The sequence below is a fragment of the Equus caballus genome, chromosome 11, assembly GCF_041296265.1.
Source record: "Equus caballus isolate H_3958 breed thoroughbred chromosome 11, TB-T2T, whole genome shotgun sequence".
In the NCBI taxonomy this organism is placed as follows: domain Eukaryota; kingdom Metazoa; phylum Chordata; class Mammalia; order Perissodactyla; family Equidae; genus Equus; species Equus caballus.
In genome coordinates, this window is record NC_091694.1 from 56,714,664 (window position 1) to 56,858,842 (window position 144,179).

The following is a 144,179-nucleotide window of genomic DNA, read 5'->3' on the forward strand; positions in this document are numbered from 1 at the left end:
GCGTGGAAATGCATTCTTCTGCTCTGAAGCAAATGGCACATACAGCCCTGTGATCCCAGATCCTGTGCAAGGTTAACTAGCCTTCTATAAACATTAACACCCGTGGGAATGGCATGCCGCAATTGCAGAGGAATATACCCTGGCCCCTCAGTACTTGTCAGTTTATAGAACTCATGCTATAGACCAGGGTGCAAATGTAATTTGTGTGGTGATCTTTATAGCAGTCAGAGCTCTGTAAACAGGCAGCCTGTGCTGAGGACACGAGGTTTGTGTCTTAATGGGAATGCACCTGCAAAATCAGGGTGCAGAAGCTTTCCCAGACAGATGCCTGGGCTCGGAACCCCTCCAGAGCCTTCATATTAACCCCCTCTGTTGCTCACATGAATGCCAGGGGTGCAAATGAAAATGTCCTAATTTTGGTGAAAAAACAAAATCACACTGCCCAGCTCTTCCTCCCAGGGGATTTCCTCTGAAGTCAGAGGCAGAATATATGTCTGTTCCTCAAACTCTGATGTTAATAGTTACTAGAGCCAGGAGACTGGAGTTAGTTGCATCTAGGCTATTAGACAGCTGTGTAACGTTGGCCATGTTAATTCCTGGTGTCTGAACTCACGCAGGGGCTTGATGAGATCTCCAATGTCCCTTTCTGTTTTTGCGTTCTGTGACTATGTGTTTCTTTGAGCCCCCAGGAATGTCTGTCTTATAAGGAAGAAATGGAAATTGTGATGAAGTCTTCACAGTGGAAAAAGAACTTGAAAGATAATCTAGTCATTTTTCCTTGTCGAAATAGTAAGACACCAATACCTAGAGTTCGTGAATTACTTCTCAAAGTCACACAGCCACTTATGGGGCTAAGATTCACACCCTAGTTTTCTGGCTCTCAATCTGGAGTCTTCCCATTATATCTAAGGCTTTTTAAAAGTAACCTGTCTCAAAGATTTAAACTGACACTTCACAAAAGAAGCCATATGAATGGTCAATAGGAACGTGAAAAGATGCTCAACGTTCTGAGACATCAGGAAAATACAACTTAAAACCACAAAAACACTAGGTAAAAGGAGAAAAACACTGACAATGCCAAGTATTGATGAGCATACGGAGCAATTGGAACATTTATAGATTGCTGGTAAGAATCCAAAATGGTACAGCCACTTTGGAGAAGAGTTATGAGTTCTTAGAATGTTAAACACACACTTAGCGTATAAGCCAGCCATTCCATCTAGGTTTTACCCAAGAAACATGAAAACGTTCACACTAAGATTTATGCTTGAATGTTCACAGCAGCTTTATTCAGTAACAGCTTCAAACTGGAGTCAGCCCAAATGACCATCCATGGGTAAAAATTCTGTTGTATGCATACCAGGAAAAGCTACTTAGGATTAAAAAAGGAGCCAACGACTGTTACAAGCAAGAACACAGATGAGTAAGGATGAGCTAAAGAAGCGAGACAGAAAAGAGTACATACTGTAGGATGTCGTTTGCGTGAAGTTCTTTCTAGAAAATGCAGATACAGTGATTGCCAAGGGCTGGAGCTGGCGGTGGGGGTGGACTGCAAGGGGACACGAGGAAGCCCCGGGGCTGGAAGAGTTATCTTGATTATGATGCTGGCAACACAGGCAGACTTTTGTCAGAACTCTCCCAAATGTATACTTAAAATGGGTATATATTATTGTATGTAAATGATACCTCGATAAAGTTGGTGAAATAAATAGTGATTTGCCCCCAAATCGCTATGGACAGTGTGCAATCACAAGAGCGTGTAACTTTGAAGTTCGCATTCAGAGAACTTCTCGGAGGTTGCTGGCACCGGCCGGGCTGGGTCGGGGCTGGGCGGCCGCTGGGCCTGCTACCCAGCGCTCTCGCGGGCTGGCACATCCCTGCGCTCTAGTCCTTGCTCCAGCCAGGCCTCCCGCATGCCCATCAGAGCAGCGCTGGCCCCGAGCCAGAGCAGATGTGGAAAAACCACTTTGCCACTTTTGCCTCTGATGGAAAGCCCTGGTTCAGCTCGGCGAGATGTGTTTATAAATCCGTGTTCTGGTATGGTTTAGATTTGCAACTAGGAAGGGGACGTGGCTCTTTTTAAAAGAAGCAGGCTCTTCGGAGGGCAGACATCCCCAGCGGAGGCTAATGGACCCACAGCGTGCAAAGGCAGGGCGCACATCTGAGGGGAGAGGAGCCGCGGTGGGGGAGGACGGGAAATTCCCTGCGGCGGGATTTGCGGCGAGGGCGAGGTGAAGGGAGAAAGCGTTAACTGCGGGTTTTAACGCTGCAAAGACTGCTGCAAAGACTGCCTTGACCTCGAATCTCCTTTGGTTTCTGACTGAGGAAGAAAGAGGCTTTTTAATAAAATGTAACTGATATGCACTGAGGATCCAAGTTTGTGAGTCAATGTGCCAGATGCTTGGGGAAGCGAGATGAGTAAAAAAGATTTCTTTGAAGAAGTGTTCAGTCTAGTCTCAAGAAAAGTATGAGCATAAATCATGAGTCGGCCCTGCCCCGGGCCTTTTACGTGAAGCTGGAGCCCTCGGAGCTTTGTAAGGACCCGGTGCTGCAACCCACACCCGCTCCACGGCCACGCCTCCCCACGCTTCCCTGAACTGGTCCTCCGCACGGATCTTTGTTTAGCTCCAAGCTCAGGAGCCCGGGACCTGCCTCTGCCCTCCGGGCTGGGATGCCCCCTCTGCATCCGTTTCTCCCAGGCACTGGCCTGCACTCGCCCCAGTGAAGAGGGTTGGGATCCCAGGTGTGGACATGGCACCACTTGGCAAGCCAAGTCTAGCCCGCCAGCTCACCACCCTTTCCCCTACAGGGAAGAGGAATTGATGGAAGCTGGGCATGGACCAGATGCCTCTAGTTTCCAAATTGAAATTCTAGAATACTGCGTGTAGTGAATAGGGTCCATTTTCAAATGTGGTCCCAGATCCACAAATAATTAGTGCTCAAAAATATTTCTGTTAAGGATGGAAATTGGATAAAGCAAACCAAAATCATTCCTGAAATTGAATCAGCTTCATCCTGGTCATATCTTTATGATAAATAACAGGTATATATTGGGCAATAGTGGGATATCAGATTAGTCAAACTTTTTTCGTGTGTGTGAGGAAGATTGTAGCTGAGCTAACATCTGCCAATCTTCCTCCACTTTGTATGGGTTGCCGCCACAGCTGTCTTGAAGAGTGGTGCTAGGTCCGGCCCAGGATCTGAGTGCCTGGGATCAGAACCCACAAACCCTGGGCCGCAGAAGTGGAGGGCAGGAACGGAACCACTACCCCACAGGACAGCGCCAGGTTAGTCAAATTTTTTTTTTTTTTTTTTGGAAGATTAGCCCTTAGCCACCATCTGCTGCCAGTCCTCCTCTTTTTGCTGAGGAAGACTGACCCTGAGCTCACATCCGTGCCCATCTTCCTCTACTTTATATGTGGGACGCCTGTGACAGCATGGCTTGCCAAGTGGTGCCATGTCCACACCCTGGATCCCAACCAGTGAACCCCAGGCCGAGAGCACTTAACCGCTGCTCCACCAGGCCGGCCCCTAGTCAAATTTTTAAAACACTATCTTGACCATTTGCTCCCCTTCTCCAGAATCTTCAGGAGCTCCCTATTGCCTACCGGTGCTAAAGGAAATCCCTGCCCACTCCCTGAACAGTGTGTAGGGGATAGAGTGGGGCGTGGCCCTGAGGCCGCATGAGGTCCACAGTTCGCCCTTAGACCTCATGTGAACTGGTCCTCTGTCAATAGATGCCACAATGATGTTGCACTTTAACGACAATAAGTCCCAAGGGAGACTTTTCAATTCCCTCTGTCCCGGGTCAGAGAGGACGTTTCAGAATCCTACTTTGCCTTCATCGTGCCCCTCCCCCCCAACACTTTAGGTGGGATTTGCTGAACTTGCTACAGGGATGCAGCGCTGCTTGCCTGGCAAAGTTAATCAATTCAGCCTCAATATAGATGATGTTTTGGTCCTCAGTTCTCCAGCTACATTGGTTTTCAGAAATTCCCTAACACCTGACTTCACTGAACTAACCTGATAGCCCAGGACTATCCAACAGGTCCCTCTCCTTTCAGGCCGATGACAGTCAACGCTCCTAAGTACCTCTTGGCTGATCATTGACTTGCTTTTAGCTTTCAGAACCTTACTGAAAGATTACTGTTTGCTTCAGATCCTCCCGCATCTGCTCACGAATTGTAATCACTGGTTAATGAGTTAAAAGCGCTCAGAGAGATGGTATTCAGTTATGGTTAACTCAGCTTTCCTGGTCGTATGTCAGTGTCTCCTCCAGCATGTGGCGGTGGCTGCCCACGTCTGGCAGGCAGGTCTAGAGCGCATGGACCACATTGTAGGGAGTGCTTTATGGTGAAGCCATTGTTGGCACTGCTTGCTTTTTCCATCATCGGCCTTGTTTTCAGTACATGTGATTGCTCTAAAAATTCATTGTGGTAAAAAAAAAAAAAAAAGTCTGTATCTATTCTTCAAGTCCTGGTTTTTGTCTTAGTGTTTCCTGGAACTAGCTTATTAGTAAAATTTCAAATGTGCTACGCGATGACCCTGCATGTCATCAGTGGGCAGTAAGGATTCTCAGGAAGGGGAATGGCATGGTGACAGTCCAGACTTTCAGGAGGGTTAGTGCATTGGTCATTATGGCGATGTGACGCCCCCGGGGCATCCTTTACACAGGACCAGTTGGCACAAGGTCCAGGATGAACTGTGTAAGGCTGAGGCGGTCTCAGGGCCACGCTGCACTCCACCCCTTGTGCGCTGTGCAGATGCGTCAGACTCCAGAGGTCCAAGACTAGCTCTAGATTGCTGTGTGAGAAACTGTAATAATTCTAGAGACATTTAAATGGAAACAATGCTCCTAGAGAATACAACTACATATTGAACGCTTCCAATATTTAGTGTTCTATATTTATGAATCAGTATTATCAGTAATTCAATTATTTTAACAACTTCCACCCCTGATTTAAGTGAAAAACAAATGGAGGTGTGAAAAGCCATGTCAAACTGCTTTGGCCCCTCCCTTACAGCAAAGGTCACTTTGCTCTTTCTGTCTGTTTATGCGCTGTCTTCTGAGAGGGCATAAGTTCCAGGAGGACAGGGTTTCTGTCTTTTCATCTCTGTATCTGTGGAGACCTTGATGACCGCTGGACCAAAGCAGCCACCATCCAGTTGTTGGAAGAAAGGGCCAAGATGGTCCCTCTTTTTCCTTCTGGGCGTTACCATCAATTAAGGGGGACATTTGTTAAATCAAGTTTTATCTCCTTATCTAAATACGTCAAACCCTTTCATGGTTAACCCGAAGATGACAAAGAATAAATAATTTTCCACCCATATATAGTTTCTTATACTCTGTCTGCTGAAGACAATGTAAAACCATGCAGAAAACTATGCACAGATTTATGTAAAAGTGTTCATTACAGTGCTATTTATACCAGCAAAAAATTAGAAAGGATCTTAAGGTCCAACAACAAAAACAATAAGTAAATTATAGAGCATCCATATGATGGAAAATATTAGACATCATGGTACTGAAGAATTTCCGGGAATGACAAAATACTGCTCTATCAATAAGGGACTAAAACAAATAATAAAAAACATATTTAATATAATTTTAATTTTGGAAAAATATATATAAATATTAGTGATTATTACCAGCACTTGGCATTATATAGGACTTATATTCTCCTTTCTATAATTCTCAGCGTTTTTAGTTTGCTTTCTACTTTACTTGATGTTACTATTCCTATACCAATTTCCTTTCTTTTGCATCTTTCTTTCTGTTTTATTGTTTTTGGTGGTGGTGGAGTTTGTTGTTGCTCCTTTGTTTTGTTTAATTTCTCTTTACCTGGTATATTCTTGCATTCTTTTATTTTAGAACTTCAGGTGTAGTTTTTTAATAGGGGTGAGATGTCTCATAAATAGCCTAACACGTTTTTTTCCTTGTCAAATGTAAGAATCTCTAACACGTGAATTAAATCTACTCACATTTATTTTGATTATTTGTATTTTTGTTTTGCATTTTCTGTTAATATGCTTTTTCTTTGGTTTATTTTTAATGCTCTTTGCCTTCAGTTGAGTTAATAAAGCCTTTCTTCTTTCTCCCTTTCTATCTTTTGGTTTGGAAATCATACATTGTATTTATATGCTTTTAGCTATCACCCTGAAATTTCTAACACATATACTGAACTGTGCTTGTTGCTGACAAAGTCTAAACTTAATATCTCTTTCCTACCTCTGAGCGCATTAAGAAATAAACATGCTTCCATTTTTTTCAACTTCCGTCCTCTCATCTTTCATATCATCTTTATCTAGTATTTTACCTGGGCTTTGTTTTACAATAAAAAATAATTAATAGTAATAATGTATTCTTTACTATCCATGGTTATTTAAATTTTCTAATGTGATTTGTAGCGTTTTTTGTCCACCTCACTTCTTCCTTTTTTTTTTTTTACTAAAGTACATAAATCCACTTACAGTATGTCAACACAGGTCTCCAGCTTGTAAATTCTCTTAATATTTGCAGACCTGAAAATGTCTTTATTTCGCTCTTATTCTTTTAAAAGTGATTTTGAATCATTAAATATGTTAAAGATACAGAAAAGCACAAACAGTAGTATAACGATTTGAGTTAACATTTTGCCATTTTTGCTTCATGTATTTTTTAAGTTCGTATCAATAGAGCTGAAATCTGACTTCGCAGTTTCCCCATCCTCCTCACCCAAACTTTTCCTCCCCAGGGATAACCGCTACCTTGCAGTAGATGTGTATCATTCTCATACATGTTTTTATACAGTTACTGCATATACGCGTCCCCTTAAACAATGCAGAGGATTGTTTTATGTCATAATATACCTATCCTCCTTGCATTTCTTTCTCTCATCATGTTTCTTTGAAATGATCCCTTTTGACACATGCGGGTCTAGTTCATTTATTTTCCTTGCTCTTATAGTAACATCATGGTATAAATAAAGCAGTATTTCATTGTGGGTTCCCTCTCTGACTGGGCAGTTGGCCTGTTTGCACATTTCACTATTACAATGTGGCAATCAATTTTGTTGCAAATGTTACCCTTGGACACATATGTGGGAATTTCTCTGGGGTAGAAACTAGAAACAAATTTGCCGTGTGGTAGGGTGTGCATCTTTAGGCTAGTTTGTGTCAAAATTAATTGTTCCAAGTTATACTCCTACCTGCAATGCATATGACTTGCCATTTTCCCACACTTGATGTTATCAGATTATTTAGTTATTTCCAATCTGATGCATAGGATATGCTATGTAATTGCTGCTTTCAGTTGAGTTTTCCTGATTCCTAATGGGCCAGAGCATCTTTCCATCTGTTAATTTTCCCTTTGGGTGTTTTTCATTGAGTTGCCTCTTAATAGCCTTTGCCCATTTTCCTCTTTGCTTATTTACCTTTCATTAATTTTTAAAGAGTTCTTTGTACATTTTAAACACTGGAAACTTACTGGAGAGCATCCCTTTGAGTATTACCTCTGCCTGTTCTTGCTATTTTGTCCTTCTGGAATCCCTCTTTAATGTATATCAGAATATTGCTTTCTCTTGTCCAGGTCACTTAACTGTCTCTTCTTTCTTTCTTTCTTTTAATGTCTTGTCTCTTTGTATGTTTTCTGTGTGACATTTTTAGTTCTATCTTCCATGTGACTAAATTTCCTCTGTCAATTCTCTTTAGCCCATTCATTTAGTCAGTCATCCATTTAACAATATTTATTGATTGCATACATAGATCAGGTACTATTCTAAGTGCTCAGGCTTAAAAAGTAAACAAACAGACAAAACAAACAAACTCTACCTTCACGTCCGTTATCTTCTATGAGGTGGAATTCTACTGAGCTTTAAATTATATCGGTATCTGTTCTATATGTAGGATTTCTACTTGGTTCTTTAAAAACAATTTTTCATTTCTTCTTATTGCCGAGAAGATTCGCTTCTTTCCTTTATCTCTGTTTCTTTCAACAATTTAAAAATATTGGTTTAACATTCTGTTCGGGTTGTTTCTGGTTCCCTGGGTGTGCTGTTTGCTTTCTCACCTGCTTTTTTTTCTCTCCTTCTACTACTACTGAGCTGGAGTAATAGTAGGTGACCCCTGTCGTTTGTCACCTGCTTGGGAGCCACGGTCTTGTCACTGGCCTCTTTCTCACTACTCTTCCTTTTCTTCAGTTCATCTTCCACCCTGCAACCAGATGGGCCTTCTAGATGCTAACCTAAGCATGATGCTCCCCTGCTCCTGTCAGAGGCGGATCCCTGACTGCCAGAGACTGGTGTTCCCCTGGAGAGTGCTGAGTGGCTGCAGAGAAGTAGCCGCCTGCAGAGTCAGGGCCTACGTAGCTCAGGACCCCCCCTGCATTTAGCCTGAGCATATGATTAGTTCTTGCCAATGGAGCATGAACAGAAGTGGAGTGTGTGTGTCTTTTCTGGGCTGAAGTGATTAAATACTAGTAAACCTTCCGAGACAGGCTCCTTCCCCACCCGTAGCAACCATAGGAGCTTTATAGCTACCCTGTGGATTCACAAGGTTTATGGAGTCTGGGTCCCTGGTTCCCTTCTGGAAGGAAAGCCGCCTAACCAGTAACACCCTCATTGGACTGTACTTTGAGTAAGAAATAAAGTTATGTTGTGATAATCCAGTGAAAAATCAAGGATTATTTGTTTCATTAGCCAGCGTTACCTTAACTAATATTTTAATTAATTCATAAAATTACTCTAAAAATAACTTCCAGGTCGTTTAGAGTAACGCACAAGGCGTCTCATGAGCTGGCCCCTCCTACCTTGATTGCATACTCTCTGCTCACCACGCCTCACTCTTAATGCTCACGCTGAGCCCCTGCAGTCCACCCCGAGTACGCCGCCTCCTATCTTTCCTCCGTCTCCCTTTGCCTATGCAATTCCTTCTGCCTGGCTCAGACATTTCCTCTCCTAGGAGGCCGTCCCTTGCTGTTTCTTTCCCGCAGCTTCTTCCCGCTGTCTCTGCCTTATGTCAAACTTGATAAGACGCCTTTAAGCATGTTCACATATGTTTATCACACTTAAAGGTTTGTGTATGTGTCCTTATAACTATCATGTAGTCTCCATGAGGGAAGGGACAGATGTCTCTCAAATGTCTCAGCATCTGGCACAAAGCCAGGCACAGAGGTGCCGAGTCCTATTTGCTGAGTTGAACTGAATGTGTAGTCATGTGGATGAAGATGGAACAAGAAAGAGAGGATTTGGGAGAAGAAGCGGAAACCTGGTGCAGGCTGATCTACGGAAGAGTGCCTGGAGAGAGATGCTCTTCTCCGGTTTGGGGATCTCACAAGATCTTTGAGGCTGAGCCGTCAACTCTAAGTGGCTGCTGAAGAAGGCATCTTCAAGTGGTCCTGGGAGGGGCTTGTGTCCTAGTTCAGCGGAAGGACAGGAATTCAGATGGCCTAGCTGGAGTTCAGGGTATGAGTGAAAAGCCAAAGGGAGGGTAGGTTAAGCTCTGTGACCTGGCTGTTTACCTGTAAATCTCTGGTAATATAATATACTTAATCTCTAAATCGCTGCTGAGTCAGCAGGGAGGCAATCACCAACGGGGGGCATGGGCCTACCCTGTGTCTTCACACTCACACACTGCCAAGGGAGGAGCTTAAACCCTGGCAGGTGATGGTCGTGGTAGAATTGACCAGTAATAAGTGAGCGATCACCTTCCACGTGACGGCATCCTTGCTCATTTCGCTAGAGAACCTGCATTATGTTTAATCTCTATTTTTTACGGTTGGTAAAAGTAAGGAGGTCAGGGATAGACAACCAAGGCACTATGGCCAATTAGTGATGGACTTGAGCCTACAGCTCAATGGCTGGATCTTTCCTCTAATGCTCCATGTAGGTCATAGAGCCAGTCAGTGAGCAGAGAAACAGACACACTGTTCAACCCATGTACAAAATGATATTTTTTAAATTCAGTACCTAAATACTCAAAATACATTCCCAAGTTTCTGTCTACATGTTGCCAAACTAGTTAGGCAGCTGACACTAGACCGTTTTGGCTCAATGGACATTTTTGTTCCCTGTTGAATAATCAGAAGTAAACATTTATGTTGGCTTTATGTAGTTAGGTTACTTTTAGTTGTAACAGAAAATGCCACTCAAATTGGCCTAAATAATAAGAAACTTATGGCTCACATGTCTGGAAGTCTAACCATAGGGAATGGAGTTTGGGGGTGGTGAATCCGGCAGTTCAACGTTGTCATCAAGAACACAGGTCCCCACTGCCCCTTTCCTTTGCCATCCCTAATGCTGGCTTCTGCCCAGGGCTGGTTCCCTCACAGTTATAGGATCCAATGGTAGGGAAAAATGAAGAGCCTCTCCCCTAATCATGAAATAAAATTCTTCCGTTCCATCTGATTGCTTTGGGTGTGCTCTGGACCAATAACTGTTGCAAGCACTGCATTGGTTTCAGTCCAGATTCCTCAAGCAATCTGATGGGGTTATCATGTTTGCCTTTCATTAATCAACACTTATCTCATTCCCGGAGCTGGAATTCTTCCCAAGGCACCATGGATGTTACAAAACGTAGGAAGAGCAGAAAGTTTGTTGGGGAATTGAACACAACGTCTGCCATATTGTTTAAAATCTCTCAGTTAAAGGCTAAAGGTGGTGGTGAGGCGGGTAGAGAAAGAAAAGCCACGCCTGATGGAGTAATTTTTTGGCACCAGGAACCACAATAGAGAATAGCCACCCTGATATTTAATTGATAAGGAGACACTACTTTTTGTTTGATTCTTGGCTGAACACCAACCAGAATGAGTGAAAAGAGTAGAATAATTTCAGCTATGCTTTCTTCTTCTTCTTCTTCCTCTTCCCTTTCCTCCTCCTTCCCTTCTTCCCTCTCATCTCTCTCTCTCTCCTCCTCCTCCTCCTCCTTTTTGGCTCTTTCTTTGCTTTCTTCCTAAACAGATCCTTACTCCCCTCCCCCCATTACTCTAAGATCACCTTTTGGTCTCTCAAAGAGCAAAAAGTTAAAACGAGAAAGAAGCAAACCGTTTCTCAGGCAAATCAGTTGTCTGGAACTCGAGCAGAACGCTGCTTAGTCACTACTGACGCGCCTCCCACCCCCCTTTAAAAATATGTTCCTGCTGGACCCTAAGAGCTTAGAAAAGTGAGCAAGTTAAGTCCAAACACATACCAGAATAAATTAAATAACTGAGTTAGGGAATTTAAATAAATATGGCATGATTTTGCACAAGTAGTAAATTATTATTTTAAGGTAGAAGTCTTTGGTTCAAGGCTATTTGCTTGAGAGTGATCTTGAAAATTAAACCGGACTAAAGAAAGCCTTTTAAGTGCAAGAGAAAGGATGAATTTGGTACTTTTGGATTAGATAGTACAGGAGGGCTATTAGCAAATGGATCTTTTCAAATGGAATGTTATACAGGGTGTGCTGCATAATTTAGTTTACAATGATGTGCAGATAAGAGTTATTTAAATTACGTATGGGAAACTCCGATGAAATATTTTGCTAAGAGACAAAGACAGCGAGATGAATAGATAGCTAGGAGGGAAATTTCCCCAAAGGTAAATTGCCATGTCATTTGAATGTGAAGACGGTAAAATTGTTGGTTGCGGCTTCCTCTTTTAGATCTTGGCTCTGACGTATCTGCGAGGCTTCAGCAGATTCTGCGAGTTTGATTTCTCAGTAGACCAGTTCTCTCCTGGGGGCAGCATTTGCAGGGCATCCTGGAAAGGCTCCAGAAGCACTCGTGGGAGTGATCTTGGTTGCTGTCTCCTGCTCCTGCAGGGTGTGGCATGGCTTCCTCCACGCCCAGCCCAGTCTCCTGCTGGGACTCCTGTAAATGGCGGAGATATCTGAAGGTACGTCTAGGGAGCAGAAAGGCTACAGCCAGCTTGACCATGTGCCCAGCCAGCGGAGCCCTTGGAATCCCCCTCCCCCTCCGCCCAATAGGTACGTGTGGTGGGAACATAAACTTTAGAGACAATCCCACCAATTTACTGAGGAGCTGAGGACACAGAGTACCCAAAGGGTGATGGGGCTTGCTCTCCCTCACCGGGTCACACTCCCTCTCCCATGTCCTAACCCACGTTCAGACACAAGGGTTTTGCTTTCTCTGAACAGTGGAAAGTAGAATTCGGTTTCCTGTCTCTACTCTTGCATGAGCTGAGTTGAGGGCTTCGTGAAATGCTCTCATTACACGACTGACTTGCTCCTTTTTTCATTGCTCAGTTTTCTCTCTTATTAGTTCTTTGTTTATACATCAATAATTCATAATGCCTTCTTGTTATAAGAAATTTTTGAATAAAGAGATTTCAAAACTCCCTTTCACCTGTCTACTCCCATTCCCTCTCACTGTTATCAGTTTGGCGAGGAACTTTCCTTACCTTTTCCTATTCATTTATGTTCCCATGATAGTCAAGGTAGAAATACATGGTTTTGCTTTATGATTATTTTTATATAATTAGGATGATTCTTTATAAATTATTCTGCTACATGCTGCTTCTTGGAGATCCTTCTGCCTGCAAAAATGTGGACCTATGTTATTCTTTGTAAAGGCAGCAGAATATTTAATGTGTATGAAATATCCACTTTCTGATAAATATTTATATTTTTTCCAATTTTTTCCAATAAGGAGCAATACTGAAATAAAAATCCATATTCTTACCTCTCTGTGCACCTGGTGTTTCCTTAGGTTGATACTCACCGTTAAACTTCAGTTATGTCACTGACCCTCGAAAGGCCTGTATTATTTAATTCTCACCGACAGTATAAAAAAATCACTAAAACATATGCTCAACCTGAGATTTTATTAATTTACTTAGGTTTTCTCAAGTTGATTAGTAAAAACTGTGACGTTTTTGTATTTCCATTGCCATTTTTGATTACTTCTTTTTTTTCCCTTGGCCAATTTTTTATTATTACTCTTGCCCATTTTTTCCATTGGGCATATTTTTTTCATTCTCTTTCTGAGCCTCTTTATATAAATGACATATTAATCCTTTACATGTCTTAAATATTGCAAGTGTTTCTCTCTGTATATTTTGTGTCTTTTAGCTTTGTGTCTTTTGGTACACATTTTACATTTGAATATGAATATATTTTTAAAATTTTTTTGTACGTTTTTATATTTTTAGAGGAGTTTCTCTATTCCAAGATTATAAACGTATACTTTCCTACTTCCTTTTTATGTATACCATGGCATAGGATTCTGTATTTTTTTTTCTTTTAATAGGTACACATTTGTCCCAACTCCATTTACTAGTCAGCCTGTCCATTCCATTGATTTGGTATCCAAATCAATCATAAACTAAATTTTCCTGTTGGCGTGGTTTGATTTCACTTTGTTCCATTGATCTGTTTCTCGAATCCTAAGCTGATACCAAATGGCTTCAATTACTCTACTGCGTGCTCAGGAGTCTGGTCGGGCAAGTCCAACAGTGTGTTGGAGACACTCCTATCGACTCTCCAGAGCTGATTGTACAGATGTCTTCTCAACTCCACGATCCATGACATCACATGAGGGCATGAAATGGGCCATAGAGTGGGAGTATTTACACTCAAAAATCAGCAGTTCTACAAACCCGGTAGCAATATCCAATCCTCCCATCTAGGTCCATGGTATGTCCCTCTGTTTATTCAGATCTTGTGCCATATCCTTCACCGAAATTTATCATTGTCTTCATATAGATTATCCTCATTTCTTCTTACGTTTAATCCTAAGTACACAAAAGTTTAGATGTGTGTCTGTGTGTGCGTTGTAAAGGTGATGTTCTTAGCCATCATATGTTTTCAATGATTATTGCTAGTATATCAGAAAGCCATTAATATTTGTGTGTTGATCTTCTATTGGGCCATTTTGTTGATGTACCAGGGCAGGCCAACCGCTGTAACTGACAACTCCAAAATCTCAATGGTTTAATAAAATAAAGGTTCATTTTGCACTCGCGTCCAGACCACCATAGGTCTATGGTGACAGAGGGTGGGGTCTCTGCTGGGTGTGGTCACACAGGGATCTAGGCCCTTCCGTCTCATATCTCTGCCGCGTCCTAGGGCCTTAGAGTCTTCCACTGGAGCCTCAGCATCTGGCCCCAGATGGGCAAAGTGAGAGAGAAGGTGGAGGCTTGAAGTGGTAGTTTTACTGGCAAAGCCTAGAAGACGCTTATATCCTTTCTCCCCATTCCGCTGTCCCAGACACAGGCCCACCTAGCAAGTGTTTTCTAGCTGTGTGTCCCAGGAGGGGGCGTCTAGCCAGTCACTGCCACAGTTGGTCTCTCATAATCCAGTCGTTTTTCATTCGTGTCTCTTTGATGTGAAAGTCAGCTTTATCTGATAAGTTTCCCTAATTACATATATTTAAAACCTAATTTCACTGTTAAGACCTGCGGTGCAGTGTGGAATTCTGTTCGTGGTCGTTATATTCTATGGTAATATAGATCTCTGATAAGTTCCCCCTAACAAGTTAAAAATGTTTAATTCTATTTAAATATGTTTTGGCATCTTTTGAAATGATCATACTGATTCTATCCCTCAATCTATTCATATAAGTTGTCAGTAGCATTTTTCTACTATAAACCTTGCATTTTTGGAATAAACTTGAATTGTTTATGATGCCTATATATATATAAAGATTAGCCCTGAGCTAACATCCATGCCCATCTTCCTTTACTTTATATGTGGGACGCCTGCCACAGCATGGCTTGCCGAGTGGTGCCATGTCCACACTGGGGATCCAAACCATCGAACCCCGGGCCACCAAAACGGATCGTGTGCACTAAACTGCTGCACCACCAGGCCAGCCCCATGATGCCTTATATTTTAAGTGTTCTACTGGATCCATTAGGCTCATCGTTTAATTATAAATTTGTGTCTATTTTCAAAAATGATATGGGCTCTTTGCTTTCTTATTTTTCTACTTTCTTTTTGGGGTTTTGTATAAGTGTTTAGTTCACATCATAGGATGAGTCGGAAATCTTTTAATCACTCCTCCCTCCTGACTTCATTTAGAAGTTTCTATAACTAGGAAATTCTCTGTTTTTTGAATGTTTGTCAAGACTAAATGGATTTGTTCCCCATGCCACACCCCTTTTTAAATTTTACTTTTATTTACTTATTTTTTTGCTGAGGGAGATTTGCCCTGAGCTAACATCCATTGCCAATCTTCCTCTTTTTGTATGTGAACTGCTGCCACAGCATGGCTACTGATGGATGAGCGGTGTAGGTCTGCACCCGAGAACCGAACCAGGGCCACCAGAGCAGAGTGTGCCGAACTTAACTACTAGGCAACTGGGGCTGGACCTGAATTTTACTTTTAAATTAACTTAAATTTGACTTTTTGGGGGGCCAGCCCCATGGCCAAGTGGTTAATTTCACTCGCTCTGCTTCAGTGGCCCAGGGTTTGGATCCTGAGTGTGGATATGGTACCTCTCATCAAGCCACACTGAAGCGGCATCCCACATGCCACAACTGAGAAGGACCCACAACTAAAATATATAACTATGTACTGGGGGGCTTTGGGGAGAAAAAGGAAAAATAAAATCTTAAAAAAAAATTGACTTTCTTTGACATACAATTTGTGTAAACTCTTCCACAATCAAGATACAGAACAATATCATCCCCAAATACTCTCTTGTGCTATTCTTTTGTAACGACACTCCCCCCACCCCCAAATCCTGGTAGCCCCTGATCCATCATACAACTGGAGTAATACAGGATGTAGCTTTGAGAGTGGCTTCTTTCACTCAGTGTGGTGCCTTTGAGATTCATCTCAATTGTTGAGTGTGTCACTTCTTCAGCCCTCTTTATTGCTGAATAGTAAGTATTCCATACATGGATGTACCACAGGTTTTACCTACTTGTTCACTGAAGAACAACTTGGTTGTTTCCAGTATTTGGCAATTATAAATAGAGCTGCTATAAGCACCTGTATAGGTTTTTGTGTGAACCTGTTTTCACTTCTCCAGGTCTATGGTAAATACCTGAGAATAGGGTTGTTGGGTTCTGTGGTAAGAATATGCCTAACTGCATAAGAAACTGCCAAACTATTTTCCAGAATGGCTGTACCATTTTGCATTCCCACCAGCAATATGTGAGAGTTCTAGTTGCTCCACGTCCTCACAGCACTTGGTATTGTCAGTATTTTTGTTTTAGTCAATCTAGTAGGTGTGAGGTGGCATCAGGTTGCAGCTTTAATTTGCATTTCTATAATGACTAATGGTGTTGAACATCTTTTCATCGGCTTAGTTGACTTTCATACATCCTTTTTGGTGAAATGTCTTTTGCCCATTTTTTGATTAGGTTGGTTGTTTTCTTACTGTTGAGTCTTGAGAGTTCTTCATATATTCTGGATGCAAGTTCTTTGTTTAATGTGTACTTTACAAATATTTCTCCCAGTCCTTAGTTCCGCCTTTAATACTTTTAACAGGATTTTTGCAGAGTAAAAGTTGTAACTTTTGGTAATATTCAACTTAGCATTTTTTCCTTTATGGGTCATGCTTTCAGTGTCCTGTCCAAGAACTCTTTGCTTAGCCCCAGGTCACAAAGACTTTCTCTCATATTTTTGTCCCAAAAGCTTTATAGTTTTGCATTTGCATTTAGAGCTATGATTTATTTGGAATTAATTTTTGTGTAAGCTGTGAGACTTAGAGCATAATTTTTTCCCATATATATGTCCAATTGTTCTAACGCTTTTGTTGGAAAAGACTTTCCTTTCTCCATTGAGTTGCCTTTCCATCAATGACAAAAATCAATCAGCAATATTTGTGTGGATCTATTTACGAGACTCCTCTTCTGCCCCGTTGATCTATATGTCTGTTCCTTTACCAATACCACACTGTTTTGATTACTATAGCTTTATAGTAAGTTTTAAAATCAGATATTGTCACTCATCCAACTTTATCCTCCTTTTTCAAATTTGTTTTGGCTATTCTATTCTTTTTACCTTTCCATATAAATTTTAGCATCAACTTGTACAAATGATCTGGCTGAGATTTTGATGGGAGCTGCATTAAATCTATAGTTCAATTTGGAGACAATTAATATCTTTACTATACTGAATCTTCCAACCCGTGAACACAATATATCTCCCATTTATTTAGTTCTTCATTCTTTCATCAGTGTTTCTAAGTGTTCAGTATAAAGATCTTACACATGTTTTGTTAAATTTATTACTTAAGTTTATAGCAGTTTTGGAAAAGCTGTTATAAATGGTATTATTTTAAAATTTCATTTTCTAATTGTTCATTGCTAGTAAATGGAAACATGACTGATTTTTCTGTATTGACCCTGTATCCTGCAACATCAATAAATTTACTGATTAGTTTCAGGAGGTTTTTTCTTCTATTGTAGAGCCCTTGGATTTTCTGCATAGACAATTATATTGTCTGCAAATAAGTAGAGTATAGTTCTTCCTTTCCAATTTGTGTGCCTTTATTTCTTTTTCTTGCTTTATTTTACTGGCTAGAGCTACCAGTTGGGAGTTGAATGTGTGTATGTGTGTGTGTGGGGGGTGAAAATGTACATTTTTGCCTTGTTCCTAATTTTATGCAAAAATATTCACTCTTTCATCACTAAGTATGATGTCATCAGTAATCTTCTTTACATAGATGCCCTTTATCAGGTTGTAGAAGTTAGCTACTATTTCTAGTTTGCTGAGAGATTTTATGATGAGCGGACATTTACTTTGGACTGTCAGGAAAGTGACATTGAAGAGGAGATCTGAAGGAAATGAAAGGCAGTCATACATTTATCTGGGAGAACAGCATTGCAGGAAGGTGGAAGAGCCTGTGTAAAGGCCCTCAGGAAAGTGCCAGGCTGGCATTCAGGGAAGAGCTAGGATGGAAGAATGTTTGGAGTGGAGTGAATGAAGTTTGGAGTGAGTGAATGAAGAAGGCAGAGTAGTGAGAGATGAGGTCAGAGGATAGCCTGCGGCAAGAGCAGATGAGGCTCTGGATGCACCGGTGAAAATGTTGGCTAAAAACTTTGGGAGATAGAGAACCATTTGAAACTAGGATTGACATTATCTGACTCACTTTTCAAAAGACTCACTTTGAATGCTACGTGGAAAATAGACTACAGGAGAGTAAAGGATGATCAGATAGGAAGCTATTGATTATTAATCATTACAATCAGTGATCTAGCTGAGAGGAAGCTTTAAGGAGGGTCATAGCAGTGGGGTGAGAAGTAGTCTTCTGGGTACACTTGAAGGTAGGGAAGACAAGATTTGCTTCTGGGTTGGACATGCGTTATGAGAGAAAAAGAGGGCTCAGGGATGCCTCCAGAATTTTAGAGTCATCTGAAAACTGGAAGAACGGAAGGGCTATGACTAATAAGAGGATGGTTCTGAGAGGAGTGATTTGAGTGCTCACGATAGTTTCGACACTACTTTAAGAGCTTTATATGGATTAACTTATTTAGTTCTTGCTACAGTTCTATGAAGTGGTATAATGAATATCTGCCCTTTTCTCATATAAGTAAATGGGCAAAGAGAGGTTGAGTAAAATTAAGGACACACAGGAAAAACAGAGCCAGGATGTGAACTCAAGCCTTTGGGCTCCAGAGTCTGCGCCCTTCACCGTCAACTGCAACTGTCATTTAAAACTTCTCAAAACCCCATCTGTTTGCAGGCATACCTCCTCATGCGTTGTAAACGTTATTTAATTCTGTCTTTTCTCTTTCATCCTTGGTTAGACTTCCTAAAGGTTTATCTATTTTTGTTGCTCTTTTCAAAGAACCAGACATTGGTTTCATTGAGGAGCTGTTCTGCTTTTGTTTTCTATTTTATTAATTTCTGCTTTTATCTTTATTAATTCCTGTCCTGCTCTTTCTTTGGGGTTATTTTGTTGCTCTTTTTCTGTCAACAATGCAAACTGCAGAATGTTAATAAATGAGACATAAAAGGATTATAAAAAGTAGGGGTGGGGCTGGCTCGGTGGTGTAATTGTAAAGTTCACGCACTCTGCTTTGGTGGCCCAGGGTTCGCAGATTCAGAACCCCAGGTGCGGACCTACATACCACTTATCAAGCCATATTGTGGTGGTGTCCCATATGCAAAATAGAGGAAGACTGGCACAGATGTTAGGTCAGGAGTAATCTTCCTCAAGCAAGAAGAGGAAGATTGGCAACAGATGTTAGCTCAGGGCCAGTCTTCCTCACCAAAAAAAAGAAAAGGAGTATAATTTTAGTCTAGGTGAGGGGGTTTACAAATTTAAGCATCTCCAAGTATATTGTAGAAAATTGAGGTTGCTAAAATTTAAATGATGTTGCAATTTAAACACATAGTATATTAAATTTGATATAAAATGGTTGTAGAGAAGCTGGTTGCTAAAAATTGTGGAAAGTAAAAAATTTTCTAGGAGAACAAGATTAAATTAGAGCATAGTAGAATTATTTATAATGGAGCATGGACATGAATGGATGTCCTTTTAGAAGAGAATGATCTTTTCTGTCTCAGTTGCAAGGGCAGTCTAGGAGGAGTGTCTTTTGCCATCCTTGTATGGAACAATCATAGACACTCCCTGGGACCCTTGTTGGGGTTTAATTCTCAGCGTGAAGCAACCAAAGTTCCCTGGAAAGTTATTGATTCCGTGTTTTAGTACAGAGAAAACCAGGGTAGGTGTAGAACATCAAGGATTTATGGCATAGAGTTGAAATGACATAGGGCCAGTTTACAACCTCCCTTTACAACCATGCCCTATCCAACTTGACAATTGAGAGAGCACAATGAGGGCAATAATTGTGGTTAATTGACGCAAATTAGGTCTATGGGAGCCATGAGAATTTAGGATGCTTAAGAAAGCAGATTATATGAAGTGTGCTGTGCATGACTTTCCAGTAAAGTTTGCAGAAAATAATGTCTTTTGAATAGAAAACTATGTGAATATTGCATTCAGAATGTGTTCAATAGCTGATCTGAAGATAAAATGAGTGCATTCCATGTCGTAACACAGGAGGTTATGTAACAGTTTCTGTGATTGATGGTTTTATGCATCAGCTTGACTGGGCTAAGAGATGCTCAGATAGCTGGTAAAACATGTGCGTCTGTGACGGTGTTTTTGGAAGAGATTAACATTTGATTCAGTGGACCGAGTAACGAGATCTGTCCTTATCAGCATGGGTGGCGTCATCCGATCCTTGAGACCCCAAGGAAAAGGAAAAGGTGAAGGAAGAGTGCCTTCCCCTTCTCTTCCTGAGCTGGGCCACCCGAGGTTTCCTGCCCTCAGACATGGATATGGGGCTTTTGGACTTCAGGAATTACACCAGGGGCCCCTGGTAGGCAGATGTCTGGGCTCTGACTGAGTTATCTCACCCATTTTCTGGTTCTCCAGCTTGTAGTAGATTGTAGGGCTTCTCGGTCTCTATAACCCCATAAGCCAATATAATAAATCTCTTATATGTGTGTCTCTATCTGTATATCTCCTGTTGCCTCTGTTTCTCTGAAGAACACTGACCGATGCAGTTACACAATAGGTTAGGTCTCCAGGGCTTAAAAACATTCTTGGCTTGCAGCTTATAAGACCAGAAGACTTGGAAAGTCTCAAGGGTTGGAAAATTGGAATGTGAATGGTCTTAAAGGTCCTGAAAATGGAAATGAGGAGGTCTTGAGTGTCTGGAAGAGAAAATTAAAACTCAAAGTCTAAGAAGCTCCTTTAATTTTAAGGAGAAGTCATTTAGGAAGAAGACAGTAGCCTGGAAACATGGAAACTTACATGGCCGGGGAAGTCCCAGATGAAAGCTGTGTACTAAAATTCCACGTTGACTTGACAGCCTGTTTATAGAATGTGGTCCAGCTTAACATGGGAAGCTCAAATCTTAGAATATTTCTCAGGATTTGGCCCAACCCCACATCTTTAACCCATAACCGAAATCTATAGCCTCAGCTTGTGTGATGTGATAACTCTGTTCCTCCCATTTAGTTGAATAACTAGGAAAAATTAGGTAGGAATGAGTAGACCCAATATGAGATTAAATTCAAGTGTAGCATGACCTTTAATCATTATTGTAGTTCTTGGTGTGTATTTTGACTTTAGATGTTTGGAAGGCCTAAGATAATTTGATTTGCTAAATTTAACATTTTGAATTTTTAGACTCAAAAGGGTTGAGTGCTTGTAAGATATGTGTTTGCCTTGCTAAAGAATTGACGTGCTTGAATGAATCAGTTGTACTAAAATTATGATTGGAATTTGAAACATCTGAGGACATTTAATTAGTCAAACATAAATATCCTGAACTATTTAGGGAAATATTGATCAAATTTAAATTTTAATTAATCAAAAATTGAGTAAATGGGTGCTTTAAGTGTTGATGTGATTACTGGATTTATAAACAAAATATGATTTCTGTGTTCAAATGTTTAAGGAAAAAAATTATATTTTTAGATCTACATCTTAAAAAATCGGGTTTTGATGAAAATTCAGCTGTGAGCAACTACTAGTATTTCTAATTGTGCACAAAGTTCCTCATTGTTCTTTAAAATTTTCTAGGCTCAGCTTTTTGACTTGAGTCTCCAGTTTATTTGTTTTCAGTCTTTATTTTTTTTTTAATAATTTAGTTGAGGCTATACATCACCCTCTTGAGTGCTGCTTTGGCCGTGCCTCCCACCCCCCCATTGAGATGAGTAGTGCTATCACTGCCATTTATTTCAGAATTGTTTGTAGTTTCAGTTTTGATTCTTTCAGTTCTTTGAAGTAGCCATGCCCTCTCACCAAATGGTGTTTGCATCTACTAGTCTCTCTTTCCAGAATCTTCTCCATGTAATTTTGTTCCTTCTTTATCTACCTAACTCCTACTTACTTGTCAGTTCTTGACTCAAGAAGGACTTCCCCTAGAGGGCTTCCCATCCCAGGGAAGAGGCAAAAACAAAAACAAGCAAACAAAATCAAAACTGTTAAGCAATCAAAAGTTAACTTCAAAATAACCCTAACTCATCATCTTTACACAACAACTGATCTGTTGAACAAGTATGACCCATGACATAATTGAAATGCAGCTTTGTCTCCTATTATCCCTTTAACTTTTATTCAGTGAGTGTGTTTCTCTCCCTCGTCCCCTGCCCCACTGATGAAAACCCTGGCCTTCATGACTTCTCTGCTCACACCTAGATAATAGAAAGTCCTACAAAGATCATTCTAAGGCCCCAATTCAGTTTATTTTCAGAATTAGAATGTGTAATCCTATATAAAAAATTAAAACCTCAAACTTAACTTAGCATTCATTAAGTCTTCTTGCCCTGCAACTGCTTCAGACTAGACACCTGCAATGGAGAGTCGAGGTTTCCTTGAGTTTTTCCTTCTTTCCTTTTCTCCTTCCTCCCTCCCTCCCACACGCTCTCTCTCCATCTCCCCCCACTTCCTCTCTTTCTTTCTCTCTCCTTCTTTCCTTCTCTCATTCTCTCTGTCTCTCTTTCTCTTTCTCTCTTTCTTTCTTTTATCTTGCCTCTCCTAACTAGACCAGTGGCTTCAGCACCCATTGGCTGGTAGATGGGGACAATGAAGGACATTGTTGTAATGTTGTAATGTGACCTCTTATGTACTTCTTGCCTGGCTGATCTTGATGATGACTCATTCTCTTGTGGGGGACTTTCCTTAGCTCTTCCAGGCTCCCTGCTGGGTTGTTCTTTCTGGAATTTCTGTGACCTGGGCCAACAGGTAAAAAAAAACTTCACTTAAAAAAAAATTGAGGGACCAGCCCCTTGGCCAAGTGGTTAAGTTTACATACTCCACTTCAGCAGCCTGGGGTTCACAGGTTTGGATCCTGGGTGCAGACTTACACGCCACTCATCAAGCCATGCTGTGGCAGCATCCCACATAGAGGAGCTAGAATGACCTGCAACTAGGATATACAACTATGTACTGAGACTTTGGGGAGCCAAAAAAACCCAGGAAGGCTGGCAACAGATGTTAGCTCAGGGCCAATTTTCCTCACCAAAAAAAAAAAAGAGCGTAAAACCAATTACATGGTATTAAAAAAAAATTGAGTGACTACAAAACTATAATTTTGACACATTATAGTTGCATTTCTCATATTATACTTGCATTTATTTATTTCAGAAGGAGTCAAATAAGCAACTACAATTCTCTTTGAAATCCCAATTGTTCTCAAATGCCTCCTTCACATACTGTCGTAGTTCCTTGCCTCTTTCCTCAAAACAATCCCAAATCTTAATAGTCTTAGCTGACCTCCTCCTGTCCTTCTGTCTTTCCTCCCTGGTGACCTGAACAGCTCCTGATGTAGTGAAAAAACCTTCCTCAGAGGATGGATGTTGGGAAATAACTGAGCAGCAGACTAGAATTCTCTCCAGTGGTATGGAGAGAAAAAAGGCTTAAAAATGCTTACACATTGATAATTTTATAATATCGCATTTGAATTATATCACCCAGAGATAAGCACTGTGAACTTTTTGCGCTCTATCTTTCCGTCTTTTTCTATGAAATCTCTCTTTCTCTCTATCTCTGTTTTCCAGCTATTCAGATGTTACCAGATAAGGTATCTTATAATACACTAAGGAATATACTTTAAACCTCCTTCCATATCGTTAAGTATTATTCCAAAATACCATTTAAAATGGTTGTAGTGTCTTAAATTCTATGACTGTACTAACATTACCCCATTTTTCTTAGTCAGTGTTATTAACTACAATTCAGGGGTAATGTCCCTGTGCATTCATTCACACGTGTTCATTGTTCTTTTATTTAAGAAATGTTTATTGATGATTATGTTCCCGGCATTGTTATAACTAGCGTGAATGCCTGTGTGCATCTTTTGATTCTTTCGTTAGAACTGTATACTAGAAGTAGGATTACTTGTTATAAGATCTGACAATTTTAAAAAGGTTTTTGTTACACATTTGGGGCTATGTAACAGTTTGTACTTAACTTGCTGGAAGTGAATATGAATACCTGTTACACTCTTGTCAACACTGCGTATTCTTTCTTTTTAATCATTATTAATTTAATAAGCTAAAAATGATATACTGTTATATTGATATACATATGTATTGATACGCATTTTTGATTACTGATGAGACTGAATATTTCATTATTTGTTTATAGGCTAGCTGTGTGTGTGTGTGTGTGAAATGTGTCTTCTCATCTTTTTTTTTTTTTTTTTTTTAAAGATTTTATTTTTTCCTTTTTCTCCCCAAAGCCCCCCGGTACATAGTTGTGTATTCTTCGTTGTGGGTTCCTCTAGTTGTGGCATGTGGGACGCTGCCTCAGCGTGGTCTGACGAGCAGTGCCATGTCCGCGCCCAGGATTCGAACCGACGAAACACTGGGCCGCCTGCAGCGGAGCACGCGAACTTAACCACTCGGCCACGGGGCCAGCCCCGTGTCTTCTCATCTTTTGTCCATCTTTCCACTGGATATTCAATTTAACTTTATTATTTCCTAAATGCTTAGTCAGTTTTCCTCACATCATTCATTAAATAAGCCATCCTACCCATGGACTTACAATGATGCTTATTTATTTATTTTCTATTGAAGTAACACTGGTTTATAACATTATATGGATTTTGGGTGTACATCATTGTATTTCAACTTCTGCCCGGACTACATCCTGTTCATTACCGTAAAGTCTAGGATCCATCAGTCACCATACACAAGTTCTTATTTGCTTTCACCTACCCTCCACCAATCTGTTCCCTGTATCTATGTATTTGTTTGTTTGTTGTTGTTTTTTAATCTTCCAAATACGAGTGAAATCTTGTGGTATCTGTGTTTCTCCATATGACTTATTCACTCAGCATAATGCACTCTAGGTCCCTCCATCTTGTCACAAATGGCAGGGTATCTTCCCCTTTTTCGTCTGAGTAGTATTCCATACAGTGATTCATTTTTAATCCTAAATTCCAGTATACATTTGGGTTCATTTTGGTCCTTTTGTGCTGCTCTGTTAATGTTTGTCTGCCTGCTGGCACCACTCTATTTTATGTGAAGTGCAAACTTCTCTTCCCTGCTTTATTAAAAAATAAAACGTCTCAGCTATTCTCATACATTTATTCTTTAAAATATACATTAGAATGAGTTTTGCGCATTTCAAAATAATCATTTTAAGTGATTTTGAACAAAATTTTGAATTTTAGAAATAAAGATTTTGAACAAAATTTCAGTAAAATTCATTGAGATTTTCTTGAGATTCTCTATTAGTTAGTGAGAGCTGACATTGCTAAAGCAGTGAGATTTAAGTACATGACGTGTCTGTATTCATTCTCATTTAAAAAATATATCTCAATAAGCCTGCGCCATTTTCTTAAATTCATTTTTAGATACTCATATTTTTATTGAAAAATAATATGTTAAAGTCTATTTTCTAATTAGTCATTATTGATATGTAGTAAAATTATTAAATTTTGTGTACTGCTTTTACCATTACCTGTCTTACTGAATTCTTTTTTTTTTTTTAAGATTTTATTTTTTTCCTTTTTCTCCCCAAAGCCTCCCGGTACATAGTTGTATATTCTTCGTTGTGGGTCCTTCTAGTTGTGGCATGTGGGACGCTGCCTCAGCTTGGTCTGATGAGCAGTGCCATGTCTGCGCCCAGGATTCAAACTGACGAAACACTGGGCCGCCTGCAGCAGAGCGCATGAACTTAACCACCTGGCCATGGGGCCAGACCCTATCTTACTGAATTCTTTTTAGTTTTGATGAATTTTAGTGTACTCTCCTTGATTTTCTGGGTGCTTACTACCCGAAAATACAATTAGATTTCTTATAACTTTTTTTGATTATTGCATTGACTGTGCTTCAGAATTCTGTCAAATGATGTCACTATCAACCATCTTTCACCAAAAAAGAATATTCTGACTAATGACTTATGATGGATGTTCTGTTAGGAAGAAATGGATGTTAAGTTTTATCATATTTCTTCTGGGCATTTTTCACAATGAACATTTTGGCTTCTTAGATCTAGTAACGTTATGAAATTGCATAGAGTTTCTAACAAAGGAAATCTATTGCATTCCTGCAGTAAAGGAGCATTTTTTAAAATCTTAGGGAAGGGGTTAAACTTCCTCTAAAATATGAAAACACTGCCACAAATCATTGTCCATTTTCTTTGCAAATATTTCTTGAGCTTCTAGAGTATATGGCTCTTTCCTGCCACCTCAGTGTTTAAAAATTGAGTGATCACAATTTAAGATTGTAGCCGGATGGTTAAACCTGGACAGACGAGGACGGTTTGCTCAGGGTGGGGGACATGGACGGGAGCTGTACGGTTTGGGTAACATTCTATTCTGAAGTTGCTTGGTGAGTACACGTGGGTTTATTCTGGCTTTTTAAATTATTTTTTATTTTTAATCTTTATGGGTCTTTAAATTTATTTTGAAATGTCAGAAAATTTGCTTTTCATATCACAGCTTCTCCCTTTTTTGATTAACCAAATGATTCTCATTGCAAAGATGCAATATTCTCTCAAATTTTATAGAAAATACAAAAATAATTTTTTTAAAAAAAATTCTGTTTTATAGCATAAATTGGTTCCAGAGGGTATTTGCACTGAATCCGTGGGTTGCTCTCCTCATTTTGAATTATTGAGTGTGTTCTTAAGTGAGATGATTTTCCGCAGGCTTGTCTTTCCTTGGGAAGGTGTGCGTTGAGTGGTATAGGCAGCTGGCGTCTCAGCTGTGCGCATTCACGTTCAAATGTTCTAAATGTTCAAATGCAAAAGAAGAGTCTGCATTAATACTGCCAGGTGAGGCCTTCGGTCACTGAGGACGTGGCTGCAGAACCCTTCTACCAGTTAAGGAAGATGTGCGGCCAGGAGCGTCACAGCTGTAGCCAGTGATTCCTTTTGTGTGTTTTCTGTGGCCATCCTTCTTCACCTGTGATGACTGCCCTCGTTAGCTGCACTCGGCTCCTTTGGTTAGACTCCACCTATTTCCAATGAGGGTGGTGGCCAGGGCAGCCTGGCGGTGGGCCAGCACTGGTTCATTTCCCCAAATCTTTCACAAGATCGAAGTGGGAGCTTCACCTACAGCTGTGCGGCTCATGCGTCAAGGTTTCTCAGCTCCCTGGGCTGCAGGGAGTGAGGAGGGCAACACCCGGAGATACGTGCCCGGCTGTGACAAGGGCTTCCTTTCTGGGTGTGGTGTGGCTGCCCTGAGCTGCCGAGTCACTTCCCCGTCCTCTGATTGGCATGGCCCACCCTTCTTCCAAGTCTATCCTGGCAACATCTCCGCACATTGTCCTCACCAAGTGAGGACTGGGAGGGGGCATCTTGGCTAGAGTTTGGGGTCCTAGCTGGCCCCAAAATATAGATGTATAACCCAGAAAGATATAGATATATGTATATATATATTTAAAATATATACATAGCATAAAATTTACCATTTACACCACTTTTGAGTGTATAATTCAGGAGCATTCAGCACATTCACATTGTTGTACACCCATCACTGCCATCCATCCCCAGAACGCTTTGATCAACTCCAGCTGAAACTGTCTACCCATTTAACAGTGGCTCCCACTCCCCTCTACCCTGGTACTGGTACCCTCTACCTACTTTCTGTCTCTATGACTCTGACCACTCTGGGTACCTCATATGGGTGGAATCATACAGTATTTGTCCTTTAGTGACTGGCTTATTTCACTTTGCATAATGTCTTCAAGGTTCATCCATTTTGTAGCATGTGTCAGAACTTCCTTCCTAACAAGGCTGAATAATATCACATTATGTGTATACACTACAGTTTGTTTATCCATTTATTCATCAGTGGACATTGGTCCATAGTCTTTTTTAAGGGAATACATATGCCTTCCCCTTATCTACTGCATTGAGCTTGAAGACATTTTGAGATTATTCTAGACCAGTGGTTCTCTAACTTCAGCATGCATCAGAATCCCCTGGAGGGCTTGCTACAGCAGAGATCGCTACAGATTCAATGCAATCCCAATCAGAACCCCAAGGACATTCTTCACAGAAATAGAACAAAGAATCCAAAAATTTATATGGAACAACAAAAGACCCCAAATAGCCAAAGCGATCCTGAGGAAAAAGAACAAAGCTGGAGGCATCACAATCCCTGACTTCAAAACCTACTACAAAGCTATAGTAATCAAAACAGCATGGTATTGGCACCAAAACAGACAAACAGATCAATGGAACAGAACTGAAAGCCCAGAAATAAAACCACACATCTATAGACAGTTAATCTTTGACAAAGGAGCCAAGAATATACAGTGGAGAAAGGAAAGTCTATTCAATAAATGGTGTTGGGAAAACTGGACAGCCACATGCAAAAGAATGAAAGTAGACCATTATCTTGCACCATACAGAAAAAGTAACTCTAAACGGATTAAAGATTTGAATGTAAGACCTGGAACCATAAAACTCCTAGAAGAAAATATAGGCAGTACACTTTTTGATATTGGTCTTAGCAACATCTTTTCTACATCATGTCTACTCAGGCAAGGGGAACAAAAGAAAAAGTTAACAAATGGGACTACATCAGACTAAAAAGCTTCTACAAAGCAAAGGAAACCATGAACAAAATAGAAAGACAGCTCACCAACTGGGAGAAAATATTTGCAAATCATTTGTCAGACAAGGGGTTGATCTCCAAAATATATAAAGAACTCATACAACTCAACAAAAAACCCCCAAACAACCCAATCAAAAAATGGGCAGAGGAAATGAACAGACATTTTCCAAGGAAGATATACAGATGGCCAACAGACACATGAAAAGATGCTCAACATTACTAATTATTAGGGAAATGAAAATCAAAACTACAACGAGATATCAACTCACACCTGTCAGAGTGGCTATAATTACCAAGACAAAAAACAACGAATGTTGGAGAGGATGCAGAGAAAAGGGAACCCTCATACACTGCTGGTGGGAATGCAAACTGGTACAGCCACTATGGAAAACAGTATGGAGATTCCTCAAAAAATTAAAACAGAAATACTATGCAATCCAGCTATCCCACTATTGGGCATTTATCCAAAGGACTTGAAATCAATGATCCAAAGAGATTTACACACCCCTATGTTCATTGCAGCACAATTCGCAATAGCCAGGATGTGGAAACAATCCAAGTGCCCTTCTACAGATGAATGGATAAAGAAGATATGGTATATGTATACACACACACACACAAGCACACACAAGCGCGCGCACACACACACACACACACACACACACACACGCAGTGGAATACTACTCAGCCATAAAAAAGGACAAAATTGTCCCATTTGTAACAACGTGGATAGACCTGGAGGGTGTGATGTTAAGCGAAATAAGCCAGAGAGAGAAAGACAAATACTGCATGATTTCACTCATGTGTGGAAGATAACAAATATGTGGATAAAGAGAACAGATCAGTGGTTACCAGAGGGGAAGCAGGTTTAGGGGCGGGCGGAAGGGACAAAGGGGCACATATATATGGTGATGGATAAAAATTAGACTACTGTGGGTGAGCACGATGAAGTGTATCCAGGTATTGATAAATAATAACATACACCCGAAATTACACAATGTTATAAACCATTATAATCCCAATAAAATTACTTAAAAAAATAAATGAAAAAAACCTCCAGATTGTTGGGCCCCATCCTCAGAGTTCCTGATTCAGTATGTCTGGGACGAGGCCTGGGAATTTGCATTTCTAACAAGTTCCAAGTTGGTGCAGCTGCTGCTGATCCAGGGCCAACACTTTGAGAACTACTTGTCTAAGGGTTCAGTTCATTTATTTTCCCAGTGCTCCTTACTGCCTATTCTAGGGTAGCTACCCACCCACATACTCTTCCGGGGGAATCTAACCATGCACAGCCCTTGTTGTCCTCAGTGACCAGGGACTGACCTAAAAGGGCATCCATCTGTAAGCTGGCCACTCACCTTTGACTTATATGACCCCACCCAAAAAGGTGACCTAGACCAAGGCATCAGGCATTTGAATGAGGTGACACAGAGGGAAGTTGGATTGTTGACCAGCAGAGAGGGGGCTGGGGTGCCCATCATGGGTCTTGGTTGGACTGAAGCCCAGAAATTCACTGGTCAGTTAAACGGTGGACACTCACCAAGAAGCAGAGATCTGACTGCCCCACCTTTGTTAGGACTTCCCCCATCTTCGCCGCTTCCTCCCAGCCCCCTGAGCCCATCCCTGCTGCCAGAGAGAATTGGCCCGTGGGCTTGAATTTCAGTGAAGCCATGAAGAGAAAATGCACCATGAAATTATATGGCTCCTGCAAAAGGGGTTGCCATCTGCTTTTTCTTTAGGCTTTTTCACTCTACACAGTGTATTAAACCATTATGATCCAGTGCTGTCTCCCCTTCCTGGTAATATCGTGCACATTAAAAAAAGGGAAAGCCTTTATTTAAACAAAACAGAATGCAGGATTTTAGGCACTAGTAAATTCCCCAAGCCATTTGTGGATTCTCTACCATTTTCTAAACATTAGTAGTAATAACGTGTTAACGTGTTTCTAATTTCCCCTGTCCCGATTTTGGGATGGAAATCTACGGTCTTTTGCTGCATGTCTATAGGTTGCTCTCTATGTACAAAGATTTATACACAATGATGAGCTTCAAATTCTCCATGACTTTAAGGTAGCTTTTTCTCACCTTACTCTTCTCTCCCACATGTCTGAGTTTTGGGGAAAATGCGATTTCCTCTTTTTTGATGAGTAAGACAAAAAATATCAATTAATAACAGGAGAGGTAATAGGCAAAAAACAAATAAATTTTTTTAAAAACCCTTTCTAAACTAAAGTCTATTTGAAACCTTACAGATTTCATTTTGGGTTCTGAGGAAGCCCAGCAATGATTAAGCACAGCAAAAACACGGAGACATTTTGAAGACGAATTTCTAAGATGTACTGTGGAAAGCGCCATGTTGTGTTTAAACAAAAGGAAGCTGATGTTACAAGGCCTATTTCATCCCGGTCTTTTATTGTTTCCAGACACGAGAGCTGTCCCCTTGTACAGCGTGTCCTGTTTTCCCGAGGGAGGCCGTGTACGCTCTCTAAACTTTCAGGATAAACTGAAATGTGAGACTGTCTCGGAGTGGACGCCTGATCTCTCTCAAATTATCAGCTGCGAGTCTTGTTTTGGCAGGGGTTTCCCTGTGCGTTCTCTGCGCTCATCACCTTTTTCTCCTTTTCCGAGCATCGTGGGATCGCAGTGATTTTTTCTTGTATCTAGCAGTCAGTCTATTTCGCGGGGAAGCGTATGCTCTCCTCCCTCAGCTCGTCTCTACCTCTTTCGAGCGCTGACTTTTGTTTGTTCATTCTCCCACTGATTTGAGAGTCGGGGGTGGGTGAGGAGATCTCAGTGTCTCCACCTCCAGCAGCTGAGATGGATCGCGTTGGAGCGCGAGGGCCCCTGGTCAAGGCGGGAGGTGTGCGGGGCGTGGTTCGGCCGCAGCCCCTCGTCCCAGCGGGTCTTGTCTGAACAGCTCGGTCTCCCAGGGGGAGTAGGCTGCCCCAGTGCGCCCACTTCGGCTGTTTCCTTCTCCTCCCTCCCAGGCCGAATGTGCGCCTCGCAATTCAGCCCCGGGAAGATGCAGGCTCTGGATGCGATCCTGGAAGATGCTCCCAGGCCAATACTCCTCCTCTCTCCGCCTTCGAGGCCCTGAGGGAGGGTGTGGTTCTGAGCCTCAGCTGGCCGCCCCGGAGGGTTTTTCCTTCATCTAAGGCAAATTGTGGATTTGTAAACCCTCTTCCAGTCTGGTCTCCACTGCACTATCTCTTGGAGAATTTCCTTAAAGATTCAGATCTACGGATAATTCATTTCTCTAGTTCTGAGCGGATGCAGCTTTTCCTTTGGTCATTTCAATGGGTATTTGGAGAAGCTCATGGCAGGAGGCCTGGGTGGCTCTCTTGAATGGAACGTTTCTAACCTGAGAGGGTTCCTCGTCATTCATTTCTAACTGACCCAGGACTTATCTCTGGAGACTAACTTTTAAACAGCGAGGGTCACCGTCTTTCCTCGTACCCCATCTATTTTACATTTGCTTCTAAAATGGGCAGAAACGGAGTCCTGTTCAGCGTGCAGTCGGGAGCTGCGGTTCCCTTTGGAGCTCTGACTGATGTCTGCTTTCTGAGAGGTGCCGCCCCTTTCTCCCTTTCCAGCTGTGTTGATTGACAGCGGCTGAGCTAAGCGTCTGGACAAAGCCTCTACCTCTGATCACGAACTCCATTCCAGTCCTTAGATTCTCTCTTAGTGCTTTAGGATCTCCGTGCCCCAGAGAACTGCTTTTCCAGAATCCATGATAATTTATGCGTTATAGCAAAAACTGATTAAACAGATGCTCATTCGAGTATTTAGAGGGCCTACCATGCCCTAGACACTCTTCTATGTCACCAATTCTCAGATTTGGAATCACTGGGCGTATTAGTGAGGGTTCTCCGAAGATACAGAACCAACAGGATGTATATATCCAGAGAGATCGAGCTTCAGGAACTGGTCCTGTGATTTGGGCGGCTGGCAAGTCTAAAATTTGAAGGGCAGGCTGGAGCCCCAGGGAAGAGTTGACAGTGCATCCTTGAGTCCCAAGGCAGTCCGGAGGCAGAATCCCCTCTTCCTAAGGAAGGCAGGAGTGGGGAAGCCTCAGTCTTTTCTCTTAAGGCCTTCAACTGATTGGATGAGGCCCACCCACAAAGCTTTGCTTCACTCAAAGTCGACTGATTTAAATGTTAGTGAAATCTGAAAAATACCTTTACAGCATCATCTAGACTGATATTTGACCAAACAACTGGGCACCATAGTCTGGCCAAGTTGACACAGAAAATGAACCATCACACCAGGGAAGCTTTAAAAAGTACTGATGCCCAGGCCCTGCCCCGTGGGGTTCTGATTTAACAGGCTTGGAATGTGGCCTCCACATGGGGCCCGCTTTTCAAAGCTTCCCAGGTGATTCTAAAGCAGTTGAAGAACTGCTTTTTTGGGCACTGAGGATGCAACAGCAAACAAAAGAGAAAAATGTCTGCTTGTGCGGAGTTTCCACTTAGCGGCGGGCGATAGAGGATATACAAGGAAATAAGTAACGTTTATCCCCAGAGGGGGCTGTGTGGGGTGGAGGGAAACAGAGCCGATGAGATTAACGAGGACGGTGCTTTTCTAGATCAGATGGCGAGGGGTGGCCTCTCTGAGGTGAGACCCAGGAGACAACGGAGGGAGCTGAACTGTGTCCCAGATACTGAGGGCAGGGGGAGTGTTCCCTGTATTGCACAGAAAGGATTAAGGAACCCATGATTCTGCACCACACAGGGGTCAAGTGGGAAGGAAAACTTCCCACCCAATGAGATTACAAAATCTCTCTTCGACTGGCATACACAGAGCACATTTTAAAGGAAACGCAGCTGTGGGCAGGGCAGACACCAGGCTGTCAAGGAGGGGCAGTGAGAGGCAGAGAGGGGCAGGGAGGGGCAGGAGCTGCGGCGGGCGTCCCAGAGTCCAGAGCCCAGAGCAGGAGGGGCTGGCGCTCGTGGGACTGGCAAAGCCTTCTGCAGAAATCAGTCTGCCAAGACCTAGGGCTTAAAGACTGAGCATCATGCAAGCAGCCAAAGCAAAAAGGAAAACTTAGTACTTTATCCCACACTTTTAGGGGTTTGGAACAGAGAGAGGGTCAGTCTGCAAGCAGGGCCTCGGGTCTGCTGAAGCTTCAGCGCCCTGGAGCAAGACGCAGGCCTCCCGGCTGCAGGGGCTGAAAGGGACACCGAACACAGTAGAACCGGATTTAGTTTCTTAGACACACTGGCAAAGGTATCGAGAAGAAATAGAGATGACTGCAAAAACTCTGGACATTATCTGTCCACCTGAAAAAAAGAATACGCACACACACACACACACATACATGGACATGTACGCTTTATTTCTTGGAACAGTCTTAGATTCAGAGAAAAATTGCAGAAACAGCAGAGAGAGCTTCTGTATACCCTATATCCAGTTTCCCCTATTTTCAGAACCTTGCGATAGTGTGGTACATCTATGAGAACCAATGAACCAATATACTCTATTCAGGTTTTCTCGGTTTTTACCTAATGCCCTCTTGAGCATCCCGGGATCCACATCACATTACACATTATATTTCGTCATTGTGTCTCCTTGGGCCCAGGTTATATTTTTATTATATAAACATACCTATTTTATACAAATTTATTATATAATTAACACGTGGTAGGTAGGTCTCATTGCAGAATGTGGGCATGAACTCCCTCAGAAAGTCCCTTGCTCGCTTTCACCAAGACCTGAGGTTGGGAAAAGTCGCCTTGGGCAGTGTTAGGTTCCTGATGAGCGGCTCATCGGGCCTCCTTGAGACTGGATTTTGCGAGTCGTGTTTTGCAGAGTCAGCTCTGCGTCAGTTCCTCAACTCAGCGTGTCTGACATGAGTTGGGGAAGAGATGTCCCCGGGTCTGTTCCATCCCACTTCACATATGCACTGTCCACAGCTGCCTGAATAACAAGCAGCCTGAGTGAGCATCTGGCGAGGGCTGGACCAGCGAGTTCTCTGACAAATGGCAAGAAATAGCGGCACTCCAGATTCTCGTTAAAAGGGAGAACCACATGTTTTCACAGCCAACCTTGAGAGGGCAAGGCCCACTTTCTGCTGTGATGTGTATGGCCAGTCTTACAGTACCAGGCTGGGGACAGGATTTGAACCTGGGGCTGTCAGCTACGTTTACTTGCGTGATCTTAACAATTTATTAAACATCTCTGAGCCAGACTGTGATAATTTTCCTGATTTTGGCCATCTCACATAAGATCACTTTCTTCGGTGTGTTGTGAGGATTTTTGAAAACAGGAAAATGTAAATGGTTCCCAGCCTAAGGAGAAGCCAGGAGACATGGGCTCTTTTTGGTCACAAGCCCGACACTGGTGCCTTCTCTCTTAGAGGTGGGAGAGAGGAGCACTGAGAAATCACTCTACGTACTGATGCGAGTCTTTCCATGTGCATTCAACAGGCATGAACTGAGCACGTACTGTATGCCATGCACAATGCTAGGTGCTGAGAACACGGGTGAAGAAGATGCACTTCCTGTCCTCATGGAGCTCAGTGACTGGGGTCCCCCAAGTTCTGATGTCACGTGGAGGCGAGGACTTCAGTCTGCACACCTCTGACGTAGATACTGCCACATCAGTACCACATCTCTTTAAGGAGAGTTTAAATTTGGTTTGCACGGTAAATTTAGTGTTAAGTAGGGCTGTATTCTAAAAGGCCTGCTGGAATGGTTAACTCAAAAATCCCCTAAACGTCTGAATTGACAATAATTGTAGTTGGGATAAATGTTTACCAGATCTCTGAGAATTTAGTTTTTGTTGGCTTCTTTCTGGCATAAACAGGCTAACAATAAATCAGAGTGTTTCCAATGGTCATATTGTCTTCAGCTAAAGTCTCTTTTGTCTTTAATAAGGAGGAGACTATTTTCCTCCCTTTCTGCCAAACCAGGGAACTGAGAAGACTGGAGGAAGCTCAGGAGTCGGAGCATTTGACAGACTCTGGGCACGTCACTGAGAGGCTCCAAGTTTCCATTGTCTCATTTTTAAAACGGATAAAATAGGGCCAGCCCCAGTGCCCTAGTGGTTAAGTTCAGTGCGCTCCGCTTTGGCGGCCCAGGTTTGGTTCCTGGGCACAGACCTACCCCACTCAACTGTCAGTGGCCATGCTGTGGCAGTGGCTCACATACAAAAAGAGGAAGATTGGCAATGGATGTTAGCTCAGGGCGAAACTTCCTCAGCAAAAATAAATAAAATAAAATGAGTATAATAGTTGCCTTGGCCCCACGTTTCAGCTGTAGTGCAAATAAAAGACCCAATGCCTATAAATATCTTGGCCCAGTGCTTGGCACACAGTAGGTGCTCAAAAAACGGGCACTCCTCTTGTTAGCCTGGGCTTCCTGCTTTGTTAAAATGGCAATACTGACCCTACCTTGTGAGTGTTGTGAACAAGCAAATGACTTGAAATGAGGTCTCTGCTGGGCTGAATCCTGGAATAGCTTTAGGTTCTGCCCAAGGGGAACACTTGGAGACGACAGTGGGGCTCAGAAGACAGAGGTTGGACAGGCATCAAATATCCATCTGGTGACCAGCCGAAGGACGTGCATTTGCCTGTACCAGGGAATCTGTAGGCTATTCGTTGTCTCCAATGAACCCACGAAGAACATTAGGAGACAAAGAGGCTGTTTCAGACACCTGCAATGGCCAGAAGAAAGTGCCAGCAGGTGAACCGGTGCCAGTCAAGAAAGAGCTTTCAGTAGCCATTATTTCTTCCTCCTCCTCTGCTTCCGGCTTGGAAGTGTAGACAGCCTAGTGGGAGGATGGAATTAAGAGAAGAGAGAAGAAGCCCACCAGGCCCGCTCCTTCTGCTGTTAGCCTGTAACAGGGGCTGTCAGGTGGAGGAAGGGAGAAGATTTATATTTACACAGAATTCAGAATTTTAATTATTACGTGGACGTGGAGATTTTACTTACAGAAATGAGGATTATATTTTGTGATCAGCGATAATGTGAAGGTTCTTCTTTATAGTCTGAAGTGACCGGGCAAGTCCTGGGACCTGCCCAAGGTTTCATCCACGGGATGACGAAGAACCAGCCTCATAGAGTGAACGGGGAGAGGTGACACTCTTTGTTTGTTTTATCGATTGCTTCTGGTTGCTGAAGCCTGCTTGTTTACCTTCCAAACGGGAGCTGAGGGGCCCGGGATGGTGTGGCGGTGGGAGGAGACTTAAATTTAAACATAGACTCATCCAGAGTTGATATTCAGGATACAAGTCAGGTTTGATGTGTCTGCAGGGCGTGGGAGTGGAGGCAGCAGACAGCAGGCTGTGGGAGCCACAGCAGAGTCCCAAGAGGATTCTCCGTAAGGGGACGAGGCGTCTGCACAGAGAGTGACGTCAGGCCTGCTGCTAAAGGCAGTGGTGGTCCCTGGTCCCGGGTCCCCATGGCCATCAGGTGTGCTGGAGTGCTCACACCTGCTCCTGAATACTCACACCTGCTCCCGAGTGCTCACACCTGCTCCCAAGAGCCTATTGTGCCCAACGGAGCCCCATTCTGTGTTCAGAGACGTCAAGCTATAGCTTGAAATCAACCACAGTGGGAACATTTACTCTATAAGACTTGGCAAACACTACACGTCAGGGATATTTTTTTAATTTTGAGACTGGCTTACCAGCACACCACTGTTTAAAACTATCCCAAGCCAGATACTTTGGCGGCATGGCCACATCCCACGGAGACAAAGCACTCTGGGTATGAACTGAGAGACAGGATTGAACATTTTTGTGGTACGAGCAGCCCTGCGATGTAGGCACAGGGTCAAAACCTTCTCCTTGCTTTCCAGAGCCCTGTACAGCAGTGCCACCAGAGTTCTTGAGAACGATGGGGAAGTCTGATCAGCAGGCAGCCCCTTGATGGGGGTGGTAGCAGTAGGCTGGGCAGAGTGTCAGAGGCCAGCTCCTGGGGGCAGTTAGCGTAGCAGGAGCTGCACGAGGGTGGGGAGGAGACCAGCGCTGCAGAAGACAGTGTGTGCTCAGCTGGCTGGGCTATGGGACCAGGGAACACTCAGGGACATTCAGGCATTAATGTTAACACCACCCCACTCATCTACGGACTACGAGCCTTGGGAATAGCGGACTGCAGTAACAACACATATAAAGTAGCCAGCCCAGAGTCTGGCACGTAGTAAGGACTGAGTAAAACACAGTTTTGTTTTTCCCTTCGCTCTTCTCATCATTACTCTAAGAGCTGCACCAGTTTTTAAGGTAAACCTTAAAAAGAAGGAAGAGGCACTGTTGCCCTGTTTGAGCCCCTTGCCTGGGATTCTGCCCATCCCGGGATATTTTTCTGGCGGGCTGTTTAGCAGTAGCTCTCTGATGATCATCTCTTGTCTCCCTGCTTCCTTGCCATGGTGTCTGGTCCATGGAAGGCACTCAGTAACTATTGGTGAATGTTACTGATACAGGCTCTGGAGGAGGCTCACAAGCTAACACCGACAGGAAGGTCGAGTCCTGACTGGGGAATCACAGAATCCCCGGGAGACTCTTCTCTAACTCCCCATCCTGTTGTATCTTCTGTGGCCTAATCCCCCTGTTGTGTGCATACAGCCTCTGCCTGGACCTCTAACGAAGAACAGACCGTGGAGAGCCATCTGTGCTGCCTTTGGACAGTGCTTCCTGCGCAATTTCAGCGCCATGTAAGGAGAGCATCATGTCCTCATGTCTTTCATCCTAAGACAGAGAAGTAATTGACTCGAATCCTGCTCGTTTCTTATAAAATATATTTTGGGAAACTCAGACAATTTGTTTCAGGAAAATCTCACATGGAGTTTTGACCAAGCAATAAGCTATACTCTATGTATGAATTAATCAAGGATACTCTTTTATAAAAAAAAATAAATGTACTTAGAATGGACTTACATCTAGAATTGACTTACATCTAGAATTGACTTAGGTAGAGTGGCAAGGAGTACTATGTCTTAAGAAAGTGCCAGGCCTCGGCTGCTTGCCTGCAGTAGCCCATGCAGGCTGGGGAGGGCTTGACAGAACCAGCACCCACCAGGGTGGCCCAAGAGCTTCCCACCTGTGTAGACCCCAGAGGAAGCCCAGCAGGGCAGGAGGTGGGGCCGAATCCAGAGAAAGGACGAACGTTTTATCAACTAGGTGGCAGAACAGACGGCAGAGGCGGCCATGAAGATTTCCAGGAGGAGTCGGGGCAGGGGTGGGGGTAGGGCAGAGATCCTTGTAGATCTGGGCAGACACTTGGTGGCAGGAAGTCAATGCAGTAAGTGGATCATGAGCCAGTGGCCAGCAGGAATAAGGCTGGACCCCTGGTTCTTCTGGGGCGGGAATGCAAGGACTTTGGTTCAGTGAGCAAGGGCACAGATGGTTCACGGGATGGGCAGTAGATCTCGAGAATGAAGCAGGAGTCCAGTTATCAGGTCTGGGACACAGAGGTTTGCTGAGGGGCTCAGGGGACATGATGCTGAGACCCAGGGCATCAGACAAGAAGAGCTTAAAATACCCCCTCCCAAAGCCAGTCCAGCCCTACAGACTAGGGGGTGTTTCCTCAGGTGGGCCCAGCTGTGAGGACAGGTGGGGCAGGAAGCCGGCCAGCCCGGCAGGGATTTGATCCCACACTCTGGCCACCTCAGTTTGCATTCTCAGAGAGAAAAATCTAGGGATGGAGCATTTTCAGGTTTGTTTTCATGGAAGGAATAGTTTCAAGGGGGCATAAGTTATTGGCGTAGTACATCTTTGCTGTTGAAAGAAAGTAAGGAGTGGAAACTTTCAAATTTATAATAAAAAACCAATTATTTTGGAAAATTTAGAACAATGAAGAAATGCTTAAAGAAAAGTCTTTTCACTTTGAAAAGCACACGTGTACACTCCTGCATGCACACTGGACTTGTTAACATGTCCACTTTGTGTGTACGTGTCCTGCTTTAGTCAATTATTACGACTTCATAAGCATTTGAAAGGCCATATAAAACAGAACGTATACTTGCTACATAATATTCTAGGATATGGAGGTACCATAAATCTTTATTTATTCCCCTCTTTGGGGAAATTTAGATGTTTTTTGTGTGTTCACCAATGTCATGTGACTGCAATTGATGTTTTTCATCACTTTCGTGGGGTAGTGTCTGAAATTGGAATGACTTCCAATTTTCTAACTTGGGTCAGGCTACATCCTCGATCTTAGCAGAACGTGAGCTAAGGCCGGCAGTTACAAGACACGACAGTGGGTTCTTCCTGGCGTAGCGCCACCTCCTCTATAGTGACAGAAGTGTTTGGAATGACATTGCTAATAAGACGCTGGTTTTCTAAGTACAGTGTGCTCTTCCACTCTTTCTTGACATTGGCAGATGCCTGGGGATCAAGCTGGAAACTTGTGGAAGCCAGCATCCTCCCATCTTCGCCCCCCTCCCACTTCCTGACCACCCCTGCCCTAGTTTTAGATCTTAATCTATTCAATCTTACAGATGCCAAGATTGCTCTCATTCTGCCCACACATCTGGGGAGATTAGTGCCTCCCCGGCTGGCTTGCCTGTTACCAGCATCTGTCGACCCTATTTCGTCTTTAATTGCTCTTGGGAATTTGCAGGGAAAGCCTGCCTTGGGATTCACACACTCAGATAAAAACATTGCAAGCTAATCACAGGCTGGAGCGCATTTGGAAAGGGTGGTTAAAGCTGATTTTTTATTATCTATTCTGAGCTGTTGACTCATCCTAAAGTAAGTGTCCAGCTGACAGCTCTCTTTGGTCTTGTTCAGCCAGCTGTCCTCCTGGTGGAGTGCATGGTGCCTGGTGGGGCCGAGGCATATGAAGAAATCAAGGAAAAAAAAAAAAAAGGAGGCCACCAAGCCCCCCTGAGGCCATTGATTTGTTTTATGATGCAAACACCTGTCTTGTTCTATATTGGCTGCCCTGTGACCGTTGCACCTACACACAAAAGCAGCATTTGTAACACCTCCAGGTGCAAAGGCATCGAAAGGATCTGAATACGGCACCAGCCAGAGGACAGCTATAAGTCACCAAGATTGGCTTTGATGCCCAGCGGGTGGTAAACAGGGATTCTCCCCAGAGATGCATGTGGGCACTGATGTTGTTTAACTGCCCCCTCGCCCAAATAAATGATCCGGACACACAGGCACCGTGAAATCTTTAAATTGGCAGATGGCACAAAGTTCTCCAGAAAGCACTTCGCCATGCTGATGTGGATACGCAGCAAGAAAAGCTCTGGAGGCTGTGTTAACGGGCAGGAATGTGGTAGATGAGTTTCAAGGAGGTGAAGTATCTGGTAAGGAACTAAAGCGAAAGAATCCACTCGGAGCAGGCAGAACGGGCTCTGGGGTATTGGTTACAGCCTGAGAAAGACGTCTGGTGTATTGGGCTGGGGTTTCAGGGACAATCTACTACGTGCATCAGGACTATCATGAAAGTATTGTGTAGCACCAAAATGATTGTTGGCGACAAGATGGAAAATCGTATTCTACCCCTGTCCTAAGATCTACAATTCTTTCTTTCTTTCTTTTTTTATTGCAGTGACACTGGTTTATAACATTAGATAGATTTCAGGTGTCCATCATTATAATTCAACTTCTGTATAGACTGCACCATGTTCACCACCAAAAGTCTGGTGCCCATCTATCACCATACAAATGTCCCCCTTTACCCCATTTGCACTCCCCCCACCCTTTTCCCCTCTGGTAACCACCAATCTGTTCTCTGTATCTATGTATTTGTTTGTTTGTTATTGTTCTTTTACTCTTTCACGTATGAGTGAAATCGTATGAGTGAATCGACTTATTTCACTTAGCATAAGACCCTCAAGGTCCGTTCATGTTGTTGCAAATGGCAAGATTTCATCTTTTTTTTAATGGCTGAGCAGTATTCCATTGTTTTATATATATGTATATAAGTATATATATGCACACACCATATCTTTGTCCAGATCTATTGATGGGCACTTAGGTTTTTCCAAGTCTTGGCTATTGTGAATAATGCTGCAATGAACATGGGGTTGCATATATTTTTTGACTTAGTGTTTTTGTTTTCTTTTAATAAATACCCAGAGTGGCATAGATGGATCATAGAGTATTTCTATTCTTAATTTTTTGAGGAGTCTCTACATTGTTTTCCATAGTAGCTGCACCAGTTTATATTCCCACCAGCAGTGTATGAGAGTTCCGTCTTCTCCACATCTTCTCCAACGCTTCTTATTTCTTGTCTTTTTAATAGTCATTCTAGTGGACATGAAGTGATTTCTCATTGTAATTTTGATTTGCATTTCCCTGGTAATTAGTCTTGTTGAACATCTTTTCATGTGTCTCTTGGTCACCTGTATATCTTTGGGAAAATATTTGTTCAGTTCTTCTACTCATTGTCAATTGAGTTTTTTTTGTTGTTGTTGAGTTGTATGAGTTCTTTATATACTTTAGATATTAACCCCTTATTGGATGTATGGTTTGCAAATATCTTCTCCCAATCAGGAGGTTGTCTTTTCATTTTGCTGATTGTTTCCTTTGCTGTGCAGAAGCTTTTTAGTTTCTTGTAGTCCCATTTATTTATTTTTGCTTCTGTTTCCCTTGCCTGAGGAAACATATTCAAAAAGATACTGTTAAGACTGATGTCAAAGAGCATACTGCCTATGTTTTCTTCTGGGAGTTTCATGGTTTTGGGTCATACATTCAAGTCTTTAATCCAGTTTGAATTAGTTTATGTGTATGGTGTAAGGTGGTGGTCTACTTTCATTCTTTTTCATGTGGCTGTCCAGCTTTCCCAACGCCATTTATTGGAGAGACTTTCCTTTCTCCATCATATGTTTTTGGCTCCTTTGTAAAAACTTAGCTGTCCATAAATGTGTGGGTTTATTTCTGGGCTCTCAATTCTGTTCCATTGATCTGTGTGTCTGTTTGTCTGCCAGTACCATGCAGTTTTGACTACTACTATTTTGCAGTATACTTTGAAATCAGAGAGTATGATACTTCCAGCTTTGTTCTTTTTTCTCAGGATTGCTTTGACTACTCAGAGTCTTTTATTGTTCCATATAAATTTTAGGATTCTTTGTTCTATTTCCATGAAAACTGTTGTTATGATTTTGATAAGGGATTGCATTGAATCTGTAGATTGCTTTAAGTAATATGGACATTTTAACTATGTTAGTTCTTCCAATCCGTGTACATGGAATATCTTTCCATTTCTTTCAACAATGTCTTATACTGTATAGGTCTTCAGTATATAGATCTTTCACCTCCTTGGTTAAATTTATTGCTAGGTATTTTGCTCTTTTTTAAAAAAAATTTTGGGGGGTCATGTTGGCTTACAACATTGTGTAAATTTCAGGTGTACCTCACTATATTTCAGTTTTCCTGTATAGGGTATTTTGTTCTTTTTGTTGTGATTGTAAATGAGACTGTTTTCTTGATTTCTCTTTCTGCTAGTTCATCGTTAGTGCATAGAAATGCAATTAATTTTTGTATGTTGGTTTTTTACCCTGCAACTTTACTGTATTCATTTATTTCTAATAGTTTTTTGGTGGATTTTTAAGGATTTTCTGTATATAAAATTATGTCATGTGCAAATAGTGACAGTTTTACTTCTTTCTTTCCAATTTGGATGGCTTTTATTCCTTTTTCTTGCCTAATTGTTCTGGCTAGGACTTCCACTACTATGTGGATTAAGAGTGATGAGAGTGGGCATCCTTGTCTTGTTCCTGTTCTTAGAGGGATAGTTTTCAGTTTTTCACTGTTGAATGTGATATTAGCTGTGCATTTATCACCTACAGCCTTTATTACATTGAGGTACTTTCCTTCTCTACCTGTTTTATTGAGTTTTTATCATAAATGGATGTTGAATCTTGTAAAATGCTTTCTCTGTATCTGTTGAAATGATAATATGATTTTTATGTTTCATTTTGTTAATGTGGTATTTATATCATGTTGATTGATTTGCAGGTGTTGAACCATCCTTGCATTCCTGAAATAAATCCCACTTGATTTTGGTGTATGATCCTCTTAATGTATTGTATTCAGTTTGCTAATATTTGGTTGAGGATTTTTGCATCTATGTTCATCAGTGATATTGGCCTGTAATTTTCTTTTTTTGTGTTGTCCTTGTCTGGTTTTGGTATCAGGGTAATGCTGGCTTTGTAGAACGAGTTAGGAAGCTTCCCCTCCTCTTTGATTTTTCTGGAAGAGTTTGAGAAGGATAGGTATTAAATCTTCTTTGAATATTTGGTAGAATTCACCTGTGAAGCCATCTGGTCCTGGACTTTTGTTTTTGGGAGGTTTTTGATTACTGTTTCAGTCTCCTTAGACTAGTGATCAGTCTATTCAGTTTCTCTATTTCTTCTTGATTCATTTTTGGGAGGTTGTATGATTCTAAGAATTTATCCATTTCTTCTATGTTATCCAATGTGTTGGCATATAGCTTTTCATAGTATTCTCTTATATCCTTTGTATTTCTGTGGTATCCATTGCAGTTTCTCCTCTTTTGTTTCTGATTTTATTTGAGCCTTCTCTTTTTCCTTAGTGAGTCTAGCTAAAGGTTTGTCAATTTTATTTATTTTTTTCAAAGAACCAGCTCTTAGTCTCATTGATCCTTTCTATTGATTTTTGGTCTCTAGCCTAATTATTTCTGCTCTGATTTTTATTATTTGTTTCCTTCTGCTGACTTTGGGCTTTGTTTGTTCTTCTTTTTCTAGTTCCCTTAGGTATAATTTTAGATTGTTTACTTGAGATTTTTCTTTATAGGTGGGCCTGTAGTATTTTAAACTTCCCTCTTAGCACTGCTTTGGCTGCATCCCATAGATTTTGGTATGTTGTGTTTTCATTTTCATTTTTCTCCAGGTATTTTTTGATTTCTCCTTTGTTTTCTTCATTGATCCAATGAAGTAGCATGCTGTTTAGTGTCTGCATATTTTTGCCTTTTCCAGCTTTCTTAAATAATGTTTTATTTAAGGCCTGTGTCTCCCTGTTGACTTTCTGTTTGGATGATCTATCCATTGATGTAAGTGGGGTATTAAAATCCTACTATTATTGTATTGCTGTCAATTTCTCCCTGTAGGTCTGTTAATAATTGCTTTATATATTTTTGTGCTCTTATAATAAGAGCATATATATTAATATATGTTATGCCTTCTTTTTTTCTTTTTTGGTGAGGAAGACTGGCCCTGAGCTAACATCTGTGCCAATCTTCCTCTACTTTATATATGGGACATCACCACAGCATGGCTTGATGAGCAGTGAGTAAATCTGTGCCTGCTATCTGAACCTGCAAACTTCAGGCCACTGAAGTAGAGCACGTGAACTTAACCACTATGTCACCGGGCTGGCCCCTATGCCTTCTTGGTGGAGTATCCTCTTCATCATTATGTAATGTCTATCTTTGTCTCTTGTTATCTTTTTCTGGCTTGAACTCTATTTTGTCTGATATAAGTATGGCTATATGTGCTTTCTTTTGTTTGCCTTTTGCTAGAAGTAGCATCTTCCAACCTTCGCTTTAAGCCTGTATTTGTCTTTAGAGCTGAGATGGTCCTCTGGAGGCAGCATATTGTTGGGTCTTGTTTTTTTAATCCATCCAGTCATTCTGTCTTTTGATTGGTGAATTCAATCCATTTACATTTAGCCTGATTATTGACACATGAGGACTCAGCATTGCCATTTTATCTTTGTTTTCTCGTTGCTCTATATTCCCATGTTTCTTTTTCTGTGTGTTTCTGTCTGCCATTTCAGATTAGTGGTTATCTGTGATATTTTTCTCAGTTTCCTTTTTTTTTATGGTGAGTGAGGAAGATCAGACCCAAGCCAGCATCTGTGCCAATCCTCCTTTACTTTGTATGTGGCACACTGCCACAACATGGCTGATGAGTGGAGTAGGTCCACACCTGGGATCTGACCCCGTGCACCTGGGCTGCCGAATTGGAGCACACAGGACTTTAACCACTCGGCCCCTCAGTTTTCTTTTATTTTTTATGTATTTTGTGTCTCTGAATTGTTGTTCTGTGGTTACCAATAAGATCTGCAATTCTTTGGGCAGTTTTCTTTGCCCCATTTCTATGATGACCTAATGACTAGGGCCTCTGGTGATCTTAACAACTCTTACCCTGAATCAGTGAGAAGCAACTCCACAAACGTGCCTCTGACTCTTTCTGGATTCCATTGTGTTTAAGCCTCCTCAACCAGCAGGGGGTTAAGACAGGGCCTCTTCTTGGGCACATAGCTGTCCTTCTCCCTTGTTTGCTTCCTACAACTATCTGACTGCTGTGTTGAGGAGAGCCCTTTTGGCTAGAGGGTCTCCTGGTCTTAGCTCCTGACTGCCCCTCTGACTCAGAGAGCAACAGTGTAGTGGGCGAAGGCAAACACAATAGTTAAGTGATGTTGTAGTGGATGTTTGTTGGTTGCCTTCCCACATCCATTGCCTCTTCTCCACTTCCTATCAGGACCTCAAATTGTAAAGCCCTATGACTTTGGCCGAGATTGATCCCACTCTCAGCTCTAAGGCTCTAATCGGCTAATATAATTCCTTTGTCCTCTTGCCCTGGCTGTGATATTTGGTTTAGTGGTGAGCATGTCCTTTTAGGCCAAGGAACTGAGAGGAGACATTTGCTAGGGGCATCTAGGAAAAACATTTCTCTTTTTTTCCCAGAGGAGTTGCAATTCACTGCTCTTCCCATGATAGGGGAGCTAGGCTTTGGGGGAAGCTGACATGGTAAAAGGCAGGGAAGAAAGAGAGAGAAGTAGAAATTGGGATCTAGGTAACATCATTGAGCTGCTGGATCAAGCCATACCTAAAGTCTGTATACCTCTGGACTTTTAGTTATTATGTTGAACCATATGAAACTGCCAATATCTGATTATTGTTGTTCTAATATGCAAGCCAGCAAAAACATCTCAAGGGATTATTTGAGATGAGACTACCAACATTTTGTGTGCACATGAACTCTTCACTTTGTATCTAGGTCATTCCAATAGCTGCACAGCTGACTGAGTTGCCTGACCTTGGCTATCCTGTCTTTAGTCATCCTACATACTGCCTTCATATTAATTTTACTTTGACTCTGCTTTTTCCATGCTTCTGCTTCAAAACCACACTGGTGCTCTAGGGCTGTCTGCGTCAAGGATAAACGCATATGCCTGGCTGTGAGGGCCTTCTTCCAAGAAGGTTTTCTGATCTTATTTTCCCCTACTCCCAAATATAAAAACTCACCATTCCCCTCCAACCGGTATAGGCTTCATCCTGACTGCAGGCCATGCCACATTCTACCATGAGCCTGTAATTAATGTTCTTCCTTCTTAAACACCTCTCTCTCTGCCCATCTCTTGCTGTCTCTGTCTCTATCTCACTCTCCCTCCTTGTGTGTGTGTTACTTAAGGCCATCTTGCGGCACCTTATGTTTAACCAGATCCTTCTCTCCCTTGAATTCCTACCACTCTTGAAATCTGCACCATGCAATTCATAATTAATTACATATTACTTGGTTCATACCTATAAACTCTGCCTCCTAAGGTTGCATGGGCCGTATGCTAGATCTGTTTCATAAACTTCCTAACCAGTACAGTTCAGTGCACATAGCTGGAACAAACGCGTAAATGTTGAATGACTGACATTTTTTAGAGTTAAACATTTAGGCCGTTTAACTTAGCACTGGATAAAAATGGGATCAGAAAGCCAACAGAGGTGGGCTTACCCAAGCTGGTGTCTGAACTTTTGACCTCTGCATATTTCCTGGCAAAGCTTCATCCAGCAAGACCATTTATCTGACATCAAGTCTAATTCGAACACAGTCTCCCATGTTGAGGCAAACCTATAGGTTTCAGCCCAGACGATGAGAGGGAAACACTGATACTTAAAGACAAATGCAGCTTAAGAACCTTGGAGGATTGTCAAATTCAGACCCCGCTCAAGTTTCTGGGGTCGTGAAGAGAGAGCTGAACCATAGGCTGTTTGCAGCTTGGCTTCTGTTTCACGCGGACCAAATGCAACTCCTCAGTGGAGAGGCGACTTCCTCTGAATCCCACAAGGCATCCTGGACACTGAACAGGCTTACAAACCCGTGTAACGAGCTAAGCGTAAATGGACCCAGAAACACCAAACCTATGTTTTTCTTAAAATAAACAAGCATAAAACATTTAGACGATGAAGTTCTCAGGGGCAAACCACAGTTGGATTTGAGCAGATCTGAAAACACTTGAAAAATAGATGAAGATTTTTTTGCTAATCCCAAGACATTTGCACAATGCTTCAGCATTTTTGCGGCCTCCTGGCTCTCCAGGACCCTCGCGTATGCACCTGTCTACCCATAGACGGATCCCCAGCCACTCAAAGCAAGTAAACTCAGCAAGGAGACGCCAGAGTGGGCACTGGACGCCACAGACGGGGACTGGGGGGCGATTCATCGTAAGTCTCCTCATTTATCCTTTTCCACCAACAGGGATGACCCCCAGCAGATATTTTTCTGTCTTATACTTAGAATTCTCAAAGGAAAGAAACGCTAAAACATCCATCAGTAGCCTGCTCTAGTATTCCATAAACCTTAATTAAGCTACCAGGAGAGTGTCTTCTGTCTTAAAATCTCTTAAATCCGATTTGCTCTTATTCTTTGAATATTTGAAAAGAGTGGCATCTAGATGAGCCTTCTCTTTTTAGGATTAAGTAATCATAATTGCTCCTCCCCCAGTTCTAATTTTCTAACACCATCCTCATTTCTCCAGCTCCTTCTTTTTTGGCTTCGCTAACTAAGGACGTCCTATCAGACAGGAAGTGAGTTTATCCCTTAGACGCTGACGCCTATTTCCCTCTGGGATTCAGCTTTAGGGAGATTTCTGAGTGATAATTACCAAGGTGACTCTTTGTGCTCACCCTTTCTCTGCAGCTTGGGAGAAATCCTAAATGTATTGTTTTTTGGTTTTTCTTGGTGAGGAAGATTGGCCCTGAGCTAACATATGTGCCAATCCTCCTCTGTGTTGTATGTGGGATGCCGCCTCAGCATGGCTTGACAAGAGGTGCACAGGTCCAGGCCCATGATCCAAACCCAGGAACCCCTGGCCGCTGAAGGGGAGTGAGTGAACCTAACCACTATGCCACCAGCTGACCCCCCAAATGTATTTAGTTTTGACTGCCATACTTGGTATAACTTGGCTAAAACAATCTTAATAATTGAAACATCTGACGATCAGTTGGAATTTAGTCTAACCAGAAGACTACATACACCCCAGGAAAAAGACAACTGAAAAGCTTCCATTTTATTTGGCCCTTTTAATAGTTCCCAGGTCCCGTTAAAAAAAAAAGTGGAGTAGGTGGCAGGATAAAGAAATAGAGCCCTTAAATCAAATGAAAGCCAAGGCGGTTTCTTGCCTATCACTAACCTCCATGAGTAAAAGAGAAGAAAATTTCCTTTACTCTGTTGAACAGAATACTACACTGGAAAACTCTTAATTTTAGGTGCTGAAAATCAGCTATTTCCTGTAACATACACTAGTCCATACATTTTTTTTAAAACAACTGTTATTCTTTCAATTACAAAAGTAAGACGTTCATTCTGGGGGAATTTTTGGAAAAAAAAGAAGCAAAATGAAGAAAATTTAAAATGTGACCAAACCTCACCATATGGAGAAATATCATGAATAAAAACAATAATTTAATAATTAATTGTTGTATAATTGTGTAGTACTTTCTTTTTACCTCTATTCTTTCTCCCACCTTCTTTCTATTCTTCTTTCTTTGGAAAGCTAAAAATTGAAATCATATGGACATTCTGTTTTGTAACTTACTTTTTTCATGCTAGAAATTATTCCTAAACAAGATTTTTTTTGCTGACTGAGATATAAGGTTATATTATAATTCTCTCTTTTTTTTTTTTCCTACCATAACAGACATCCTTGGATCTAAATCTTTATGCCCATTCTTTACAATGCATTTCTGGAAGAGAAATTGCTGGATCAAGGGAGATGCAAAAGAGTAAGGCTTTTGGCTATGAATTGCCTCACTGCCTTCCAGAAAGATTAAACCATTCTGCACACCCACCAGCGAGGTATAAATATTACCTCATGCAGATTCTGGATTTTTTAATTAAAAATTTGAATTGATAGATACACGATAATATCTCATTGTTTTTACTTGATTATTAAGCTTGAATATTTTCGTATAAAATATTGCCATTTTATCCATGTTTTTTTGTCTCTTTATCAATAATAAGATATATTTTAAAATATTAACTTAATTGTTAATTTAATTTTTGTAGAGTAAGTATAGCAATTCTATGTTTTCTCTCATATTGAAAATATTCATTTCAATTTTGATTGTTGTTTATTTTATTTTTGTACAATACTGTTATTAAACTATAGACAGTACTACTAATTGAACTATAATAGTATTAACTACACTACCTACACAGTTTCTTGGCCTGAGCTTTATTTAGAGACGTTTTTGACAGTATTTTCAATTTCTTCTTCAGCTTTTTTACATGGTTAGTGAATTTCAATAATTTATATTTTTATAGAAAAGCAATCATTTTATTCAGACTTCAAAATAATCGGTATAGAGTTTTAACAGTCTGTAAAAGTATTTTCGGTCTCCATTTTATCTGGGGCGGACATTCTTTCTTAATTCTGATAGCGAAGCGTTTCTTGGCTTTGAGTGAGAGTCTGTCCATTTCATTAGACTTTTTAAGGGATCTGCTCCTGGATGTTTAAAGGTTATTTTTCTTGTTCTTGCTCATTTATTATTTGATGTTCATTGCTTTCTTTCTGCCCTTTTCCTTTAATTATTCTTTTGTTCTCTCAAATCCTTTTCGGTATGAGGTCCACTTTGTTTGCTATGCCCTTCAGGGCCACTGTCCCCTGCTTGGCCTTTCCTCATGTCCTGAGAGCTCACTCCTTCATTTCCTTCTGTTTTTTTTTTTCCCTCAAAAGTCACCTTCTTAATGAGATCTTCCTGATCACTTCATCTAAACTGTCAATATATCTCCTCTCCTTCTACCAATGTATTCCTCTGCCTTCCTGGTTTTATTTCTCACATTAGCATTTAATCCCCGTTGCATACCCTATATATTTTACATATTTAGCTTGTTTATTTTCTGTTTCCCCCACCCACCTATAAGTTCCATCAGAGCAGAGATGTTAATCTATCTTGTTCACTGCTTTCCCCCCAGTTTTAGAATGCCTGGCTCATAGCAGGAGCTTAATAAAAATTTGTCTAGTGAGGGGCTGGCCTGGTGGCATAGAAATTAAGTTTGTGCGCTCCACTTCAGTGGCCTGGGGTTCATGGATTCAGATCCCAGGCATGGACCTACATACGGCTCATCAAACCACGCTGTGGAAGCATCCCACATACAAAAAAATAGAGGAAAATTGGCAATAGATGTTAGCTCAAGGCCAATCTTCCTCACCAGGAAAAAAAAAAATTTCTAATGAGTGAATGAATGAATGAAAGCCTGGGACACCTCAAATTAGGAAGCTTTGAATAGCAGGCCCCAAAGAGTCAGCTCCATTTCTGAGAATCTCTGTCTTAAGTTCCCCATTTCTAACTGGTTCACTCTACATTTTATCTAGTCCTGTGTAATGTCTCAGAGTCTGGAAGTTGGTGGGAGACAGTGAGGTTGGAGAGAACCTGGGGTCTCGAAACCAGAGCCTCCTTCTGCTATAGCCATCCTTCCACTAGAGTCCCAGGACAGGAGATGAGGCCGTCCTCTTGATTCAAATGGCGATTGTGTTCCAGGCCCCAGTAAGGTCCCCTGGGGAGTTCTTCTGGATCATGGGGAGACTCCCTTAATCTGAGACGGGGGCCAGCTTCCCTTTCCTCCCACCTGGTACCGGAATCTCGGCCTTCTGCGTCTTCCTTCTCGAATCATAACGGAACAGTTCCTTTCTTGAAGGCACACCAGCCAGCAAGAAGAAGCTTTGCCTGAAATGCCTAGGACTGAGCTGGTCTCCTCCAGGTAGGTGCAACATAGAGACTTCTGTCCCAGGTCCTTTGACCCCTCCAGCCGCAGAGATGAGACGTCCAAGCCATGGTGCCAAGGGAACTCAGAGCTTTAGCCACTCTTCCCACACTCCAGGTCTCTCTTTCCACCACTAGCTTTCTGTGCCCAGAGACCTGAGGAGGGGGGAGAAAAGGTGAGCAGGTACAACAGGAGCCCTGAGCACCCCCTCATCCCCAGGGGCCACAGAGTCCTGGAGACAGGGGACCCGGGATCTGGGAGGCAATCACATGACTTCCTAGAGGCAGCCTGTTTCACTAGCAGACAGTTGTCCTCTTTTGTAGACAGATGAAGGGGCTTCCAGGCAGTTCTCCATGTCCCTTCTGATGGGACCCCCTGGAATAAAACACACCAAATACACTCATCCACTGGAGGGCTTTTACCTGTATCATTCTGTTTAGAAGATAACTCCCAAGACTGGACAGACGACGGCACGTACGTCCTGAACGGGGCAGAGTTACTAGTCTTTTCAAATAAGAACATTATATGTCAGGATGTGTGACAGTGACTAGAAGGGAGAAGCGAGAGGGTAAAGGAAAAGTCTGGAGTTCTTGTCCTCACAGAAAATCTGGGAGCATCTGCCCTCAAGGGGTTACACGTGGTAACTGTTTTTGGATATTTGGGAACCATTATGGATCTGCCCAGTGTCGTTTCAGAAGGCAGGAGGAGGTGAACGGATGAGGGGAACAGAGAGGTGAGCTTCGGCTTCTGTGAGGAAATGCTTCCCCAGGAGTTGGCTGCTCAGAGACGGACAGCGTTACTACGTGAGGACAGAGCTCTGCCACATGTCCTGTTCGAGCAGAGGCTGTTTAAGCGTCTCTTCAGTCTCCTGGAGAGCAGTTCACGCACAAGGTGAGTTGAGACTAGGTTGCTTCTGAGTTATTTTTTATACCTAACATTCTTCTTCCTTTTCTGCACTTAGAAACAGAGCGACCCCAGTCCATGAGGAGAAAGCATGGAGGGGAAAGGGGTGGAGGTCGGGGAGATCCCAGAGCTGTTTCCTCAGCTCGGCAGGCTGGGCTCTGATGAGGTGCCTCCATACCTGCTTAGCCCTACTCTGTAGGTCCCCGGGCCTGGCAGGCACCTGACAAGTCAGGCAAGACCATAGCCCCTACTTCCTACAACACGTGTATACCTCCCCCGAAGGCTTTCGTGGCACATTGGAGCTACAGCCAGAAACTGGATTCTTGTACCTAAGTGTATTAGTTTCCTGTGGTTGCTGTCACAAAGGGCCATAAACTGGCTTAAAACAACAGAAATTATCCTCTCACATTTCTGGGGGCCAAAGTCCTAAATCAAGGTGTCAGCAGGGCCACGCTCCCTCTGAGGCTCTGAGCAGACTCCTCCCTTGTCTCTTCTAGCTTCTGGCGGGGGCCATCAAATCCTTGGTGCTCCCTGGCTTGCAGCTGCACCACTCCAGTCTCTGTCTCTGTCAGCACATGACCTTCTTTCCCTGTGTCTTCACATCCCCTGCTAGAGCTCTCCTGTCACTTACTGCAACTATCTTCTCATGTACACGGCTCTTGGACTAGACCACGAGCATCCTGATGTCAGGGCCCATCTCAGATACCTTTCTCTACCCCAGAAGTGCATGGAGCCTGAGACACAGAGGGAGCTGTTTGAGAGTGCTTTGAATGAAAATGTATTAATTCTATGGCTTCTCTTTCTAGCCCACCTCTTGAGCACTCCTGGATATCTCATTGCCAATTCTTCCTCTCAATACACTACATGTACCCAATAGATTCCATTAAAAGCCAACCTTCTCCCACGTTTTCTTCACAGCATTCCTTCACTCTCAATATATTCTCTCCTTGAGTGATGCTGTTACTTCCCACCCCTGTTGTGGGGATTGACTCATAAATCTGCCTTTCTGGAGTCAGCCGTTCTCCTGAGCTCCAGAACTATATTTCTAATGCCTGCTAAATACCTAAAATGAACTTCCACCTCCCCTCCAACCCTGGCTCTTGCTTTCTGATTTCCCAGGCACTAATTAGAAGCAACACCTATTGGTCAGGAATTCTAGAGACCTGGGCCCTGGCAATAGCACAATCACCAGCTTTGGTGGGTTCCATGCTGGAGTGGCATCCATTGCTTTCCCCGCATTTTCTGCCACTGCTTCCTTCAAGCTTTCACCATCTTTCATGCCCCTGGGTGTAGCATCCTGATGGATTCCCTTGCTGCCTTCTCTTACTCTTCCATTCAATCTTCACATCCCCAGAATTATCTTCTTGAGAGAAAGCTCTGATAGAATGATCTCTTGCTTGAAACTTTCCAAGTTTGTATTTGAGTTCTCCTCCTTGGGATGGTAACAGATATTGGCTGTGAGCCTGGAAGCTGGGGTGACACTTCAGTTTGCACAGCTTGATTTGCTGTGCTGGATGGACCCCGCCTGGCTCTGCTGGAGTTGCCTGTTTCCTCAGCTCTGGGCCCCTGAGGTTTTCAGGAGGTGCCAGAGCATCGCCAGCAACACCTAAGAAAGTCATCTTTTTTGACCTCGTGATTATTGTGTAAGCTCGTTAAGGGCAAAGAGCAAATCTTTTGTTTAGCTACACTTCTCAGCCGCACTTAGTACAGAAATGGGCAATGGGAGCCTCTGAGGAAATCCTTCTGAAGGAGTGGGTGTGAGAAAGAAATAAATAGCAGGGGCCCCTTGGCCAGAGCGGCAGAGCCGGGCAGCTCTCCGAGGCTGCGGGGGCCTCAGAGAGCCTTGCTGCTGCAGAAGTGCCTGGCCTGTGATTGATGGAGGCAGTTCGTATCTGGGCTTCTAACCAGAAGGGCCTCTCCTCACCTTGAGGAATGTGGAATTGAAGGCTCACGTTGCTCCGTGGTGATGCCAGAGCATTCCCAGTACAACGCAACACCGTGTTCCACTCACTGGATGGTGGGGCTTCCTCTCCTGTGGGGCTCGGCTCCGAACCTGAATGGGCCATGCCAACGCGAGACTCCACGTTCATGCTCCCTGTTTCCCTTCACCACAGCATCCGATTCCCAGTGTGGACCAGGCTCTGCTCAGCTCCCTCCTCACTCTTTATGGCTCATGATTTTCATATGTTTTGGGTCTGTTTTCAAGTTTCCCTACCCCCAGTCTCTGCTCAACAGAGCTATAAAAATGGAGATCCTTTCATCTCTTCGCCAGCAACAATCCCCCTGCTCCCTTGATCATTTGGCTAACTTGTCTCTGAACTCAGTCCAGATTGTCTGTCTGCTCGGGATTCTGCGTCTCCTCCGTCAAGATCAGTCTCCCAGGTGTGGCGGGTGATTAGTGAAGAGGAAGGAGGTATGTACGCTGTGATTAGCAAGTAATAACAGTGATGTTAATAAGAAGAAGAACCTGGTGCTGACAGTGCACCTGGGCTAGACAAATGGGAGGAAGATGCTGTTTCAGCCCAGGGCACTGATCTTTCATTCTTCTTATTGTAACACTTATGGTTCTTTCTCTGGTTACAAAAGTAATACGTGTTCGTTGCAGAAAGTTCAAAAAATTCAGAAAAATAGAAATGAATCAATGTGAATTACTCATGCTCCTACCATGCAGAGGTAACTACTGTCAAAATTTTGGTGTTTTCTGTCCAGATATATTTGATACACACACTCTCAGATTCACACATGTAAATACATTGGTTGAGGTGGGTTTCATGCTATGTATATAATTTTGTATCCTCTTTTTTCCTTAATATGATATCACAAGGGCTTTTCTATACCATGAGATATCCTTCTACAGCATATTTTTCATGGTTATGTAGAAATATACATTCGATGATGAGTTTGGCCATTTCCTTATGGTTGAGACTGTGGGTTGTTGCTGAGCTGTGTCATTTTGAAAATACTGCAGGGGAGGAGCATGGGGCAGAGCGAGTGAAGGTGACGTGCAGAAATAGCCTGCCATCCAGAGAAGAGCTGACAGGAAACTCACTTCCAACATTCTCCATTCCCACTCGCTCAGGAAAAGGGGATAGTTAAGAATTGAGCCAGTCAGACGGGGAAAGGGGAAGAACTCGTCGGGCGGGTAAGGGGGCTTGGACCACTCTCCCATGTCTTTAGGTCTTAACCCCTTAGCCACATAAACAGAGATGACCTGGAGTTGGGGGTGAGGGAAGGGACACAACCAGAAGAATTAGCAGTCTTGCCCACCCAGTTCTGGGAAGGCAGTGGAGAGACTCACTCACATCTCAAAGCGTACGTGGGAGTTCCTAGCCTGGTGAATATAACCCGTGACCCACTCTCTGGGAGATAAACCAGCGTGGTGTGAAAGTTGTCTTCGCTGCCGCAAATTGTTCTTGGAGGGAGAGAATGCAGCAGGTCAAGACTCTTCCAATATAAAAAATTAACTGCTTCTATTTTACTTTCTTTTCTTAGCTGATTAGAAAGAGCCAGTCCTTTCTAAGGCGTTGGAATGGGGATTAGCTTTAAAGGGGCGTGAGGGATCTTACTGGGGGGATGAAAATGTTCAATTTATAGTGATGTTACACCTCTCGGTAAAGTTGCTAAAAATCACGGAATTGTACACTTTAGATGGATGAATATTATGATATGTAAAATACACTTCCAATAAAGGCATTTAAAAAATAAAATGAAAAACAGCTCTTTTAAAAAAATATAGTGGAAAAACAAAGAAAACAGACTTTTTAAAGGGTTGAATAGGTATCAGCCGGGAAAGCAGGGAGGCCTCGTGGAAAGCAAGATGGTGGGATGCACGGTGGATACGGTCCCATGTGACACCCGATGCAGGAGGCTGCACCACAGCCAACCGAATGAGGTGTAAACTCCCTCCGCCATACTTTCATGCTCTTCTGTTGTTCCTGGCAAATGGCTTGCTCAGTGGCCATTTTATCTTTAGGTGAAAAGAAGGGCTGTCTGGAGTTAGAACAGGCTTTGATCTCTGCTGGCTGTCTGACTTCAGGAAGTCATTTTACTGTCCTAGAACTTGGAGCCATGTGCAGAGAAGGAGGGATAATGACTCGCTTTCGAAGGCCTGTTTAGTTTTAACATTTCTCTAATGATTCATCCTTTATAAATGGTTACAACCAAATTCGGTAGGCAATTTTCTAGTTTCTCTTGTGCCTAAGAACAAGCATAAATTATATTTTACTGATGAGAACCCCAACTCGCTCATAGGTACATTGCAAGATTAAATGAAATAATAGACCAGAAAGGAATTTTATGAAGGAAAAAAAATACCTAAAACTCTTTGGGGATGTGAAATACTAGCACAGAGCATCATCCTGCCTTCCTCCCCAAACTGACCTGCAGTACTGTTCCAACAACACACCTCCTAATCTTGGAGAAGTGCTTGTCCTTACTGGACTTGGTTGAGCTGAGTTGCTAATCTGTTGGTTTGAACTGATTTTTAAAAGGAAAATTCTGTCCAAGTACAGTGGCATTAATAATATTCCCATTGCAAAATAGGAGGAAACACCAACAACAAATCGAGAGACCTTAGTTGAGTACCTAAAAGAGCGAGGAATTCTGGAAAGCAAATGGGTGGCAGAGATCAGTACTCTGGTGGTGGTCAGTTTACAGTGTTCTGTGAGCCTGCGAACGAGTCTAAGATGCTTGCTATTCTGGCTATGGCAACAGAACAGACCCCCGACATTTCATGTGCTGCTCTTTACAAGGCCCTTCTAGAGTGGGCATGGGCCAACCAGGCATGTGGTTCTTGTAGTTGGTTCTCACACTGACAGTGCAGCCATTGCATCCTGTGAGCAGGGAGAGGGAGCACTGATGGACATCCGTACAGGGGGGCCTGGCTCCCACTGTTCAAAATGAAATGCAGTGGGGCATCCATTGGAGCTCTGTATATATATGTATATATATAGGATTTTAACGCCACTCTGAAATATCACTTTGACCTTCAAACTTGTGCTCTTGTCAAGTGGCCAGTTGCCAAATTGGCACTTGGGTTTACGCTGCTTGGACACAGCCTGAGAAGTTGTCTTTTTTTTTTCCTCTTGGTGAGTGCTGGCTCGTATTTGGACAACAAAGCTCAACATCTTGCTATAACAGCCTTTCTGGCTGCTTTCCCACAGCCCTTCCTTCACTGAGAGCAGTGGTAGCTGGGCAGCCCAGAACACGTGTGAAAGGTTAAGTTCACAACGCAGAACTTTAGTCCCAGGTTGGGTGGGTGACTTGGGAGGATAGGTGAGTCTGAAAAGTGAAAATGAAATAAACACATCCTCTCTCCCCACTCCTCTCCCACTTTCCCTAGGGGTTTGAATGGAGATGGGTTCCAGGTTCAAAATGATTACACGCCAAAGTTGGCTGCTTCAGCACATTGGTTCACCTAATCACTCATTCTTTTATTCACGTGCTCACATAGGCATTCATTCATCCATTCGTTCATTTATTTCCCTCCGTGTTTTCCGACACTCAGTTTTACAAACACTTGTTGACTGCCCTCTACATGTCCAGATCTGCATGTGGTTCTGTTGATGCAAAGATGAGTGAGACACGGTCTCTCCTTCTAAGATACTCACTAAAGGGAGAAAGAATAAGACCCGTAATGCAACCTAGTGGGATAAGGGATGTCCCTGAGGCCTGTATGAGTGCAGTGAAGCATGGAGTGGTGCATCCTGCTTGGAGAACATCATTGGGGTCCTTATCAGGTAAAAACATTAATTTTTTTATCCGTTGAATAAAGTGATTATTTTGATATGGTTACATACATAGCTTATCTTTCTCATGGATGAAAGTATTTTACTTTAGAAGGAAAATGCACTTCTGGAGAGTTCTAATCACACACACACACACACAGGGTTGATAAATGGAGTTGATCTTTCAGGGCCTCTCTAAAGCTCCTCCTCTCTACTTCGGAAGTTTGGAAGTTTTCCCAGATGATGCTGGCCAGCTGGTGTGGGGGACTGAGGGTCAATGGGCTCCTCAGGTGGTATCTGTGTTCTTAGGAGACTGGGACCAAAAGAGCATCTTGCCAGCAACATTGGGGTTTCCTCTAACACTCAACCTGGCTTGCCACTCTGAAGGCAAGGATCTCACAATACTGGTAGAAAAGAAAAGATCTAGGTTGTATTTTTGTGACTTCCATGTTTGTTGATCATTTAGGAGAAATCTTCCTAAAAACTGGGCAAAGGGACCCAGCCATGAGGGTTTTCTTTTCTTCAAGAGACCACTGGCATTTTCTCTAGCAATTGACAATGGAGACATTCCTTGCTTCAATTCATTTATTTCATTCAGTCAACTAATAAGCATCCTTTGGGTCCCTGATCTGTGCCGGGGCTGTGCTAAGCCATAAGACACAGACTACCACCTCCTGGACAGTGCAGAAAGAGCGATGCTTCTCCTGGGCCTTCTTTGGCTTTTATTTCCTCTCCCCCACCCTTCCCCTGCCTTTCCTACTCCCATCCTTTTCCGCAGCACTCCGGGTGTTCTAGGGGCTCACCAAACGCTCCTTCATTGATTGAGTCTGTGCTCTAATTGGATCAATCAGTAATTACTCTGCCTTTTGTAGGTTCCCTGCAGGAGCCCTAAATAATGTAGGCACTTAGGTTGCTCTAAAAGCAGCTTAGAAGACTGAAATCGGGCACCCAACTGTGCAGCTGCAGCATGTCCTGAAAATTTACAAAATATTTACGCTTTCAACCCTGATTCTCCCCTCTCCCCAAGGCAGGTTAAGATTGCCGTCCAGGGCCAGAGGGGAGCAGAGGGCAAGGAGAAGTTTCCTTCTCCTTTGACACTCTGGTAGAAGCTTGAGAGGACCCCCACAGAGTGCAATGTCATTCATTCCATTACTCTTTTCCTGAATCACTGAATGCTAGACCTGAAAGCAACCTGGGGGTTCTCCTAGACGAGGCCCCTGTAGAAAGTTGGTAGGAGGGGAGAAGATGAAATAGGTCCCAGGAAAGTGTCAGATGTGTCGTCTGAGGGACGTCTTACCTCCATCAGTAGGGCAAGGAGTACTGAACTGCAAATGCTGACTTCCAGGTTCCCATCCCAGCTCTGTGTGAGCATGAGTAGCTCCGCCTCATCATCCTCCTCTGTATCAGCAGCCTCTGAAAGGCTGCTGAGCTCACTGGGGCCACAGTGAAATATTGTTCCTGGGGCTCAACTAAGATCTTTATAGGTCTAAGCACCAAGATTCTTATGGAGCCACCTCTTCCCCTCTCTTCCACACGCCCAGGCATTCAAAGTGCAAACCATTCTAAACTGTAAAATAATTGAAGGAATTCCAACAATGTTATAATTTTTTTTCAATGAGGGATATTTGGAGCATATTTTGAAATATTAAATTATTTTTAAATCTTTTTTGCGATCGCTCTCTTTGCTGGTGCCCTAAGCTCATGCTTGGGCTGCATAATGGATACACCAAAACTAAATTGTTGTTCCCGCCTCAGAGTGGCCAAGCCATCTCTAAACTAAATAGCCATGGCCGCGATCCAGCCCTCCACCCCAAGGGCCAAAGGCCTGCTCCTCTGGGTGATGGGAGGTGATGGGCTCTGAGGGACTCACTCACTGGAACCAAAAGCACACAAGGCCGAGAAGATACCAGAATGCAAATCTAGTAATTTACAATGACAGACCATTATCACAACGACTGGAAAACTCAAAGCGTATGTGATCAGCGCATTCTTTCTCTGTAGGAAAATCCAAGTACAATCAGACCAAGTTATAATCAGAAGGCTGCTTGCCCAATATGGAGCCAAACCAGGGGAATAGATGAATCAGAGGGTTAAAGACATCCATCTGATTTCCCCTTGCTGGCACGGGCAAGGCCAGTATTATTCCAACTCTCTCCCTTTGCTATGTTTTTAAGACCTACCAACTACACTGCTGATTGGAAGTTGTTTAGAAATGTAAATATATTCAAACAAATATGAATAGCTGGAAGCTGTTCTGTCTGCCCCAGTTGATTTCACGTCTGTGATTCAATCTATCATGCATTAATCTTAAAATGTGATCCTCGCAGGTAACTTATTTCCCTCATTTCCTGATTTTTTTGGGAAGGGATCAAGAAGGGGCAGGTGGTGAAGAAGAGGAAATGATAACTCATTGTAGTTCCCAAGAAAGGATGTATTTGTCCTCATTTCCAGTTAAGAAAACCGATATGATTACAGTCATATACTTTGAGACAAAGCTGGGAATAGAATCAAAATATTATTGTATTCATTCAGTCAACACATGTTAATTGAGCACCTACTGTGTGACAGGCATTATACTAGGTTTGGGGGAACAGTACAGCAAGGTTCTGCCTTTATGGAGCTTGCATTCTAGTACAGGAGACAGACAACACAGAAAAAAACAAGTAAATAAATTATAATTTCAGATTGAGACAGAATTAAATCAAGATGATCTGATGGTGACAGAATGTCAAAGTGTGTGACTTCTCTTGAGAAGGACTATCTCTTTGAGAGGTGACATTTGAGTGATGAGAAGGAACTAGTCCTTCAAATAGCCCAGGAAGAGCATTCTAATGAAAAGTGGAACCAGCTGGTAGAAAGACTCTCCTTGGTCAAATAACACAAAGAGAGACTAAGAGGAAGAACTTAGATTATAAGAGCAAAGGGATGTCCCTCGAGGGTTCTAAGTAGATGGGTGATATCCTTTGATTTGTGATTGAAAGCAATCATTCTCACTGCTATGTGGAGTATGGATTGCAGGGAATTAAAAGTGGAAGCTGGTTCAAATCTTGACTTCCAAACTTGTGCTCTTTTATCTATATTGTCCACCATCTTCAGACTGTTCAACAGGTCAATTCAGTGAAAATAAAGCAAAACAAAAATCATCAAGTTGTTATTTGCTGATGTAGCTTCTAAACTTCTTGTTGATTGACTAAATGCTTTCTTTTTTCAATGGGCTATTGTAATCTCATGCATCTGCTTTATCAGATCAGCCTTAGTTTAGTATGCATTAGAATTGCTCTGAATTGCTTATCTTTATTGGAAAAAATGGATTGAGTTAAAATGTCTTAGCTAAGACTGTTTAGACTGAGTTTTCAATTTTAAGAACCAACCACCACTGGAAAAAGATTTCCATTCACTCCCTGAAGGTTTTTATATGTATTATAATTTGTCTTACTACTTCTAGATGATTTGCGTTCAAAAGCTGTGACAGATATGGGCAGGGGACATGAACAGACATTTCTCCAAAGAAGATATACGGATGGCCACTAGACACGTGAAAAGATGCTCATCATCACTAATGATCAGGGAAATGCAAATCAAAACCACACTAAGATATCACCTTACACCTGTTAGAATGGCAAAAATATCCAAAACCAAGAGTGACAAATGTTGGAGAAGCTGTGGAGAAAAAGGAACCCTCAAACACTGCTGGTGGGAATGCAAACTGGTGCAGCCACTATGGAAAACAGTATGGAGATTTCTCAGAAAGTTAAAAATAGAAATACCTTATGACCCAGCCATCCCACTACTGGGTATCTATCCTAAGAACCTGAAATCAGCAATTCCAAAAGTCCCATGCACCCCAATGTTCATCACAGCATTACTTACAATAGCCAAGATGTGGAACCAACCTAAGTGCCCAGCAACTGATGATTGGATAAAGAAGATATGGTATATATATACAATGGAATACTACTCAGCCATAAAAAAAGGACAAAATCGTCCCATTCAGAACAACATGGATGGACCTTGAGGGTATTATGTTAAGTGAAATAAGCCAGACAGAGAAAGACAAACTCTGTATGACTCCACTCATAGGTGGAAGTTAACTTAAAGACAAAGAGAACTGATCGGTGGTTACCAGGGGAAAGGGGGGGTGGGGGGAGGGCACAAAGGGTGAAGTGGTGTACCTACAACATGACTAACAATAATGTACAACTGAAATTTCACAAGGTTGTAAACTATCATAATCTTAATAAAAAAAATTGTGACAGATAACACTCTTTTTCTATATCTATCCTAGGTGTTCTGGGTCAAAAGACTTTAGGCCAAGCTTGAAGCAGAATTGATGCCCTGAGCAGCCACTAGTCAAAGGATTTCTGCCTATTTTAGGAAGCATCAGAATAAGAAATCAAAGACTGAACTTGATTATCTAACTAGATTCCCACAGATGTCCATAGACCTTTGACAGAGATTATGAACGTCCATTGACATCAATTACTACCGTTCACAAGAGTCTGTTTCTTGATGCAGCCTCCAATATGACCCTGAACCCTGAATGTAGAAGGTTTATGATTTATTCCTCCTTTTGGAATATCAAAGATTCAGAGCGATTTTTATTAATAAGTTTTCCCCAGAGACTTTATTTCCAATGATTTTGGCTCTCTAATTTCCTATCCAGTTGAACCAAGATGGATAAGAAGGTTCTCTGGGTTCAGACATTGATGTTTGTCTGTTGTAACAGTCTCCTTCAATTAGGAGTATCCACCACTTTTTCCACCTTTGGCCCCTGGAAGACCAATTTCTAGTACAAAGTAGAGGGACAGCATTTGAACTAGGTCATAGTTCATGGGAACATCATTTTAATCGCACTCTTTTGAGGGTTGGCAGGAAGATCTGGGGATGAGAGCTACAGTAATCTAATCTGGCCAATGGGGAAGAATAAATTACTACTCTCCGTAGTGTATATGACCTTCACCCCAGTTATATTTTTTAAATAATTACACGAGAGTCTGTCAGTGGTGTCAATGGGAGAGTTAAAACAGAATTTACAATTGAGTGGTCTGTTCATCCTTGGATGTAGCTCAATGTCTTGAGATAAATTTGCAGTTCAAGTAGTAAAGAGTCTGAAATTCCTCCAAAGCAGCCAGTTCATTCAGAAAAGTCATTAAATGGTGTCTAAAAGTGGAGAGAACAACTGTCTAGCTGGGCTACCCACTGAATATTTATACAATGGCTAAATATTTTGATTTGATACATCTAGCCTGAGCTGAATACTTGTTTACTTTCACTGATCTATCATTTCATTTGAACAGTAGATTCTATAGTCCATCTCAAAGCATGCTGGACATAAATGAGTATAATTGATTATTGTTTTGGTCACTGTGGAGCCAATCTTATATTACCTCTGTGCTAAGGAAGTTTGTTGGCAGCTCTTGACTGAGAGATACCAATGTAGGAAAAGAAGGCCAACTTTCTTTGTTGGCTTTTTAAAATTAAAATTCACCTTGGTCAATACTCTTAGGACCTGTGAGATAAAGTTGCCTTAAAAATGTGTAGCTACATGAGCCAGCCCTGGTGGGCTAGAGGTTAAAGTTCAGTGCTCTCACTGCTTCAGTGGCCTGGGTTCATTTCCTGGGCGCGGAACCACACCACTCATGTGTCAGTTGCCATGCTGTGGGGGTAGCTCACATAGAAGAACAAGAAGACTTACAACTACATATACAACCCTGCACTGGGACTTTGGGGAAGAAAAAAAAAGGAAGATTGGCAACAGATGTTAGCTCAGGGTGAATTTTTTTTTTTAAAAAAGTGTAACTACAGACCCAACTATATACTGCTCACAAGAGACACACCTTAAATATAACCCAGGCAACCAATAATCATAAGAAAGCATGAGCAACTATACTAATGTCAGAAAAAGTAGGCTTCAAGACAAGGAGTATTAGCAGAGATAATTTCATAATGATAAAAACAAAATCTGACAGAATTAAAATGAGAAATAGACAAATGTCTGATTCTGGTTGGCCATTTCAATAATTCTCTTTCACTAATTGATAGAAAAAGTAGATGGTACAATAAGTAAGAATATAGAAGATTTGAACAACACTATCATTTGTCTTAACCTAATTGACATTTATACAACTACACCCAACCATAGTAGAACACACATTCTTTGCTGGTGGACATGAAACAGTCACCAAGATGGACCATATACTGGGCCATGAAGTAAGTCTTAATAAATATCAAAGTATGCTGACTGCTTGGATGTTCTCTGATACAACGGAATTAAGTCAGAAATTAAAAAGATAGCTGGAAAATCCTGAGCTATTTAGAAAACGTCATATACTCCTGAATAATCCCTGGGTAAATCATAAGGGAAATATTTCCAACTGAATGCTAAAGGAAAACAACATATTAAAATTTGAGGTATGCAGCAAAAATAGAGTTTGCAGGGAAATTTATAGCTCTAAATGCTTATATTATGGAAAGAAGAGTGGTTTAAAATCAGTCACCTAAGCTTCCATCTAAAGGCACTGGAAGAAAAAAGAGCAAATTAAATCCAAAATAAGTGGAATGAAGGAAATAATAAAGATAAAATGAGAAACCAGTGAAATACAAAATGGGCAAGTAATAGAGAAAAATCATAAGGTTGGTTGTTCTTTGAAGATCAATAAATTAAAAAGCCTCCAGTTAAACAACTGATAAATTAATGCTCCTCTAGCTAGACTGGTGAAAGATGATAAAAAACACAAATGACTAAACCAGGAATGAAGAAGAATATCAATACAGACTCCACAGATATTAAGACGATAATAAGGGAATATTATGATCAAATTTATGTCATTAAATTTAACAACTTAGATAACATGGAAAAATTTCCTGGAAGACAAATTGCCAAAACAGACAAAAAAGAAACAGAAAATGGGAATAGTCCAAAATATGTGAAATTCAATTCAATTCAAAATAAAAATCTTCCCTCAAAGAAAACCCCACGCAAAATGCCTTCCCTAGTAAATTCTATGAAACCGTTAAGGAAGAAATAAAATCAATTTTATACAAACTCTATCCAAAAATATGAGGCCAGCATAACCCTGAGCCCAAAACCAGACAAGAGCATTACAAGAACACCACAGACCAATATCTCTCATGAACAAAGGCTCCAATATCCTTAACAAAATATTAGCAAATTGAACTCAGAAATACATAAAAATGATAATGCATCATGAGACAGTGAGGTTTTTTCCTCAAGAATGCATGATTGGTTTAACATTCAAAAACCAGTGTATTTCAAAACAGTAACAGAATACAGGAATACGTCATGATCAACTCAATTTATGCAGAGAAAGTATTGGATAAAATTTAAACCCACTCATGATAAAAACTCTCAGCGAACCAAGAATAGAAAGAAACTTCACTATGGAAAATCTACAACTAACAACATAGCAAGTGGTGAAAAAACCTGAACACTTTGCTTCCAAAGTTTGGAAGGAAACAAGAAGTAATCACTCTACTAGATTTTGAATTTATTGTTCCCATATTTCTTCTTTATGTGTATGGGTTTTATTTTTTAACCACTTATGTTTAATTTTACTTCTTTTTGAGCGTTATATCCCATAGACCATATGTAGTTTTGGGATTTGCTTCTCTCTCTTCAAAATTATCCTTCTAAGATCCACCTGTGTCGCTGACGTCGCTTCGTTCATTTTCTCTGTGTTCTATTCCATTGTGTGAACATATTACAAAATATCCAGTAACCTCTAGATGATTAATTTGTTTCTGGTTTTTTTTTGTTGTTATAACCTCATTGCTCTTTAAAATAAAATATGAAATATCTTGGTATAAGCTGGTAATTTGAACAATGTTTAAAAAGAGAAAATCGTAGGTTATCAACCCTGAATTTTCCAGTGTTGCACACTTTTGTCGGTGACAGCCTCCCTTGGCCTCAGGGGTTGTAGAACTGAAATGGGCATTTTTAATTCCCCCCTAAACTTCTTGCTATTCTAGACGGTTTCTGCTAATAATTCATACATCAGGTTTAAACTCTCCATGTCGTCAGTCTTGACGCTTTAGGGCCTTACCGTGGCTGTACAGGTAGCCTAGTGTGACAGAAACATTTCTGTGACACCTCCACGTCCCTTACAGGAGGGGGGGGTGTACCAGAAATGGCCCACCTTGCTCATAGCAGAGAATAGAATTACCTAGTTTTAGACGTGAATGGAATCCTAGGCGTAATGTCATTTCTTTTTAACAAACATGAAGAAATTGAGTCCCGGAGAGAGAAAATAAAGTCATGAAGGTTATTAGAGGCGAAGCAAAGACCCCAGCATCTTTGGGGTGAGTGATTGTCTCCAGATACCCAATTAGCATGCAAATAAGCTACATTAGCGAGAAAATGCACGAATCTGCCAGGATCATTAACGCATTAACAGAATTACCTTTATAAGATGGGCTCACTGTTACCCAGCTGAGAATGGGCCCGAGGGTAAAGGGTGCTGGCAGGGCCAATTTTGACTCTTTCTGTGGCAGGTCCTATTGTCTGGGAAGGGCCAGCGGAGGAGAGGTCCAGGAGCGTGCCTTAAGGGCAGGTCTCATGGAGGCAAATAAAATCGCTGGCTCCTCTGGAGGTGGGGCTGGAGTAGGAGCTCAGGGTATGGATCACACCAACAGAGAAGAGATGGGGATATTTAGAGGTGTGATGAATGTGTGTGTAGGTTTCTGTGTGTATGGACATTTCTGTGTGAACGGGAAAAAGAACAGCTACTTCATACTTTTGTTGAGGACAGGCTGTGACCATCGCAAAGCCAGACACCTGAAAAAATCTTCGAGCTCTGTTTTCTGCCTTCCCTAGATACCTTCCTCATTGTCACTTGTTCCTTCCGAAGGCCTCCGTCCTCGTCCCAGCCTCCACCACTTCCACGCTGGATTTTGAGAATTTTCTTAACTGGTTTACTTGCCTTGTGCTTCCTGTCACCCGTAGAACCTGCCCATTGCTGCAAATCCACTCCAGCTGCTCTTCCAAAGCCTTCCGTGCCTCCTCATGATTACAGAACAAATCGAGATGCCTCTGCTTCTCAGGCAAAATATATGTCAACCTATTAGCGATGACAGCGGACTTCTCACCCACTCATGGCTTTATTGTTTTAATGTGAATTCCCATCAGACTCCTCTAACCTACTAACCCTCCCGTCTCTCCTCCTAATCAGCTCAAAACCACTGCCGCAGCCAGCTGGTCTCCTGGAGGTCTTATCTCACAGCCCAGCTCTGCCCGGCCAATCACATCACGTCTCGGAGACTCCGCTCCAGCTACCTTCCTCCCGCAGCGCAGAGCCCCACGGACCCTGCCGTCCCAGCGGGCCCAGCTCAAGGCCTGTTTTGTCAGCTGGAGCTTTGCTGACCTTCCTGATATACTTTCAGTTTTGCCTTTTAAAGGCCAATCATAACTCATTAAATAAAACAATACTAACTCCTATTTAATGAGTACCATGGAATGCAGGCAGTACTTTCCAAGCCGCCTTCACTCATTTGAGCTCCCTAACGCCCTGCTGAGTCAGGTCCTGTTATTGCCCCATTTTACAGAGAAGAAAACTATAAATGGTTAGAGCCAACTTCACCACAAACTGCTCCAGCCACTCTGAGGGGCCTCCTCCCCTTGTGATGGCCTATGTTAATTACAGCCCACACTCTCATTTTTTGCATAGATGTCTAGCTCCCCTAGTGTGACCTAAAAACCTGCCCTACCAGCTGGATTCTTCCCTGCAGCCCAGAAAGTGTCTGCCTGGTGCCACGAATGTCACTTCTCTACGTTTGTTAATTGATTTTCTTCAATTCAACGGTATTTATCAGAGGTGCTGCCTCAGCTCCTTTTAGAAATGGGATGGAGTGCAAATAAATAAATACAGGGCCTTCATGCTAAGGAATCAGTTCTTTATCCGGCAGGTTATGGATGATTTTAGTAGGGACCTAGCAAGGTCCAATTCATTTTGGTTTGTTTTCCAGAAATTTCCCTCCGCTAGTGCTGTGGAGGGAGGATTAGAGTAGGAAAGAATTGTAATCAGAGCAATACCTCTTGCAGCCCTTTCCGCTCTTGGCAAATTATATATATATGTTTGTTCACGTATATATGCCTTTAGACTTTAATCCATAAATACAATTTTCCTTACAGACACCCATTTTGTTCCACAAAAGTGTTTTTACTAGTCAGTTTTTTATCACTTTATGGTACATAGGGGCACTTTTATTAGGAGGGACAAGTACAAATAATCCTGCCGTAACAAGTAACCCCTGAAATCTCAGGGGATTCGTAGGTCGTGGCTTATTTCTGACCCATCGAACATCCACTGCGGGGCTGGAAGCGTTGAAGAATTCCACCCACTTCGAACTCAAGGTGCTGCCCTCATGCCCTGTGGTCCCCATGGTCACGGCCGTGCTCAGTGCTCCAGAAGAGCCCCTGGGAGGCCCACCAGCTTTAAAACGCCTCGGCTCCGAGGGGAAACGAGTCCCTCTCGCTCACGCCTCACTTTCTGAAGTCAGCCACACATCCGGTCCAAGCCCAAGGGGGCAAGAAGGGGGCCAGCAGGGCAGGGGGGTGGGCATGGTGAGCGCCCTCTGCCCTTCCCTCAGCTCCCAGTAGATGTCTGGTGAGCGAACAAAATCAGACAAATAGAAAATGCAGGAGACCCTTGGTACACATAAAGGATACATACTGACAATTCGACGGCCACGAATATCACTGTGGAGTATCATTTCCCTCAGGAATGTTGTCCTAAAGGACTGGGCCGCCCTTTGCTTCTCATTTTCTTTGCATTGGTCACCAGCAGCAGTGGTTGCATTCTTTGAGATTCGACTTGCATTCTACGGTTGAGGAGAGAAAATCATTATTATTTTAAAAAATTTCTCAGGCGCTGCTGAGCACTTGTTGACCAGCAGAGCCCAGGGGAGCCCCAGGGAGAGGTGGGTGCTGGGCCCCGAGCCAGGCTGCCATTAGCTCGTTGCTCCCACTCACCCGTCTTTTCACCTGTGTGATTCAAATTCTTGGCTCAGAAGAATTACAAATTGCTACATGGCATGAACCTTCAAGGTTACTCTTAAATAATCAAAATCACACAGATTAAATCCTTGAATGCTCTACTGTGGAGCTATAATTTGGGGGAGGGGCTTCTTGCAGTTACGCGTCTTTTTTGAATTCAATACAGCAAAACGGCCTTTGGCCCTTCATGGATCGTGTCAAAGCAAAGAGGAGAGGAAAGATATATAACTAACTTTGTGCTTCAGTGGCTTATGTGCTCCTTTATCCCCTCTGATATAATCAAAGAATTAATCAACAAAAAATGCTTTGTGAGGGCCGGGGGTGCTGCTGCCACCCCGTCTTGCACCCCCAGCGATGGCTTTCGGGGCTCCATGTGTGGTGGAGGACCTGCTCGGTGGGATGTGTGGGCAGCACGATCGCCATCCAGCGAATCCCTATTGCTCAGCCCTGACGCACTGGGCCAGTGGGAGAAGAAGACACTTTGCCTGTGTGGAAAGTACAATTGTAGGGCTGCTCTCTTAAGCCAGAAACTTGAAAGGACTGGAAAATAATAACGCACATCAAATTAGTAGGCCATAATTCCTGGTATCTTCATTTTGTATCCAATTTCCCTTCCAAAAGCCGTTAGCGTTGACGTCCCATACTTGATTGGCTTTAAAAACACAAAACAAAGCCACGGTGGTGGTGGTGTTTTTTTTCTGCTGTTGCTCATTGTGACACTTTTAATTTGGATCAGAAAATGCTTTCGACAAGAACAACAGCAGAAGGCTCAGAAGTTGATGATGACCGTCTACGGAAAACATTCAAAGTGAGTCTGTTTAGGGCAATTTAGAAATGCACAAAGGTATGAGATAAGCAGAAATAATTTTTTCCCTATTACCGAGGTTATTTGCATGGAAACTCCGTTACTAATTGGTTTAACTTGGCACTTCTCATGTGTGCATTATGTCTTGTCTTCATCTTCAAAGCGTTTCATGAACAATGGGGCTGATTCTTCCACGAAGTTCCTGGTAAGTTTTTCGGACTGTGAACAGTGAGGTCCCCAGGCTGTGTTCCCCTGCATGGCATAGCTGGTGCCAGCTTGGGAATGGGTCGCTGTGCTGACAGCCCAGCTCCTCTGATCTTAGCCCAGCGCCCACGAGGCAGCAGCCCAGGTTCTGGAGGGGAGGGGGCGTGTCACCCAGGGCTCTGGTCTGGAGGAGAAGGTCATGCAAGGAGTTACAGTTCCCTCAGAAGAACAGAAACTAGGGCCAACCCTAAACCTGAGGGCTGCCAAAGCTAAGACTGGGAGGGCATGTATGGGTGAGCTTTAAGCAAAGAAAATAAGGTCAGCCGGGAAGATGCCTGGAGTTCCCTGCGTGTCCCAACATCAGACCCCATCTTGATTCTCAGGCAGGACTTTGGGAAAGTGTCCCAGCCCCTGAGCTCCTCCTCCGTGGTGCCTGGGATTCTGGCAAGTGTGACGAGTCCGAGTCCCACTTTAAAATGCACCCAAAAGACGGCTCTGTTAGTCTACCCACACAACAGGACAGTACTCAGCCTTAAAAAGGAAGGGGGTGCTGACACACGCTACCACAGGGATGCACCTTGAGGACGTTATGCTGAGCAAAATCAGGCAGTCACAAAAACACAAATATAGCATGATCCCACTTATCTGAGGTCCCTAGAGTAGTCAAATTCATAAAGACAGAATAGAAGGGTGGGTGCCGGGGCTGGGGGGAGGGGAGAGGGGAGTTAGTGTTTAACGGGGACAGCATTTCACTCTTGCAAGATGAAAGGAGTTCAGTGGATGGATGGGGCAACAGTATGACAATGATATGAACGTGCTTAATGCCATGAACTGTACACCTAAAAGATGGTTACGAGGTAAATTTTATGTTGTGTATATTTTACCACAATTTAAGAAAAAACTTTTCTCGTTGCACCTCGGTGAGGTTGACTCCCCTGAAAGAGCAAGGCCATGTTAAAAGAGGAGGGTGACGTCCTTCCCTAGAAGGGAAGGACGCAGGGAGGGGTTACCAACTGGGGTTGCGGGGCACAGAGGGCCACAGTGGGGCACTGCAGAGAGTGACTGTCCTGTTCCTCTTCATAGGCAAGCTCTGGCTCCTTCTTTCAGAAAGGAGAGATTTCCGCATCTTTTGGAGTTTTTCCTTTTTCATAGCAAATGCATTTAGGCCTCTATATTTCCCTACAACTTCGGCCACACCTGGCATTTGACCTGGAAGGCTCTCAACGTCGCCCTTGCTAAGTAGTTTGTGGATGCAGGTTTGTTGTTTCATCCTTGTATTTAAAATTCCCCATCAGCCAGTCTGTGAGGACAGCTCTGTGATCTGTGTCGCACCGTCCGCTCGGGACTGCGCGCTGGGGCAGGAGATGGCCGTGACGGCGAGGACTCGGGGAGGAGAGGCAGTTGGTGCAGACTTCCCAAAACTGGTTAGTCTTCCAGAGCGCTGTGCACGCTCCCTCAGTCCCTCCTGCCTGTGACTGATGAGACTGCCTAATGCAGAGGGGACAGCGGCGCTGCCCAGCCCAGGCCCCGCATACCCGAGGGACATCACGGTCCTCCTGGGCTCACCTCAGCCCCGCCTCTGCGCGGAGCAATTCCATCCTCCATTCTCGGGAAAGCGTCTGCCCTGTGTGTGTTCACGCCTTCCTTCACTTCTCATCAGCCTTCCTTTTTCCTGGGATTCTTCATAATTCTGGTCCATCGTTAACACCACTTTTTACTTTTCAGTGCTGTCACAATTTCCCCCCCAGTACACATATCTGTTACTTCTGGAACTTGAGGAGGCAGGGTGAGGCTGGCTGGCGTGCTCTGGCTGCACGTCCACTCGGACCCTCTCTAATCTGTACGTAGCGCTCAAGTTTATTCGCATCCAGGCTAATGTTTTATGAAGCCATTTATTTTTGGTGGCAAAGATAAAACTGTTTGTGTAGTGACTATGTCTGGGATCTCAGCAGTCGGTCCTGGAGAGAGAGCTGGGCCTCCTCTCCAGATGCTCCATGTCAGCCTCTCCTCCAGGGCGCCCTGCCCATCGCTGCCTGTCGGGGTTGGCCAGGATTTGACCGCAACCTCTCCCCTTCCTGCTCCGCACTCCCTGCCCTGGCGAATTTCAGTGACTAATGTCGCCCAAATTTACATAACAGCCTAGACACCGCTTCTGAGTTCCTGGCCCACAAATGCACTGTGTCGCATTAAACTCGCTAACTCTTCTCCATGAGCTTGTTCCTGTTTTGGTGAGAAGCATCCCGCATACCCCCAACAGTGGATTACTCTCCGAGTTCTGACGATTCTACTCACTGCCTCCTGAGTATAAGGTGACTTTCCTCCTTCTGTCCTTTCCCTGGTTGAGCCCACCACCCTCTCTGCCCAGGTCACTGCTGTAGCTCCCTGCCTGGCTAGCCCACTTCCCATTCATTCTCCACATGGTGGCCAGATTTGTAGCTTTCAAATGATTCCTTTATAATACTGAAAGTACTCAAACACGAAAAATGCGTGTTTTTGGACATCATAAGGTACATAAAGAAAACAACAGTAAAAGTCTCTCCCTTTCTTTCCACACTCCTGAGGTCACTGATGTTATCAGTTTGTTGTATATCTTGCCACACCTTTTTTTACATCTATTTTAACATTTTCACAAACACATGTACACATTTTTTTTTCCGGTTTTAATGAACGTGAGATCGTGCTGTACACAATACTCTGCGAGTTGCCGTCTTTTGATCTCACAGATGATTCTGAAACACAGGCCACCCCTCTGCCCCAGTTACGTGTGCTTATTGCTCCCCTTTGTCCTTTAGTTATCCTGCAGGCCACCCTCCTTTGTGTCTCCTGGTTCTTGCCTGTTTCCCCAGGTTAATCTGTCATTGCCTCCTGTACACCCTCTCTAGCTACGCTGACCGAGTGAACTTCTGTTCTCTGAAGGCCCCTCCCTCCTGGTTCTGCTCACGTGGTTCCCCTTGAATAGAATGCTTTTCCTTGCTCAGTTAGTCTGGCTCCCTGCCACTTATCTTTGTGGACTCAGCAGAGATGTCGCTTCCTCGCTCCCCAAAGCCAGTTTGGCTGTCCTCCCACCTGGTGAGACCCTCGCCCCATCAGAGCCCTCACCACCCTGGATTACAGTCGTTCAATTGTCTGTTTCCCACCACCCTACAAGCTCTGTGAGGACATGGATTTGTGTCGTTTTGGGGGTTAAGTACGGCACAGTGTTCAGTAGAGGTATACAGTAGGCACTCGATAAATACTTGCTGAATGAATAGATGGATTAACAAATAAAGAAGCAGACCATTGGTGTTACCAAGGCCAAATACCGGGTGTTCTCCGGTCCCCCTCCCATCGCTGTCTCATCCATCAGCCAGTCTAGTCAGCTGTGCTCCCAGAACGCAGCCCAAATCAGTTCACTTCTTCCCATCCCCACGCCTTCCGCGCTGGTCCAGGCATCCCATCCTTTCCTTGGACCGCTCAAGTATCCTCCATGCTGTTCTTTCTGTTTCCACTCTTGTCTTAACAGGACCCATTTTATTCTTCACATAGCAGCCAGAGGCGTCTTTCAAAACTGTCAGTCAGATGTTAGCTCCTGCCTCAAACCCTTCAGTGGCTTCTCACTGCCCTGGGAATAAAGATCCGTCAGGCCTTACATGAGAGGACCCTGGCTTACACTCCCAGTTTTCTTTACAGAATAATCAACAGTCGCTGTTTTCCCATACTCCAGTTATATTGGTCACTTTACTGTCCCAGGAACGTGCTAAGCTGGTTCCTGCCCCAGGGCTTTTTCATCTGTGACTTGCCCTCCCTGGAGGATTCCTCCCCTGGGATTTACACGTGGCTGGCTTCTTCTTGTCATTTCGAGCTGAGCTCAAATGTCACCTCCTCAAGGAACCCTGAATTCCTGATGGCACCCACAAAAGCAGCCCTGCTGTCCAGCCATGCTCTGTGTCATTCCAGGCGGATCCCCAGTGCCCAGAACAGATCTGACTTAGAGCAGGCCCTCAGGAAACAGTTGCCAAAGGAATGGATGACAGCATGGAGGGGAACGGGCCAACCTCTGACTGAAAGGTGGACATTTTGAGTCCTATTACTCTCTGGTTTTTACAAAGCTGTGTGGACTTGAATTTTAAAATTCTTGAATCTTATGCAATAAGAATATGACTTGCCCTGTGAGGTTTGGCTTGGCTAATGGACGTGAAAATGCTCTTCTAAGGGAAATAGCAACGTGTATTATCAGTCCTAGAATAGGCGAGCAACTTGAATTCCCCGAACCACAGCCTCTCTGATAGCAAATAGAGCAGCTCTCTTTGGCCTGTGACACAGTTCCACCATCGGGCTGTTCAAGAATCCCCAGGAGGCGTCGGCTCCTCATTTAAGTTGCAATTACCAGAGTGGACATGCTCTCCAAAGGAGAGAGTGCACAAGAGGTGATGAAATACAAAAAGGAGACTATGCTTGTTTGTCAATGCTAAGTACGTGAGAACAATTACATCTTTTGGAGGTTCCTTCTCAGGAAGGCACTGTTTTGAAACATTGGATTCCCCAGAAGCCTCAAATAGAGGCAGCATGAATTTCCTGTGTCTGACTTTGGATGGAAATGCTTGTAATGGAGGTGGAATTGTGCGAGTGCCACTAGTTGAGGGCTCCGGATCCGGACTAATGAAAGACGCGGGATACTCTCATTATTTATTCATCAGTTTTTTAGTGGCGTCAGACTGGCTGAAACTGGTTATAGTTTCTTCTATTTATATTTTGCAAACCACCAACCATTTTTAACCAGTGATCCCAACAAACATTTGTGGCTGTATGGGTCTTGGGTTCCTTCTAGAAAATAAGTACATTGAGATGTTGCAGAAAATGGAAAAGAAAAAAAACACCCGACTCTGTTGGATGGAGGAAGTTGTTCACATGAAATAATAAGCAGATGCCTGACTTCATCCTAACTTTCGAGCAAGCCCTTGAAACCCTCACTTGGAAATTCTTCGAGGGGCGTGGTTTTGCCCTCCTTGTGTCCTCTGCGGTGAACATGCTAGATGTTTCGTAGCATTGTAATGAATGACTCCAAACACACGTTCTGCATCCTTCATGCTCCCTTTGCTAGCTGTGGAAGTCACTGGCTGTAGATAAAGGCAGTCTTTGCTTGGAATTTGTTTCCTGAGTACCCAGTCATTTTCTATTCAACCTATATTTCCTTTAATATGGAATGTTCAAAAAGGGAAGGGCATGTTTGTGAATATTCTCTTGGGTCTTTTACATTTTCAATTTTCATAACTTGATAAACACTATTTTAATATGCTTTGAAAAATCTGAAAAAAGACTTTTCAGAACTTGTTTTTACGCTTTAATATTCATCTGCTCTCTCTCTCTCCCCAGATATCTATCTTAATGTGCATTCAATGTAGATAATTCAGGAAATATTTAATTATATATTTTCTTTAAATTTTTTACGTTTAAAACATAGAATTTTACTTTATATTTTGTTTGAAACACTTCTTCACTTATCATTTCCTCATGAACATTTCCTTTGTTTCGTATTCCTCAAGATGCAACTATGAATGGCTTCGCGGTGCTGCTTTGGGTGTGTGTATCATAATCGTTTAACTGCGTCTCAAATAATATACATTTAGATCGTTTCTAATTCATGCTGGTATTAAATCCACCTCATTTAACATCTTTATACATGCATTTCAGTACCAGTTTCTCACAATTTCTTCAGGATTAACTGAACAGCTAATAATAGAATAGGGGTATGAAACAATTTTAAAGCTCTTCTTACACATTTCCGAATTTTTCTTTGTGATTCCTTCCTTTGGAATTATGCTTAGAAAGGCCTAGCATAACTAAAAGTTATACAATATCCCCCTGTGTTTTCTTCTGGTTATTTTATGATGTACTTCAAAATTTATATGTATGGGATGATATAGAGGTTGATTCCCCCCCCCCCCCCAAATTATTCAGTTTTCCAAAAAGGGAGTATTGAATAATTTGGCCATTGTAAATTATCTTCATCAAATAATAAATAATTTCATGTGTCAGATCCACTTCTTGGCTCTCTATTCTGTTCGATGTACAGTCTCTTGTGGTCCCAGGGCCACACTGCTGTAATGATGGCGGTGTTAGTACTTCAGCGAATCAGACTGTGTATCGGGCCCCTGGCCTATACCCTGCACTGAGCTGAATGTTGGTACATAATGATCCGCCGAACAGACGGAACCCCTGACCTCCTGAACTTACAGCTGAGTTGGAGAGACAGGCATTAACGAAGAGAACAAAGAAAGAACTGTATCATTGCAAATGGTGATAACCACAATGAACCAAAAGCATACGATTCTATGGTTAAGATTACCATTGAAGAACTTTAATCAGCGGAGCTCCATGATCAGATTTCTTTTTCTTATTTGTTTGTTTGTTCCAGGTAACCTTGGCTGCTGCGTGGAAATGAGATTGGAGGTGGTCAAGAGTGACAGAAGAAAGATCAATCGACAGAGCAATGATGATAATATGATATAAGGTGGTTGCTACTAGAAAAGGAAATAGGTTGATAAATTCATGAACTCTTTGGAAGGTAGATCCAGCAAGACTTGGTGACTGGTTAAATGTGGAAATGAAGAGAAGAGTCAAGAATGATTCCAAGTTTTCTATCTGAGAGTCAAGAATATTGTGGTGCCATGCATGGAGAACAAGTAGAGAAAAAATGGAACCGAATTGGGAGTAGGGTGGAAACAAGAGTTCTCTTTTAGACAGGAGTAAACCCAGATGACTCTGAAACATTCTTGAACTATTATGGTTGATGGTGCTAGTCAAGTTCGGAAGAGACTTGTGGCCTGGGAGACATTGGTACATGGTCAAAGTTGAGCAGAGCAAAGTGAGAAGATCGCGCAGAATGAAAGCCCTGTGCAAAGAGAAGCCAACGCAGGACCAGGCCTTGAATAGACAACTCCAGCCTTTAGAGATTATAATGAGGAGATATGGAGGAGAATGGAAAAATGGTACCAAGAAGTGGGAAGAAACCAGCAAAGCGTAGTATCACCAGACCAAGGGGTGAGAGATTTCATGGAGGAAAGCGTTGAATACAGTGTTGCTGAGACCTTTGCTAAGATGAAGATGAAAGTGAATCCTTTGGTCTTGGCGTAAATATGGCCCTGGTACTGCAGGCAATAGCAATTTTGGTGGTACGCTGGAGGTGGAAATCAGATTGGAGTAAAAGCCAAATCTGATTTCAAGAGCAGACAAAATTCTCTTCTCTTTTGGAGCTTTATGTCTCTGTGGTGAATGAATTGTCCCATCGACTGCTTTTTGCCTTCCCTTCTACTTTGCGTGATATAAGCTTTGGGTCATCTGGTTTATTTCAGTTTGAATTTGCCCAGCGTATCTGTATTCCTTCTTTATCTTTTATCCTTTCTGTGTTACTTTGTTTACTTCTGAATCCTGCCCTGTGTACATAATTGGATTGTGTTTCCTTTGACAAATGAAACATTTCTTGTACCATATCTATTTATTGTACTAATCCATGTTCGATGTCATTCGTTCCTCATTTCTTTCCTTGCTCTCTCCTGTGTTTTTTAATATTTTTACTAAATTGTTCATTATGTAACATCTTGTTTCTACTCCTACTAGAGGATACTCTGTATTTAAAAAGTCCTTTAATAAAAAATACTTTATATTAAAAAATTATATTTAAATGATCTGTATGAAAAATGCCAATATTTATTGTTTCCTTCTATGAAAAATGGACTTTTCAAATGCTTTCACTTCATCTTACCTTGCCTGCAGTTTTTTCTTAACTTTTGTGGCTATATTCTGTGACTTTCAATGCAGAAAATTATTATTTAATCATTGTGTATTCTTATATAACTCTTTTGCCTTTTATTTGTAAAATTGTTTTATATTTATAGTCTAGTTTTAATTCCATATTTTACTGGTTTCAGTATTCCCCAACCCATGCTGTAATACCATAAGTTTCCATTCTTGAATTCTGTATTTTGATGCATGATTAGATTATTGATTTATGTCTTGGTGGGTTTTTTTTTTTTTTTTTGAGGAAGATTAGCCCTGAGCTAAGATCCGCAGCCAATCCTCCTCTTTTTGCTGAGGAAGACTGGTGCTGAGCTGACATCCGTGCCCATCTTCCTCTTTTTCACGTGGGACACCTGCCACAGCATGGCTTGACAAACAGAGCATAGGTCTGCACCTGGGATCTGACCTGGCGAACCTCAGACCGCCAAAGCAGAACATGCAACTTAACTACTGCACCACTGGGCCGGTCCCTTGGTAGTACTTTTTAAGCAATGGTACATGGATGATATTTTTTCTGTATTATTTGATATCTTATATTAACTTCTAATTAATTACCTTTACCATGTCCACACGATTAATTCTTGGCCTGCAAGCTTTCCACCATATAAATCTGGGAATGTTACCCTTGTTTTTTTCCAGGATTTACCATTATAGAGAGGAAATTTTAGATCATATATTTAAAAAAATTATTTTATAGATAACCCCTTTTGGTTTTGTTTAGGAAGATTTATAGCCTTTTCCTTTACCATTAAAATGCAACAATTTCCTAAGATACGGTTTTTTGCTTTTAAATTATTTTTTCCTGTCACTTGAAACTCTTGAATCTGAAGACTTTGCTCTATCCTTGGGTCTGGAAAGTTACCTTCCATTCCATTTGTTCCAGGGTCTTGTTTAAAAATAAAAATTAGTTATAAATTTAACATCCTCTCTGTTTTTTCTCACTGATTTCTTTGTTGTATCTCATTTCCCATTATATTATGAGAAAGTTCCTGAGGTTTTTTCCTTTAAATCCATGCTTCCTTTTGTGTCAGTGTTAATTCTGCTCTTTATTCATTCTAATACACATTTTGATTTTCCTACCACATTTCATTTTTTTTATTGTCTTTCTTTATCTTGTCCATCTCTCCTTTATATTTTCCTCAAAGTCTGTTATCTCATATTTTTGTGCTAGTGTTCCTTTTTTCTAAACTCAGAACACAAATCAGGTGATTTCTCAAATGTACTCATTTCCTGCAGCAAATCTTTTTTTTTTTTTTTTTGAGGAAGGTTAGCCCTGAGCTAACTGCTGCCAATCCTCCTCTTTTTGCTGAGGAAGACTGGCCCTGAGCTAATATCTGTGTCCATCTTCCTCTACTTTATACGTGGGACGCCTACCACAGCATGGCGTGCCAAGCAGTGCCATGTCTGCACCCAGGATCCGAACCAGTGAACCCCGGGCTGCCAAAGTGGAATGTGTGAACTCAACCGCTGTGCCACTGGGCCAGCCCCAGTAAATCATTTTTAAAGTTCACCTTTCTTTGTAATGGTGACAGGTCTGAAGGCTTTCTCTTATACAACAGAATCTTTTTTTAGGCCCCATATTTAACTGATTCCTCCTAGAATAATGAGATGTTTGTCCAGGACTGGTGTTTTCCCATCAATGGTATGGATGGAATTCTCTTGGATCCTCTTACTGTGCACCTGAATTATTAGAAGTCTCTCAAATCGTGGGATGAGGGCCGGCAAATATCTGTAGTTCTCCCCTTGCTGGAAAGAATAAAGCCCTGAGATTCCCAAAGCTCTGTGCACGGTTACTCCTTCCTGTTTCGGCTCGCTCTTAGGCTGTGACCTCCAGTGGCGGAGAACATCAGGGCCCGTCACTTTCTCACCAGCCCTGTTCCATTATCAGGTGTCTTCATTCCAAAATAAAGGTAGAAAGGTGGTATTAGGGTGAGTGATGGGGGGTTGGGGCAGGACTTATATAGCTCCTAATACCTTAGGGAACGTCTCTCCCGTGGAGACGGCCAGGGTCGCCGTCCTCTGGTGAGTGCAGCCCTTCCATCGCTGAGCCGGGCAGCAGGCAGTGGGAGAAGAGGAAGCCCATCCTCAGACGAATGCATTCATTCTGGACCGGGAAACATCTCTGCAGCCGGTAGGTCTTCGAGCCACGTGTTTTCTTAATTGTGGACATTCCTCCAAGATTCTCGCAATAATATGATTTTCAGTTAAGTTTCTCATGTTGCATAACGTAAGTTTTTTCTTTCTTTTTGAAAAAATCTAGTTTTCATGGTTATTTTGGTTAGAAAATAGAAGACTCTCAGTTGTGAACTTTTGTTCTGATTTCAACTTAAACCGGAAGTCCCAAATCCACTTTTCAAACTACTATGGTTAATAGCTGAGACTTAGAATTCCCACGACATCATTTATTCATCATCAGGAACAGGCTCAGTGCCAGTCTCTGCTGGTCACCAACCCAATAACTGTTCCCAATCTTCTGTACAGCTCTCGAGGTTTTCAGGTTTTTATTTCCCCAGATTCCCCTGCAGCTAGAATTGACCCAAATCCAGACAATGAGATATTAGAGAACAGTATTAGTGAGTTCTGGCAAAGATTGTTCTCCCTAATAAAAGGAGAGAAATATGGAGAGGAATCTCTGACCACCCTCCCTCCTTTTCTGTTTTGGATGTTCTTTTTTTTTTTTTTTTTTTTTTTAATAATTAATAGACAATTTTTAAAATACAGTTTTAGATTTATAGAAAAATTGAGCACATAGTACAAAGAATTAGTTCCATGTACCCCTAACCTTGGCATACGGTTTGCCTTATTATTAATAACTTGTATTAACTGGTATGTTTGTTACAATGGGTGAGCCAATGGTGATAGATTATTATTAACGGAAGTCCATGGTTTACATTAGGGGTCACTCATGGTGTTGTGCATTCTATGGGTTTTGACAAAAGCATAGTGTACTGTATCCACCAGTGCAGTTTCATACAGAGTGTTTCACTGCCCTGAAAGCCCCTGGGCCCCACCCAGTCATAACCCCTAACAACCATGCATCTTTTCACTGTCTTCATGGTTTTGCCTTTTTCAAAATGTCATATAGTTGGAATTGCACAGTATGTCGTCTTTACAGAATGGCTTTTTTAGCTTAGCAATATGCATTTAAGCTCCTCCCTGTCTTTTCTTGGTTTGATAGCTCAATTCTTTTCATCACTGAATAATATCCTATTATCTGGATATCCCACTTGTTTGTACCACTTGTTTATCCATTTGTCTATTGAAGGACATCTTGATTGCTTCCAGTCTTAGGCAATAATGAATAAAGCTGCTATAAACATTCGTGTGTGTTTTTTCTTTCCTTCTTCTTCTTCTCCCCAAGGCCGCCAGCACTTAGTTGTATATTCTAGTTGTAGGTCCTTCTGGTTGTGCTGTGTGGGATGCTGCCTCAGCATGACTTGATGAGTGATGCCATGTCTGCTCCCAGGATCCAAACCAGCGAAACCCCAGGGCACCAAGGTGGAACACATGAACTTAACCACTCTGCCACAGGGCTGGCCCCTTCTGTGTGTTCTTGATGTTCTTTTTTTAAGGAGGTGATGCTTGGTGCAGTGGCAGCCATATTTCCACCATGAGGTGACAAATGTGAGGATGAAAGCAAAGATGCTGAGGATGCAGAGTGGAAGGAAAGGAGAAACTGGGACCATGATGATATGTTGAGCCAGTGAGTCGACCCCAGGACTCCTTGTTAAGTGAACACTGTGTCTCCATGAATTAAGCTACTATTAGTCAAATTTTCTGTGAGTTGCCACAGATGTTATCCTAAGCAATAAAAGGACTAATCCAAGCCATGATTTATCCACTTAGGGTATTTTAATGTCTGTAGCACATTTCAATTTATCTTCTTAGGTAGAAGGAAGACTTTAATATTGTGTAATTTTCAAATAAAATTTTCCTGATGTTTCTAAATAACATGAGTCACATTTAATATTCCACTCTAAATTTTTATAGGTAGTAACTCATGTGCATTAAATGTTAAATTGCAGTGACTAATAAGAGATTCATATTTCAGCTCACAGTAGTTCTCAAGAATGCTGGTTTTTAATGTGTCTGGATGTCCTTGTCTTTTCTGCCCTTTAAGCTCAACCTCTTTCTTCTCTGTCTCTTGAAAAGAGGGTGTTTATGTCACTCATCCTCAAAGTGGGAGGCAGCCAGTTAAGTCCCCTTGGAAGTGTCGGGACACACTGAGTTCATTGAAAGTAGCCATCCAGAAGGCTGAAGGAGAGAGCCCTCAGTATGAAGGGAGAAAAGCAGACTTGTGACTGCTGCCTGATTGGCAATCTGATCTTAGATGCATCAATAAAACCTTGATCTCAACACTAATAGCCACTCTGCTCAGTCTAAATCTGTTAAGGCCACGGCTTTGTTAGCCTTTCTTTGCTGCCTCCAACCCATGTCCATTTCCTGGCTTGAAGCACCCAGTTTGTCCTGATACAGATGCCCCCAAACCCCCACTGTCAATGGTCACCCTCTGGATCAACACACACCAAGCCATCCTCTCTTCCACCCACTGCACTTTCAGGCACTTAAAGACCCTTGTAGTCCTTAAATGTGCTCTTTCTAAGGTTAAATGTCCCTTGTCTCTTGGATTGCTCTTCTAAAGACATCATTCCCAGACCCTTTACTCTCTGGTTTCTTCCACTTTGGGTCAACTATTTCTGTCAATAGCCTTCATTTACTGTGGTTCCCGCAACTCAGCTCAGTAGTGTCTCAGGCTGGGCTCTCCCAGAAGCAGAGCCTCGGAGGAAGACTGGAATGCAGGTGCATATTTGGGAGGTGATTCCAGCAAACACAAATGGGGAGTGGAGATGCGAGACAGGGACGGGAAGGAAGCTAATATGGGCTGTGTGAATGAGCATGCTACTGCTATGGGCTGCTGGGCGTTGATCTTGCTTTGGACCTCGGGGACACTAGGTAGAACTTACTCTAAGAGCTGCCCCCGACCCCCGTGGAGAAGAAGCTGGGCTATCTTCCCACCTTCCATCCAGGATTAGTATCCTAGATATGACTTGAGAAGCACAAATGATCATAAACCCTCACTGCCTTTGTTAATATACCAGGATTCTTTAGTTTGCTTTCTAAACAGCTGAATCATTTCCTTGAAACCTTTTAAATTTGTTACCAATTGAAACCCATGGATTTACTCACAGATAGCTACTACGTCTCTGCCAACTTGCGTGTGAACAATTTGCTGTGTGGTGAGTGGGGGACATCTAACTGCAGCGCCCTGGGTGTAGTGTCTCTCTCCCCGATTCAGCTGGTGTGGATGCAGGATGCTAACCTGCAAATCTCGATCTGCTGCTGGTGTTGCCCTGCTTGCAGACTGTCTGTTTCTTCACTTTCCTCAGGGATGAGGCAGGCCTTTCCTGTCCTAACATCTTCTTGTCCCGCAACCCCTTTGTCAGCTCTCAGGTCCCAGTCCTGCCAGGGTCGAATAGTTGATAGCACATGTTATTCCCCGATGAAGATTTGCACGTTAAAAAATGAAGTTACACTGCTGTCACAGATGAAACCCAGGAAAACCAGTCAGCTATTTCGCCTTCTAGTTAAAGAACTCGAGGGACTGGCTTTTCTCTATGAATGCGTATGACTCAATCTAGATTTTCCATGGGAAGTAATTAAATTTAGTATGTGGCAAGTTTGCAATTTTACTTACCCTGTATTTAGATGTGCACAGAAAATTTAACTTTTTTATTTTCTCTAATGTGTCTGATTTTTCTTGGAATTCCCTCATCATGCTGGGAACAAGAGGAAAATTACCTTGAAGTTTGCCAGTATTTGGTACCATAGCGGCTTCCAATTTAAGTAGCCACTCAGATGACTCAGTCTCTTCTGAGAAAACACTTAGTATTTCATGTATTTTTCCCCTTCGCCCCAATTCTCCAATCTCTGAGTGATCTCTCTGGTGTGAGGAGAGCTGTGTGGAGCTGAGGCACGGGACGTGGCAGTGCAGCCCTCTCTCGAGACTGGAGACCACTGACGTGTGCTTGCAGCTCCTCTGGAATCGACGGTCTGGACTGCCAGCTTCTAGCTGGAAATACTCTGCATGCTGCAGCTTCTTCTTCTTGACTCTAGGCCTCTGTTGGCCCACCAGCCTTTCCACCATCTCCACGTACCCTCAGTGGAGCACATGGAACCTCAGAATTTTCTGACTTGTCCCAGCAGCACGGAGAAACAGGAGTAGAGCAGTAGGCTTCTCTCTCCAGCCACCTCCCTCCAGAGAGGCTGCCCTCGTACCCCACACTGTGCTGAACTTACAGACTGTGGTGATTTTCACAGCCGCATCTCCAGGCTACGGCCGGGGTCTCCTGACATTCTTGTGTTTGCCCATGCCTGTCTAGATGTTTATGTTGTTTCTCTTTTTTGAGGTTCTATTACAAGAAGTGGAAAGCCTGAGTACACGCATCTGTCTCTCTTCAGTTAGTGCTCACCAAATATTCCATTCCACTCTCTTGTGGTTTATTTGGACCAAGTGACCTTTGGACCACTTACCACCTCCAGGTTGATACGGCTAGGAGTAGGTGTGCCTCCACCATCCGTCCCTCCTCATGTTGTGACAACTCACCAGAACCCACAGAACTAAGGATGGCAGAGCTCCAGGTTGGAGGCGGGATGCCTGTCCCCTATCAGTCTTCAAAAGAACAAGAAACAAACCTTTGTTGTGATGAGCCCCTGACATGCTGGAGCTGGCTACTGCTATAGACAGGAAATCACCTTGCATAACGCCCCCTTTCCCAGGCTGCGGAAGCAGGAAGGGATAGATTTCCCACTTCCTCTTCCTGTCAGAAAAGGACATTTCCTCCTTCATATCCTCTTTCCTGGGGGGTGAGGTGCACCAAGCCTCATGGCTGAGGCTTCATGGTGTAAGACTGAGCCTTACTGGGCCGGGTTGGTCAAATTTTGAGCTAAGATTTATCCGCATTACACGTTTCACATGTTATCATGCATGTTTCATCGCATATGTTTTCTTGTGGCTTGTCGGGCAGACACAAGGAGCTCTTCAGATTGTGAATGCGAGAAGTCTGAGTGTCGACAAAATCATCAGTGAGCCAAAAGGTGGTCACATCAAGTGCAAGAACACGCATGAGATTTGTAATGGGTTGAATTGTGTCCTTCAAAAGATGTTGAAGTCCTGACCCCCAGTACCTGTGAATGTGACCTGATTTGGAAATAAGCTCTCTGCAGATGATCAGGTTAATGAAGATGAGCCCATTAGGACAGACCCTAATCCAATCTGACTGGTGTCCTTATAAAAAAGGGGAATCTTTTTGATAAGTCACAGAGACAGACACGCACAGAAGGCGGTCGATGTGAAGGCAGGGAGAGCACCAGCTACAAGCCAAGGAACACCTGAGGCTACCAGAAGCTGGGAGGGAGATTCCCCTTGGAGCCCCCAGAAGGACCCAAGCCTGCTGGCACCTCGATCTAGGACCTCTGGCCTCCAGAACTTGGGGCAATAAATTTTTGTTGTTTAAGCCCCCAGCTTGTGGCATTTTGTTACAGCAGCCCTAGGAAACTAGTACAGGATAAAACACACCAATTTCAGGATGGTGTTCACCACAGGGAGGCTGGGAGGAAAGGGTTGGGTGGGAGGGAGGGGCTGCAGCTATATTTGTAATGTTTCCTCTCTTTAAAAAGAAGAGAGGTCTGCACAAATATGGGAAACTGTTAAATGTATTAGGTCTGCGTAATGGGTGGTGCGTACATGGATGTCATGTTGTTCAGTGTATTTTTCTCTTTGTTTGGAATACAGCAAAAGCCCGTGATAATGGGGACATCAATTGTTGGCTACGATTTCCCATCCTGCGCAGCAGGCTCAGCCCAGCCGCTTCACTAACGTCGCCTTGCATGACCCCGCCTTTTACACATTTGCATTTTCTGGACCCTCCGCACATAGGATAATTCACAATTTCACATTCATAATCCCCACTGTAATTCATAATTTAAAAAATGTGATTACACCTTTCAATAGGAAAATCAGCAACAGCAGCAGTAAATACAAGCAGCTATCTAAGGCTATGCGGGAGGATGGCAGCCAAGAACCAGTGCACTTTGGTCACCACTGAGCACTTTAACTCTGGTGGAGATGGCAGAAAGACTGGAAGCTTCTTAGGGCCCAGAGAGAGCAGTGGACAGTGCACTAGATTGCCCTGAAGGATGGACCGTTTTCCCAGGCTTGATGAAGAGTCGGGGCTCAGGCCGGTCACCACCTGTAGCATCCTCTGTTAATTCGGAACCCAGAACTGTGTCCTAACCATTGCACTTTTGAAAACAGCTTCATGACGGCAGCAAACTGTACTTAATACTTGTTGGAAGTTTTCTTTTTTTTTTAATTTAAAAAACACATATCATGCATGACAGGGATGCATTTTATAAGTGTTTTGACCTTGGGGGAAAAAACCTCTCTGACCTCAGTTTCTCCATCTGTAAACTGAGAATAATGTTACCACTTTGGAGGTACTTTGTCCTTCTGTTGACTAGAGTTGCAACAGACCTGTGTTATAGATGGGAATTATATATTAAAATCACCACCACAATATCAAATCGTTATGCTGTACACCCAAAACTAGTACAATGCTATATGTCTATGTCTCAAAAAAAAAAAAAAATCACCACCACTTTTTTGTTTGTTTGTTTTTGAAGAGAAAACTAAGTTCAGAGAGCTTAAGCATGTTGCTTTCGGTCACACAGATATCAAGTAGAAGAGCCAGGACCAGACCTCAGGTCACCCCACAGACAATCCACCTATCACTGGAAAAGAATGAAAAAGTCGACACTTTATAAAATCTTTACCATAGCCTTGTAACATGATTTCAGAGACTACTTGGTATATAATTTGGGAGATGGTTTACATCCATTTCCAACCGGCCCCCTGTAGGCAATGTATTCTTCTTCAACTCTTCTGCCAAGTGGTTAATGTCACGTAATGAAATACACACAGTGGAGACCAGCAACGACTCCTTTCATAACACACGACCATGTAACACAATGGAAAGAATCACTCCTCTATTGTCTACACTTTGAGTGTTGCTTAAGTCATGCCTCTGACTCCAGACTTAGGAGCTGCACACATTCAGAATCCCTGCCTTGCTGTCTTAACTTTGAATAAGTCTTGGTGATAAGTTCCATCCCTTCCTCCCAGAATGAGCGAGATTCTGGCCCGCCTTGACGAGAGCCGTGAGCTGTTACTACCATGAGGCCAACTTTTACAGATCCGAACAGCCTTTAACAAATGTCCAGATGTTCAGATAAAAAAGACAAAAACCCCACTTCAACAGGCATAGTTGAAGGCCACATAAATAGTGATAAAGCTGCTAAACCTATTCGCGTTTCACACCCAATAATTTCAGACTCCATCTCTGAAACCTCTGCCTTGAATTAGGACGTGCGACTGTTCAGCCCAGCCATGTCCTAACCAACCGCCACTGGTCTGAACAGAGAAAAAATACAGCTAACACATTGTCTCTGGACAGAGATGAGCACAACCATCTGCGTGTGTTGGTCTTCCTCTTCTCTTTGCATTCACTGAGCTCTCAAGTCCTCTTGGCGGTGCTCTGTTCTGTGCACGTTGCTGCTGACCTGGTGGGCGGCGGGTGGGGGACTGAGTTTGCGAGCCTCGAATGTCAGACCTCACATTCTCAGAACATAATTTGCAAAGTTTCCCGAAGGAATGTGGTTCAGGGTGCCCTTTGCTTCTAGGCATGAGCTCACTGTCTTGCAGGAGCAGTAAATTATTTTGTGCTGCAGAGGAATCGTATGAGTTTTGAATGGTAGGCTCATAAAGTCATGATTTATAATTAAATTAGACCTCAGGAAAATGTCCCGAGTTATATCTATTTGGCTTTCTCTGGCTTTTTTGAAGGTCCCACAAACAGACTGAATGGAAATTTCACTTAAGAAATTGTTGTCATAAAATTTTATGGGACCATCTCAGTGGTTAGGGGACTGTTAAACGTCCCTGCAGGGGGAAAAACAAACACAATTAGACACAGACTGGCTGCTCTGTTTGGAGGGTGAAACCCAAAGTCACCGTGGAAATGCCACGTCCAGAGAGGCACAGTGTGCAGCCTCGGCTGGGTTTTCTGATGCAAGATTACGGTAAAAGTTCTGTCAGCTTCTAACTTTCTATTTTCTTTTCTTTTCTCCTCTTTTTCTTGGCCTCCTCTTTTTTAATAGACTTTATTTTTTAGAGCAATTTTAGGTTCGCAGAAATATTGAGCAAAAAGTACAGAGAGTTCCTATATACCCCTGCCACCACCTCCTCAAGCACAGCCTCCCCCACGATCCACATCCTCCATCAGAGTGGTACATTTGTTACAGTCGATGAACCTACGTTGACGCATCACCATCACCGGAAGTCCATAGCTGACGTTAGGGCTCACTCTTGGTGGTGTACATTCCATGGGTTTAGACAGATGTATACTGACAGGTATTCACCACTATAGTATCATGCAGAGTAGTTTCACTGCCCTAAACGTCCTCTGTGCTCCACCTGTCCACCCCTCTTCCCTCCTTAACCCCTGGCCATCACTGATCTTCTTACTGTCTCCATAGTTTCGCCTTTTCCCAAAAGTCCTACAGATGGAATCCTATGGTGTGTGGCCTTTTGGGACTGGCTGCTTTCCCTTAGTGCTATGCATTTAAGGTTCCTCCAGGTCTTTTCATGGCTTGATAGCTCATTTCTTTCTAGTGCTGAGTAATATTACGTTGTCTGGATGTAAGACATTTTATTTATCTATTCACCTACTGAAGAACATCTTGCTTGTTTCCAAATTTTGGCAATTATGAATAAAGCTGCTGTAAACATCTGTGTGCAGGTTTTCGTGTGGATGTAAATTTTCACCTCCTTTGGGTAAATGACAAGGAGGGTGTTTGCTGGATCGTATGGTAAGAGCATGTTTAGTTTTGTTAGAAATCGCCAAACTGCCTTCCAAAGTGGCTGTACCATCTTGCATTCCTATCAGCAATGAGTGAGAATTCCTGTTGGTCCACATCCTCACCAGCACTTGGTGTTGTCAGTGCTCTGGATTTTGGCCATTCTAATGGATGTGTAATGGTATCGTATTGTTGTTTTAATTTCCATTTCCCTGTTGACATATGATGTGGAGCATCCTTTCAAATGCTTATTTGCCATCTATATAACTTCTGAGGTGAGGTGTCTGTTAAAATCTTCAGCCCATTTTAAAACTGGGTTATTTGTTTCCTTATTGTTGAATTTTAAGAGTTTTTAAAATATGTTTTGAATAACAGTTCTTTATCACATGTGTCTTTTGCAACTATTTTCTCCTATTCTATGGCTTGTTTGTTCACTCCCTTGACAGTATCTTTCACAAAGCAGAAATTTTTCATTTTAATTAAGTCCAACTTATCAATTCTTTCTCTCCTAGATCGTGCCTTTGGTGTTGAATCTAAGAAGTTGTCGCCAAACCCAGGGTCATCTAGATTTACTTCTGTGCTATCTTTCAGGAGTTTTATAGTTTTGATTTTACATTTAGATCTGTGATCAATTTTGAGGTAGTCTTTGTGAAGGCAGTAGGATCTGTTTCTAGATGCGTTTTGCAGGTAGACGTATAGTTGTTCCAGCACCGTTTGTTGAAAAGACTATCTTTCCTCCATTGTACTGCCTTGCTCCTTTGTCAAAGGTCACTTTCCTATATTTATGGGCGCTGATTATCTGGGCCCTCTATTCTGTTCCATTGGTCTTTCTGTCTATCTTTCGCTAGTATCACACTGTCTTGATCATTGTAACATTATATTAAGTCTTGAAGTCAAGTAGTATCAGTCCTCCAGCTTTGCTCTTCTACTTTAATATTGTGTTGGCTATTCTGGGTCTTTTGCCTCTCTACATAAATTTTAGAATCAATTTGTCAATGTCTATAAAATAACTTGCTGGGTGTTGGATTGAGATTGTATTGAATCTACAGATCAAGATGGGAAGAAGTGACGTCTTGACAATATTGAGTCTTCCTATCCATGAACATGGAATATGTCTCCATTCATTCACTTCTTTGATTTCTTTCATCTCAGTTTTGTAGTTTTCCTCATACACACCTTGAACATATTTTGTTTGATTTATATCTAAGTATTTTATTTTGGGGAGGTGCTAAGGTAAATTGCGTTGTGTTTTAAATTTCAAATTCCACTTGTTCATTGCCGATATATAGGAAAGCAATTGATTTTTATATATTAAACTTGTATCCTGCAGTGCTGCTATAATCACTTATTAGGTTCTGGAGTTTTATTTGTTGATTCTTTTGGGTTTTCTATAGAGACAATCATGTCGTCTGTGAATATAAAGAGTTTTATTTCTTTCTTCCCAATCTGTATGCTTTTATTTCTTTTCCATGTCTGATTGAATTAGCTAGAGCGTCCAGTACAATGTTGAAAAGGAGTGGGGAGAGGGGACATCCTTGCCTTGTTCCTGATCTAAGTGGGAAAGCTTCAAGTTTCTCAACCTTAAGTATGATGTTAGCTGTAGGTTTTTTGTAGATATTCTTTTTCAAGATGAGGAAGTCTCCTTTGATTCCTAGCTTACCGAGAGTTTTTATCACGAACGTGTGTTGGATTTTGTCAAATGCTTTTTCTGCATCTATTGATATGATCACATAATTTTTCTTCTTTAGCCTATTGATGTGATGGATTGCATTGATTTCTGAATCTTGAGCCAGTCTTGAATACCTGGGATAAATCCCACTTGGTTTTACATGTTGTTGGATTTGATTAGCTAATATTTTATCGAGGATTTTTGCATCTATGTTCATGAGAGATATTTATCTGTAGCTTTCTTTTCTTGTAATGTCTTTCTCTGGTTTTGTTATGACGGTAATACTGGCCTCCTAGAATGAATTAGGAAGTATTCCTTCTGCTTCTATCTTCCAGAAAGGATTGCAGAGAATTGGTGTAATTTCTTCTGTAATACTTCCTCTTTTTAAAAAATATGGGGTCTTTTTTTTTCGCTTATTTCCCCATTTTAAAATTGTTTTTTATTTTTAATTGTGGCAATATATACATAACATAAAATGTACTATCTTAACCTTTTTTAGGTGTACAGTTCAGAAGTGTTAAGTATAGTCAAATTGTTGTGCAACCAATCCCTGTAACTCTTTTTGTCTTGTAAAACTGAAACTCTGTATCCATTAAACAAATCTCCATTTCTCTCTCTCTCCCAGCCCTTAGGCAACAACCACTCTACTTTCTGTCTCTATAAATTTGACTACTCTAGATACCCCGTGGATAAGTGGGATCACACAGTCTTAGTCATTTTGTGTCTAGTTTATTTCACTTAGCATAATGTCCTCAAGGTTCATCCATGTTGTTGCATATTGCAGAATTTCCTTCTTTTTTAAGCTGAAGTGTATTCTATTGTATGTATATGCCGCGTTTTCTTTCTTCATTCATCTGTCGATAGACTTTTACGTTGTTTCCAGTCTTGGCTATTATGAATACTGCTGCAGTGAACATGGGAGTGCTAATGTCTCTTTCAGATCCCAACTTCAATTCTTTTGAAAGAATTGAATTCTGGATAAATACCCAGAAGCAAGATTGCTGGATCATATGGTAGTTCTACTTTTAATGTTTTGAGGAATATTCTTATCGTTTTTCACAGTGGTTTCACTATTTTACCTTCCCACCAACAGTGTACAGGGGTTCTAATTTCTCCACATCCTCATCAACACTTGTAGTCTTTTGTTTTTTTGATAATACTTATCCTGCTGGGTGTGAGGTGATATTTCATTGTGGTTTTGATTTACATTCCTCTGGGTATAAGTGACATTGAGCATTTTTTGATATACTTGTTGGCCATTTCTATGTCTTCTTTGGAGAAATTTCTGTTCAAGTACTTTGTCCATTTTTTTAAAATTCAGTTGTTTGTTTCTTTTTCTGTTATTGAGTTGGAAGAGTGCCTTGTATATTTGAAGATTAACTTCTTATCGGATGTATGGTTTGAAAATGTTTTCTCCTCTTCTGTAAGTTGCCTTTTCACTCCATTGTTTGTTTTTTTCTTTTGCTTTGCAAGAGCTTTTTAGTTTGATGTAGTCCCAGTATTTTATTTCTGTTTTTGTGGCCCGTGCTTTTAGTGTCACCATCTTCTTATTTTTCCCACTATCATCAAGAAAAAATATCAAAGCTAAATGTATAATACTTAGGATACTTTTTGCTGGAAACAGCAGAAATTATCAAACTGCTTAAGCAATAAGGAAACTTAGTTTATCACACAACAGTATGTCCAGAGAGTGAGTGGACATTGGTTGATGCCAAACTTAAAATATCCTGAGAGCCAACAGTCTGGCATCCTTGGTGATGGCTTCCTCCCCAGGCTGGGAACAAGACGGCTGGGAAAGTTCTAGGCATCATATCTAGACATGCAAAGACCAAAGAAGAAAGTTCTTATCTTCTGTCTCCTTGGAAGTGGGGAAGCACTTCCCAGGCAAATTCTAGCTGGCTTTTGATCCTTTCTCATCAGCCACAATTGAGTCAAATGCCCATTCTGGAATATATACCTGAAAAAGTGGAACAGAGAAGCCAGGGTTAGCCAAACATACTGATGTTAGGGAGTCAAGCTCGATGATGACTATATGAATATATAATGTGGATGCAAATACTTTGTAAGCTGAAAATGTTATACAAATAACTTACAATTGTCTGCTGGAATAGATAGCATACCCACTTCTTTTTTTATAACGAAAAAATCCTTTTATTGGAGCTAAAGTAATTTTATGGAGGAATGAGATGGAAACCATGAGATGGAAACCTCATAGGTAGTGGTGTGTATAGGGAGGAGTAGGAGTGGGTGAGAAGGGGCAGGAAAACATTCCAGGAAGAGGAATCTGCACAAGTAAGGCCAGAGAGTTAGGAAGGATAGGATGTACCCTTGGGGAGGTGGCCGAGTTGTGACTGGGTAAAGACATGGCAAGAGGAGAATTTGGAAGAGTGAACGTGGATAGACTGTAGAGGGCTTTGAGAGTCTGGTCCAAAGGATTGGCCTCTCTAATGAGTTTATATGTAAAAGAAATGTGCACAAAGATGTAAGGAGAAACGAGGAAGCAAGCAAGGCCTGGTAAAGGGTGGTACTTCCCTGAGAGACATTCTTATGCATGATAAAATCCAAAAAGCCAAGCCCCACTCTCCATCTACCCAGATTACTGTGCTAGGTGCTCTCGCCATAGAAGTTTCGAAGCCCCCACTGCTGATGGTGATCAAGGAGAAGAAGATGCAACCTATCTGCTCCCCTGCACCCTTTTCTTTCTTTCTGTTCCTTTCTTCTCCTGGATCCTTCTTTTGTCTTTTCTTTACCTAGGGGTGCCCTTTGTTTCTACAGCACTCTGTACACGGGAAACAAACAATGATCGCTTGTGGAACAAAATTGAAGTCTTTATTTATTCTTTTTTTTATATAGGCAAATATTCTCTTCTCTATCTAGCCTTAAGAAGTCACTTTCTTCTCTGCCTAACCTTAAGAAGGCACCAAGGAAATTCATTCATCCAGTTACGGGTTCTCAGGGACAGAGATGATTCTGTTCCTTGCGCCCAGCCCCACGGCTGTTTGATGGAAAGAGTCTCTGAATTATCAATCCTATTGGAGCAGAGGACCTTCAATTTGGATCCAGGGGCCCTGGGACACCCAAGGATGGGCTTCAAGGCCCACATGAACGCTCTGACATCATATGCGTTTGGTGTGGCAAGTGCATTTTTCTCAGAACTTGGCCAAATACATATTTAAAAAAGTTCTCTGTGATAGTAACCCAACAACAAAGGTTAAGAGGCCCTTGCATGACTCAGTCTGAAAGAAGACTCAGTGGTGATTATTCACAACTTTCCACGTAGGCCACTTAGATCAACTCAGCAGAGAGCAGGGGAAGGAAGGCAAGGATGAGAAGTGGGGCATTGAATGATATTCTCACCAGGTTTGTTATTCTCCTTCCCTCCCACCTCCTGCAAGACATAGTCTCCACCCTTCTCTGTGCCCCAGGAGCCTGAGCCCTGGGCAGTCTCACCTGGGCTGGGTTGTAGGCTGGAACCTGGCTGGGTTTGGCCCGCAGGAGTCAGGGGAGACAGGAGGACAAGAGGAGAGCAAGGCCAATGAATTCCTTTTCCGCCCACCCCCTGCTTTGTGTTCAGGCTCAGGAAGTGACTGATGGCGTCTCTCCCTAATCGTGGCTCCGCTGGGGCGGCCCTTCCTCCATGGCTCCAGCTCTCTCAGCCCCCGCTCATCCAACCTGTTGCCTCTTCAGCCTTAGGGGGGTAATGGCTTCCACTGTTGCTAGCCTCTGGGTGCCTCGATGCCCCTTACTGGTTCCCTTTACCCTGCTCACACCTCTGAAGGGAGTCCTTTATTAGACTCTCTTCATCGGAACCACTGGGGGTGAATGTTTCCTTCAGGAAGGACCCTGAAGGATTCCCTCACTAACTCATGAATGGTGACATTTTGTTACAAGATGGGTAACAAAATGACATAACAATACGAAACCCCTGTTCCTGAATCTATAAATCAGCTCTCAATGACACAGCATGGAGATGTAACGTCCCTAGACGACAGCTGAGGTCCTTCCGTCCTGCAATCTTCGTGTTGTCTCAGGACCGTCCACACTCGAGTCAGAGGCCTCTTCTGTCAGAGTAAAGGCAGACACAACCCAGGACACAGAAGGCAGCTCAGCTTCTGAATGTTTGTAAAAATTAGAAATAGAGACACGGTCTTGGAAGCTGGTGCTTTCTGTGGCAAGAGCTGGGCTTTTTAAGGGAGTGCTTCTTGAGCCCAGAAGACTCAGGATCTGGTAGACCTGCAGGATCGAGTTTCTTCCATACATTGCAATGCATGATGACGTAAGAGAACTTTTCCAAACACAAAGCAGATACAGGGTGGCAGTAGGCAGCAGGAGAGAGACTACAGAAGGTATAATCTGCAGTAAGTGCCCTGAAAGGGAACCATGTATGAACCCTTCTGCTGAATAAGCCCCAGAGGAAAACCGAGAATCCTGAGAGAATTTTAAGGAGCCACAGAGCAAAAGCAGCCTATTCTTTGCATTTCAGGTAGAATCCAAGAAAGCCAGGAACCTTCTCATGGGTTCCTCTTCTCTGATCTTATGAGTGGAGCCTCAGGAAACAGGAAGGGTGATGTGGCGTGGCTTCTTTAGGAAGAGGGCATCCAGTGTGAATTCCCTCCCCTCAGTCTCCCATGACCTCAGAGTGATGCGGGAGGGGATGTGAGAGACTCCTGCACCTCCTGGAGGTGGGAGAAGAGGGCAGGTTGGGAGGCCTGGAGAGACCTCACTGGTGGGATGAGGTATTGCACAGTGGACTTGCTACCAGAGAGAGGTGTAGACACTCAGCGGCGGGTGCGGTGGGGCAGGGGCCACTCCCACAGCACAGATGGGAGGCGCCACAGCAGCATGGCATTCCCAGATAGACTCTGACAGATGATGGCTCTGACAGATGATGACAGCGTGACAACCCCCCCCCCCACACCCGCCCCTGACACCTGACACCAGCTCAGTGACAGTGAGAAGGAGGAGGCAGTGAAGAGAGGGGTGGAGGGAGGAGTCCTGGCAGGACTGGGTATTATCCAAAAGAGATCAGGCACAATCTAGAAGTGACTGAGTTTGTCCTGAAGTGGAAAGTTCCCATTTTTTACCGTCATCTGAATGAGGGTTTGATAGCTGTGTTAAATTCAATTATAGAGAAATTAAGAGAGTTACTGCATTTATTTTTCTGCACAAGTTTATGACTGTGACATTTATACTCCCTACAAAGGGTCCTCCATCTCTAGATGTGAAATTGGTACAGTGAGTGCTTCTCCTTCCTTTTCCTCTGGGCCAACTGGATCCTGGGCTCCTGAATAGGTCAATCAAGAAGGGGTCCTCGGGGACAGAAACGCTTAATACTGTAGCTTGTGTGTCTGTGCGAGTGTGTGGTGTGTGTTCTTGTGTGCGCATGCATACAGGTGTCCACCATAGTGTCTTCAGCTTCATGTCAACTAGTATTTTACATATGAATAAATTTTATTTCATTTTATCTCACCTTCCCTTGATGTGAATTATCCAAATTTGATGGATTATTTAAAGACAGGAATTTATAAGTGCTGACAAAATAAGATTTCTTTCCTAATTAGCATTTTTTTGGCTACTTTAAACAAAATAACATATTTTGAAAATGGTGATAACAGTAGCCTTTTACTCCATGTTGTCAGATTCTATTTGAAATAGTTTATGTACTTCTCAGGCCACAGTGGAAGAGGGGCGTGGCCCAGCTGAATGTCTTCCAGGGGAGGGAAAGACAGAAGTTGGTGAAGATTATTGGGGCTTGAGACCGTGCACTATAAGGAAATGTTGAGACTACCTGTTACAGAAGGCATAGCCTACAGAAAGGAAGATTCAGAAAGATCCTAAAGGTGGTTTTCAAGTTTCTGAAGGGGAGTGGAAGACAGATTAGACTTTGATATGCCCAAATTGTACAAGTAAACCCAAAGTTCGGAGATGAATCAGACAGTCTCTGGTGAAGTGTGTCCTTCGGGAGATGAGGAGTGAGCAGAACCTCATCCTGGGATGTTGTTGGGGGCATCTAGCCTTGACTGGGGGTCCTGTGGTTCCTTTCATCACTGCCATTCTGTGATTTGATGAAATTCCTGTGCTGTGTAAACTCAAACAGGACCATGACCATTTTTTTCCTCCTCTTACATTTTTTCCTGGCCTGTTAACAAAGATTTAATGACCTACTAATGCTCGAGGCACTCTTGAAAAACCACTGTCGGATTAGCGCTTGGTTTTTAAAAATTTAATCTCTTTCTTTGGTTTGTTGCCTTTCTCCCCAAGCAGGATGCGGGGCTGCGTTTCTCTCCCCACCTCTGTTTGGGGAACCGGGCGAGATAAGATTTGCCTGGTGCTGAGTCCCAACTGAAACATTAACTCAGGTGAAGGTTGTGGACTTTGGACTCAGAATTGAGCTTGTGCCTTGGGCACCAAGCAGCTGCGTTCTCCCGCCCACCCTCACCGGCTTTGTTCCTGGTGAGACTGGGGGCGCAGCAAACTACCGCGAGCTGTGGCTTCCAAGGTTTCCCTTCCTGTCTGCTTAAATGTCAAGAAAGGCCTCAGTCAAAACAACCAGGAGGGGAAAATTTAGAGGGAGTTTGTGGTTCTCATTTGCTACGACAAATTAGTCCTAAATCCGCTCATCAACATGGGCGCATTTCAGTGGTTCCTAACTGGAAAAAAAAAGTACAATTCTTATCTGGGTTTATGCAGTGGTATTTACCACATGATTTCTAGTTTTTGTAACTTCTGCAAAGACGGAAGCTGTAGCCCGGAACATCCTCCCCATCTTTTCCAAAAGTCTAAATCCCGTTCATGCTAAACCCCACTGAGGAGCTTCCCTCAACCCCCCAGTCAGAGGAAACCTCATCTTTCTCAGAATTTCCACAACATGTTGCTTTATGTCTGTTTACCATAAATTTCATTATGCATTGCTATTTCCATCATTGTCTTCTCCACAAGATTGCAAATTTCTCAATGGCGTTTTCCTCTTTATATTCCTCCCAGGGTACTTGGTGTGATGCTGTTAATTGGCAGGTGGTGGGTTGTTTGTGGAGGGAACAGATTAATGAATCTATCATAACTTTTCACTCACCACATTCTTCTCCCTGTCGGAGCGAAGCAAACTGTGGAACAGCCCTCAGAGCAGGAGAAAACTCTAAAGAGAGTAAACGCGTTAGATACCTGACGCGTCAGAACGATTTTCGCTTAAGTGAGTTTGAGTGTGATGAACTTTGTTGTCAGACAGTCTTTGCTCCAAAAAGGTTTTTTTTTCCTCTAAAAGAGCCAATGTCTGTTTTAAAATCAAAATTGAAGGATTGAAAGAAGTTCAGGACTGAATCTCTGAATTTATACTACAAGCTCCTGTCTTGTCTCTTCCTCAGCCCCGGACGCACTTGTCCTCCTTCCAGGCAATTATGAGTTTTCTGTAAATATTTGATGATTTTCTGAAAAATAAAGGAAGGTAAAAATTCATTTTAATGCACATTTTGCTTCATATCATGCTGAAATGTCGATGACTAAAATTTTACTTTCTAACCATTAGTATAGGTTCACCTCAGAGGACAAAAGACACGGAACCAAAAAATGATCAAACATTTTGGTTCCCTTTAACCAGTAGGTTAGAATTATGACAGACGCAGTAACAAAAAAAAATAATAGTAAACCAACAAAAATGTGGTTGATTCCGTGGCCTTATATAGACAGAGCTAAGTAGAATTGTTCTAGTGAATAATGGATGTGGAGTGATGGCCATCTACTGTTTAAAAGGTTTCCAAACTAATGTTTAAAGGGAAATGAGTGGTTAATGCCAGAATCCAAATCATATAGTTCTCGGCCAATAGTATATACGAGTGTTGATCTTGGATTACTGATGGTAGTGTATTAACAAGAAGGCTGAAAGATTATATTATCTCTGTGGGTTACACAAATAGATCTACACAGCAAATCTTTTTTGTGTGTGTGGAATAATAAGAGTAATATTATATATGAATAGTGAGAAAGGCATTGTATTTGGAGTCTAGAGGCCTGGATCATTTTCTTGGCCCTGAAACCAACTGGTTCTCCTCTCTGGGAACCTCCAGCTTTGTCCATCTTTCTATTGGTATGCTTGCAACTGTATTATAGTTAATTGTACAAATATTTTTATTCCATTACCTCTTCTAGGTCGGAGGCTGTCTTGTTTATCTTTGAATTCCCTGTGCTTAGCAGAGTGTCTGGCAGTGTGGATGCCTGATATATATTCAGGGAATGCATTGAAGTGAAGGGGGTGGATAAGATCGTTAATTTCTGCTTCAAAGGTTCTGAGATTCTCAAGATCAGAGAAATTCAACACACATACAGTTTAAATTATGGGTTCAAAGATTTTTCAGCAGGAAACCACAGAGGGCATTTAGGCCAATTTTTTGCCCCTGGGTGAAGAGTGTAGCAATTCAGTCTATAAGCTTTACAGATGCAATGAAAACCATCAGACAGGAACTCCTGTAGGTTGCTGGTATGAAAAGTCTACCCTCAGCCCTTCAGCACCCATCTCATCCTCTTTTCCCTCAGTGCCATAGGTGCTGGAACCTCTTCCGGTGGGTTCTACATCCCCGCTCCCTGCCTATCCTACTTTTTCTTGTACGTTAAGATTTTCTTTCTCAACTTGGGCTAGCCCAAGTGTTTTTGTTTTTGTTTTAAACGTTCTTAACATCTCTTCCACTTAAAAAACAGTTTTTTGGGTCCCATATCTCTATTCATCTCAGCCAAACTTGTTGAAAGCGTTGTCCATACTCACTATCTCCACTTCCCCTCCTTCCACTCTCTCTGCCTTCTTCCCTCCGCCATTTGTCTCCGTTATGTCATTATAGCAGCACTTGCTGAACCTTTAGGTGACTTGTTGCCAAAACTAACAGAATTCTGGTTGCTCTTTTCAGTCTCCTTTTCAGGGTCATCATCTTCAACAATGTCTCAACACAGGGAATTCCTTACAGCTCGACACAAAGTCCAATTCTCTTCTCGCTCCATGCTCTTGCTATAGGATCCCATGCCCCCATTTTCAACTGTTTCTTAAATGTATAGCTCCAGCTCGGATCCCTCATCGTTCAAGCCCTTTGGGCTGTCTCAAAAACATCAAGACAAACATGTCCCAAAACAACTCATTATATTTCTCTTTGCCAACAAAAATGTTGATCCTTTTTCAATATTTTCTATTGTTGTGAAGAGTCCTTACCAAACATCCAGTTATAAAATTTATATCAGCTCACTCCCATTTGAAGAACTTCACCAAATCTTATTTATTTTTATCTCTCTAATATCTCTAATTTGTTATATCTCTTCATCTCCACTGTCAACACTCTAGTCCAAGCTTCTATTATCTATTTCCTGGAATACTATTGCCTTCTAAATGGTCATCCATGTGTTCTTTTGTCTTCTTCCAATCCAATCTAGAAAGTACAGCCAGATGGATCTTACCAAAACCATTATCTGCTTAATTATTCATCCTGCTTATAAATACTTCAATGGCTTCCCAGTGCTTTTAAAATGAAGACTAAAATGCTTAACAAGACTTCATAATTGTGCGTGGTCCAGCCCCTACCTAACCGTCTGCTTTGTCTCCCATCATTCTCCTCTTCCTTTTTTGCATTCTCAACAGTTGACATTCCTTCTGTCCAGTACATCTGCTCTCCTCTTTCCAACTACAACATTTTATGAGGGTGTGCTGGCAATTGTTTAAAATCTGATTCTCTGTAAAAACAAAAAATCTCCCCCTCCTCCCACAAAACCCCTGATTTTGTAGCATTTGCCCATGTCTATGGTGTAAAGATTCTCAACATGACATCAACTGGCTTGCAAAACTCCTCAAAATTCAGCAGTCTGCTCTTGTGAATCAGTATGAGCTGGGTCCTGCAAGCGACTGCTGCTGCTCCGTCTGCCTGGACTCCCTATTCTTGTTGCTTTAAAAATGCCTCCTTAATTTTGAGAGCTCAGCCCAATCATCACTTCCTCAGGGAAGACCTCCTTGATCTCCAGGACTAGGTTCACTCCTCCTGCCAGATGTTCTCAGAGCCCATGCAGTGCCTCTTTACAGCATTTATCACATCGTACTTCACATTTACTGGACGGATCCGATTAATGCCTGTCTCCATGAGAAAACTTTTAAGCTTCAATTGAGTAAGAAGAACATGTCTGCTTTTGGTCAACATTGAATCCCCGGGGCTCAACCCAGTATCTGGCATATAGTGAGCATGCAATAAATATTTGTTGAATGAATGGTCGAAAGGGACTTTTGGCGTAGAGAGCATCTCGGTTTACTGATGTCTATTTCTGCAGACATCTGGAATGGAAATGTTTGGAGAAGGGTCACTAATTTACTCACAGTGCACTCAGGTATGGTGTCTTACAAATCTACATCTAAAGCTGATTGGTTCTTCCTGAAGAACCTAAACAAGTTTGGTGGAGGAAAAAGTATAATTGAGTTGAATCTGGTTCCTTGAGTTTGACTGATAAATTATCCTTACTTCACTGCTTATTCCTTAGATAAATTATAGTTCCCCTGATTTCTCTCCCCTTCTTGCCTCCTCCCCTGGATGGAAAATCTGGGTGCACGGGGAAAGGGGTGTGGCTGATGGGGCCTCTTGACAATAGAGACAAGCACTGCACAGCCTGCCCTTTGGAAAGTCTGTTTTCACCTTTCATTATGCTATTTGGCTCTAGGAAACTTCCATGGTCCCATGGAGGGGGGCATAAATATAAAAATTTGTGGCTACTAGGCCTCTTGTTAGGCCATTCAAGCCTCTTCCTACCTCAAACTTAGATCCATTAGACTTAGACTTAGAAGCCATTGAACACATTTTGAACTTTATCTCTCTATGCTTTTCCCATGACATTTCCCTCACATACAGGGTTTCTATCCAAATCCTACTCCAAGCTCACCTCCCCCTCAAGCTTCCCTTCTGTAGTCCAGCTCAAGGGGACTTACGGAGCTGTGGCCAGCTTTGCCATTTATTCAACACTGAAGTCTGTGCAGATTGAATTCCCAGCTGTACCTCCAATGAGCTGAATGAGCTTGGGCAAGTGACTTCACCTCTCTGGGCTGGATTCCCTCCTCAAGATTGAGGATGAGTAGACGAGTAAGGTGGGGAACAGATGTTCAGGTGGCTTCTAAGAGTCCTTTTAAGACCATGCATTTAAGACACATTTTGCAGCTCATAACCCAAAGGTCATGCACTTTTTAAAGCATTGAATTAGTGGTCAACATTTAAAAATTGGGAGGTTTCACATAAATATCTAAATTTCTCACTTCTTTTAAAACTGATTTGCAAATATCAGGTTGGCACGTCCACATGTCAATAATAGGTTGGTGCTGTGTGGCTGTCCATTTGGGTGCGTCCGGTGTTCTCCAGCGCCTCACACCTGAGGCACTTTTGTTAAGCAGCTTGGCACCTAGAGATGCTGAGTTTCTGGCTTTGGCTTTGCCTTTAGGTAGTTTCTGTGCCATTTCTTATACTAACCTATGAGTCTTGTATCGTTGTTTAATGATTCATGAATTAATGGCTTGTTTCCCCAGGCAACCTATAATTGCCTTGAGTCTAAGACTTGTACCTTATATTAATGATGGTAGTTAACACTTTTGAGCTCTTTGTATATGCCAGGCACTGTAACGAGCACTTTACATGTATTAACTCATTTAATTGAACTTTTTTATTTCCCGTGGCAACTAGGAAAATGCCTTGCATGTAGCTACTGCCAAATGTACTTGTGGATTATTTCATGAACTATTTGCCTAGGAGTCAGGCTCCCTGTATTCAAACTGTGCTCAAATTCTACTTTGACTGTAACTATATAACCTTGAGAAAATGCCTAAACTTTTTTTAACCCCTCCACATACTAAGTTCTATCTATTTATCAACTGTCTGTCTATCTATCTAATCTATCTGCCATCTGTCCCTATCCTTTTTCTAAGATGTGATTGTCATAAAATAAAATGCCCAGTTCAGTGAGTTTTGAAAAACATTTGGCAAACAGATACACCTATGTAACCACCACCTTGACCAAGATGCAGGCACACCTCGGAGATATTGAGGGTTTGGTTCTAGGCTACTGCAATAAAGCGAATATTGCAATGAAGTAAGTCACATGAATTTGTTGGTTTCCCAGTGCATATAAAAGTTACATTTACACTATGCAGTAGTCTAGTAACTGCACAATGTTTTCTTTGTTTGTTTTCGTGAGGAAGATTGGCCCTGAGCTAACATCTGTTCTCAATCTTCCTCTTTTTGCTTGAGGAAGATTGTCGCTGAGCTAACATCTGTGCCAGTCCTCCTCTATTTTGTGTGAGATGCCACCACAACGTGGCTTGACAGGTGGTTCTAGGTCCTTGCCCTGGATGTGAACCTGTGAACCTCTGGCCATGGAAGCAGAGTGAGCAAACTTAACCACTACGCCACCATGCTGGCCCCTAAGTATGCAATATAAACTTAATGTAGTCTATTAAGTGTGTAAGGAAACCAATGTGCATACCTTAATTGAAAAATGCTTTATTGCTAAAAATTTCTAACCATCATCTGAGCCTTCAGTGAGTTGTAGCTTTTTTTGCTGGTGGAGGTTCTTACCTCCATGTTGATGGCTGCAGACTGATCAGGGTGCTGGCTGCTGAAGGCTGGGGCAGCTGTGGCAATTTCTTAAAATAACACAGCAAAGAAGTTTGCCACATTGATTGACTCTTATTTTCAAGAACAATTTCTCTATAGCATGAGATGCTGTTTGATGGTATTTTTTACCCACAGTAGAACTTCTTTCAAAATTGGGTCGATCCTTTCAAAGCCTGCTGCTGCTTTATCAACGAAATTTATGTCATATTCTAAATCCTTTGTTGTCATTTCAACAGTCTTCACAGCATCTTCACCAGGAGTGGAGTCTATCTCAAGAAACCACTTTCTTTGCTCATCCATAAGAAGCAATTTCTCATCCCTTAAGGTTTTATCATGAGATGGCAGCAACTCAGTCACATTCTCAGGTTCCACTTCTAATTCTAGTTCTCTTGTTATCCACCACATCAGTGGTGGTATTATCTCTTGTTATTCTTCACTGAAGTCGTGGACCCCTCAAAGTCATCCATGAGGGTTGGAATCAACTTCTTCCAAATTCCTAACGTTGATATTTTGACCTTTTCCCATAAATCATGAATGTCCGTAATGGCATCTAGAATGATGCCATTCTTCCAGAAGGTTTTCAATTTCCTTTGCCCAGATACATCAGAAGAACCACTATCGATGGTGGCTACAGCCTTACAAAATATGCTTCTTAAATAATAAGACTTGAAAGTCAAAATTACTTCTTGATCTATGGGCTGCAGAATGGACGTTATGTTAGCAGGATGAAAAGAACATCCGTCTCATTGTACGTCTCCATCAGAGCTCTCGGGTGACCAGGTGCACTGTCAATGGGCAGTAGTATTTTGAAAGGAATCATTTTTTCGGAGCAGTAGGTCTTAACAGTGGGCTTAAAATATTCAGTAAACTGTGTTGTAAACAGGTATACTGTCACCCAGGCTTTGTTGTTCCATTAACAGAGCACAGGCAGAGCAGACTTAACATAATTCTTAAGGGTCCTGGGATTTTCAGGATGGTAAATGAGCACTGAGTTGGCTTCAACTTAAAGTCAACAGCGGCATTAGCTCCTAACAAGAGAGTCAGCCTGTCCTCTGAAGATTTGAAGCCAGGCATTGACTTCTCTTCTATAGCTATGAAAGTCCTAGATGTCATCTTCTTCCAGTAAAAGACTGTTTTGTGTACATTGAAAATCCTTTGTTCATTGTAGCTGCCTTCATTAATTATCTCAGCTAGATCTTCTGGAGAACTTGCTGCAGCTTCTGTATCAGCACTTGCTGCTTCACCTTGCACTCTTGTTATGGAGACAGCTTCTTTCCTTAAACTCCGTTAACCAACCTCTGCTGGCTTTAAACTTTTCTTCTGCAGCTTCCTCACCTCTCAGCGTTCATAGAGTTGAAGAGAGTTAGGGCCTTGCTCTGGATTAGGCTTTCGCTTAAGGTAATATTGTGGCTGGTTTGATCTTCTATCCAGACTAAACTTTCTCCAAGTCAGCAATAAGGTTGTTTCACTTTCTTATCACTCATGTGTTCTCTGGAGTAGCACTTTTAATTTTCTTCAAGACCTTCTCCTGTGCATTCACAACTTGGCTAACTGTTTGGCATAGGAAGCCCAGCTTTTGGCCCCTCTCGGCTTCCGACATGCCTTCCTCACTAAGCTTATCATTTCTAGCTGTTGATTTAAAGTGAGAGACATGTGAAACTCTTCCTCTCACTGGACACTTAGAGGCCATTGCAGGGTTATTAATTGGCTTAATTTCAATATTGTTGTGTCTCAGGGAATAGGGAGGCCCAAGGAGAGGGAGAGAGATGGAGGAATGGCCGTTCAGTGGAGCAGTCAGAACACCCAACATGTATTGATTACGTTCACTATCTTATACAGGAGTGGTTGTGGCAGAACAATTATAATAGTAGCATCAAAGATCACTGATCACAGATCACCATAACAAACGTGATAATGAAGAAGTTTGAAATATGGCAAGAATTACCAAAATGTGACATGAGGTGAGCAAATGCTGGCAGAAAAATGGCGCTGATAGACTTGCTCGACCCAGGGTTGCCACAAAACTGCAATTTGTAAAAAACGCAGTATCTCAGAAGCACGGTAAGTGTTCCCGTGTTGAACGTTTCCTTCACTTCTCAAAGTTCTCTCACGTCCCTTCCCAATCAATACCTACGCTCCTTTTGATTGTTATCACCATAGATTAGTTTCACTTCTTCCAGAACTTCATATAAACAGAATCATACAATATGATTTTTGTATTTTATATTTATGTATTTTTGGCTGGATTCTTTACTCAGTAAAAGATTTTTGAGATTCATTCATGTTGGAACACATATTAGTGGTTCATTCTTATTTTTATTTATCTATGTATTTATTTATTTATTTATTGTGAGGAAGATTGGCCATGAGCTAACATCTGTTGCCCATCTTCCTCTTTTGCTGAGGAAGATGGTCCCTGAGCTAACATCTGTGCCCAGTTTCCTCCACTTTGTATATGAGATGCCACCACAGCATGGCTTGATGAGCGGTGTGTAGGTCTGAACCCAGGATCCAAATCTGCGAACCCGGGGCCACCCAAGTGTGCAAACTTACCCACTGTGCCACCAGGCCAACCCCTCATTCTTTTTTTTATAGCTGAGTTGTATTCCCATGTATGAATATAGCACGATTTGTTCATCTGTTGGTGGACATTTTGGTTTTTCCAGTTTGGGGATTTTATGAATATTTCTACGTAAGTCCTCTTTTGCATGGACAGATAATTTTTCCCTTTAGTTTTGTCATCTGCCAAATAAGGCCAAAAATAATATCTATCTCTTATCATCTTCTGAGGATTAAAAGAAAACATGCTTCTAAGGCCAGACACAAGCCCTAGCACATAATAAATTCTTACAGTTAATTTTATCTATTATTGTTTTACAAGGGTAACTAAAACATAACTGTGATATGTACATGGAAAGAGTTAAGACTTAACTCTTTCATTTGTCTACAAACAAAAAATAAAGCTCATCATTTCAGAGCACTCTTTATGTGACATCATTTGAACTACACAGATACTTAAGTTTGAATTATCTGGATAATGTCTGCAGCTCACATGCAAAGGTATTTAATTTTGACTTAAGTTGCAGTCACGCAAACACATGCAAAGTTGAAGGGCATGCAAAACCAGTAATTGAAAGAACTTGTTTATAAGAAGAACTAATACCAGCCTCATACAAGAAGCTCAGATAATTTTGTGGACTTAAAATGAGTCGTATGGGATAATGTTTTGATAAGTTGAGTAGAAGTGAATTAGGACCATGTGGGAGCCTACTTTCTGTAGAGGGGACTTGAATGTTTAAATATAATGGAAAAAAGATGCTTGGGCAAAGGCATTTAAAGCTTTGACAAACTCACAAGTTATAACAGTTGCATAAACATAAAGGCCATTACTGCTGAATTTCCCCCAATGACTGGAATACCCTCTCCCACCTGCCACTTCATTCGTGGAGACATGATAAAAACACACTTTCTGCATCGGCAGAAGAACTAAGCATGACACATTTCGCCCTGTAGGTGACTTATCAGCCATTGCTTCTGTCATTGGATTTATTTACATTCATGCCGACTGTCTAATGTTTCCCGCGTAGGTAATGTAGTCCCCCAATCCTTTAACCACTTTTGGGATGACCCTGTTGAACAGAATTACAGAAACTTACATTGTTCAGTGTTCTATACATCCATTACCTTGTTATCGACTATTATAATTACTGGAAATAACTGCTCTAAGTATATATGTCTGAATGGGTTAAATGGGGTCTAATAAAAATCGAAATTCTTTTTTTATTAATTAAAAAAATACTTGTTGTATATCTAACACAGAAATGGTCACGTTTAAAATAGCTCTTTGCTCTCCCATCATTTAAAGGGGGCTAAGTCGCATGTACATAACAACTATCTAACTGAAGACATGATAGGTACAGTTACATCTAAGATTCTTCCTCTTTTCTTCATTCCCATTACCATAAACATCATCCATAATTTCATCTTTCAGAAAAATCATATTAACATTTTTGCAGATTACCTCAAATTTCTATTTTTCTGTGAAATTTGCACATATTTGAGATCAATCATACCTGTTTTCACTAAATAATAATAACACACTCTGATGTAATTAAAACTGTCTCAAAATGTAATTTTTAAAGGCTATATACTATTTAATTTTATGTATCCACCATATCTTCTTTAAACATTTCATTGTTGTTGGGAATTTAGGTTTGCTTCCCATATTTCATCATTGTAAATAAACATCTTCGCAAATAAAGCCTTTTTCTGTGTTTTATATTAGATCTTTAGTCTCATCTCTCAGATATAGAATTGGAGGAGTCAAATTATATGAACATGTCAAGGCTCTTGGTATATCCCGCCAACCTGCTTTAAAACACTTGCACCAACTTGTACTTCCGTAATCAGTGCATGAGGGATCCTGTATCCTCACAGGCAAGGCAGGGCTAATCTGATAACTAGGAAATGGTCTTGCATTGTTTTCAGTTTCTAGTTCTCTGATTACTAAATGAGTTTGAATAGTTTTTATATGTTTATTGACTTTCTCACATATGACATTAACATTTAGAAGGTCATTAATTTATTCAAGTGTGTATTAAAATCTTGTTACGGTAGCCAAAAAGTAGAAACAACTCAAATGTTCATCAATGGATAAATGGATTCACAAAGTGTGGTATATCCACACAATAGAACATTATTCAGCCATAAAAAGGAATGAGGTATTAATACACGCTACAATGTGGATGAATATTGTAAACATTGTGCCAAGTGAAAGAAGCCAGTCAGTTACGAAAGGTCACATATGATTCCATTCGTACGAAATATGTAGAAATGGCAAATCCATAGAAACAGATAGTAAACTAGTAGCTTCCATTGGCTAGGGGAAGAGGGGAATGGAAGCTAGTGCTAATGGATATGGAATTTCTTTAAGGGGTGATGAAAATGCCCTGGAATTGGATGGTGGTGATGGTTGCATAACCTTGTAATATACTAAAAACCACTGAATGGTACATTTTAAAAACATGAATTTTGTGGCATGCAAACTATATATCAATTTTTAAAAACATATTATGTGCCAGGCATTAGGCTGGTTGTGGGGCTATCAGATACATAAGACGGAGCCTGTAGTTCCCTGGGGGAAGATACCTGATTATCTAAAGGCACAAAGGAAACGTGTGTAACTAGGTCTTGCACTATTTTAAAAGCCAAACAACCTCTCCAGGCTAGAATGTGGGAGAACAGTCAGAAGCAGAGATGTCCTTCGTGGATTTTCCCTGGATTCTGTGATTTGGGTTCTAACTGTGTCTTCTTTGGGAAATCAGTCTTCTCCATTTGTTTCTTTCGATTCAGTTAACTGGAAGACGAGGAAATCTCCACTTCATTTGGGGCTATGTACTACACATCGGAAATCTTCACATCTGTGTCCCATTTTCTTAATATTTTTGCAGTATGATTTTAAACTAAGGAGCATCTCTTTGAAAGCATCTTTGTACCCCAACACCTGGCTCAGAGACAGATAGTAGTTGTTCCATAAACACTCTTAAACTTTACGTAAGAAATAAATAATGCATCCATCACTTTTAACTTGTTTTCTTGATAAGTGTAAAGTAATTTTGGCATAGTTTTTTAGTTTATTCTACTTCATTTTGTACAGGTCTGTTGTTTGCAAATCTTACCTTAATGCTAATTGCATTGAATTTGTTCCATAATCTGTAAAATGGGAAGGACTTAAGTTGCTTTTCTCAAGAACCCAGAAACAAGGCTGGACTAAGAGACTTTGAGATGGATGATCAGACCTGAGCTTAGTATCCCACCCCTTTCCACCCAACTCTTCAAGAAGTTGTACAATGCTAAGTCATATCCTTTGAGATTCAGCTATTCAACTGAAAAAATGTATAACTTACCCGCATGATCTATTTTACAGAATTTCCTGTAAAGATTAAATGAAAAATAAATGTGATATCATTTTGCAGAGCAGAATGCATTTTATAACCTTGAACATCATCATCATCAATTATCATCATTCTCATAAGTATTTTTTCAGCAGCAAACCTCTTTCAGTTGTTCAAGAGGAATGGCAGAAAATGAGATTAAGATATAAAATCATATTCCTCTTATTTCTCAAACCAATACCAGTTAAAGCAATATCGATCACCTGCTTGGTTATGACTAAAGAGGAATATTGTATTGAACTCATTTGCTTAAATTATACCGTAAAATATGTAGGGAAATAGAGTGGTTTTTGTTTCTGGGCGGGTTGATCATCTGTTGGGCTGATTTATGGGCATATACCACAGCTGGGCTATGCTCTAACCTCTAGGCAGTGCACATCTCATTATTTTGTAGTGCCCCATGAAGGTTTTCTGGAAAATGAGGCTGAGTTACGGCTGATTCTGGCAGGCAGTGTCATTTTCATTTGCTGTCAGTGAGTGCTGGAGAGTGAAGAGTCACAAGGGCACTATATTTTGTGTCATATGAGATTGCCCTGTGATAGACGATCACTACACAGCCATGGGAGACTGAACTAATCAGTCACCGAGGGTGGTATTGACAAGCGCCCACCACCCTGGCAGCAGCGATGCGGGGAGAGGGCTAAAAGGACCTACACTTTACAGCTCCTTTTACCAGCAAACCATCACCTTGAGATGGAGGAAGAGGAGCCAGCAGTGATCTGCCACCACCGTCGAACCTTTGCTGGGTGACCTGACATCAAGGAATATTTCCTAGACTGTTTGTGGGAAGCGCATCCTATGATGCATATGGAGATGGTTAAATGGATTAGGACTAGAACCGAGGACATCTGGCGACTTCGGCGCTCTGTGAGGAGATGGTGTTTATCTAAGAGGGCAGGGGTTCTGGCCTGCACATTTAGGGTCCAGTTGGCAAACGCTTTCTTCACTTAGTTTCTCAGAAACATTAGAAGACACTCCCTGGAAGTAAGAGTTTTCTTAAAGGATGATGTCCCAATGGCGGCTAGCTCCATGGGTATTTTATTTCCTACTTCTTTCTGCTGAGAGCACAGGTCCAGAACCACAGATGTTTTAGGCTTTTTCGATCCACAGAATCACCCTCTTCCTATAAGTTGGTTCTTGAAGTTCTTCAATTAGGAAGTCATTTGTTTGTGAACTTTATTTCTCTGTTCTTCCCTCAAAATGCAAATACTGATGATTTAATGACAATGAGGTTTTTAGACCACTTTCCTTGCAGCAGAAGAGAGAGAATCTGAGGCCTGAAAGTACTGAACATAAAGGAAGACGGAGGGATGGTGTGGCAGAAAGGGAGGAGTGGAGGGCCCCAAACGAACTCTGCTTTCTTTCCATTTCTTCTGGCTGAGCCTGCCCAGATTCCTTCCATTTGGAAGAAGATGGATGGACAGGTGTGACCTTCTTGCGGTGGAAAGATAACTGGGGGTAGGATCCAGTCAGCTCCCACTTTCCCAGCCACACCTTGGAAAGGACAGCAAGTGGGTACAAGCTGGCCTCACCCTCTCTAAAGGTTGGTTCCAGATCCACCCAGAGAAGGCTAAACGAAATGGGCACCCGTGGATCAAAGGAGCCTCCCTTGTTTGTTTTCACCTAAGGTAATGGCACAGTTCCCACACCCTCTCACAGAGCTGTTCTAAGTTCTTCTTAATTCCTTAACTGGCATGAATAATAATCCATTTGACCCTCTTTCAAGGATTAGAGCTGACTAGATGAAAGGCTGTCCCCATTTCACAGTGGGTACTGTAATCAGGGAGAGTTGGTGTTTTTAGCTCTTGTTTTATTACATAAAAGAATATGTACTCATTTTACACAAATCAGAAACCAAAAGAACGCCATTGAAATTGACTAAAATATCACCACCTTCAGATAAATATAATGACATTTTGAAGCATGACCTTTGAGACTTTTTCTCCGTATGGGTGCATATGTATTTTTTCAAAAATAAAGCATTTTGCAGTGTATTTTGCAACATAATTCTCTCACTTATCTTATTATATACACATTTTATGTGAAATACATAACGACATTAGTAAGAGGTATCCATTATGCCTTAGTTTTAACTTATTTAACTAATTCCATATTGTTGAATAATTAGGTTTCCTTTCTCCCTCCCTCCCTTGCTCCTTCCTTCCTATTATCTTTCTCTATCTATCTATATGTCCATGTATCTGTGTTTCTATGTATCTATCTAATCAACCTATCTATCTACTGCTATTATAAATTGAGCTGCAGAAAGCATTCAAATATATATTATATGGGCACATCACTACTATTTCCCTAGAAATGAGATTTCTAGATGAGAGTCCTTTATATACTAAACATGTTTCACATTCCCTTCATCAGAGTAGGAGCGTCCACTTCCTTACAGTTTAGGACAGCGGTTTTAAACCCTCACTCCTCATTGAAATCATCTGGGGAGAGTTTAGAAAAATGCCAGTTGTCTGGGCTCTACCGCAGATCAAAGTCTCTAGTGAGGGGCCCAGGCATCAGTATTTCTGAAAGGCCCCCCAGGTGACTCTAATGCACAGTCAGACTTAAGAGGGTTTCTGGTCCACTGGTCCTTTCTTTCTCCTCCTCTATGCCCATGGTAGACATCATTAATTGAAACACTCTTTCTTCTTGAGCCTGAACGCACGATTGATCAACATCCTTCTCAGCGTGGTGCTGCTATAGCAACTAACAAGTGACAGACCTTGACCTGAGAGCAAGTTCAGATTTTCTATGACTTTACTGATTTTTTTTTTTTGTTTGGTTAGCCTATCAATTGCTAAGAGAAAGTGTTAACTTCCTAGGTATGATTATGGAATTATCTATTTCTCCTTTAATTCTGTCAATGTTTGCTAGTTTCAAGCTTGATCATTAGGTGCATACTCACTAATGACTCATGTCTTCCTGATTAGTTTATCCGTTTCTCACTATAGAATATTTCTCTTAAACACTGGTACTATTCTTTGTCTTGAAGCCACCTTTCTGATTTAATATAGCCAATCCAGTCTTCCTATGCTTACTGTTTGCATTGTATATCAATGTTCATCCATTTATTTTCAACCTAACCGTATCTTGGTGTGTCTCTTGTAAACGCTATTTACTTGGGTCTTGCTGTTTTAGCCATTCTGACAAACTCTGACTTTTAATTGGAGTTGATTTACATCTACCATTTTGTTGTTTGTTGTCTGTTCATCCCTCTGCTTTCTTGTTCCTCTGTTCCTCCTTCATGAGCAGTTTTGGATTATTTGAATACATTTTTAATATTCCATTTTAATCCATGTACTGGCTATTTAGCTATACTCTTTTGCATTATATTTTTAGCAGTTACTTGTGGAATTACAATATATATCCTTAACTTTTCACAGTTTATTTAGAGTGACTAATGCACCATTTCATGGAAAATGTAGGGGTTGTATAAATATTAAGATAGAAGGTTTTGTTTTGCTTTTTAATTTCAGTCTTGGAGCACTTACCTCTTACTGGAGGAATTTCACTTCTGTCTCCCTCTCTTCTTCTTCCTCTTCCTCCTCCTCCTCTTCTTTCTTTTTTGTAATCAATAATATATTTTGTGCATTTAAAAATGCCTCTTTGCAGTTTTCTTTCCTTTCCTCTTTTCTTTTCCAGGTTCTTACTCTGTTACCCAAGCATGTGTAATGGATTAGTTAGGGCATGTGCTTTGAAGCTTGACTGCTTGGTTTGAATTTCAACTTCTCTTTTACAAGTTGTAGGGTCTTGGGAGTCAGCCTCCCTCAGTTTTCTTACCTGTAAAATAGGGATGAGAGTAATAGCTCCTTCCCTATGGGATAATGATGAGGATGAGTTGACACACACCCTGCACTCAGAGCAGTGACGAGCACATCAAAGCATTAACACACACCTCCATGCCCTAGTGGTCTGGAAGTTCATATCCAATTTCATTTCTAACGTGGCTACCTTTATTTAGAAAAATAAAGGAACCTCTGCTTCTCTAATAGTATCGAGAATCAGGTCATTCCTGTTAAGTCAACACGTATAAGAAAAGAGATTTGGCCCACTCTTTTCCCATTTTGACAAGTTTTCCATCATTTGAATAATTTTAAATCCAGATGATGATGATGATGATTAAATCTATCTATATATTCTTGGTCATTAATTCTTTTGACACTTACACCGTTTCATCGTCATGTTAGCAATAGGTATTTCAGCACTCAATCTGTTTTCCTGATCAGATTTCTCTCCATGATTTATTTTACACCATGTCTTCTCTAAAACTGATATCTTTGTTTTTATTCATTATTAAGTTGAACAATTTTTCTCCAAATAATTTGGGCGTGGGTGGATAGAGAAGGATAGAGTGTAGGGCACCTTTGAGTGCTTGCATTGCTGAGAACTTCTCTCTGTTTCTTTCCACCTGAACAACAGAGAGGTGGAGCACAGAATTCTCTAATTATTGTCCACCCACAAACCCCCCTTATTCTCATTACTTTCTGAAATCTAGTAGAGTGGAGGAGAAGTCTGATGGCACTCTTTTTTGTTTTTCCTCTCTAGATTTTTTTCCCTTTGTAGGTGCTGAGGAAATTTTTCCATCATTCTTGAAATAAGAAAGCTTACCAGAGCATCTTTATCTGAGTGTCTTCTTATAAATGTCATTTGCTATATTCTGAGATCTCGTTTTCTGAAACTTCAAGTCTGTTTCAGCATGGGAACATTTACTTCTATAATTTCTTTGATGACTTTTAAATGGGACTTCTAATTGAGTAGATTTTATAGTTTTGTTTCCTATCTTTTCAACTATATGTTGAAAATCCTAGTTCACAGTAGATTGAGTTCTTATGATATTTGCTGAAGAACTGATGATGATGATGGTGATGATGATGACAACGAGACTCTATTTAGATCATCTCTCCATGTAGGTCTTCTTTCGCTGTTGCACATTGTGTTCTGTGCAGTAGGGGTTAGCTGGTTTCAACCGCACCCTAGTTAAGGAGACTGACATTAAATCAGGGGAGCTCAAGCTCCTTATCTGAAGACCTGCAGCTGACAGCTGCCTAGGAAGCTGGTGTAAATGAAGGACTTAGGATGTTCTGGCTCCTTCTCTGAGTCATTGCTAATGACTTAGCACAAGTCCTCTCACCTTTCTGTGCCTCAGTTTCACGTCAATTGGGGAGGTAGGATTAGAAAACTGTATCAAAGTACATGATTCTACAAAAGAATCTGCTATTCCTATTACTCTATGCTTTGTCTGGGTATAAAGACAACAGGAAACCCATGAACATCTGTAAAATTATCTAATTGCTCAATCAGCCTGTATTTCACTGTTTTGCTAAGCAGTATTCCATTGTGTGGGTATACCATGTCATATGTTTAAATGATTTATCTGAACTCCCCTAAGTTTGTGAGCTCCTCAAAAGCAGCCATCGTACCTCACATAGTGCTTGGCACAAAGTAGTTGTTCAGTAAATGTGTCTTGAATAAATGAATGGATGGAATGGGTATAACTTTGGAGACAACTATCTGGCTCTTTATGGGTCAGACTTATGGAGATGCAAATGGGAGATGGGTCTAGAAAATGGCAGTATATGTAGACAATGTCAGAGCATAAAATTGTTGTTGATGGTATTTCTCCTTCTCTTGGGCAAGGTCCTCATATTGACTCAGCCTCCCCAAGGACCTGAGTGTGGGGTACAGGCAGGAAATGTGGAAGGAGATGAGATGAATTGGTAGAAGCAAAGGAAAGAGAATGCGCAGTTCTGAGAGTGAGATAGAAACCAGACGGAACATTCGATAAAGGAAAACATTCTAGACTTAGGCCCAAGTCTCAGATCCATTTCCTAGTACTTATGTCACCTTGGGTGAGCGATTTAATCACCATGGAACTCCATTTATTCATACATAAAAGGAAATAAATTGGACTAGATGAGCTCAAAGAGTCCTTCCAGCTCTAAGATACCATAAAAGCAATTTTATACAGATGAACAAGGGAAAGAAACCAACTGTGCACTTTCAAAGCTCTACCAACAAGGCCTAGAATAACTGGTTATTGTGAAAGAGTTTGGTTTTCCCAGGCAAATCTCCAGAAAACGCCTTGTTTCTTTAGATTCTCCATCTGAGGTTCTGATCCTGGGATGTTCATCGGGCAGCTGAGCAGGCTGGGGTGATGTCAGCACTGGGAAATGCTGGGTCACGAAAAGCAGGAGGTCAGAATCCATAGGTTGGGTCACAGGAGGTTGTGCTGGGCAGGCAGGCTCTTATCTCGGACCCAGGGAGAGCTTGTGCTTTGTTGGGGTTTCCACAGAGAGAGCACATGGAGGGCAGTTGCAGGACAAGAGCCTGAGGCCCAAGAGCTAATATCTGGCTAGTTTAGTTCCTTCTTGGTTCTTAAGGAACTGAGTGTTATATTTGACAAGAATGTATGTTTTCTCCTTAGCAAACATCAGTGTCTGATCCCTACCTCTTGTTTCTCAATTTTGTAGATACAGCATTCATTGCTAGAGATGGAAGCTAATAAAATCCTCCAGGCAAGTTTGGGTCTTTATTATGGAAATCATATGTAACTCACTCTTCTTTGACGTGTTTTCTTCTGCAGCTTGTTTTCTCAGGGTGTAGGGACTACAGTTCAGGTATGAGGGCTTATGGTAGGATCTTAGTCACAAGAGGTCAATCCTACCATTTCAATGAGAATTTAGCTAATTCCAACCAGGTTTTCCTTCCCAGAAAAAAATGCAACTTGTTCTCAGAGTCTATCGATTCTAAGCCTCAGAGTTGGTTCCACCCCTGTGGACAGCAGAGCCTGCATTTTGTGGGGCTTTGCTGCTTGGAAGGGTCAGAAGCACTCCGTGTGGCTGCTGCAATTCGAGCCACTTTGTGGGCTATTCTTCAGTCTGTTATTACTACTCAGGAAGTTTCATAGAAAGCTGTGTCTTGGTATATGCAGTTTTCCCAGTATTCTATCCTTGGGCTGTGGTTAACATGCTTGAAAGCCATGAAATATTAAAAAAGAAACATGTACCTTCAGAATGGACTCAGTGAATTACAGTCAGGCTTATTAATACTTCTGCAGTATTGAACTTGCTATAATGATTGAACATTAAGTGAATTCTCAGCATCGTTCCTAAGGTAGGTTACTTTGGTCTTCAATGGACTAATGGGGCAGGAGGCAGCACTGACATCCACCACTAGCAGGCTGTGTGCCGGTCACTCAGCTTCACTGGGCTTTAGGGTCCTCGTCTGTAAAATGAAAGGGTTGGAGGTAATCACTTTGAGGTTTCAGTTTGTGTCTAGACAAGATGCTGGACTCAAACAACTGCAGGATCCATGTGCCAAGAGTAATCTTGGAGAGACCAAAGAGGGAAAATACAAAGAGCAGGAGGAATCTGCAATAAACTCTGGGGGATGAGGGGAGTGTGTGTCTGTAGAAAGTTGGCTGGGAAAGAATAAAACAGGAAATTATTACTCGAATTCTTCTGCTTATTCATTGCCATTGCCTTGGGACAAATAAGTACCATCCTCTCACCTGCTATATCTTGATCTTTGATCCAGAAGTCCTCAGGAGTCAAATTAGGACAGCACTGAAGTCCAGCACTCATGAAAGCCCAAGAAGAACAGATATGTGCTGGTTGACTACTGCAGTAATTCAGCCCAAAACAAACAAACAAAAAAGTGTCAGGCCACCTCTCCTAGCTACATACTTGCAACAGGAAAAAGGAACAAGAAAACACAAAAAGGAACTAAGAAGAAATATTAGATGTGAAAACTAAAATGGTTGAAATAAGGCAAAAACAGATTAAATGAATAACAGAAGAGTACAGCTGAGAAATGATTAGTGAATTGTGAGACAGATTGAGGAAATCTCCCAGAAGAAAAATAGAAAGAAATATAAAATATCAAGAAAAAACAAGGTATATGGAGGATGGAGGTGAAGTGCTGAAATCTAGATAATAGAACCCCAGAAAAAGAGAAATCTTAAAAAATAATAATAAAAGGGGAAGAAATGATAGAGATAAATTTTCCTTGAATTAAAAAGAGAACAGAGCCAATGAGGAGATATAAGAAAAACCTCACATCTAGATACATTATGGGGCAATTTAAGAGTATCAGTTTAAAAAAATCTAAAATCTTACAGAAGGAGTTGATTACTAGAAAGGCGTAAGATTGACATCAGACTTTTCAACAGCAATGCTAGATACAAGAAGACAATAGAGGGATGTCTAAAAAACAGGTTAAAGAAAGAAAACACAGAGCCTGTAATTTTATAACCAGCCGACTTGTCCCTCAACCATGAGGTAGAAGTCAATTGTTATAGAAGATATTCTCAGACATAAGGGGCTCAGAGATTTTGCCACGCAAAGACCCATATTAAAGACTCTTTTGGATACATTTCTTTCCAAAAGTAGAAATGAGCAGCAGGAAAAATTGCAAGAAATACATTGGTATAAGTCTTCCTATTTTTTTTTAATAAACTAATACCCAGAAGAAAAAGATAAATATTTCTATGATAACTCAAGAATAAAAGTTTAGAGATCTATACAATATCAGGAGATTCGGGAGAGAGACCAAAGAATATGAGCAAGTGCTGAAACTCCTGGCTTATTGGCTAGAAATATAGGTATCATTTGATTTCAAGTAAAAACAATTAAAAAATAACATAGAAAAAATGAGATGGCTGAAAGAGGAAATTAAGTTGGTATAAATGGTTACAAGTATAACAGTAATTACTATTTAGCAACTAAATTCATCTGTTTAGAAAAACCCAAAGATTTGCCTTTTAGAAAATCAAAAACAAAATTACTCAGATTCAGGCAGTTTATAGGAGATATATCTAAGCAGAAAGGCACATAGAAATTATAAGTAAAATGATGGAAAAAATACACAAAATAAAAATAGGAAGTATTCCATAAATCATTTTTTGAAGCTAATGCAACTGTAGCATAAGCCCTGACATTTGAGTTTTCTCTTTTTTGTAATGCAAGTGCCTGACTTAAGCTTTGATTGCTGACACATCCACTTCAAAGAGGCATCCACTTCAAAGAGGGCTATCTCAAATAAACACGCTGCCAGACACACGCAAGATAAAGAGCCAGGCCACCTCCCCCGCTAAGGCTCCTTTGTTTTAGAGATCTTGGTCCATTTCAGTAACTGACCATTTGGACCACTTGTTTTTTCTCTTCCCACACTTTAAACTCCTGTTTCTATGTTTTAAATTCATCAATAAAGAGAGAGCCCACAAAACCCAAGGCCCCCACCCTCAACCCCAATGAAAGCAGAACCCCAGGCCTGTGCACTTTCTCTTTCTCTATCCATGACCTTGCTGTGTGGCCCCAGGTGTGTTGTGCAATTTCCAGGTCCTGTAAGTAATAAACTTTTAGTTTTTCAAAGTTTCCTGATGGTTATTGCTGAAGGGTGTCTTGCAATCATAATAAGAACCACAAGTGCTTGTCCAGCCACAACATTGGTTATTGATAGGCCAACACCAGCCCAAAACAATAACCCTGATACAAAAACCAGACAAAAACATTACAAGAAATGAAATGGAAATTGCAGGGTCATTTTACTCATAAATTAGATAAAAAATCAAAACAAAATGTTGGTAAATTGAATGCAACAGTGTCTAAAAAACATAAAGCACTACCTCCAGGTGAAATGCTCTTAGCCTATACCAGAATGATTTGTCATGAGAACATCTATAACTAAAATGACCAATTAACACATTCAAAGAGAAAACTATGTGATCTTCTCAATGAATGCAGAAAATATTTGATAAAATCCAACAATCCTTATAATAAAAAAGGACAAGTATTAATTATTAGGAATAGAAGGGGACTTTCTTAACACGATAATGTATATATGTTTTTACTCCTGGAGCAAACAGACTAAATGGGAAAAAATAGAAGCATTCTTTTTAAAAACAAGAATTTAACTTGAAAGCACATGACTGTTAAACATTATATTGAGGTTCTCGCAACTGCAATATAAAATATTGAGGCGTGAAAATTTAAAAGAAGGAAAAAAACTCATTATCTGAAGAAGTATGCTCCACTACATAGAAAACTCAAAGGAATTTACATATTATTAGAAATAATGAGAAAGTTTAGCAATTTGGCTAGATATGATTTATAGACAAAAGTCAGCTGAATTTCTAAACATCACAACAAATAACTGGAAACATTATTAAAAGAAGTCATGATTTACAATATTATCAGAGGATATTAAGCATCTAGGAATAAAGCTAACAGAATATTTACAAGATGTTTAGAGGAAAAATTATTTTAAATGGATTGAGATATTAAAAGATCTAAATAAATAAAAGCACCATGTTTGTTGATAGAAAGATTTAATATGTGAGTGTGCAAATATTCCCAAAAATAACCTATGAATTCATTGCATTTTCAAACAAAATACAAATAGGATTCTTCAGGGTGATTTTAGAATTTCAATAATTCTAAAATTTATATTAGGTGTAAAGGGCCAAGAATTATCAGGATATTTTTGAAAAAGACAAGCTGTGAGGAGGGACTTGTCCTATTGTATAATAGACTTCTTACAAATTGATAGTTATCGAGGCATGTGGCATTGGCACTGGGAGAGACAAACTGATCAGTGAAGTAGAGAGGGAATCCAGAAACAAGCCCACAGGTGTGTGGTGTTTTGTTATTGAGAGATGATATGTCAGATCAGTGAGGAAAAAAAGAGACCTCAACAAGTAGATCTGGGAAAAACTGGTTATCCTTACAGAGAAAAAATGTATCCCTACCTCACGCCACCTACAGAAGTCAATCTGAAATAGACTAAGGTTCAAATGTCAAAATAAAACTGGAAAATACTTACTAGAAATTATAAATATCATTTAGACTTTGGGGTAAGGATAATTTTCTTAAGGCACAACAAATATTCACTACAGAAAAAAAGACTGGGAAATTGGACTTATTTAAAATTTGAAAATTTTATTAATTTCAAAAGACACTTTTAAAAGGAAAATGATTTACACACCAGGAGAAGATATTTGTAAAACACAGAAATAAAGCATCAGTATTAAGAATAAATAACTTCTATAAATGAGTAATAAGAAGACAAAGAGAAAAAGGGGCAAAAGTCATAAACAGGCAGTTCACACATACCCAACAAATATGTTGGAGATGTTTGATGGCATTAGTGACGATGGAAATGCAATTCAAGATTATAATAAGACATCATTTTATACTCATCTGATTGAGAAAAATTTATAAGGCTGGCAGTACCACGTGTTGGAAAAGATATAGATTCGTAGGTTCTCTGAGTTGCAATAATTTTGAGACATTTGTTCCCAAAGTCGAACAGTAGTATACCCAAGAGAAAAGCAGTTCCACTCCTAGATATATACCCAAGAGAAACAAGCATACAGTGTACAAGAGTGTTCTTAGCAGCACTGTTTACCATGGCAAAAAACAGGGAACAACTCAAATTCAGGTTAAGGGAGAGTAGATGAATAAACTGCTATGTTGATACAATGAAATCTTATATAGCTACAAAAATCATAACCACAGCAGCATGCAACAATCAGGATGCACTTTAGCAGTGTGCTGTTAAGTAAACACAGTGAGTCCATGTAGATTACATAAGCTTGACATGCTTTAAATAAAGCTAAAAAACAATAGGTATTCATAATATTCTTAGAAATACATACAGGTACCATAAATGTACATGAGGGGGTAGGCAACAGCATGATGAATACAGGATTCAGGATGGTGATTGCCTCAGGTGGGAAGCAAAGGGTAGGAAGGGAAAATTACATGGCTATATGTAGGTTACTACCCGAAACCTACATTTTGTAGGGGATGGCAGGATCATTAATGCGTATGATATTATTATAAGGAGGGAAGGAAGGAAGGAAGGAGAATAAAAGAAAAGAAAGGTAAGAAAGAGAGAGAAAAGAAGGGAGGGAGGGAAGAAGAAAAAGAAGAAGAAAACGGGAATCCAGCTCATTAAGTGCTGCTCTGTGTTTTGGCGTCTTAACAAAATGGAGTTCTCAAAGCAGACTCTCACAAATCTCTCTGCAGAATGTCAGTCATTAATTTGTTTCCCAGACTTGTGGGCTCTGGTTAAATCTGTCCTCGTTAGGGATATTAAAGAGAGCATTGATGTATCTGGGGGCATGCACGCATGTGAACAATTGCCAACAGCAGTGGCACATTACTGGCATACATTTATGAAACACACAGGTGCATACACACACTCAGGAGCTGATATACCTTGTGTGCAGAAAAGACAAACCTCCACAATTTGTCTTTCCCTTCTTTTATCTCGCCCTTCTCTTCTTTTCCTTCCTCCCTTTCCCTCGTTTTCTTTCTCCTAAACCTCCATACATTGCTTGCGCTCTGAAGGTAGAATTCCCTTCAGGGAGAAGGAATACATTTTGTCCCCGTGGCATCAGAATACACTTTGTTTGGACAACTTATATTTTATGGCACACATGTAAATTACTCTGTGGAATTTAATAACCCAATTGAGCACCTTTAGTCGGAGCCAAATTGGCATTTATTTCCTGATTTCTGAAGGGAGTTTCTGGGCTTAAGGATGAGGGAACTTCTCACAGATGGCAGCATTTTGATTTAAAAGATTTTTCTGCGGAGAGATCACTTCCAGACTTGCCCGACTCCTAGAGCTTGGGGGAAGAGAGGAGCGGAAGGTGGTAATTTGCTAAGAAAGGAAGGGAAAACAATAATATTTATTTGATTACATTTTCTCATGTTCTGGTTGGGGGTAAATTACAGGCCTAATGACTTCAGTGTTGAGGGCTTGCCTGGAACAAAGCTTCCTAAGATGTCAGGGCCTTTGGAGTTACGCGGGACTTAGCAGAGAGGAAATGCCCCCTATTGTCACCACTAGGGTTTTATACACAAGGTAAGCATTCCAATAATACCGTTTGGCTCCAAACACCCTTTTCCTGCTCCCCTTACATTGACGGCAAGTGAGCAATAAAAGAAGAGGGGGAAAAAATGTATGGATTATTAATGATGAAAATAGTGACCCGACACATTAGCTTTCGTTGTTGGGAGTTTTAACCCTCACAACGGCTCTGTGCAATGGTACTCTTACTCTCATTCTACAATAAGTGAAGAAACTGAGAATTTCTGCTCCTTGCATGTGATTACCTAGTGTTTTAGACTTGAGTGTTGGGCACGTGTCTCCTCCTGTGGTTTTCCAAAGACTCACTCCCCTAGCCTTGCCACAATAGTTCCAGATTCCTGTTTAAAAAGGCCCAGAGGGGCTGGCCCCATGGCTGAGTGGTTAAGTCCGCGTGCTCTGCTTCGGTGGCCCAGGGTTTCCGCGGTTCGGATCCTGGGCGCTGACGTGTCACCACTCATGAGGCCATGCTGAGGCGGCATTCCACATGCCACAACTAGAAGGACCCACAACTAAAAATACACAGCTATGTACCAGGGGGCTTTGGGGAGAAAAAGGAAAAAATAAAATCTTAAAAAAAAAAAAAAAGGGCCCAGAAAAGACAAAGCAGGATGGGCCCTTAGGGTCAGGCTGCACTGGGATGGCCCCTGGCCAGGAGGGCTGACTTGCTTGAGTGCTGGTGCCCGCCCCAGCCTCTCTCTGCCACGCCCAGGAGGCTCTCTCCCGCTGCCCTGCCCACCCGGGAATGTGTGCGCTGGAAGAGCAGAGACGTTGAGAACTGGCCAACTTGGGTTTGAATCCAGATCATCTACCAGGGGAGTAATCTCGGAGGGATTATTTGCCACTTCAAGTTTTACTTTCCTCACCCTTAATTTAGAGAAAAGAGTATCTACCTCCTGCGACTGCTGTGAGGGTTACATGCAGCAGCCAAGGAAGGGTTCCCAGCATGAGGCGAGAGCCCTGCCTGCCTGGCCGTGTCTGTGGTGTTCCTCCAGTGTCAGTCCACAGGGACACGCGGCTTGGTCTTAATGAACTCCTAGGTTTCTCTCTCTTTTTTTAGAGAATAAAGGTGAGAGAGGGAGGGAAACAAGCTCATCCAGATCCTCTTGATCAGGATAGAATTGCTTGGAATTTCCTCTAGGGCCGCTTGTCTTTCTGTGCAGCCCCATCCTGCCCTCCGTTACCAATTCTGGGAGGGAACTGCAGTGGCAGAAACAACAGTGGATTAAAAAAAATCCTGCCACTCAAAATCCCAGCTCTTCCACTTAATATCTGTGTGACCCTGAGCCATTCACTTGGCTTCTCTGAGTCATATAAACAGCACTTACTCTGTCTACTTCATGGTATTGAAGGAGTTTAAAAGACATCAGACATGTAGAAAAGATGCTTTCATGATAAAGTGGCCTCCAACACAAAGCTGTATTATCTTTACTATTGTAATCATTAACATTCTATTCTGCAACATATATTTCTCTATAAAATTCCCCAAGGAGACTAATACTTAAAAATCTTCTTTCTAAAATAGACCAGAACCTTTGTTAGTGGAAGGTCCCACCTCCACTGCATCAGGAGTGTCAGAGTGATCTTTATCACTGGGAACTGCTGGGAGATTTGGGGGAATTTCTAATGATCTGGGGACCAGAGGAGAACAAGTTCATCCACTTTCTTCATCTCAGCAGGAGATAAACGCTCCCCAGACACAGCCATCAGCTTTCCAATCACCAGTCCCATGCCCAGGTGTTTGTAAAGGGTTGAGCGAAGGTGCATTCCACATTTCCATGGACTCTCAACCCAGGGATGTGATTTCACTTGGCTCGATCCACCAAGTTTTCATCTCCCTCTGCTTGCGCTCGTCTGATGATAAAACGCCATCTCTCTATTACTGGCATTCGACCTTTAAATGGCAAAGAGCCGCTTTGTCATCAGATAGAGTCATGAAGAGCCATAAAGGAGGGGACGGAGCTGGAATACTAACGCATCTGAAGCCTGCACAGCATAAAGCCCCAACTCAGGCATGGGCTTCCTGCTGGAGAAGGGAGAAAGCTGGACTTCCAAATCTGCCCTCTGGAGTCCTTCACTGCACCCTTACTATCACTAACTGACGGCCCGCTGTGCACCTGTCTATTCATAGCCTTCTCGCTTTCACATTTAGACTTAAAACCCTCTTTTCCTTATGATGCCATCCGTTTCTTCTCTTCAAGATTTAAATGACAGTAATTTATACTGATTGTGGGTTGCATACTAACGCATGGTTCTATCTCCTTGGGTTTCTTTACATGTCCCCACTCATGGACACAGAAAATTCTCCAGCACTTGAGCCTTCTCTGTAAGACCCCGTCAGGCACTCTCAACATGGGCAGGGCAGGCAGGCGTTAAAGGGCAGCTCCGTTGTCAAATTGCTGGGCAAGTCTGCCAAGCCACTTAACCTCGCTGTGTCTCTGCCTCCAGACCTATAAAGTAGAATGAGTGTAATAGCACCTCACCTTCTAATGGGAGTGTTTTCAGGAATAACTAGCGCTAAACCTTGTAAGACACATGGAAAACTGTGAAACATGACGTGCAACCCTGATCTTGACTCGATTTTTCCTCTAGGGCTGTGGGGAAAGAGAAAAGGGATGGAGGAACAAGGACACAGTGGGGCTGTCATGCAGCTGGAGGGACCACAGCATTTCTGTATTACACTACCAACAACCAAATCCTTTTATTATTTTTGCACACTAGAAATCAATACGTAATATCTCCAGCATGAAAGGCCACTATGTAGTACATAAAAGGAGAATGAATCGATCGATCTGGCAATTCCAGCCTTCCTAACTCAAGCTGGGTTCCCTGATATCTCAGGATGCAGAGACGACAACTGTCCCTTATGATTTGTCAGTGCAGCTCCCTATTCCTGGCCATCACCACTCTCCTGCCACCCTTCACACTAACCCCTGCATGACGGGGCATTGTCACCAAAGGGGCCATCTTCAGGAGGTGCTAGTTCATTGCTGTCAAATCAGCCCCTTTAGAAACTTTGCTTGAAGCCCTGGTGTTCAAACTGAGAGCTGTGCCTTATACCATCTTCAAACCAACAGTAAAAATGAATCTACTAAGTGCACACGAGTTAGACAGAAATGTAGGAGATGTAGAATTATAAGAAATGGTACCTATTCTCAAGAACCTGGAAGAAAGCTACCAGGCATGGAACAATTCAGACATAAAACTCTCTGTAAGTCAAGGCTAACTTTCATAGTACAGACGGTCAATTTGTATGGTTTTGGAGAAGAAAACACCATGAGGAAGAGAGTTGCCAGGACAACGTTTGAAAGCCTTTTAAGATGGATGACATTGGAGTCGGAGCAGGTTGGGGGGAGATGAAGAGGCCGTTACGGTGACCGGGGGCGCAGGATGGACACAGGTACAGAGAAGAGAAAGGACCAGTTGAGTATGAGTGGACACTGAGCTGGCTGAAGGTGTGTGTTGCTGACAGTGGCGTTCAGTGGGCTGGAACCAAGAGTATGGGGGACCTTAAAAGTCAGCCTTATTCTACATAAAACGTTTAGTCCAAGAAGTTTAAGGGAAATGCTACTTCTTTTTCTGTGGACTAAAATTTATAGACATTGTGACAGCTATTTACAACTCAAAGTCTTTTTTCTATTCTAACTTCCTAATACAGTTTGGTGTTTTGGAATTCCAAAATTAACAGAAGTCAAACTTTTAGATAGGGGGACTTTTTTGAAGAAGAAGATCAGCCCTGAGTTGACATCAGCCGCCAATCCTCCTCTTTTTGCTGAGAAAGATTGGCCCTGAGCCAACGTCTGTGCCTGTCTTTCTCTATCTTATACGTGGGACGCCTGCCACAGCATGGCTTGATGAGCAGTGTGCAGTCCGCACCCAGGATCCAAACTAACAGTGCCCATACTTAACCACTGCACCTCTGGGCTGGCCCCTAGATAATGGACTTTTATTCCCATCCCTGCAGAGTCTGCTTCATGTCATCGTCATTATGAGCAAACCACTGTACCTGAAAGTATTGTTAAAAAGGTGTGAAAATATAAAACAGTAAGAGTGGAGGATAGGAGAACCCCAAATTCCGCACTTCTACAAGGTCAGCTTAACCTTTACGCGGAACAGACGAATGCCTATGCACGGTGTGATTTCAGGGATTTCGAGAAGTGCTCAAAGTACCAAAGAAGAAAATTCTCCCCCACCTTCTGGCTGCCTGAAATTCTACCAATAACACTTAATCCCTTCAGTCGAAGGCGTTGATCCCTGTTAAAACGTCTACAGTATATCCATGGAAGCGGTAAGAATTTAAGCTGCCCCCTCAAGCTACTGTTCCATTTTTTTGTTTCCTTTCACTGTAAACTTCTTAATTAAGCGGTCTTCACTCCACAGCTCCCATTTCCTTACCACCCACTTTCTCCTTAATCTCATAAAATCTAGCTTCTGTCTCATCTCTCAACGAAAACCGTTCTTCCCAAGGTCACCAAACATCTATCAATCACCAACTTTTCTCATCACTTTTAACCCCTTACTGTGCCCTATTCCTTGAAGCTCTCCTTCCTCGGCATCCAGGATACATGTGCTGTGGTCCTAGTGGTTTTTCTAGTAACCTTCAATGGTTCCTCTTCCTTCTCTCAGATCCTCCATAACAGCTAATATTTGTAAATTACTTTGCAGGTCATTAAACATGTTCATTCCTATTATCTCTGATTTTCAAAGCTATATGTAGTAGGCATATTATCACTCTATCAAGGATGAGAAAATGAAAGCTCAGAGAGTTGCTAATAAGAAGTGGAAGTGAGAAGTTAACCCAGGCTTCCTGACTCCAAGTCCATGTTGTGAATGTGGACGTAGCCTAATAGCAAGTTTTCAGTGTTCTTGCCTTTCCTCTCTGCTCCCCTTCCAACAAATCCAACTGCTTCCATAGCTTCCATTTATTCATTCAACAAGAACTAAGCTGTGTTCCTGGATCTTAAAAATCTGGACATAGAATGTGGACAACACATCTCTAAGCGCAACCCAACAATACAGGAAGGCAGGATGAGGAAGAGTTGAGTTTTGGGTTAGAATCCTGGCTTTTCTACTTAGTGGTCTTGTAATGTTGGGCAAGTTATTCAATCCTGGTTATCCTTATTTTCCTTATTTATAAAATGGGAAAAATAAGATTAACTCTTATTTACTAGTTTGGGAGGGTGAAAGGAGATCATTTGGGCAAAATATTTAACATGAAGTCTGAGACATAGAGAGATCTCAAATATAAATGTGAGATAATGTCATGAGCTCCAACCAAAAGACCTGAACAGATGTTCCTGGAGAACTTTTGTGCACATCCCTTCCTTTCCTGTTCAAATGAAAAGCCTTCTTGGACTTCCGTCTTTCTGTCCATGGTACCAACATCATTCATTCCCCTAGGCACCTGGATTTGAAAACTTGCTGCTACCCTTTTCCTTATCCGATCAGCTACCAGGCTTGGTTTAATCTTCCTTCACTGGGTTCCTCCCACCTGGATCACCGATGAACCATCACTATGTCTCTCAGTGTTTGACTTTTCCCTGCTGCAATTCAGCTTTCCTATGTCAGCGAGATTGATTTTTCAAAAATACAACGTTTATTTATTTACTTTTTTCTGGACTGAAAAAATCCAGTGGCTGTCCATTGCCTATAACAGAAAGAAGAAACCTCTCCATTTGGAATTCAAAGTCATCTTAGACCTTTGCTGCTTTGTCCTTATCTTCTTCCAGGGGCTCTTCTAGGATGCCCTCTGTTTGCTTCTGTATCTGAAACAACTTGCCCTAGCTCAGCCTTCACACCCTTCTCCAATGCCCCTGCCCCACAGTCATCTCAACTACATTCCAGCTCCTACAGCAACAACAGCTACCTTTTGTTGGTCACCTGCTGTGTGCTTTACCCACATTGTATATCATCAAATACTTACCACTCCTCTGAAAAGTTGGTATTGTTACCATCCACATTTCACAGAGGACGTAACAAAGCCTTCACGCTTTAAGACCTCAAGGTTTCTAAGTGGCATAGGTGAGAGTTAAACCAACTCTGAATATGCACTTCGTTCATAACAGCATTGCTGCCCAGCACTTATCTCATTTTTAAATTAGCACTTGCTACGTTGCATAAATATGTATGAACAGCAGTGGAGCATTGTCTGATATAGCGTTGGAAGATGAGGATGGTGCAAAAAGACGGAGCAGGGCTCTGCTCTGCTGTACACAGGGTCACTAGGAGTGGGAATCAACTCGATGGCACTAACAACAGAAGTTCTATAAATATTTTACGATATTTTTATGAGAATCTTCCTTCTCCTCAATTAGTCTGTAAACTTCTAGAGGCCATCTTCCCATGAATTGACACTACATACATCTGTAGCAATGGGTAACTGACATCTAGAGGTTCCACAGAAAATCAAAAGGATTGGTAAACCTAAATCTAAGTGTACGCTGCCAATAAATTGTCCATATCCTACGACATCTGAAAAAGGTAAGAGGAGCTCATTTTGGCCTAAACGAGCATCACCATTCAATAGCTGAGTTACTGTACTTGCCAAAAAAGAGAGGGAAGGCACTGATTTTGATGTAAGGGGTCACCTATGAGCACATGTGTACATCGGTGTTTAACGATACTCTTGGAAGCATATTAGAAAATAGAGCAGACCTAGATATTAGACCTTAAAAATATTATCACAGGTAGCTCTTATTTCCCTCTTCTCATTCCTCCACTGATCTAAATTTCAGAAATAGCCATTTATTTAAATGTTCTTGGGAGGGGAATTTTGGGAGAGGTTTTCCAATAGGCAAGAAAAAAGAACATTGTAAAAGGGCCAGTGATAAACATGAAAGGACACTGTCTTGAAAAAGACATATTTCCAGGGCAATCTTAAAGAAATGGGAATATCCAGGTACAAGAGGCAGCTTCCTCTGTGATCTTCACCGACCTGTGCTGGTGTCGAGACTCTCAGGCCTTCTGTTGTCCCCTCTGAGTCCCCCGGCTCCCTTCATGAGAACCACCTATTGTCGTCTCTCTCTAGTTCCCTTTCCTTTCTGATTCCTCAGAAGCTTTTATCCTCTGCGTCTTTTTAGAACTCAACTTTTCTCTTTCATGCCGCTTGGCAGAAGCCCCGAAAGGCTGGCGATTATGGTCTTTCTCTGTATCTGTGTGTGAATCTTTGTAATTATATTCTCAATCAGAAAGGAGTAATTTTCTTTACACCTAAGCCCTGAAGCTCCTCTCTAAAATTTACAACTTGCTTTTGACTCAACCTGCTTTAAGTTGCTAAATTACTAAATTCCAAGCCTACAAGAACATAATTACCTTTAAAGCATATTTAGTTGGGATATACGGGTACTAGAAAAGGAATATGAAGTATTTGCCCCACAGTTTTATTCCGTTATGTCAGTCACAGAGTCAGTGACCTCCGTATATTCCTAGCATCCCTGAATCACAAGTCTGCCAAGAGAGGTGTGGTGTGCACATTCAATTCTCTCCAGTTTCTTGGGTCAAAATTAAACTTTGGATCCAAAACAAAACAAAGAGTGATGATTCAGCAGTCATCAGGCAACCCCTCTGTGAGATCCTGTGCTGTAGCACCACTGGGAAAAGAAATGTGAAGGAGATACAGCCCTCACTTTCAATAAGCTTGGAGTCTACTGGAGGAGGGCGAAATACATACTCAAATCAATGAGCTACAAAGCAGAATTTTAAGGGAATAAATGAGAGAGAAGATTGCTGGGAGTTCGGTGAAGGAAGCATTTAGGCTGTACTTTAAACCACAGAGATGATGTCAACAAGCAGAAATGATGGCCGGGCATTCTGGCTGCAGCAAGAGTGTGAGCAAAGATGATCAAGACTGAAAAATCCCAGTCATGATCTAAAATAGTTAAGAAATCATAGTTGGATAATGATAAGCCGAAAAACCTAGGTTGGAGTCATAAAAATGTGAGGCTTCAATGATGTAAACGGGTCTGAATTTTATTCTTTGCTAATAAGAAGCCACAGAAAATTCCAGAAGTCATTTGATAGCAATTCTTTGGTAATAAAAAAAATTCAATATCACCTTGGTGTAGAATATTGTCAAAATTTGAATTTACTTCCCTCCCCTTGGAGTTTACAAACACAGAAAGAAAGCATACAGGGAAAGAGAATAATAGAATAGCGATGGAGGAGACAATGAAGCCAGGCGTCCTTCCTGGGTATTGATGTCCTATTTCACAGTGCAGGATGCCAACTGCCTCTAGTGCCGTAATGGTGGATGCTCAGAGCCTGGTGTTGGATTCGGTGTTAGGTGACATATTCCAGAGTCTTTTTGTCTCTAAACAGCTTTGTCATCCATGAGGGGAATATGTGGTCTCTCCCCAAACTCCAAGCATAGTCTTTACAGGCATTTTGTCGGCATAACAGCAGACTGTTACCGTACAAACAGTCATTAACCACAGGCTGTGGGCAAAGCTAATCCTGCGTGCATTGCAGCCCATTGGAACCAGGAAATCTGAGCTGCTGCTAATAGGCTTCCAGCAGCTGAGTCCTTAGCCGGTTTTGGCCCAGCTTCTCATCCATGATAACAGGGCTCAACTCTTGCTTGTGCCCTGTTGTTTGGTTTCTGTTAGAGGATTTTTTTCACCACGTGAAAGAAAAATCATAGACTGACATTTTTTTTCCCCTCTGAAAATGCAGTGTCATTGCTGGACAGGGATCTTCAAAATCTTCCTGTTCAACCATCACTCATGTGCAGACACTGAGGTCCAGGAGAGGGAGGGCCACTTGTGTAAAGTCATGCAGTAGCTTTCTGGCCATCTTCCCATTTCTCAACACTGCTTCTCTTACCTCTCATGCTCAACAGATCTGGGAAGCATTGGCTCTTGCCTCTCAGTTTCTAATTCATATCGTCCCTTCTTACAGCTTCCCTCCTGGACATTTAACCTATAAACTATTTCATTTGGTTCTGGTCCTTCTCCATAATATCTCCCAAACATAGCCCCTCATGGATCGTTTGACAAAATGAGCACCAAGGGAGAGAAATGGGCTGATAGACCTGGAGGGTTGGAATAGTTGGAAGTTTATGGAAATGTGTGCCTAACGAATTCCCATAAACTTAGCCTAATGGATGTCAGGGACCAACTGTGGAATGTCTGTCCTTTCAAGGCCATAAGGAAAACAACTCTAGACCTCTGATTTCAACATTCATTCACTGACTAAATAAAATATGAAAGTTCCTAAGGTGTGAGGTGTTGAGCTGGCTGCAGAGATAGTCCTCTTTATGTTGGTCAAGAAGGTCAAATTTCTATGACACAGAACCTGGGTCATAGACCCACATCTTAGTTGCAAGCTACCTCCAACCAAGACTCGTAGGGGGCAGGATTTTATAAATAGAGGAATGGGGGTTCAGATGTCAAGTAGCCAAAAAACCCGATAACCAACCCCTGCAGATGGGAAAATTTATTATCATAAAAATGCCAATTCTGGCACTGGATATCGACAGTGGCAGACAGACCCCAGGACACAGGAGATAAGTGGGAATACTGCAGGTCAAAGAAGAGCAAGATGAAACCTTCCGAGCACCACTCCTATCCTCCCCACCCAATTCACAGGAAAGAGAGGGCCCTGGGACATCCGGATTGCATGTTACGATCGGGTGAAATGATGGTGACCGGATTATCCCCTCAAGTTGAGAAAATGCAGCGTATGAGACATGAGGCGTATTATAAGCTATGGAATAGATCCAATGAAGCACTTTTATACGAAATCTTACTTCACATAATGGATCTTGGCTTGAAGTTAATGCAACTGATTATCATTACTTTGTGTGTTTGTGTGTGTGTTTTGCCGGAGGGGCAGGAGTGAATGTAAGGCCTGGAAAATTAGGGATAATTCTCCTCTCTGGGATGAAATTTTTTTTTATTCTTTTCATGATAACAAGATGGGGAAGTTCAGAATTCTAGCAGAAAACCTTAGACCAGTTTCCCTCCGGTCAAAAGGTTCCTTTTATTACTTCTTTAAATTTCCTTGATAGAATCCCGGGGAACGCCAAACAACATTCAGATACTGCCTCTACCCCTTTAGTGCTCCACCAAAAGGATGCTCACTGAGCAGCCAGAACAGCCTGGCCTTTGGAAGTGCTTTGGGTCACAAAGGGATTTCTCCCAGGACCACAGAGCTGGTCTTTTGTGGGGACAATTAGGCAATTGTTCCAGTAGTTGGGAGAGTCTCTGACGCATTTTATTTTCTTCCTCAGGGCAGAAATTGTGGTTACAAACAATTCCATCTCTTAACTTATTTGGGGGCATTGAAGGGCGGTCTTCTGCATACATGTATCATGATACGAAAGCATGATTTCTAAACCAAGAGAGACTTTAAATAGGGAAAATACAGATACGACCTATTCTCCTCCTTCTTGTAGCTATAAAGCCATTTTCTGTAAAGGGACTTACACTTTGCCTATCTTGCTTAATAACAATATAAAGATTCTTATCTATTAAGCCACTTGTTTTCCATAAGAAGGAAAGATAATTACATAGTGATGTTCAAGAGGCTGGATCCCCCACAGGGCATTTTTGGCTAGTCTTCTTTGTTTGGATGTGAGAGTATTAGGGAATAAGACAGACATTTAAGCATCGAATGTGTGATTTCTAGTCCTCAGGAAACTCTTGCATTTTTGGAAATATGGTAGACTGACCAGAATTAGCAAACACAAACACTTGACAGTAATGTCAAACAACACCTTGCCCGTAATCATGCATTAGAGACAAACCCAGCCTCACTCACATCTTCAGTGATGCTCAGGTTTCATCTCAGCAAACGAGAAGTAGTTGTCTCCCCACCCCCAACCCACCATGGTTAAAGAAAAAGAAAAGGGAAGAAAACAGAAAAGGTTGTGGACAGTTCTTTTCAAGATGGCTACCGGAACTCATGCCTTTACTTCTGCTTTCTCCCAAATTCCCTTGTACAGCATGGTCCCAGTGGTCTCCTGTTGTGGTTAATATCACACATAATAACACAGGTGTGTTAATATCACCTCAATTTGTTAATAGGTTTCCTGGATGCCCCTCACACCACCTTCTCAGCCCCTTGGACAAGTCCCTCTTTCTATTAAGGGTGATTTCCCCATTCTAGACAAATACAAAAGAGACCACCCAAATCTACAGCAATATACATTTTGCCTCTTTCCCATTTGTCCAAGATTATGGAGTTTTTTCCCTTTATTCATATATACATTTTCTAATATTTCCACAAGGATCATAGATTTCCTTTACAAGAGAGAAGGAGCGTTCGGTACTGCCACAAGAATCACTTTGTTATCCTTCTTCCATGAGCTTCTCTTCCCCTGGACCTGAGAAAGGCTGGTTTATGCTTGTTAAAATGCAAAACTTGAGGGGCTGGCCCCGTGGCTGAGTGGTTAAGTTCGCGTGCTCCGCTGCAGGCTGCCCAGTGTTTCGTTGGTTCGAATCCTGGGCGCGGACATGGTACTACTCATCAAACCACGCTGAGGCAGCATCCCACATGCCACAACTAGAAGGACCCACAACGAAGAATATACAACTATGTACCGGGGGGCTTTGGGGAGAAAAAGAAAAGAATAAAATCTTAAAAAATTTAAAAAACCCGATAACATCGAGAAAAAAAATATATTAAAAAAAAATACAAAACTTGGCACCCTCGAAGCTAAAAAAGGACAGAATTTAATTTGTCCTTTGTAGTTCCTCTTTTCTATTCCTTTTGGTAACATTTCATTAACTCTGTGCTTTTCTCAAAAGTCACAGTGTATTATTCTTTGCTTTTGAAAAAACAAAACAAAGCAAAACCCAAAGCTAACAGCCCTTCCACAAAGAACAATAGGAAATGAATAGCCAAGGCTTCCCGTGATGATGATTATTATGAATCTTTGTGAGAAAATGTCATTGGGACTCTGCCATGGAATTGAATTCCTCTTCCCAATTTTATTGGCACTTATTGGGTCTGACAGTTTGATGAGAGAATTGTGGATTATTTAGAAGCTCTTCCATCACTGATCAGATCCAGTTTGATAAAAAGCATTTACTGAGTGTTAGTTACAACCTCAGTTACTGTGAGGAGGAACGAGAAAAATTAAATCGCTCCCCTCCCTCCAGGAGGGGAGGAAAGAAGAAATTCATGAAAGACATTCATCTTTTTATTCATTTAACCAAGATTTAGTCCTCACTGGCTTTTTAGACAGCCAAAGAAAGAAAGGCACAAATGATTGCAATACAGAATTATTTAAACGGAGTTTCTCAGGGGGATAAGGCAACACTGGGTGGCAGTAACTGGGACATTCTTCCTGGGGCATTAAATTGTGCTGGATAGTGAAGGAAGAAAGAAAGGGCGGTGGGCGAGTAAAGAGTCACCTCTATGGCTGTGATATCAAAACCCAAAGTCAGAAGAGGTACATTTATTTCTTTCTTTGAATGCCCCATTTTCCTTTCAAGGAAAAATTTAAATTCCCAACTTAAAAAACAGTAACCCCTCCCCGCCTACTGCCTTTGAGTGTGGGCTGGACTCTTGACTAGACTCACATCCAAAGAACAGTGTGTGGAAAGGGGGAAAGTCTTGACTGCCAAGTGGAGGAACCTGGCAGACACTGCCTGCACCAAAGGACCAAATAGCATCACCCACCAGTGACGAGACATCCCGCCATTAGGTGTGTCCCGAGAGGACGCGATGAGAAAGACCCTTCGCCTCTGTGGTATTCTTTCCCAAACCCTTAACCCCAGCCTAATCATGAGAAAAACACTGGACAAACCCAAACTGAGCAGCATTCTACAAAATGCCTGACCAGTCCTCCTCAAAACTGTCAAGGTCACAGAAAACAAAGGACTGAGAAACTGTTGCAAACTGGAGGAGATCAAGGAGACATGACAATTAAATGCAATGAGGTGTCCTGGATTGGATCCTGGAACAGAAAAGGACATGAGTGGAAAAATGAGTGAAAATTGCATAAGTCTGCAGTGTAGGTAATAGTAACGTACAAATAGTAATGTACCAAAGTAATGTAACAATTCTTAGTTTTGGCAAATATACCATGGTGATGTAAGATCTTAACATTGGGGGAAACTGGGGGAATAAATTCTCTGTATAGGTTTACAATTTTCTGAGTCTAAAATTATTCCAAAATAAAAATTTAAAGCCAAATGGTTTCTGAACCACCCAGTAAGGTATGAAAATAGTTTGTTATCCAAACCCTGTTTTCCTAAAGGCATTGTTCTAATAAATTAGTACCTGTATCAGAAATTAGAACAGCCCGTGTGCAGCAAATGCTGAAGACGAACTCTGATTTTCAGAGTCTTTTAATGTGCTCGTGAACTTTACTTGGGTCTAAATGGTTTACCATAAGAAGATCCAGTTTAAATGTTCTACTTCATAAGAAAAAGTAATAAAAGGTGATGAATCTGAAAAAAAATAATTTGTAGCAGCCTTAGCCAGCTTCCCACTGAAATTCACATGAAGACAACACAGCACACACACAAATGAAAACTCCCACGTGAAAAATTAGCACTTACGGACAGACTATCTCCGTACCCCTGGACTCTGCAAGGCAACTGGAGCTGACCTGAGAAGGGACCAGGCAGAATTCCCCTCGCGGTGTGCTTGTGTTTTCTCGTTGGAAAAAAAGCCACTGGCAAAAAGTGAGAATGCACCTTTTTCCTTTCTTACTCCCTGTCTCTGGACTCAGTGATCCGAGGAACAAAGCATCTGGAAAATGGGGAAGTGTTCCTTTTGCCCCACGAATGCTGGCTTCTGAGACAACTCCCCAACACTCTGCTCTTATCCAGACAGCAGCTACCAGAAAATAAGAAAAAAAAGGCAGATGTGGGAAGTGAGCATGGAGAATTGCTATCTTGGGAGAGCGTTTTCCACTTTCTTTCACACTCTACATGCCATATACCAAGAAATATTATTGGCTCCTCCTTCCAAACACATCCGGAACCTGACCACTTTTCACCACCTCCATTACCAGCACTGCGGGCCCAGTCAACCTCATCTCTTAACAGGATCACTGCATGAACTTTCCAAATACTCTCTCTGCTTTTACCCTTGTACCCTCTGTAGTTTGTTTTCAACCTCAGAAACTAGAGTGATTCTGCTACAATGCAGGTCAGACTACTCTAAAGCCTGCAGTGACTCCCCATGCGTGTAGGCTCTTATGACACTCATTACAATGACCTACAATGACTCATTATAACCACCTATTACCCTTCCGACCCCAGCCCCTGCTACCCTCCTTCTTGTTCTCTCTTCTCTAGCACACTGACCTCCTTGCTATTCCTCAAAGATACCAGGTATTTTCCACCTTAGGGCCATTTCGTTGGTTGTTTCTTCTACCTGGAACTTCCCTCCCTTAGATATTTACATAACTAACTCTCTCTTCTCTTTCAAGTCTTTTACTGTTAAAATATTCAACCCTATTAATATTTCAATTCCTACCTACATACCTTGATTTTTCTAGCCCTCTTACTCTCTCTTAATTTTTCTATTTCTATACTATTTACTGGTTTCTAACATTTTATAAATTTATTTGTTTAATATATTTATTAGTCATCAATAATAATAAAGCCACTAGGACATAATTAGATGAGAAGGACTTTTGTCTGTTTCGTTTATTGAGTAATGTCTAGCACATAGTAGGGACTCAATTATCTTTGGATAAGTAAATAGATAATGATTCACTCAAGAAAAGAGTTTACTAGAGGCAGAGATGAGGAGAACCTTGCTGAAGGGCATCCTGGGTAATGCAATGTACTTAATAGATAAGCTCGATATTAAAGAACCAGGCGATGTGGTAAATGACATCTCCTTGGTAAAGAGAAGCTGCTCCAGTGAAAGTCTGCTAAGGGCAGGAATTGGACACGGAGCTGCATGTATCACTGTGTCCTCTGCTGCAGAGCTGTGAAGTATACAGGTGAATTTGGCATTGAATAAGAATCAAGCCAGCAGTAGTGCCCTGTTTACAGTCTGGTGACAGTCACTCAGTCTAGACAGTTCTTGTTTTGGTCCAGAACGAGATTTAAAAAACACCTTAACAAAATTAAATGACACGCCACAAGCTATTGTAAGTGTCCTTATGACAGTTATTACAGACAAAGGACAAATGTCCTCAATATATAGAGTTTTCCAGTCTATGAGCAAAAGATAACACTAATGCCAGAAAATAAAATGGGCAAAGGGTATAAATAGGCAAATTAAGTAGGGATATAAAATTCAGCTTCTCTAGTTCCAAAGAAATACAAATCAAAATCATGATAGTCTGTTTTTTATAGTCAGATTCAAAAATATGCATTGCAAAATTGCCCGCCAGAAAGATTGTACAAATACACAACACCTTTAGATTTGGTAATCCCATGGATAGGCATTTATTCCAAGGAAATAATCCTGCAGGCATTAAATAGTTGAGTACCCATTAATGTTCATTGCAGCTTTGTTCATAACATCAAAAAATTGGAAACAATCCACGCATTCATATTTAATTGGCTGACACAATGGATAGCCCAATGGAAAAGTGCGTGTGATTTATTGTCATTGCTTGCATTTGAATCCCAACTCTATCCCTTCTGAACTGTGACTTTAGATGTGTTAGTTAATCTTTCCAAGCATTTTACAGAAAGGAACCAGGAAAGAGTATGTTATATTTTAGGAGAGACAAGAAGTTCGATGTGACCGCCTAGGTAGAGGTGTGGTTGGAGGTGTGTCTGAGAAAGCAGGTGGGGTTTGGGCCTTAAATGGTGCTTGTTGACCATGGGGAGTAGTGGAGGGATTCTGGGTGAGGGAATTACTTGATCATATATATGATTTTATAAAGATCATTTCAGCAGAACTGAGGGGGATTGACCAAAAGTGAGGCGATGCTGGAGAACGCCTTATCTGGGAAGATCTCACAGCAATTCGCTATTGGCTGTGAGGATGATGGGAAATTTTGTTCTTTCTCAACTGAATTCCATTCACATTACCTTTCCCATCAAAGTCAATAAACAGCGGGATTCGAGAATCAGGGCTTGTGTGGGGATGAAAAGAACATACAGAGAAATTGTTGAAATGGTCCAATGATACTGAATTAGTAGTGCAAAAAGCTACCTCATCCCCTTCTCTGGTTGGGTTCATCAAGGCAGCTTGGGTTCAGTTTCATACTAAATTGGATGACAGCCTAGATAATTTAGAGACCAGTCCTAAGCAAACACCTGCTGGAGGTTTTCATGCCTTTTGTTTTTTTCCCCCTTAAATACTTAGCAAACCAGCTTTCATTTTTAATATTTTTCCATCTTTACCCAGTGCTCAAGGAAGCTGGCCCCAGCCCAAAGCAGTAGTCAGCAAGAAGTTCTGAATCTTTTACTGCCAAGGGAATGGCAACGCATTATTGGCAAACCAGAGCCAGACCTTCAAGTTTGAGAGAGAAGTGCGTGTGTGTGTGTGTGTGTGTGTGTGTGTGTGTGTGTGTGTGTAGGGGTAAGAGGGATAATGGAGGAGGAAGGAAGGAGGTAGCAATTAAAAAAAGAGAGAGAGAAAGAGAGCCCCAGAAGGAAAACTGTGTGCAAGACCAACTTCAGAAGTCAACCAAGCCACTTCCTGCTGTTCTGCATCCTACTGTACTTATCACACACACAGAACAATATTCAGTAGTCTTTTTGATCAGTTGCTGAGGCTTCAAAATGTGCCTTTGAAACATGAGGCACCATCTGGAGAAAATGACTTCCAGCCCACCCAAAGGCCCCACAGGCTGAACGAACATGGCTCTGGAGTCGGCTACCCTAACTCTCCATGTCACTGCATTAGTCGCTTCTCCAGGGTGAGCCTCCATGAAGCAGCTGGTCTGTAAGGCCCCAGAGCACGGAGTCTATTTCAGCAGACTTTGTTGCACTGAGGAGAATATGGTTTCTATGTTTCTGCTTTGGGGTTTCTGGATTTAATTAAGGGGATACAGGGAGTTAGGTACAAATTAAATTACTCCTTAGCACAACTCCAGTTTCCCTGTCTCCTCTCTTCCCTTTCCTCCTCCCACCACTCACCTCCTGCATAATGTAGGGCTACTTGGCAAGTGTGTAAATTAGGATTAAGTTGGCTGCAAGTGACAAAAATGACTAAACATTATAGTGGCAAATACAATTTATAGAGATCTATTTATGCCTTATGTAAATGAGGGAGGCTGGCCACTGAGAGAGTTCCATGGGGTCAATAGAAGCCCCTGTTCTTTTCAACTCATTGGTCCTTGAATCCTAGGATGAGACCTTGTTCTCATGATTAGAGATAAAAGCCTGAACTCCAAGCATCGTACCTGAACTCTCAGTATCAAGATGGAAGAAGAGACAAAAAAGAAAAGAGGCAAAGATCACACTCAGCAATCTCTTAAAGGCATTTCTTAGAAGTAGCCTCACTCACATGTCATTGACCAGAATTTAAACACGTTTTCATACTTAAATGTAAGGAAAACTGAGAGATGAAGACTCAGCCAAAAATCTGAGCTATTCTTTCCAAGGAAGAGAGGGAGAGTAGAAACTGATTTCTCTGCCACGGTTGACCATTTTGGCTGCTCAATCAAAATGATTTATTTGACCAAAATAATCTTGGGAACATACGTTATTCATGAAACACATTCACACCCCTCCCCAAGGGATTAAATGCAAAGTTTCAACTATTTGCTCCCTCTCAGCTCAAAGTCCAGAATCTATCGTCCTCTGCATTCATCTCCCGGTGCTGCTTCCTGTAGTCAGGCAACTTGTGTATTTAAAGATAAGTCAGCTCTCGACACATCATGATAGAGTAGGAACAGGGTACTGCCAATGAAATGTCCCACTCTGAAAATGGTAGAATGGGAAACAGCAGTCCTCAGACCATAGCAAGATCAACCCTGCTGGGCATAAACCATGTGCACTCCTGATCCAGAAGCGGAGAGCATTCCTTAGGTGGAGAACTTTCCTGGTGCTGGGCTCTGGGAGGAACACCCTCGTCTGCTACCATCCACAGACCCTGGCCCTTGGTTGGTTCTTGTACATGATCATCCAAAGGTTCATCTGGAAAGCACCACTGCACTGGAGAGTCTGACCTCCTTGGGGGCCATCCGGCTTTCCAGACCTCTTTTTCCTAATGCAAGTTCAGGAGCCCAGGGGCTGTTAGAGTATTAACGGTCATGGACTTCTGCAGGCCTGACTCAGGATTCTTTGGCAATATCATTATTTAAAAATGTAGTAGGGTTTTGGAGTACTTGCTTTCAGTCAGTTTTAGGGGGTAGTAAACATAGCCAGAGATCTTGTCCCAAGCTAGTATTTGAGCTTGATGCTTTTGTTTATTGGCTTTGTGTTCTGGACGCTCAGGATGCAGCTCTGGATGCCCCTTTGAAGCATCTGAAATGATGGACTTGTGAGAGAAGGGGCGTCTTGCTTCCCTCTTTGCCATCAGGGCCATGGGCCTCATATGGCGGAGCAGAAGGCTTGCTCCTGCTAAAATTGCAGTTTCACGGCCGTCCTGTGTAATTGCTTCTGTGTGGGCCACAGATCAGCAGGCTTTTCTACCTTTCAAGCCTCCAAATTATACAACATGATGGGCTGCAGATGAAGGGCTCCACACTTGCAGAGCTGTATTCCCTTTCCTCTGTGTGGCAGACTGGCTAGATCTACTCTAGTTCATCTCTCTCCACTAGAACTTTGCTGAAAGTGGCAAGAAGTAGCCAACCAAGGCCACTATTCTGAAATTTTTGGACAATTGGCCCTAAGAATGCAACCTCAGTCAACTTGTGGTCCGCCTTCCAATTTATAGCAGGCAACAGTTTAACCAAATATAACACTACTACTTCACATGAATTACAAACTTTCCAGCTCCAACAACGACTCCTTGTCTGTTGCATCACTTCCTCTACTAAGCTAATGCTATATTTTAGATGTTGTTCTTACAGTTTAGCACTTCCAGATGCTAACTTCTGCATCGGTTAGGATTAGCTTAGGCTTAGCTTATGCAAGGTGGAAATTTATTTCTCAGGGAGGCAAAGTCATGAAGGCAGACAGTTGAGGGCATATTAGGTGGTTCCGCAAAATCGTTAGGGAACTAGACTTCTTCCAGCTTAAGGACTCAACATCCCTCATCCTCAAAGTTGAAGGTAAAGGCTAGAACTCCAGCCACTGTGTCACATTCCAGGTGAAGAGATGCAGGAAGGGAAAGGAAGAAAAGAAGACCAGGAGGACAAGCCAGCTGTCTTTGAAGGGGGCTTCCTGGATGCTGCCACATACCACATCGACTTACATCTGATTGGTCAGAACTTTGTCACATGGGATGAAGCTACAAGGAAGGCTGGGAATTTGTCTTTATTCCAGCGAGTCAAAGACCCAGACAGAATCAAAGTTTCTATTGCAAAGTTACTATTACTATGGTAAAAGCAGCAGATGAGTGTTGCCACTAACAGCATTTGCCATGGTAGTGTTATCTGCATTTACATGAGACGTTTGGGGACAATTTCATACAGAAATGGACGGGAGTATAAGCTAGTACAATGTCTGAGAAGGACAATTTAGCAATATTTGTTTAAAGTGCATAAATTCTCTAACCAAGCATTTCTACTTTTAAGAATTTATCCCACAGAAACGTTTACACAAAGAAAAGAAGGGCTAAATAAATGGCAAAATATAGAATATCTTCACATACTGATGGGAAAATCTAGTATTGTGATGACATCAATTCTCAGGTTAACCTAGAAATATAACAGGAAAATCAGTTTCAATAGGATTTATTTTTAAAATGAGGTGAAATTTTCAAAATTTTGTGGAAGTGTAATGGAACAAGTAGAGACACTATAATTTGGGGAAAAAGAAAAGACATAGAGAACTTGACTTGCTGGATATTAAGACTTATTTTAATGCCAACACAGGGATAGACAAACAGATCAATGGAGCCAGAGTGTATAAAAGAGACCTAAATCTTTATGAGACTTTGTTGTATGATTGAGAAGACATTATAATTAAATGGGGGAAAAGATGGACTATTCAATAGATGTTTTATAGATATGTGTCTCTGTCTCACATTGCGCACAAAAAAGAACTCAAGTTGCATCAAAACTCTAAATGTAGGCTGGCCTCATGGCAATTAAGTTCAGCATGCTCCACTTTGGCGGCCCAGGTTCCATTTCTTGAAACAGATCTATATCACTCATCAGCAGCCATGGTGTGGTGGCAACCCACATATAAAATAGAGCAAGATTGGCACAGATGTTAGCTCAGGGTGAATCTTCCTCAGAAAAAAAGACAAACCAAAACAAAACAAAAAAACTCTAAATGTAAAACAATTTGACAACAATATAGGAAAATATCTTTATGACACTGGGGTAAGAATGAGTTTCTTCTTTTTATTATTAAAATTCATTGTTCATTTATTGTAAGAAGTATTGTAGTTTGTGACAAGTTTAGCTATTTTTAAAAATATTAACTATGGCCATTTTCAAGCATGTACAAAATTAGAGAGAATTGTCTGAACTCCTCTTACCCACCACTGAATTTCAACCTTGTAAAAACTTTGTTCATCTGTTTTTGTCTCATCTATTTCTTCTTCCTCCTTATTTCTTTACTTTTTACTAGAGAATTTAAAACTAATTCTCAGATACTGTACTATTTCACCTATAATGTGTTCCTAGCAAATAAAGACTTTTTAAAAAATTAACCACAGTACACTTAGCACAATCAACAAAATTAATAACAATTCCTTAATATCATCTAATGCTCTGTATGTTTCTTTTCCCCAAATTGCCTCAAAAATGTCTTTTTACAGTTTGCTCAGGTCAGAATACAAAAACGGGTCTAAATACTTACTGGATATGTTTCTTAAGCCCTTTTTCATCTATAAGAGTTTCCTCTTCACTCTCCCTCTCTGGTTTTTTTTCTTTATGCCATTTGTTTTGATGAAGAAAACTAGGTCATTTGCCTTGTAGAATTTCTCATCTTCTGCTTTCTGTAACCATGTTATTTCTTGTACACAGGTAGCGTAAGCTAGAATTTTGATTGGATTCAGTTTTGATTGTTGTTTGCTTGTTTGCAGAGGGGGAGAACGGTGACAGCTGGGGCCGGGTGCTTCCCGGTGCATCTCAGAAGATGCACATCAGATCTGGTCGTCTCCTTTTTGTGATATTCCAGTGGATTGTCAGCCTGATCCATCCAGTAAGTTTCACCAACTTTTCACCTAGTGATGATATAAGCCCTTGATGACCACCACCTTAGACCAGTTAATTTTGGGTTCTTCAAAGTGGCTATTTTCTAGCTCTATCATCCCTTCTGCATTTATTAGCTTAATTCTTCTATAAATAAGAATTCTCTTATCAACTATGTAGTTACCCTGAAGTGCAGTTTGTACTGGAGAGGTAATACACATGTCTTGGTGCTTTAGCAACTTCCAGAAGGTATCAGTGCAGTTTACTTGTTTGTTTTGTATTATTATGGATTCATGGATTTTTATTTATTTAACCAGTTTTTATTTTCCATGGTCATTATTCATTGTGATGCTCAAATTATCCTTGCTCTGACGCAGTCCCATCATACTTTGATAAGTTCCTTGCTTTCAGGTCCAAGATGTTCCAAGATCATCTTTTACATTTTCACTCCTGGATATGGAATCAGCAATTTCCCAAGGGGGATGTTTCCTGTTATTGAAAACTGATACTTGGAGAGCATAATATATGTGCTCGAGGAAGAAAAGATTTCTTAAACAAGAAATAAAAACTGAGTCATGAGGAAAATGTCGATAAGTTTGCCTTTGTCAAAATTTCATTACTAAAAATTTTTTAACTTTAATTTTTAAAGAAAATAAATTAATTAATTAATTTTAAATGTAAACATTTTTCTGTGTTTCGAAAGATGCCAAAAACAAAGGTAAAAATCAAATCACAGATTGCAAAAGAGTCTTTGACAAAGAAATTGTATCCAGGCTGGAAAATGAGCTCCTACAAACAAAAAAGAAAAAGATAAATGCTCCTTAAGAAAAAAAGGCAAATGATATTAATAAGGAGTTAACAGAAGTAGAAAAACAAATGATCAGTAAACACATGAAAAAATACTTTACCTTACTAGTGATCAGGAAAGTAAGCATTAAAGCAACAGTGATTTCACAGCCTTAGGTTGGCAAACATATTTTTTTAATACTGACAGTATCAAGTGTTTGGTAACATGTGAAGGGAAAATAATTAGCATTTTGCATTTACTACCGGCTAAAGTATAAACTGGTACAACTTCAAAGAGAATTTGATAATGTTTATTTAAATTGAAAATGTGTGTAACTATTGATTCAGTAGTTCTGTTTCTACATATTTCTGTGAGAGAAACTCTCACCTACGTGTGTAAGGAAAGATGCACAAGAATGTTTATTGCAGTGTTGTCTGTGAAGGGAGAACCCCACGTCCCCCAA